Source organism: Hyperolius riggenbachi, chromosome 7 (assembly GCF_040937935.1).
Source record: "Hyperolius riggenbachi isolate aHypRig1 chromosome 7, aHypRig1.pri, whole genome shotgun sequence".
In the NCBI taxonomy this organism is placed as follows: domain Eukaryota; kingdom Metazoa; phylum Chordata; class Amphibia; order Anura; family Hyperoliidae; genus Hyperolius; species Hyperolius riggenbachi.
This window is the reverse complement of record NC_090652.1, coordinates 320,053,603-320,197,781: the sequence shown is the minus strand read 5'-3', so window position 1 is coordinate 320,197,781 and position 144,179 is coordinate 320,053,603. Positions and strand designations below refer to the sequence as shown.

Here is a 144,179-nt window from a genome sequence, read left to right as displayed (position 1 = left end):
GGTAAGTACAGAACCTTTCCCACTATTAGGGAATTTATTTCTGCTGCTGCCCCAGCACTGTTTGTCTGTCTGTCTGAAATGTTGTAATATATATTGTATATATGTGGTGACAGTCATAGGGGACTGATTTTTATGAGAAAAATAAGGTGGGCTTGATCACCCCACAATTACACACTTGGTTGGAGAGAGAGTGTGCCCCTTGGTTGGAGAGAGGGGAATTGCTTTTAAGTTTTAAGATAGTAACAGTATTTAGTCGTATATGAACTTATTTTAAGAGATCTGGTTATATAATTGGATCCAACCTCTTTTCTCAACTATGCTTATCTCATCTGTCGCATAGGTGTTATAAGATAATTTGTTTGGTCCGTGCCGAGTTTCAACTCTGTCGTATTATTTAGGATACGACAGGTCGGCTGTATACTGTTGTCTTTGCACTAGACAAGCTGACACTCTGATTTTCTCTTTTGTTCAGTTAGTAGGCTCCAAAAGAAGCAGACGTAGTGCCTTCACGGCTGCTACGTCCAACGGAGGGGATTTCTCTCTTTAGTGTCACTAGCTAGAAACTCTTTCCTTACATATCAGAGTGTCAGTATTAATACATTTAAAGACCTCAATCTCAGTACACTGGTGACCCAAATGGTCTAATATCACCCTGCCCTTTCTATAAAAAGTTCATGGTAACTTCCAACGGAGTCAGTTTATAAGCGCCCCCAGGTTGGGACTATAGAAATAAACCTTTTGATAACTTACGGACACCAGTTGACTGATTAGTGACTTCAGAATTTATGCCCCCTGTTAGAGAGAGGCCCTTCAGAACTCGCCCACAAGCTTTCCCATATATTCCTCATTTTAGAATACATTATTTAGTTATTACTAATCCAGACGAATTCACGCCACGGAGTTGGGGGAGGAGGATAAGTATACAGTGTGAGGGGCTCACTATAAGACTTATAATTTTATTCAGACCAGATCTTTTTATCAGAAACTCCGCATAGTGAGCACTGGTAAGTATTATTGTATTTGTTAGGCGAGTCCTTCCCGTGAGACCAAGAGGGTAAGCATGAAGAAAATTTTTGCAAAGTGGTTTATGAAACAGAAGGGCTATCCAGCAGATTTCCCTGATCCTGGTTTACCAGAGGTAGGTGAATCATGCAAGGATTATGTAGGAAGGGTCTCTCCCACCAAATACTACATAGTGGACCCGTGGGTAGATAACATGGCAGGGTGGACAGAATCCATGAAAAGTTGTGATCCCTTCCCTAGATCAGGGGCCAATGATAGTTTTCATATGGACATGGTGAAAGGTCTCTGTCTAGGAGACCTGCAAGCATGGCCATATTTTAAAGGTGACCCAAAATGGAATATGGCATATATGAGGGAGGGAGGACAGAACTGGTTGCGATACGCTCCATTCTGGTACGACAGACAAAATAAGGACCAGAAGAGACCCAAGCTTAAAACCTACGAGACGAGGAGGAATTTGTTGGCCAGAAAAAGCATGAGGTAGAAAGTACTATAATTTCTAGAGGACCTGCCAAAACTTTTCCCACAGCCCCACTAATACAATCATGGGGACCACCCCCAAAATACTCAGTTACCAAAACCACAACACTTTATCCCTCATTGAATCCAATACGTGAAGAGGATGTAGAATTCATAGCTTCTCTTCAAAGAACCCAAAGGAGACCTCAAGGGACAAAGAAAGGGTCTCAGTGCCAGGATAAAATGGACACCCCCCCCTAACTCCAGTGCATCCACTGAGGAGACACTCGAGTCCACAGACAGGTCAGGAATGTCACAAACCCTTTCCCCGGACAGGAAACGGCAAACTGAAACACAGGTACATTCCAGTCCTATCAGGTCTCAAGACATTCACATAGTTTCTCCCCTACAGGGCCGAGAAGTACAGATACAGGGAGATTTAGATGATCCCCATGGAGACTATGGGCTCGATTCACAAAAGAGTGGTAACTGTTAGCACGGCCGTTTTCGCGTGAATGTTTGCATTGCGCGCGTTCGCGAATTTTCGCGCTAAACGATAACGTTTTCGCGTGCAAACGCGAATTTTACCGCGAAAATGATATCGATTTTGCGGTAAAATTCGCGTTTGCGCGCGAAAACGTTATCGTTTACCGGGAAAATTCGTGACCGCGCGCAATGCGAAAATTCGCGCGAAAACGGCCGTGCTAACAGTTAGCACTCTTTCGTGAATCAAGCCCAATGGACGCTTAAACCCAAATTACTCCACGTTCTCAACATCACCCCCTTCTGACTCTTTCCAACACCTTCTGGATAGGGACACTTCATCCCTTAAACACCTACAACCACACATCCCGACTCACGGGACAATAGGACAAGGAGAGACCCCTCCCGCATCACCACTGCGCTTATCAGCAGTGAGAGACAATAGCACAGAACTATCCACAGCGACGAGCACACAGACACCACCATCTTCATCTATTGCTGACACAGTAGCACAGAGCCTTGTCACTTTAGGTCAGGCTGTACCTCAGTCAGTCAAATTCACTGTAGCATGGGAGGATAAGGATACTAAAGAAAGGGAAAAGGAAAATAAACTTTTGACTGAGGAAATAAGGGATGTTCTGCGGAGACTGCCCTACACAGAAAGAGAAGAAGCCCTTGGTGAGTTATATTCACCATACCTTCCAAGAAGAAGACCAGTAAAAGTAGACATCCCTAAAGCCCCCCTTAAGGGTCCCAAACCAAAACCATTACTTAGAAAGCCCATCCAACTTCCCACATTCTCACCTCCAAATACTAGAAGCAGAGCACGTCAGAATGGAGAAAGTGTGAGCACTATTCTTGACATTCCTAATGAAGCAAGCCTTTTAGAGGATGGGGAGGAAGAAAAGGATGAGACAGAAACATTACAGGCTGAAATTGACAGTGAGACAGGCAAGGTGTCACAGGCAGAGGGGGTGGGGCTGGCCATGCCTTTCTTGGGGGCCGGCGATATGATAATAAAAAAAAACCTGGACATAGATGACATTAACCACTTCGCATTCCTGGGTTTTTACCCCCTTCAGATTCCTGACAATTTTGATACTCAGCTGTGTTGCTTTTAATACAGTGATAACTTTTTAATTACTTATGCTATCTAATTGAAACATGTGGTGTTTTTTTCAGGACAATCTAGGCTATCTCTCAGTAATATTGTTTCCAAGCAATTATTTTATTTCATATGCATATGACAAGGAAAAACAGTTGTAAAAGCAGAAAATATACATTTTTGTCACTTTTCACCCTGCCTAATTTTCACATGACAAGTGATTTTGATATAAAACACTTCAAAAAATGTTCTTTGGCCCTTCCTGGTTAAAATGATGTGCCATAGGCCTTATTTTGTTACTAGCTGACCACGTAGTGGGCCTTTATAAGAGACCTGTGTACTTGGATTTTTGAAGGGTATTTTTTTCCTTTCCTTTTTATAGCGTCACGCTTCCTTCACAGAGTCCTATGTGTGTCAGAACAGAAAATAAGTACTACAAGTGCCACCATTTTGAAAAGTAGAGATCCAGGGCTATACAAAGATGGGTATATTGTGTCCGTTACATTTTTGTGGTTTTGCTGAAAATTGCACAAGTGTGACCACTTGTTTGAAAATAAATATTTTTTTGACTGTTGGTGACAGTTTGTCGCTAAGCATTTTGAAAGTGACAGGTATTCTTCAGCTTCTCACGATGAAAATGATGTGCCATAGGCCTTATTTTGTTACTAGATGATCATGTAGTTGACCATTATATTCAGCCTGTGCAGGAGCAGCAGAAAGAATTTGTGGCCCCTTCATCCGCCATTGTCAATATAGTATCCTATGCAGGGCAAATGGCAACATCTACCGTAGAGACTGCATAGCCACTAAGTGCTGATAAATCAAATATAAAATGAAATGAAATATCCACTGCATTTTGCCAGCTTTCGCTGTTTCCACCAGGCACCACGTGGAGGTAGCAGCAATGCCTAGCTCTTTTTTTTTTTTTTTTTTTTACTTTTTTTGTCTTTTTACTTTTCTTTTACACTTTTTTTATTGTTTGATATTCATTTATGTGTATAACTGCAACATAAAAAAAAACATGAACAAAATACAGTCATAAACCATGACCAACTGTAAAAATAAGAATATAATGTGGTGGCCCGCTGGGAATGGTGGCCCTTAATTAATGGCACATGCCTTAGGCTGCCCCTGGTCTATTTTCTTTATTTTTGGAAACCTTTTTTTTTTTCAAATGGAGCTGGTGGCTACAGAATTTTTTTTTGGGAGATAGGCATGGTTCTAATAATTGGTGACCGTATGGTATATTTTATAACACGGAGTAAAGCAGAGGCCTGGGTGGGAGGGACAATCTGGACAGTAATATCTTGTGTCCCTTCTTATTTGGTGTTTGGCACACACTTTGCACCTCTTCTGAGGATATTTTTTCAGGGGATTAGGAGGGAGTGCTTCCATAAAGTGCCTGTCGCAGAGTCTGATGATGTCTTCGCATTGGGATTGGTCACTGCGTACTGGTGTTGTGCCAGATCCAAAAAGGAAAGATGCAATGATCTGTTCCTGGAACTGCAGGTATGACCCGGTATTGCCTGCTTTTCTTTATGCCACATGGGCGTTGAACATTGCCATTTGTAGCAAATTAATCCCTACCTTCTCGTACCAGGATTTAGTTTTTCTAGCTACCAAATATGGGGCCAACATCTGGTCGGACAGATCCACTGCTCCCATATGCTTGTTGTAGTCATCAATCGCAATAGGCTTGACAGTCTCTGATCGGCGAGACGTCACTAACACTGTGCCCTCTGTGTGCATGGTGGAAAGCATAAGCACATCTTTTTTGTCCTTGTATTTTAGTGCCAGGACTTCATTGCTGCGCAGACTACAAGTCTCCCTCTTTTTCAATTTTTTTTTCAGGACTTCTTGTGGAAAGCCTTTTCGGTTTGCCCTGATGGTACCACAGGCAACGGTGTCAGCCGAAAAAAGAAATTTAAAAAGTGGCAAGCTGGTGTAGAAATTGTCTACAAATAGATGATACCCCTTATTTAGTAAGGGGGTCATGAGGTCCACCACAATTTTTCCATTGGCTCCCATATCTGCTGGGCACCCCTCTGGCTGTAGCATGCTATCTCGCCCCTCATAGATGCGAAATGCAAAGGTGTACCCTGATCCGCTTTCGCAAAGCTTATAGAGCTTTACCCCATACCTGGCTCGTTTACAGGGGATGAATTGTTTGAATCCAAGCCGGCCATGAAATGGCATTAGAGATTCGTCAATTGCAATTTCTCTTCCAGGCACACAAATTTCACTGAATTTTAAATTAAGGTGATTTATAAGCGGCCTTAATTTAAAAAGCCGGTCTCTGCCTGCATTGTCTGGACTCTTGTTTAGACTATTGTCATTGAAATGCAGAAATCTCATGATCATCTGATAACGCAGCTTTGGCATAGTTGATGAGTACAGAGGGGTGTGGTGTATGGGATTTGTACTCCAGTACATTGCGAGTTGCGATTTTTTTGTTAGCCCCATGTTGAAAGTTAGGCCTAGAAACACTTTCAACTCCGACAAGTTTGTTGGTGTCCATTTCCGGGTATAAGTGGACCTGGGGTGGGACTCAATGAATTGAGCGGCATACAAATTTGTCTGCTCGACAATAAATTGCAAAAAATCGTCATTGACGAATTGCTGGAAAACATCGACTGGTGACATATTCCCTGTCATGTCAACCATTAAGCCACTGTTTGCAATGAAAGCAGGGATTTGGGGTGCTTGCATGTTTGGCGGTACCCACAGTAGGTGTGACATGTCCAGCGGTACCTGCTGACTTTGCTGCTGGCTGCTAGCCCCTGGAGCACTAGTGCCATCTAAAATGTCCATGGGTTCCTGAGGACTTTGCTGCTGGCTGCCTGCCCCTGGAGCACTAGTGCCTGCTGTGCTCCCTCCTCTGCGATCTGATGACGCCTGTGTCTCAGAGTCGCTGCCACTGGGAACTGATGCAGTGACAACAGGATGCACTGTAGCAACTCTTGCCTGCTCTGATGGCCCTTCACCTTCATCAGAGCTGGAGTCGCCGTCTGACAGCGGGTCGGAATGTTCAACCGGCAGCCATTCTTCGCCGTCAGATTCGCAGTCAGATTCTTCGTCGCTGCCACTGATTTCCATCAAGGCAACGATCTCCTGTTCTGTGTATCGCCTCTTTGCCATTTTTTACAAATAGGGTACAGAACAAGATAAAGAGATAAAGATTTTTTTTAAATGAGGATGAGGAAAGTGCTGGGGATGGAAGTAGAAGAGAGGACGGTGATGTGAGGGGGAGAGAGATGAGATCAGAAGATCAGATGATCATATGACGATCAACTGATCAATAAGGGGTCAGCAAACTAAAACACTAATAGGGGGGGGAGGGGGGCAGTATAAAAAGGGCCTAGGACAGCTAGATCAGCTAGATTAGTACAGTGTGATCAGTACAGTGTACTGAACACACAAGGGATAGTTAGGCTGGGAAGGGGTTAAAAACAGCAATCAAATATAATTTATTTCCACAGTGGATCCACACAGCTCACACAGCTCTGCACACAAGCTGCTCCACCTCAGATCTCACACTGACGAGAGATCTGAGGCTTCAGCAGCTTTAGGTGGCAACAATGTAATGTTTACATTGTCACAGTGTGAATGAGAGCTGCCATTGGCTATGGCAGCTGTCATTCAAAGTAAAAACGATCTCATTGGTTCTGTGAACTTCTGTTCACATGCACCAATGAGAGGATCGCGCGGGCGCGCGCATGCGCGCGCACAGCGCTGCTTAGACTGCAGGACGTGAGTTTCACGTCTGGGAATGCAGGCAGGGACAGAGCATGACGTGAAACTCACGTCCAGGAATGCTAATTGGTTAATAAAGCAGTTAAACATTGCCCTAAGCCAAATATTTCCCCCCTGGGCACTTTGCACTATTTGAAGAAGTTTTGCAAGGGCAGGTGCTTGACCCAGGAAGATATGAAACTGATTATAGATGGCATTATAGGTGCCCATACGGAATGGATTTGGAAAAATGTCAAATCCATTTCCGAGATTCAGCATAACGTAGATGCTAAAAATTACTCTAAATAATGAAAAGGGGTTAGCAAATATGTGGGATGATATATAGACAGAATTGGAGCGTGTTTTCACGCCAAGATCCTGCCTCTCTGCTGCTATGGCCTGTAAACAAAAATCTTCTGAATCCATTGTGGATTTTTGGAAGAGGTTTGTGGACTGTTGGGAGAATAAGGCTGGCATGACTGTGCAGAATGCCAGAGATCATTCATTACTCATACAGACTTTTCTTAACAACCTAGATCAACTTTATACTGTAATGGTTAGACAGCAAATTTCACAGTGGTCTTCAATGGATAAGGCAGAGTTTCAAAGGGCACTGATGGAGAAGGATGCCGCGGGCTGTCTGGTGGTTCCACTGGTGAGTAAGCCTAAGAAAACAATAACAAAGGAAGCTAATTGGCAAGCAGAGGAAGCAATGGCAGAGTTGGACTGGTATGCAGACCCCTGGCCCGGGATAGGTAATAGACGGAGAGCTGAGGGCTTACCTGAAATGCCTGCAGGCCCACGGGGAAGAGGAAGGGGATTAAGGACAGGAAGGAGCAGGCCCATTCAAATGGGACGATGTTTTAACTGTGGGGAAACGGATCATTATAGGAGACAATGCCCTTACGGGCCATCCCCAACACACCCAGGCGCGCCTCCTGCACCACAGGGACCCTATTACCCTGGACATGCACCAACCTTGGCCCCATATCCTAACTCCACAGCAATGCCACCCCAATGGTCACAATATCCTTACAACATCCAGCAGGCAACACATGGACCACCTGCATTAAGACCTCCTACAGGTCAAGCCCCTCACCAGCAGAGACCCCAGGATGGCCCCACTAACTTTCCCATTACCTGGGGTGGGCCTCAACCACAATTCTGAAGCTGCCCTGAGGACTCTGTCCCAGCATTCACAATTGTCTCCTCCTGTTATGAAACCTCACCATTGATTGTCCTTACAGTGGAAGGCAAAAGAATCCCATTCTTGGTTGATTCTGGTGCAACCTCTTCCACTTTATGTGAGGATGTTTATTCGGGGAAGATACAGAATGCTAGTCCTTCTATGGGTATCAATGGGATAGTGACAAAGACTTACAAGACGGATTTATTGTCTGTTGAACACCCAGAGACAGGAGCCACCCTTTTTCAGCACCGTTTCAGACTGATCCCAAACTGCCCAGTCAACCTGTTAGGGAAAGACCTTTTTGACTTGCTAAAAATTCAACTAGGCACTGACTCTGAGGGTAAGTTCCATGTCAATTCAGGAGTCAGCCCCGTGATTACTCCCTCCAAACCCAAGTCTGACAGATTTCATTTTTTATCAGAAGATATTGAAGGTATGACTGATGGTTTGGTCAACTGGAGATGATGACATAGGATTCATTCCATATACCCCATACAAAGCCATGCTTAAACCCAATTGCTCACCTGTTTACATCAAACAGTATCCATTGTCACCAGAAAAGGAGAAAGGAATTGAGCCCTTAATAGAGTCCTTTCTCCGGACAGGTATTCTTGAGGAGACTATCTCTCCCTATAATACTCCAGTCAATCCAATATTAAAATCTGACCAGTCAACGTACAGATTTGTCCAGGATCTGCGGGCTGTTAATGCCTTGGTCATTCCAATAGTGCCAGTGGTGCCCGATGTGCCATCTCTACTATCATCCATACCGCCAGACGCTGAATTTTTTAGTGTCTTCGACTTAAAGCATGCATTCTTTTGCGTCCCTGTGGACGTGGAGACTAGGCCACTGTTTGCCTTCATCTTCAGAGGCCGCCAATACACTTGGTGCAGATTGCCTCAGGGCTATATAGACTCTCCTGTAGTCTACAGCATAGTCCTGCGTGCCACGCTCCGTACCTGGACCCCTAGCCATGGTTCTGCACTGCTCATGTATGCTGATGATATTTGCCTCATGAGTAAAACAAGGGAGGCCCATGTGTCTGATGGCTGTAGCTTGTTAAGACATTTGTATGCATGTGGTCACAAGGTCTGTAAACAAAAGTTACAATGGTGTCAGACAAGTGTTGAGTATCTTGGCTTTGTCCTCACAAAAGGTGAAAGGAAAATCAGCCATACCCGTATTGCTGCCATAGTGGGTCTGCCCCGCCCACAAACAAAAAAAGACATGTTGTCATTTCTGGGTATAATTGGTTACTGCCGCCAATGGATCGCTGATTGTTCCTTCTATGACAATGTTTTGAGGCAAGCCACTAAAACAGACATGCCAGACTCAGTCAAATGGTCAGATGAAATGTGTACAGCTTTTACTCATTTAAAAAGTGCTATGGTAACCAGCTCAGGCCTTGGCCTCCCAGATTATGCTGTTAAATTTCATTTGTTTGCCAGGGACAATTGTAAAACTATGGCTGGGGTCCTGGCGCAGGAGCATGGAACCAAATACCGCCCTGTTGCATTTTTTTCAAAGGTTGTGGCTGTGCCGGTACAAGGGCTACCTGCTTGTCTCCGTAGCTTGGCGGTGTGTGCTATGGTAGTGGAGATGGCTGCACCTATCACCCTGGGACACTCCACGGTCTTGCACACATCACATGATGTAAAGAACCTGTTGAAGGGTATACATACCCAGCATATGTCTGCCCAGAGGATGAGCGGGTATGAGATCATACTGCTATCCAACCCAAACTTAACACTAAAATACTCAGCCTTAACTTCTGGCCCTGCTGCTATCTTAAACGCCCTTTTAGGACTAAAAGGGGAAACAGACGAACTGCCACCCGACCATGACTGCACAGAGCTCATTTATCAGGACACTTCTCCCAGGCCAGACATGTCATCAACTCCCATTCCAAATGCTCACACAGTTTTTGTAGACGGCTCCTGTTCTTGACCAAATGACCACACCTACCACGCAGGATATGCAGTGGTCCAACTTCCTGACATTGTCCTTGAAGCTAGCTCCATACCTTATCAGTCAGCCCAAGCAGCGGAACTCATTGCACTGACCAGAGCATGCAGACTTTGTGAAGACCAACCTTTAAATTGCTACACCGATTCTAAATATGCTTTTTCTACTGTCCATTACCATGGTGTCATTTGGCAAAGGAGAGGTTTTGTAGCAGCAGACGGGAAACGGATTTCCCACTCTACCTTAATCAACGACCTCCTGGCAGCAATCAAGCTGCCGTCACAGCTAGCAGTCCTACATTGTAAGGCACATACAGACAACCAGGATGAGATTTCCAAAGGTAATGCCCTCGCTGACCGCACCACTAAAGCAGCAGCCTTAATGTCCACTGCTACTTATGAGATGCCCATGTTAGCTCCAGAAATCACCCTATCTGCAGATATTATGAAAGAATTACAGAGTTGGGTAAGTGGCAAAGAGAAGCAGATCTGGGAGGATAGAGGTGCAAAATTGGATACAAGTACTTGTATCATTTGCAAAGAGGGGAAGCCCTGTATCCCTGAGGTAAGTTCCACACTCCTAATCGCCCAATACCATGGAGCAGGTCACAGGTCAGCAGAAGACACAAAAGAGTTGATTGCTAAAGACTTTTTCATTGTGGGACTAGGGTCCCTCTGTAGGAGGTTTGTAGAACGATGCCTTACATGTAGAGATGAGCGTAATGACCTAATTACGATTTCGCTAAATTTCGCGTAATTAGTGTAATTACGATTATGGCCGTAAGTACATAATCGTAATGAAGAAGGACCTCGCGAATTTTCGCGTAAGCGTAATTTTCGCGTAATTTTCGCATTACAATGGTTATTTGTTCATGCCGTAATTTCGCATTAAACGCTACCGTAATTTCGCGTTAAACCGTAACGCTCCGTATAATATAAAAAAGCCGCCGACTTTAAGGGTTAATAGCAAAGCCCCCTTAAATGCTAAGAGCCTCAAATTTGGAGAATATATTAAGGAGATCAGGAGGAATAAGAGGAAAAATTTTTTTTTCAAAAAGACCTTATAGTTTTTGAGAAAATCGATGTTAAAGTTTCAAAGTAAAAATGTATACATTTAAAAACCCGCCGACTTTAACGGTTAATAGCAAAGCCTGCTTAAAGTTTAGGAACACCAAATTCCTAGGGTATATTAAGGGGATCAGTGGGAATAAGAGGAAAAAATTTTTTTTCAAAAAGACCTTAAAATTTTTGAGAAAATCGATTTTTAAGTTTCAAGGGCAAAAATGTCTTTTAAATGCGGAAAATGTCAGGTTTTTTTGCACAGGCAACAATAGTGTATTATTTTCATAGATTCCCCCAAGTGGGAAGAGTTTTACTTACTTCGTTCTGAGTGTGGGAAATATAAAAAAAAAACGACGTGGGGTCCCCCCTCCCAGACCTCTTTAACCCCTTGTCCCCCATGCAGGCTGGGATAGCCAGAATGCGGAGCACCGGCCGCGTGGGGCTCCGCACCCTGACTATACCAGCCCGCATGGTCCATGGATTGGGGGGTCTCGGAAGGGGAGGGGCAGCCAAGCTTTCCCCTCCCCCTCCGAGCCCTTGTCCAATCCAAGGACAAGGGGCTCTTCTCCACCTCCGATGGGCGGTGGAGGTGGAGGCCGCGATTTCCTGGGTGGGGGGTTCATGGTGGAATCTGGGAGTCCCCTTTAAAAAGGGGTCCCCCAGATGCCCACCCCCCCTCCCAGGAGAAATGAGTATAGAGGTACTTGTACCCCTTACCCATTTCCTTTAAGAGTTAAAAGTAAATAAACACACAAACACATAGAAAAAGTATTTTAATTGAACAAAAAACATAACCACGAAAAAAGTCCTTTAATATTCTTAATTAACCATTAATACTTACCTGTCCCTTTAAATAAATGATCCCACGCAATATCCTCGGACATGTTCTATCAGTTACAATGTAACAAAGTTATTACAATGTAACAACTTTGTTACATTGTAACTACGCCGCACCCGACGTCACTCGCCGCTCACCCACCGCATACACTTACGCGTCCTTGCAGGACGCTAAGTCCCCGCAGCTCCCGCTGTCCACCCCGCCCACATCTGTCACCCACATGTCACCCACATGTGGGTGACATGTGGGTGACATGTGGGAGAGGCGGGGAGGGCAGCGGAGCCGGCGGGGACTTAGCGTCCTGCACGGACCCGACAGAGCTCTGAGCTATATTAGCTCAGAGCTCTCTAAGCATCTTTGTATTTGGGCTCCAAGGAGCCCCATTGGTCCTTAGCAGACCAATGGGGTTCCTTCAAATCAGAAGGAACCCCATTGGTCTGCTAAGGACCAATGGGGCTCCTTGGAGCCCAAATACAAAGATGCTTTCGAGAGCTCTGAGCTATAGCTCAGAGCTCTGTCGAGTCCTGCAGCACAGACGCGGCGGCGGTGAGTGACGTCGGGTGCGGCGTAGTTACAATGTAACAAAGTTGTTACATTGTAATAACTTTGTTACATTGTAACTGAAAGAACATTTCCGAGGATATTGCGTGGGATCATTTATTTAAAGGGACAGGTAAGTATTAATGGTTAATTAAGAATATTAAAGGACTTTTTTCGTGGTTATGTTTTTTATTCAATTAAAATACTTTTTCTATGTGTTTGTGTGTTTATTTACTTTTAACTCTTAAAGGAAATGGGTAAGGGGTACAAGTACCTCTATACTCATTTCTCCTGGGAGGGGGGGTGGGCATCTGGGGGACCCCTTTTTAAAGGGGACTCCCAGATTCCACCATGAACCCCCCACCCAGGAAATCGCGGCCTCCACCTCCACCGCCCATCGGAGGTGGAGAAGAGCCCCTTGTCCTTGGATTGGACAAAGGGCTCGGAGGGGGAGGGGAAAGCTTGGCTGCCCCTCCCCTTCCGAGACCCCCCAATCCATGGACCATGCGGGCTGGTATAGTCAGGGTGCGGAGCCCCACGCGGCCGGTGCTCCGCATTCTGGCTATCCCAGCCTGCATGGGGGACAAGGGGTTAAAGAGGTCTGGGAGGGGGGACCCCACGTCGTTTTTTTTTTATATTTCCCACACTCAGAATGAAGTAAGTAAAACTCTTCCCACTTGGGGGAATCTATGAAAATAATACACTATTGTTACCTGTGCAAAAAAAACTGACATTTTCCGCATTTAAAAGACATTTTTGCCCTTGAAACTTAAAAATCGATTTTCTCAAAAACTATAAGGTCTTTTTGAAAAAAAAACATTTCTTCTTATTCCCACTGATCCCCTTAATATACCCTAGGAATTTGGTGTTCCTAAACTTTAAGCAGGCTTTGCTATTAACCGTTAAAGTCGGCGGGTTTTTAAATGTATACATTTTTACTTTGAAACTTTAACATCGATTTTCTCAAAAACTATAAGGTCTTTTTGAAAAAAAAATTTTCCTCTTATTCCTCCTGATCTCCTTAATATATTCTCCAAATTTGAGGCTCTTAGCATTTAAGGGGGCTTTGCTATTAACCCTTAAAGTCGGCGGCTTTTTTATATTATACGGAGCGTTACGGTTTAACGCGAAATTACGGTAGCGTTTAATGCGAAATTACGGCATGAACGAAACGCGAAATTTCGCGTTGAAAATTACACTTACGGTATTTTCAATTACGATTTTAATGGCAATTTCGCTACGCTAATTTCGCATCGTAATCGCAAATTTTGCATGCGTAATTATAGTAATGCGAAATTACGAAAATTTCAGCTCAACTCTACTTACATGTATAAGGAATAGTCCGAACAATCCTAACAAAGCAAAACATCAGCATCTAGAGTACCCTACCACTCCCTTTTTACATCTTCAGGTAGATTTTACTCACATTCCTAAGACAAACAACCCGAACAAGACAGAATATGCTTTGGTCATAGTGGATATGTTTTCACGCTGGCCAGAGATATTCCCAACCACAAATGAAACTGCACAAACTGTGGTAAAATTTCTAACACATGAAATCATTCCGAGATGGGGGATCCCAGTTCAGATAAATTCAGACAATGGCCCTGCATTCATTGCCAAGGTCACCAAGCAACTAACCACAGTGCTTCAAATAGATTGGAAGTTTCATCTGCCCTATCACCCCCAAAGTTCAGGGGTGGTGGAAAGGATTAACAGAACTTTCAAGGACAAATTGAAGAAAGCTACAGGGGGTACATTTGTAAACTGGAAACAAATACTACCCGTAGTGTTAGCAGAAATCAGAATGCAGCCAAACAAGAGTACTGGTTACTCACCTTTTGAAATCCTGATGGGAAGACCATTTCCCACACCTTGGGGTTTGAGACCTTACACACTGACTTCAGATGATCTGAGTGTAGTGCAGGAAGAATATGTTAGGAAGCTCCTTGATGTTCTTGACCGATATCAAGAAAATGTCGCTCGCACTCTCCCTTTTTCTCCACAGGATCCAACACACAGATTCCGCCCGGGAGATACTGTAGTGGTGCAGAAACTGACCAAAGTGAGAAGGCTGACCACTATCCTTATGGGCTGCTGACCAGAGTCGTAGCCGTGACGAGGACAGCTATCCTGACGGAGGAGACCCCCACTTGGGTCCATGCAAGCAGAGTGAAACCGGTTCCGCATCCAAGGAATCAACCGATCCAGACGCGCAAGGTCATGATCAGGTTCCCATCGGAGGAGGAGAGACTGGCTGAAGAATTCGACGAAGTGCCAAAGGCGATAGTGGCTGAAGAATTCGACGAAGTGCCGAAAATAAAGCTTGGAGACAGCAATGGAGACTCCCGAAAGGCAAAGGGAGAGGAGGAGCAGGAGGAAGATGAGACAACATCCATGTTTTCTCTTCTTTTTGACAATTAGTATTGCCATTGCTTTCCTCAATCATACTGGCAATACTCAGTTGCCATTATGATTTTGGTCCACTAGGGGAAATTTATAATTTATGTTACCAGCAGTTGCACCCTCCTGCTCCCACAGGCTTCTTTACCAGTACAGTTACACCTACACCTGAAACTACACAAGCAGATTACATAAAGATCATCCCGTGGGGATTCCTTTCAATCAGGTAGAAAATAAACACACAGGCGTTTATACACATAGAATGCATAAAAGATCAATGACTGCAGACAGTACACAGACACAGGTAGATGTTACTCCAGCTAATGACCATCAGGGTATTACTTTCTGGTTCAACTCATCTAACACACAAGTGGCCACCTATCTCTTCCATGCATGGCAAGTTCTTACATGCCCTTCCTCACTCCTGGAAAATCCTCCCACTTGTTATGGAACAAGTTACATATGTGTAGTAGATGATCAGTGGGGGGATTCCTGTAGCTCTTGGGGAGCTGTAGGATGGAACACAGGGAGACCATGGGGATACCAACCTGAAAGTGCTTTAAATAGAAAGGATAAAAAGGGGAGGTCTTTAATATCAAGGATGAGCCTGTCCTGTAAACATTTGGGTAAACAGGTCCTCAACATTGAAAACCCAAGCCCAAATGATGTGGGCAGTTATAAATTTGGCATGCTTGATGGGAGAGGTGGACCTCCTAAATTCAGAACATTTTTTATTAAAGATATGTTCAATAACCCAGAATATAAATCGAACAGGCCTGATGGAGAAGTATCCCGCACACATAATCCCCTGATAAAGCGGGATGAGATCCAAGGTATTGTTGCTAAAGCAAACCCCACCTATGAGGATACCTTGGCCATTGAAACAGGTTTCTCACACACAAATTTATGGTTGGAATGGATGAGGTACACTGCACGTGAGCACAATATGTCTGACTGTTATGTTTGTGGGGGCGCTAGGCCTCATCTGGGAACAGACCCTCTCCCTCTCCCTGAGGGTGGAGAGGAATGTTTCCTTAGCCTTTACACAGGTACAAATACAACAGATCCCGAATGTGAAAAATGGAAAACAGAGTATCCCATTATTTCTGGGACTATAAAACTTGATTTACCAGTCACCATTTATAAAATGTAATTATACATGTTATGCCAGTTATAAAGGAGAAGGACGGAAAGTAGGTAATTTCTCCACTGGCTACTGTGCAAACTATAGCGTTCTGCCCATCAAGAAACTGTACAACCAAACCCACTTTATAGGAGACATTTACTGGATCTGTGGAGACATGAAGCTGAGACCTAAACTACCACAGGTATGGTCAGGTGAGTGTGCTCTCGCAAAAATCCTGATGCCCCTTCAGATTTTTAGTGATATATCACATGTCGAAGGTAATTCCCAGGGGAATAGGAAAAGGAGAGAGGTCAAAGGGAGTTTGGATCCACATGTATATACGGATGCAATAGGGGTCCCAAGAGGGGTCCCTGATGAATTTAAAGTTCGGGATCAGGTGGCTGCTGGGTTTGAATCGTTTCTCTTTCCAATAGTCACAATGAATAGAAATGTAGACTGGATTAACTACATTTATTATAATCAGCAAAGATTTGTCAATTATACCAAAGATGCCTTACAAGGCTTGGCTGATGAACTGGGTCCAAACTCTCGAATGACCTTTCAGAACAGGATGACTTTGGATATGATGTTAGCTGAGAAGGGTGGGGTTTGTACATTTATTGGCCTCTCTGATGCCTGTTGCACTTACATTCCTGGCAACACAGGTCCAAATGGGAAGGTGACAGAGGCCATAAAAAATTAGAATCCCTTTCAATTGAATTAAAGAAAAACTCTGGTGTAGACACCTCCTGGTCAGACTTCTTTAATTTCTCATGGCTGACCGGATGGATTAAAAACCTGTTGATAGTTATCCTGTGCATAATTGTTGCCATTTTCCTAATCTACCTGACATTCAGACTGCTCATGTGCTGTGTCCAAAAATGCACCCAACCTGCCCGACGCCTGTCTATGTACAATATTTGGCCCTTAGGGCTAATACGTATCCTACTGTTTCAGTTGAGGGTCACAACGCAGTTTAACCGTTAAATCACGGTTAAAAGAGGGGAAATGAAAGGATATCACAGTTATCACTCCTTTATCATTCATTATTAGTTAATCAATATCTTTTGCTTTCTCATACACATATCCATATACGAGAAGTAGGATAATATTGATATACTCATACAATTATAATACATAGCTTAGCACAGTAACTGCAAGGCAAATATACATCACAGTTTGGCATAAATGCTTAGCCAGCACCCATTTTATCTCTCAGACGTCATAGGGTCTGCATAGGAGACAATGGATCTCTAGAATTATCTGTCAGATAATATTCAGTATTTAGTTTATAGGTTACAAGTTACCATGGCACGCTGTACCAACTGACTCCTTTTGATGTAGAAATTTAGTCTTTTGAAGCACACATCACAGGTCAAGCTTTTCTGCTCCATTTTTTAACTACATATGCATCCAAAAGCCCCGAACACGTAACCACATTCTGGGCGTAGAGCCAGGACCTTTTACACTTGCTTTAAAGAGACTCTGAAGCGAGAATAAATCTCGCTTCAGAGCTCATAGTTAGCAGCAGCACGTGTGCCCCTGCTAAACCGCCGCAATAGCGCCGCTAAACGGGGGTCCCTTGACCCCCAAACCCCCCACTGCGACACTTGGTCGCAGACTTGGTCGCTCCTGGAGGCAGGGCTAACGGCTGCAGCCCTGCCTCCAGTCGCGTCTATCAGCCGTGCATCGCCGCCTCTCCCCCACCCCTCTCAGTGAAGGAAGACTGAGAGGGGCGGGGGAGAGGCGGAGATACGCGCTGACAGACGCGCGTGGGGCAGGGCTGCGGCGGTTAGCCCTGCCCCAACCAGGAAGCGCTCCCCCGCATTACGGAGGGGGATTTGGGGGTGAAGGGACCCCCTTTAAGCCGCGCTATAGCGGCGTTTTAGCAGGGGCACACATGCCCCTGCTAACTCTGAGGTCTGAAGCGAGATTTATTCTCGCTTCAGTCTCTCTTTAAGTCTCTGACAGCTAGTAGCTGATAACAGCATAATGATACTTTTCACTTATTTACTATTATCCATTCTAACTGATACTCTTTATCTTATATACATAAATACGCAAGGAAAGGAAATAAGCATTAATATATCCATATAATCTTACTATTAGGGTACTATGCTCAGCTCATGGACTGTAAGGCATACTGAGGCTTAGCTAAAGAGCATAGTAAGGCCAAAGACGCCATATTAAGATGTGTTATTAGGATGTAGGTCATCTCTCTAGCAGCTCTGTTTGAAGATGTGTTATTAGGATGTAGGTCATCTCTCTAGCCGGTACTACATCCTATGTTAAAACTACATCCTATGTTAAAACCCATTCTAGCATCCTGCCACACAGTCCAGGCATGATGCCAAGGAACAGTGACAGTGCACCTGCTGATATTTCATGCCTTTCTTTAGAAGATGAAGATTAAGTAATTTTGGAAAATGATGTATAAGATATGAAAAAATTCCCCTACCTGTATTATAATTTTGTGGTTTTGTTTTATCTTTGCCCTTTATAAGCCAAGGGCAGAATAAAGATTTTCAGTTCTTATCCACGATACCTATCTCTGTGTATCATTTCATGTGAATAAGACCCAGGCTAGCCTATTGGATTCACTTATAGAACCATAGAGAGTTATTTTGGTAATCATAATAGCATTTTGAGTTAACATTAAGCTTTCAGGGATAACTGCCAAGCTTGATTGATTAAGATATATCTACTTTAAGTTATTTATATAAGAATAGAAATTCATATATCATTTTTTAAGGATAAAGCTATATTGTGTGTACCATACACTGTACAATACAGAGACAACAATTATTGATGAAGGATAAAAGCTACAGCAGAATATTTGCTATATTGAAATGGACTCTTTTCACTTAAGCAACTTTGAAAATGTATTTTTGGATGATGGACAACAACTGGAGAGATGTATATTCCTGTGTATATATGCTTTATCTATTTTTCTTAACAATACAATTTCATAAAATTCAACAGCTGAGTGTTGCGTATTTCTTTCAGAGGTAAACCTGTTAACCTATAAATATTCTGTTTATAGTGAGCAACGCACCCACTACTGTCTAATCTTGATTATGACGGCTTTCTAGGCTTGCCTTTTAAAGGGAAGGTTCAGGGAGGGTGGGTAAAAAATAAAAATCAATTTCCACTTACCTGGGGCTTCCTCCAGCCCGTGGCAGGCAGGAGGTGCCCTCGCCGCCGCTCCGCAGGCTCCCGGTGGTCTCCGGTGGCCGACCCGACCTGGCCAGGCCGGCTGCCAGGTCGGGCTCTTCTGCGCTCCAAGGCCCGGAACTTCTGCGTCCCATGCCGGCGCGCTGACGTCATCGGACGTCCTCCGGGCTCTACTGCGCATGCGCAGTAGTTCTGCGCCTGCGCAGTAGAGCCCGGAGGACGTCCGATGACGTCAGAGCGCCGGCGTGGGACGCAGAAGTTCCGGGCCTTGGAGCGCAGAAGAGCCCGACCTGGCAGCCGGCCTGGCCAGGTTGGGTCGGCCACCGGGAGCCTGCGGAGCGGCGGTGAGGGCACCTCCTGCCTGCCACGGGCTGGAGGAAGCCCCAGGTAAGTGGAAATTGATTTTTATTTTTTACCCACCCTCCCTGAACCTTCCCTTTAAGCAGTTAATAATCATTTATAGCAGATATCGATCAGATATTTGACAAGTGTGTGGTAGGTAACTGACTTAACCACTCTACCACTAACAACACTACATGCTGGAGCCAGCCTAGCATGTACCATTATGATCAATCCAAGAGAAAAATGAGCTTGTTTAACGATTTGTAGCATTTCAAAAGCCAACTCACATTGGCTGGGAATTGAACCCAGGCTGGGCTGGGAATTGAACCCAGGACTTAGTGTGTGGTAGGTAACTGACTTAACCACTATACCACCAACACTACATGCTGAAGCCAGCCTAGCATGTACCATTATGATTAATCCAAGAGAAAAATTTGCTTGCTTAACAATTTGTAGCCAGGCATGGCCTTGTCTTTTGTGTTCAACAGTTGTCCGAATAGAACCCCAGATAGCCAGGTATATTCACCTCTCTCTCTCTCTCTCTCTCTCTCTCTAGTAAGGATGGTCACCGCTTTCCGCGGAATTGTATTTTCCGGAATTTTTAGGCGGAAATTGGTCATTCCATTCCGTTTGGTCGGAACGGGATTGCTTTTTCAATCTGGCGGAATTCTGAAAATGCCTGTGAAATTCTGCCGGTATCCGTTGATGGTTTTAAGCTGAAAATTCAGTTCAATGGCATCAAGTCCTAGAGAGAGAGAGAGAGAGAGAGAGAGAGAGAGAGAGAGAGAGAGAGAGAGAGAGAGAGAGAGAGAGAGAGAGAGATCATTTTTCTCTTGGGTATATCACAATGGTACATGCTAGGCTGGCTTCAGCATGTAGTGTTGGTGGTGGTATAGTGGTTAAGTCAGTTATCTACTGTCAGAATTCTAGCGGTTTTATTTATGCAGGAAAAGCTGTCGTAAGTGTATGTATATATAAATATTAATAATCAATACCGTCCTTCCAAAGAAAGAAATAATTATTGTTAAAACCTATATGATAGAATCTAATACTTTGAATTACATGTAAGCTGTATTCTACCCGTGAAAGATGAGACAGTAAGACATTCTTGTGAGATTGTTATGATTCTGGAAGGTTGTTGACGTTCTCTAGCCTCAGCTAGCTGATAACACATGATGTTTTAGGAACAAGCTTTATAAAATATAAACAAAAGAAGGTGTTTTCCCAATTAGTTAAAGATGATTCAATGATGCCACCTGGCGGTTTCATAATCTTATATAATTAATACTGTTTGTTATTTGTTATGAAAGGCTGACCTCTACCGGTTGAAGTTATTATATTTATATGGAAAATTATTTTATATTATTAAGATTTAATATGCAATTATTTCTTATATGATTAATTGTTTTAAGAAGAAGTATATAATAAGCTTTATATTTAAATAAGTATATTAGAAGCCCTGTATGTTTTAATAAGCCTTAAATTGCTCAAGACTCTCACAGGTCTGGTTACAGTGTCAACCTGACCAATCTCATGTCTGGGGAAGTACCAAGACATTCCAACCTAATTAGCAGTGAACACTTTATCAGAAATGCGTCATGAATGACATTGTTTAGTCTCAATGTCTGGGGCAGCTAGCAGACAAGATGGCTGGTGACGTCCATTTTTAATTAACTGCGTCAGAAATGACCTGATTAGAATGTGTAAACATTGCAAACCTACGTACATTCCCAAAAGATAAGGTAATTAAGAATTTATAAACAATAATATTATGATTAAGGTATTCAAAACAAAAAAGTGTTATGGGTATTTTAAAAGTCAAACATAGCGAGTTGACGCACTAAGTTTTAGCCAATCAGAGTCTAGGATTCAGGGAAAGTCCAGATTAGGCAGCCATATTGCATCCAATCCCTATAAAAGTAGGGGCTGAAAGCTCATAGTTTGCAGAAGCCCAACAATCTCCTGAGAATACACACGAGGCAGAAGCTCCCTTCCCACACGTGGTTCTAGATGCTGAAGAGATGACAGAGAAGGGGTAATATGCTTAATATTCTGATGATTTACTTTATTAATTTTTCAGCATTAAGTTTTGTTAAGATGTTAGCAAAAAGTTTTTTTAGAAGCTATTTTTATGCTATTTCTTTAAGAAGATTACTACAAGTTTTACACAGCTACTAGATACACAGCTATTGATACACAGCTATTGATACACAGCTACTAGATACACAGCTATTGACACAGATGAGACTACTTTTGATCTTATTCTACATAACACAACTGTTATATTCTTTTTTGAATGTACTTAGAAGATTGATGATCGCTTGGCTCTAAAGCCTTGATAAGATGGAATACTGTTAGAAGGAAACAGTACTTGGAACTGTTCATATTTTGTATATATGCTGTATGATAAGCAAATACAATCTTTTATATAAAATCATATACTAAGTGCTCTGATTCATTTCAAGGTATACCGTCAATCTATAATTACTGTTATAGAGAGTTCAGACCCCACTATGCTGGATTTATATGATAGCAACGCTTTAAAGGCTGGTCCTTTACTGAGTTAGCAATCATGAAAAAGGCAAGAACCGCTCAGGTTTTTGACACTACCACACACTGAGACCTGGGTTCAATTCCCAGCCCAGCCTGGGTTCAATTCCCAGCCAATGTGAGTTGGCTTTTGACATGTTACAAATTGTTAAGCAAGCTAATTTTTCTCTTGGATTGATCATAATGGTACATGCTAGGCTGGCTTCAGCATGTAGTGTTGGTGGTATAGTGGTTAAGTCAGTTACCTACCACACACTGAGACCTGGGTTCAATGCCCAGCCTGGGCTCAATTCCCAGCCAATGTGAGTTGGCTTTTGACATGTTACAAATCGTTAAGCAAGCTAATTTTTCTCTTGGATTGATCATAATGGTACATGCTAGGCTGGCTCCAGCATGTAGTGTTGGTGGTATAGTGGTTAAGTCAGTTACCTACCACACACTGAGACCTGGGTTCAATTCCCAGCCAATGTGAGTTAGCTTTTGACATGCTACAAATCGTTAAGAAAGCTAATTTTTCTCTTGGATTGATCATAATGGTACATGCTAGGCTGGCTTCAGCATGTAGTGTTGGTGGTATGTTGGTTAAGTCAGTTACCTACCACACACTGAGACCTGGGTTAAATTCCCAGCCGATGTAAGTTGGCTTTTGACATGCTACAAATTGTTAAACAAGCTAATTTTTCTCTTGGATTGATCATAATGGTACATGCTGGGCTGGCTTCAGCATGTAGTGTTGTTGGTGGTATAGTGGTTAAGTCAGTTACCTACCACACACTAAGACCTGGGTTCAATTCTCAGCCCAGCCTGGGTTCAATTCCCAGGCCACGGTATGTAAGCTGGCTTTTGAAATACTACAATTCCCTGGAGGTTGAGACCCTCCTCCCTCTTGGAGGAGGGAGGAGGAGAGGAAGAAAGGAGGAAAATAGATAGGTGAGGAAATAAGTTTGAATTCCGTAAAATTCCACGGAATTAAAATATTTTCAGCGGAATTCCGTTTTAGAGCTATAGCAATTCCGTACCGACCGGCGGAATCAGAATTGGCCCAATTCCGTCCGGAATCGCGGAATGTAGAATTCCGCGGAATCCAGCGAGCATCCCTAATAGTGGGCGATAGCACTTTAAGAGAGATATGCTTTAATAGTGGATAGATGGTGTACTGGTTAAGGGCTCTGCCTCTGACATGGGAGACCAGGGTTTGAATCTCAGCTCTGCCTGTTCAGTAAGCCAGCACCTATTCAGTAGGAGACCTTAGGCAAGTCTCCCTAACACTGCTACTGCCTATAGAGCACATCCTCGTGGCTGCAGCTCTGGCGCTTTGAATCCACCAGGAGAAAAGCGCGATATAAATGTTATTTGTCATTTCGTGCCCCTGAAAGGACTCCCCTCGGCCCAGGAGTTGGCAGATCTTTTCTTCATGCACATTTTCCGGCTACATGGCATCCTGGAAAATATAGTGTCAGATCGGGGAGTCCAATTTGTTTCTAAATTTTGGAGGGCCTTTTGTCATCAATTGGGCATGGAACTGTCGTTTTCATTGGGCTACCACCACCCACAGACCAATGGTCAGACTGAGAGAATTAATCAGTCACTGGAACAGTTTCTAAGGTGTTATGTTGCGGATGCGCAAAATGATTGGGTCAAGTTCTTGCCGTTTGCAGAATTTGCACACAGTAATTTGAAAAGCTCTTTCTCTGGATTCTCTCCATTTCAGGTGGTAACTGGAAAGTTGCCTAAATTCTCCCCACTGCCAGTAGCTTCCACTCCGTTTCCAGATTTGGAGGCTTGGCAAAAGTCATTTAAGAACATTTGGGGGATCGTGAAAAAGAATCTAGAGAAGGCCTTTCAGAGTCAGAATGGTCAAGCTGACAAGAAACGTTCCATAGAGTGGAAGTTCCGGCCAGGAGACTTGGTCTGGGTGTCCACTCGTCATTTGACTTTAAAACAGCCTTCGCCCAAGTTAGGACCCAGATTTGTGGGCCCTTTCCCAGTAACCAGGAAAATCAACAATGTTACTTATGCCATTGATCTTCCTGCCAGCATGCGTGGTGTAAGATCGTTCCATGTATCCCTGCTTAAGCCAGCAGTGCATGTAGGTTCCACTCCTCCTCCCCCTGTGATGGTGAATGACCAACCTGAGTATGAAGTGGAAAAGATTTTATATTCACGTAATGTACAGAACTCAGTGCAGTATTTAGTTCACTGGAAGGGTTATGGTATTGAGGAAAGAACATGGGTACCTGATTGTCGCATGCATGCGGATAAATTAAAGAAGGAGTTCCACGCCCTACATCCTGAGAAGCCGGGTAGGAGCTGTCCGGAGTCCACTCCTCAGGGGGGGGTACTGTGAGAAAACGCGGAAAAGCCGCCACGGGTGCTCAGAACAAGGTGGCTGATTCCGCGTCCAATGCGGCAGGTTGCGCACATGGGCCTGCATCTGCTAGCATGACTGAACGTGGAGAAACCGCCGCATGTCCTGAGAACAAGGTGGCGGATTCCGCGTCCGACGCGGTGGTTTGCATGCATAGGCCTACATCTGTCAGTATGGCTGAACGCGGAGAAACCGCCGCATGCTCTGATAGCGGTGCGGCTGGTTCCGCGTCCAGCACAGCGGATGCATTACAACACATGTCTGGTGTGGCTGGGACTGATAGTCCACACAGGTTCAGAAGGACGTGCGCGTGCGCTGAGAGGCAGAGCTTTTATGACAGCCAGAAGAGAGTCAGCTGACCAAGCCGGTCAGCTGACAATTCAACCAGTTCCCATTGGTCCAGCACTTAGGGGAGGCACTGGAGAGCGCTATAGTATATATACTGGGTGCTGGTCATTCCTCTGGTGTCTGCCGTTGCGATCACTACGTGGTAGCACTCAGACCTTTTGTCAGAATCTGTGTTATTCTCTAGATCAGTTCCTGGGTGTTGATGACCAAGGACCTCACACCTCAGACTAGGAATTCTGTATATTATCTGTGTTATTCTCTAGACCAGTTCCAGGGTGTTGATGATCACGGACCTCACACCCCAGACTAGGAATACTGTATATTATCTGTGTTATTCTCCAGACTAGTTCCAGGGTGTAACGAACGGTGAAGCACAGAGAGGATCGGATTACCGGTGATCTGCAGTATCACTGGGAATACAGATGTATACCAGATTATAAGTGATCTGCAGTATCACCGATAATCCAATATACCAACTAACCTCTGTTCACCTGAGTAGAGAGTAGTGTTTGGTGTAACAGTAACACTTAGAGGACTGGCCTCAGTGCAGTGAGGAATACTGCACGGCTTCCTTCCGAAGCCCTGAACTCTCCAAGGCGGGAGGAGTCAGGCTGAGAGTAGGAAGGTTAGTCCGAAAGTGACACTCAGGAAGAAGTGTCACTAACAGGACTGGGAACCGCCTCTAATAGTAAGGTCGGTTCTCGAGGTCGGACAAGCCAGGTCGTAACACACGGACAGATAAAGTACAGATTCAGAAGACGGAGGCGGAGTCTAAGTTTGCTATGATTAAGGGCGTGTAACGCCCGAAACATGTCAGCATGTGGTGCTGGTTTTAGCCTGTTGTGTGTAATGATTAAATAAAGATATACAGATTCTACCGACATTGTGCACTTTTGCACAGTACAGGCAGGGTTCGGCAACAGGGTATCAGAAATATCGAGGTACAAGATCAGGAGGCAGAAACAGAGTCTAAGGACGAGCCGGGGTTCGGCAATAGGGTATCAGAAATATCGAGGTACAAGATCAGGATTCAGGAGGATAGTCAGGCAGGCAAAGGGTCATAACAGATAATCACAATCAAACTAGTACTTTAAGCTATCAACAGAATCTAGCTAAGTTTAGGATTACAGCTCCAGCTGGTCCCGGCACACTTAAGGATCTGACTACAGGTCTGAGTGCTCCCACGTATGTGTTCGCAACGCCAGACAACCAGCAACTGAACAGCCAGCAGTATATATACCAGAACACTCTCCAGGCCCCTCCCTAATTGCTGGACCAATGAGAGTTGTGGAAAATGTCAGCTGACCCGCCTGGTCAGCTGACTCACTTCTGGCTGTTATTTAAGCTCTGCCTCTGTGCGCGCGCGCGTGTCACTCTGAATCTTGGTGGACTATCAGTCCCAGCCACACCAGTATTGTTTTGCAATGTATCTAGTGAACCGAGTGCGGGAGCTGCCTCCAATGCGGATTCCGCCGCTCCCAATGTGGATTCTGCCATTCCCAATGCGGATTCCGCCGTTCCCAATGCGGATTCCGCCGCTCTGCCTATGGGGCATGCAGCATTTTTTCCGCGTTGTGACGCCATGCTGGACGCGGAAACAGCCGCCTCACCTTGAGAGACGGCGGCTTTTCCACATTTCATCACAGTACCCCCCCCCCCCCCCCCCGAGGAGTGGACTCCGGACAACTCCTACCAGGTTTCTCGGGGTGTAAGGCATGAAACTCCTTCCTCAACTCATCCGCATGCATGCGAGTCCCTGGTACCCATTGTCTCTCCTCAATGCCATACCCCTTCCAATGTACCAGATACTGTACCGAGTTCTGGACAATGCGTGAGTCCAAAATTTTCTCTATTTCGAACTCAGGTTGACTATCCACCAGGACAGGAGGAGGAGGAGGAGTAGGGCCCACATGGACTGCTGGTTTGAGCAGGGATACGTGAAATGACCTTACCCCACGCATGCTGGCGGGAAGATCAACGGTATAAGTAACGTTGTTAATCTTTTTCACTACCGGAAACGGACCGACAAACCTGGGGCCGAATTTGTCTGAGGGCTGTTTCAGGGTCAAATGACGTGTGGATACCCAAACCAAGTCTCCTGGCTGGAAGCTCCACTCCACCGAACGTCTTTTGTCAGCTTGACCCTTCTGACTCAAAAACGCCTTTTGCAAACTATCTCTCACCGTGCTCCAAATGTCTTTAAAAGACTTTAGCCAAGCCTCCAGAGCTGGAAACGGGGTGGAGGCCACTGGCAATGGTGAGAATTTGGGCAATCTTCCAGACACTACCTGGAACGGAGAAAATCCGGTGGACGAGCTTTTCAAATTATTTTGTGCGAACTCCGCAAAGGGCAGAAATTTGACCCAGTCGTTCTGCGCCTCCGCAACGTAGCACCTCAAAAATTGCTCCAAAGACTGATTGATTCTCTCCGTTTGACCTTTGGTCTGTGGGTGGTAGCCCGATGAATACGACAGCTTCATGCCCATTTGTTGGCAGAATGCCCTCCAGAATCTAGAAACAAACTGGACTCCCCGATCCGACACTATGTTTTCCGGAATGCCGTGTAGCCGGAACACATGTGTGATAAACAAGTCAGCCAATTCCTGGGCCGAGGGGAGTCTTTTCAAGGGCACAAAATGGGCCATTTTACTGAAGCGGTCGATTACCACCCAAATGACCGACATACCTTCTGACCTGGGAAGCTCACCCACAAAATCCATGGACAAATGAGTCCATGGCTCACTCGGGGTGGGTAAAGGCTGCAAGGTACCCACAGGTGCCAGCAGGGAGGGTTTACTTTTTGCGCACACTGCACACTCCCTAACGAACTCCCTGCAGTCTGCTGCCAAAGAAGGCCACCAAGCACACCTGGATACCAGATCCTGAGTTCTAGATGCCCCAGGGTGTCCCGCATTCTTGTGAGAATGAAACATCTGCAAAGTGCGGAGACGAAAGGGTAAGGGCACAAACATAACCCCTTCAGGTTTCCCTTCAGGGACATCCTGCTGAAAGGGACTCAGGGTCTCTGTCCAGTCCTCCCAAGTCTCAGTTGCCGCTAGCACTAGCCTCTGTGGGATAATGGACTCTGGGTCAGAGGGCTGAGCTTTCTCCGGCTCAAAACATCTGGACAGGGCATCTGCCTTAATGTTCTTGCTGCCCGGGGTGTACGAAATAATGAACCTGAACCTTGAAAAGAACAATGACCATCGAGCCTGTCGGGGACTTAACCTCCTAGCCCCCTCGATGTATTCCAGGTTCTTGTGATCAGTGTACACTGTAATCGTATGCTCTGATCCTTCCAGCCAGTGACGCAAGTTTAATGGCCAGGAGCTCTCTGTTGCCGATATTGTAGTTTCTCTCCGCCGGGGAGAACCTACGAGAGAAATAAGCACAGGGATGTAATCTTCCCTGCAACCCTGACCGCTGAGACAGCACAGCCCCCACCCCGACCTCCGAGGCGTCCACCTCGATAATAAAGGGGTAAGAAGTGTCAACATGCCTCAGGATGGGTGCTGAACAAAATAAGTCTTTCAGAGTAGAGAATGCTTGTAGGGCTTCTGGGGTCCAGTGGTTAGTATCTGCCCCTTTTTTCGTGAGACTAGTGAAGGGTGAGATAACAGTGGAGTACCCCTTTATGAACCTACGATAATAGTTAGCAAAGCCCAAGAATCTCTGCAAAGATTTTAACCCCACGGGTTGGGGCCACTCTATCACAGCAGAGACCTTGGCAGGATCCATTGACATGCCCGAGGTGGAAATAATGTACCCCAAAAAAGCAACAGATGTCACCTCGAAAATACATTTTTCCAATTTTGCATAAAGCATGTTCTGCCTCAGTTTGTCCAGTACAATTCGGACAAGTGTTCTGTGCTCAGAGAGGTTGTTGGAAAAGATAAGTATATCGTCCAGGTATACTAACACGAACCTGCCCAACACCTCTCTGAATACCTCATTAATCAATTCCTGGAAGACGGCCGGGGCGTTACACAACCCGAAGGGCATCACCAAGTACTCATAGTGTCCGTCGGGTGTGTTAAAGGCCGTCTTCCATTCATCGCCCTTTCTGATCCTCACCAGGTTGTATGCGACCCGTAAGTCTAATTTTGAAAAGACTTTAGCGTTGGTAACTTGAGTAAAGAGGTCGTCTATCAGGGGCAAGGGGTAACGATTCTTTATCGTGATCTTATTCAGGCCCCAGTAATCTATGCACGGCCGCAGACTCCCGTCTTTTTTCTTAACAAAAAAGAACCCTGCACCAGCGGGCGACCGGGATGGTCGAATGAACCCCTTTGCTAAATTCTCACGAATATACTCTTGCATGGCCAGTTTCTCTGGCCCGGACAAATTGTAAAGATGACCCCTAGGGGGCATACAACCAGATTGGAGATCAATGGGGCAATCAAATGGGCGATGTGGCGGTAATTTGTCAGCGGCTTTGGGACAGAACACATCGGCATACTCAGAATACTGTACTGGAACCCCTTCCAACTGAACCCTGGTCTGGCCCAATGTCACCTTTCTTAAGCACTGCTGGCGACAATGATCAGACCAGCTGGTTAACTGACCTGTGGCCCAATCGATCTGGGGAGAGTGGAGGCGTAGCCATGGCATACCAAGTATAATGGTGGACATAGACATGTGTAACACAAAAAACTGTAATCTCTCCCAATGTAAAAACCCCACCGTGATCTTTATCTCTGGAGTCTGAGACAGTGGATGATTCCTCTGCAGAGGAGAATCGTCCACTGCCGTAACCTGAATGGGTGGTTCCACCGCCGTGAGCGGTATACCCAATCTCTTGGCAAAATCAAAATTCATAAAATTAGCCGCAGAGCCTGAATCAATGAAGGCTTCAGTGGCCTCGGTCTTATCCTCCCATGTAACCGTACAGGGAAAAAGCAACCGTTTTTCTTCGTGGGGTATGCATCGAGCGCCTAGGGTGTCACCCCTTACAACTCCTAGGCGGTAGCGTTTCCCGGTTTACTTGGTTTTGTAGGGCAGTCTCGTACCCTATGCCCCACCTCACCACAGTATAAACACAATTGCTCCGACATTCTCCGTCTTCTCTCCACTTGGGTCAACTTTGACCGACCGATCTGCATCGGCTCAGGTGGAGGCAAAACCGAAGAAGATGAGACAGCAGGAAATGGAGTTACTAGGGGTGCAGCGGGAGGCGCCGCGTAAGATGTCAACCTGACACGATGACTGCCCCTAGTCTGTCTCTGATGGTGTAGTCTACGGTCGATTCGGATGGCTGATGAGATGGCCTCATCGACTGTTTTGGGCTCGGGTAAATTTAACATTAGGTCGGAGACCTCATCCGACAACCCGGACAGGAAGTAATCCAACAGGGCATAGGTGTCAAACCTGGCTGTAACTGACCACCTATGGAATTCGGCCGCGTAATCCTCGACTGGACCCTTGCCTTGCCGTAAAAGTTTGAGCTTACGCTCAGAGGTCGCAGCAAGGTCTGGGTCGTCGTAAATTACTGCCATGGCTTTGAAGAACTCCTCTACCGAGGTCAGAGCTGTGTCTCTAGGTGGCAGATTATATGCCCAGGTCTGAGAGTCACCGGCCAATAACGTCTTGATAAACATGACTCCCTGGGCCTCAGTACCAGAGGATTGGGGTCTCAATTCAAAATATGACAACACTCTACTCCTAAAATTGCGGAAGTCAGATCTGTGGCCTGAGAACTTCTCGGGTACGGGCATACGTATGTCCATGCTAGGAGGGGACCGCACCTCATCCACTGATGTCTGGAGGGTTAGTACTGACCCTGACAGGGCCTCAATCAATGCTTTGTGTTCACCCAGCACCCGATTGACAATATCCACCGAAGTGGCAAGTTCCCCCAGAGGACCAGTGTGTGGGTCCATGTTGTTTTATGGTCTGGCGTTCTGTAACGAACGGTGAAGCACAGAGAGGATCTGATTACCGGTGATCTGCAGTACCACTGGGAATACAGATGTATACCAGATTATAAGTGATCTGCAGTGTCACCGATAATCCAATATACCAACTAACCTCTGTTTACCTGAGTAGAGAGTAGTGTTTGGTGTAACAGTAACACTTAGAGGCCTGGCCTCAGTGCAGTGAGGAATACTGCACGGCTTCCTTCCGAAGCCCTGAACTCTCCAAGGCGGGAGGAGTCAGGCTGAGAGTAGGAAGGTTAGTCCGAAAGTGACACTCAGGAAGAAGTGTCACTAACAGGACTGGGAACCGCCTCTAATAGTAAGGTCGGTTCTCGAGGTCGGACAAGCCAGGTCGTAGCACACGGACAGATAAAGTACAGATTCAGAAGACGGAGGCGGAGTCTAAGTACAGGCAGGGTTCGGCAACAGGGTATCAGAAATATCGAGGTACAAGATCAGGAGGCAGAAACAGAGTCTAAGGACGAGCCGGGGTTCGGCAATAGGGTATCAGAAATATCGAGGTACAAGATCAGGATTCAGGAGGATAGTCAGGCAGGCAAAGGGTCATAACAGATAATCACAATCAAACTAGTACTTTAAGCTATCAACAGAATCTAGCTAAGTTTAGGATTACAGCTCCAGCTGGTCCCGGCACACTTAAGGATCTGACTACAGGTCTGAGTGCTCCCACGTATGTGTTCGCAACGCCAGACAACCAGCAACTGAACAGCCAGCAGTATATATACCAGAACACTCTCCAGGCCCCTCCCTAATTGCTGGACCAATGAGAGTTGTGGAAAATGTCAGCTGACCCGCCTGGTCAGCTGACTCACTTCTGGCTGTTATTTAAGCTCTGCCTCTGTGCGCACGCGCGTGTCACTCTGAATCTTGGTGGACTATCAGTCCCAGCCACACCAGTATTGTTTTGCAATGTATCTAGTGAACCGAGTGCGGGAGCCGCCTCCAATGCGGATTCCACCGCTCCCAATGCGGATTCCGCTGTTCCCAATGCGGATTCCGCCATTCCCAATGCAGATTCCGCCGCTCTTCCTATGCGGCATGCAGCGTTTTTTCCGCGTTGTGACGCCATGCTGGACGTGGAAAAAATGCCTCACCTTGAGAGACGGCGGCTTTTCCGTGTTTCATCACACAGGGTGTTGATGACTACGGAGCTCACACCCAAGACTAGGAATTAGCTTTACCATCTAGTTATATTTCAGACTAGTTCCAGGGTGTTGATGATCACGGAGCTCACACCTAAGACTAGGCGTTGTTGATTATTTGTTATGACCTTCTGCTTTCCTGACCACTCTCCTGATCTCTGATTTGGTACTTCGCTATATCTGTTACTCTGTTACCAAACCCTGCTTGCCTTAGGATTCCAAATCTATCTCCTGTCTCTGTATCTGATCTGCCTCGTTAAGAGATAGTTCACAGTCTGTTAGTGACATCCCTCTATTGATGTCACTCACACTCTGGTCCTTCCCACTCTCAGCCTGACTTCCCCCTAGGGGAGCCTCAGGCCCTTGGAAGGAGCCTGTTCTTTGGGCAGTATCCTTTACTGCCTTGCACCCTTTATATGGGTGCTCTCCTCAAAGTATTACTGTTGCACCAAACACTCATATTAATCAGGTGTCCAGAGGTTAGAGATATATCTGATTATCGGTGATACTGCAGATCATCAATAATCGGGTATATATCTGTATTCTCGGTGATACTGCAGATCACCGATAATCAGATCCTCTCTGTGTTACACCGATCGTTACAATAGGCTTTGTAATGTATACAAAGCCTATTATACAGGCTGCCTCCTGCCCTGGTGGTCCCAGTGTCCGAGGGACCACCAGGGCAGGCTGCAGCCATCCTAGTTTGCACCCAAGCAAACTGATCCCCCCCCCTGCCCCCTGATCGCCCACAGCACCCCTCAGACCCCCCCTGCCCACCCCCCAGACCCCTGTTTGCACCCAATCACCCCCTAATCACCCATCAATCACTCCCTGTCGCTATCTGTCGACACTATTCTTTTTTTATTCCCTAAACTGCCCCCTGCTCCCTCCTGATCACCCCCCACCCCTCAGATTCTCCCCAGCCCCCCCCCCCCAGTCCCCCCCTCCCTGTGTACTGTATGCCTCTATCCCCCCTGTAATAACCCACTGATCACCTGTCAATCACCTGTAAATCACCCATCAATCACCCCCTGTCACTGCTACCCATCAATCAGCCCCTAACCTGCCCCTTGCGGGCAATCTGATCACCCACCCACACCAATTGATCGCCCGCAGACCCGACGTCAGATCACCTCCCAAGTGCATTGTTTACATCTGTTCTCTACCCTAAACACCCACTAATTACCCATCAATCACCCATCAATCACCCTCTATCACCACCTGTCACTGTTACCCATCAGATCAGACCCTAATCTGCCCCTTGCGGGCACCCAATCACCCGCCTACACGTTCAGATTGCCCTCAGACCCCCCCTTATCAATTCACCAGTGCATTATTTACATCTGTTCTTCCCTGTAATGACCCACTGATCACCTGTCAATCACCTGTCAATCACCCATCAATCACCCCCTGTCACTGCCACCCATCAATCAGCCCCTAACCTGCCCCTTGCAGGCAATCTGATCACCCACCCACACCAATAGATCGCCCGCAGATCCGACGTCAGATCACCTCCCAAGTGCATTGTTTACATCTGTTCTCTACCCTAAACACCCACTAATTACCCATCAATCACCCCCTGTCACTGCTACCCATCAGATTAGACCCCTATCTGCCTCTTGGGCACTCAATCACCCGCCCACACCCTCAGACCGCCCTCAGACCCCAGCCCTGATCACCTCGCCAGTGCATTGCTTGCATCTATTCCCCCCTCTAATCACACCTTGAGACACCCATCAATCACCTCCTGTCACCCCCTAGCACACCTACCCATCAGATCAGGCCCTAATTTGCCCCGTGTGGGCTCCTGATCACTCGGCCAAACCCTCAGATCCCCCTCAGACCCCCTTCCGATCACCTCCCCAGTGCATTGATTGCATCTATTTTCCCCTCTAACCACCCCCTGAGACACCCATCAATCACCTCCTGTCACCCCCCTAGCACTCCTATCCATCAGATCAGGCCCAATACAACCTGTCATCTAAAAGGCCACCCTGCTTATGACCGGTTCCACAAAATTCGCCCCCTCATAGACCACCTGTCATCAAAATTTGCAGATGCTTATACCCCTGAACAGTCATTTTGAGACATTTGGTTTCCAGACTACTCACGGTTTTGGGCCCGTAAAATGACAGGTCGGTATAGGAACCCCACAAGTGACCCTATTTTAGAAAAAAGACACCCAAAGGTATTCTGTTAGGTGTATGACGAGTTCATAGAAGATTTTATTTTTTGTCAAAAGTTAGCGGAAATTGATTTTTATTGTTTTTTTTTCACAAAGTGTCATTTGTCACTAACTTGTGACAAAAAATAAAATCTTCTATGAACTCGCCATACACCTAACGGAATACCTTGGGGTGTCTTCTTTCTAAAATGGGGTCACTTGTGGGGTTCCTATACTGCTCTGGCATTTTAGGGGCCCTAAACCGTGAGGAGTAGTCTAGAAAACAAATCCCTCAAATCACCTGTGAATAGGACGTTGGGCCCCTTAGCGCACCTAGGCTGCAAAAAAGTGTCACACATGTGGTATTGCTGTACTCAGGAGAAGTTGTATAATGTGTTTTGGGGTGTATTTTTACACATACCCATGCTGGGTGGGAGAAATCTCTCTGTAAATGGACAATTGTGTGTAAAAAAAAATCAAACAATTGTCATTTACAGAGATATTTCTCCCACCCAGCATGGAAATGTGTAAAAATACACCACAAAACACATTATACTACTTCTCTTGAGTACGGCGGTACCACATGTGTGGCACTTTTTTACACCCTAAGTACGCTAAGGGGCCCAAAGTCCAATGAGTACCTTTAGGATTTCACAGGTCATTTTGCGACATTTGGTTTCAAGTCACAAACTGTCATTTTCCGCTAACTTGTGACAAAAAATAATATCTTCTATGAACTCACTATGCCTCTGTAACGATCGGTGTAACACAGAGAGGGTCTGATTACCGGTTCTTCTTCTTCTTCTTCTTCTTCTTCTTCTATATCTTCTTCTTCTTCTATATCTTCTTCTATATCTTCTTCTTCTATATCTTCTTCTTCTTCATCTTCTTCTTCTCTATCATTATATTATGTGTCTTGGTTTTCCTTTCTTTTGTAATATTTTTTTTTACTTCATTTGTGGAAATATTTTATGTTAATAACACCATAGTTATATTTGTGTTGATGGCATAATAGGTAGGTAGTGGCACATTGCAAGCCACAGCGCCTTTTTCTGTGTACCCTGGCGGTGGTAAAACACAGACATCAGCAGGAGGAGGAAGTAGTTGCAGGCTTGCAGCTATTTGTAGTGTGTGGTAATAGTCGGTCGGTACTCGGTAGGAGACTGGGTAGGCAGGTGGCAGTAGAAAATAGTTCTTCTTCTGTTCTCACTGGCAGTGGTAGCAAACTGGAAAGCCAGCACCATCAGTATTGTATGCTCTTTAAGATTTATTCAATCATAGGCTGCTCCTTACAGCGACGTTTCGGAATCAACATCCTTTTTCAAGCTAAGCAGCGTACAAAATGACATATACAAACATATCATGCATTTATATACTGACATACATGGATAATGGGCCAATCATGGCCATGTATACTCACAGCCAATATTAGAGGTCCGTTGTCTATCGGACCTGATAGAGAACTGCAATGCCCACTACTCATTGGTCGCCCTAATCAAGGACATCCCCCCTCTCTCTCCACTATCAGAAGTATGCGTGTCAGGGCGAAGCGCATCCACCCGGTGTGTGCGCATGGGTATTCCGTCACCACTCCACCCATCTCCGTCACAAGCGGACTTGATGGGGAACTGTGGCGGCGGGAGCTGGAGGGGGCGGCACCACCACCGCACCACCCTCCGCCTACCATGCGACCAATGCGAGGGAGACGTACACCACGCCCACCGCCAACCATGACGGCGATGTTTGCGGAAGTGTCCCATCTCCCCGCATCGAGATGTAACCAGGGAGATACACCACGCCCAACCGCATAGGCCATTATAGTATGCACATAATCGGAAGCCCAAGTTTGTGCCTTTTAGGCGGAGGAAATACATATTAATTGATATATAATATATGGAGTAATTAAAACAAAATGAAATACATAATTAATAAAGATAAACAATAAGAAACATAATAGAAATTAAAATATAAAAAATAAGCATTAAAAATAAAAATAGAAAATAAAAAAATGTTAAAAAATAATAAAAAAATAAAATAAAAAATAAAATAAAAAAATAAAAAATAAAAAGATACTCAAAAATCAAAAATATAAACAATGATGAGGACATTCAATGCCACATGGATAAAAAATCCTACATAAATGGGGTCAAATCTAGCTCCCTATTTAATCCCCTAGGTTCCATTGTGTCTAGTTTCTTAATCCACCAAGCCTCTCTAAATAGAAGGTTTTTTAGAAGATTACCTCCCCTCCTCGGTGGAATCACTTGTTCTAATATTTGGTATCTGAGTTGACTCACATTGTGACCCATCTGTACAAAATGGAATGGAACTGACTGTTCAACTAATTTCTCTCTAATCGCATGTTTGTGCGAGGAGAGACGTTTTTTAATCTTTTGTATAGTCTGTCCAACGTAGATCAACCCGCAAGGGCACTTCAAAGCATATACGACATGGGAGGAGTCACAAGTGTGACACCCTCTAATCTTAAATTTTGTGCCTCTATAGGGATGACAAATTTCATCCCCCTTAATCACTGAACTACAATGTACACAGTTGAGGCACGGAAAGGTGCCCTTGCGGGTCAATCCACGCCGGGCCGAATCAGCTCTACCTATATCCGCATGGACCAACTTATCCCTTAGGGTAGGGGCCTTTTTAAAGGAGAACAATGGAATATTTTTAAATTCATGAATGTCAGGGAAAGTATCCGAAAGTAAGTGCCAGTGTTTTTTTAATTGTTTTAGCTATATTGTTGCTTTCTATGTTGGGGTAACCCCTCAACAGAAATTTATCTTGGATCTCATTAAGTCTAATATCTCTCTGTACATCATCCGACACTATTGTTTGTACCCTCTTAAATTGGCTCATTGGAATTGCCACACAAACAATTCTTTGTACAGTTGAGGGGGACAGCTATGGGGTCGAATGTGGCTCCGTCATATGCAAACATATATATGGGTGTCTATGAGGACATGTTTGTCTACACCAATCCTCTGTTTCAACAATACGCCAAACAATGGCTAAGATATATAGATGATGTGTTTTGCGTATGGGCGGGGCCACATTCGACCCTAGTCTCTTTTGTATCGGAGCTTTTATCCTGTTGCCCATACATTAGACTTACTATACATAGTGAGAGAGAAAAAATATCGTTTTTGGACACTATGGTTTGTAGAGTAAATGATAGGTTGATCACTGACCTATACGTCAAACCAACAGATGTTAATTCATTATTACATTATGACAGCTTTCATCCGCAGGCGACAAAAAATGCAATTCCAATGAGCCAATTTAAGAGGGTACAAACAATAGTGTCGGATGATGTACAGAAAGATATTAGACTTAATGAGATCCAAGATAAATTTCTGTTGAGGGGTTACCCCAAGGAGATTATAGACGAAACGAGGATTAGGATACAAGATAGCCACATGGGACGACAACGTAGAAATGTCTCGGGACGCATCCCGTTTGTGTCAAGATTTAACATAGAAAGCAACAATATAGCTAAAATAATTAAAAAACACTGGCACTTACTTTCGGATACTTTCCCTGACATTCATGAATTTAAAAATATTCCATTGTTCTCCTTTAAAAAGGCCCCTACCCTAAGGGATAAGTTGGTCCATGCGGATATAGGTAGAGCTGATTCGGCCCGGCGTGGATTGACCCGCAAGGGCACCTTTCCGTGCCTCAATTGTGTACATTGTAGTTCAGTGATTAAGGGGGATGAAATTTGTCATCCCTATAGAGGCACAAAATTTAAGATTAGAGGGTGTCACACTTGTGACTCCTCCCATGTCGTATATGCTTTGAAGTGCCCTTGCGGGTTGATCTACGTTGGACAGACTATACAAAAGATTAAAAAACGTCTCTCCTCGCACAAACATGCGATTAGAGAGAAATTAGTTGAACAGTCAGTTCCATTCCATTTTGTACAGATGGGTCACAATGTGAGTCAACTCAGATACCAAATATTAGAACAAGTGATTCCACCGAGGAGGGGAGGTAATCTTCTAAAAAACCTTCTATTTAGAGAGGCTTGGTGGATTAAGAAACTAGACACAATGGAACCTAGGGGATTAAATAGGGAGCTAGATTTGACCCCATTTATGTAGGATTTTTTATCCATGTGGCATTGAATGTCCTCATCATTGTTTATATTTTTGATTTTTGAGTATCTTTTTATTTTTTATTTTTTATTTTTTTATTTTATTTTTTATTTTATTTTTTTATTATTTTTTAACATTTTTTTATTTTCTATTTTTATTTTTAATGCTTATTTTTTATATTTTAATTTCTATTATGTTTCTTATTGTTTATCTTTATTAATTATGTATTTCATTTTGTTTTAATTACTCCGTATATTATATATCAATTAATATGTATTTCCTCCGCCTAAAAGGCACAAACTTGGGCTTCCGATTATGTGCATACTATAATGGCCTATGCGGTTGGGCGTGGTGCATCTCCCTGGTTACATCTCGATGCGGGGAGATGGGACACTTCCGCAAACATCGCCGTCATGGTTGGCGGTGGGCGTGGTGTACGTCTCCCTCGCATTGGTCGCATGGTAGGCGGAGGGTGGTGCGGTGGTGGTGCCGCCCCCTCCAGCTCCCGCCGCCACAGTTCCCCATCAAGTCCGCTTGTGACGGAGATGGGTGGAGTGGTGACGGAATACCCATGCGCACACACCGGGTGGATGCGCTTCGCCCTGACACGCATACTTCTGATAGTGGAGAGAGAGGGGGGATGTCCTTGATTAGGGCGACCAATGAGTAGTGGGCATTGCAGTTCTCTATCAGGTCCGATAGACAACGGACCTCTCATATTGGCTGTGAGTATACATGGCCATGATTGGCCCATTATCCATGTATGTCAGTATATAAATGCATGATATGTTTGTATATGTCATTTTGTACGCTGCTTAGCTTGAAAAAGGATGTTGATTCCGAAACGTCGCTGTAAGGAGCAGCCTATGATTGAATAAATCTTAAAGAGCATACAATACTGATGGTGCCGGCTTTCCAGTTTGTTACAGAAGATAGCCTGTAGTACTGACAGGCTGCCTGGGCACATCACAATACAAGCAAGAGGAGTGCTTCTCTACATTGCTTTAACACTGGCAGTGGTAGCAGCACACAGACAGCAGAAGATCAATGAAGCTACAGGAGGAGGAGTAATGTGTGTCAGGCAGTGTGATGTAACTGACATAATAGGCCCTGGTACCTAGCGGTGGTACCAGGGCCGTAAATGAACATCATGAGGTTCCAGACAGCGGTCGTGAAGCCCACATTGTGTCCAATACACAATTGGGACAGCACAGTTTTCAACCCGGACACCTCTAAAATAATTATAATTTTTGTTTTTGTTTTTAAATTACTGCAGCTATTGTTGAGCGTAATAGCTGGTGGTGCTTGGGCGGCAGCACCTTGTAATGTGTTCCCTGGCAGTGGAGAGGAGACACAGACAGCAGGAGGAAATATAACAGCAGGCAGCGTGAGGAGGATAAGTGTGTGTGGCAGACTGGCATTTGGCAGCAGGCAGGAGGGCAGGCAGCGAGACATAGTAGGCCCTGGGTCCTAGCGGTGGTTCCAGGGCCGTAAATACACAGCATGAGGTTCCAGACAGTGGTCGTGAAGCCCACATTGTGTCCAATACACAATTGGGACAGCACAGTTTTCAACCCGGACACCTCTAAAATAATTACAATTTTTCTTTTCAAATTAATGCAGCTATTGTTGAGCGTAATAGCTGGTGGCGCTTGGGCAGCAGCACCTTATAATGTGTTCCCTGGCAGTGGAGAGGAGACACAGACAGCAGGAGGAAATATAACAGCAGGCAGCGTGAGGAGGATAAGTGTGTGTGGCAGACTGGCATTTGGCAGCAGGCAGGAGGGCAGGTAGCGAGACATAGTAGGCCCTGGGTCCTAGCGGTGGTTCCAGGGCCGTAAATACACAGCATGAGGTTCCAGACAGCGGTCGTGAAGCCCACATTGTGTCCAATACACAATTGGGACAGCACAGTTTTCAACCCGGACACCTCTAAAATAATTACAATTTTTTTTTTTTCAAATTAATGCAGCTATTGTTGAGCGTAATAGCTGGTGGCGCTTGGGCAGCAGCACCTTGTAATGTGTTCCCTGGCAGTGGAGAGGAGACACAGACAGCAGGAGGAAATATAACAGCAGGCAGCGTGAGGAGGATAAGTGTGTGGCAGACTGGCATTTGGCAGCAGGCAGGAGGGCAGGCAGCGAGACATAGTAGGCCCTGGGTCCTTGCGGTGGTTCCAGGGCCGTAAATACACAGCATGAGGTTCCAGACAGTGGTCATGAAGCCCACATTGTGTCCAATACACAATTGGGACAGCACAGTTTTCAACTCGGACACCTCTAAAATAATTACAATTTTTTTTTTCAAATTAATGCAGCTATTGTTGAGCGTAATAGCTGGTGGCGCTTGGGCAGCAGCACCTTGTAATGTGTTCCCTGGCAGTGGAGACACAGACAGCAGGATGAAAAATAACAGCAGCAGCAGGTGTATGTGTGTGTGCCAGTCGTCACTTCATGTACCCCTCTCGCCGACAACAGGGGCCATGAATTTGCCTTCCACCCAAGCCTGGTTCATTTTGAGAAACGTCAGTCTGTCCACAGACTTGTGAGACAGACGAGATCGCTTCTCAGTGACGACTCCACCGGCTGCACTGAAGCAACGCTCTGACCATACGCTGGAAGGGGGCAGGAGAGCACTTCCATGGCGTACTGCGCATGCTCGCTCCAGATCGGCAGGTGCTTGGCCCAATACTCCATGGGATCAACAGGGGCCATGCAGTCAAGCCCGCTGAAGGACCCCATGTAGTCAGCCACCATGCGGGTCAAGCACTGCCTGTGACTGGAGAAGGATGCTGCTGCAGGCACCTCCACTCTAGTCCTTGGCAGCTCAACACTCATGTAGAGCTCTTGGGTCAGAGACAGCAGGTCTGTGGTGCGCGAGCGCTTGCTGCTGGTGGATGCAGGCACCTGCTGCTGCCTCTGTGCTGGCTGGACAGAGGGGGTGGATGTCTGAGGGAAGGCTTCTTCCAAGCGCTCAACAAGGGACAGCTGCAAATCCCTCATTTGTTGCGCACGGTCTCCTCCTGCAGGCAGGAACTGGCTAAGCTTCCCCTTCAGACGTGGGTCCAGCATCATGCAGATCCAGATGTCCTCCCTCTGCTTCATCTGGATCACTCTTGGGTCCTTGCGCAGGCACCTCAGCATGTGCGCTGCCATTGGGAACAGTCTGGCCATGTCTGTTGGCACATCATCGGCAGCCCCAGAGCCGACATTGCTGTCCTCCTCTGCCTCCTCCACCGCATCCTCTCTCCACCCCCGCACCAGTCCAGCTGCGCTCTGCTGCTCCCCCTCATCAGCAGCAAGGTCAGGGACCTCCACCAACTCCGAGCCCTCCTCCTCAGAGGTGGCCTGTGAAGCTGCCTGCAGCTCCTGCTGGTCCAAGGCTGCCGCTCCCTCTTCCACCAGTGCATACAGGGCCCTGTCCAGCACACACACCAAGGGGACCCACTCGCACACCATTGCATGGTCCCTGCTCACCATGTTGGTGGCCTGCAGGAAGGGTGCCAGGACTGAGCACACCTGCTGCATGTGCCCCCAGTCCTCCGTGGAGATGATGGACGGGAGGTTGGTGGCGGCACGCCCAGTTGCAGTGAGGGAGGCAACTGTTGCTCATGCAACGTACTGGCTGACAGCCTGCTTCTGTTCAACCAGACGCTCCAACATCGCCAGGGTGGAGTTCCAGCGAGTTGGAACATCGAGCATGAGCCGGTGCTGTGGCAGGTGTAGCTCCTTCTGCACCTCTTCCAGGCTCGCCACAGCTGCAGGCGAGTGCCAGAAGTGACGCACAACCTTCCTTGCCGCCTCAAGGAGTCGGTCCATCCCCTGGTAGGTCCGCAGGAACTTTTGGACTACCAGGTTCAGGAGGTGCGCCAGGCAGGGGATGTGGGTCAGGTCTCCTCTGCTGATGGCAGCAACCAGGTTTGCCCCATTGTCGGACACCACCTCTCCGACTCTGAGGCCTCTGGGGGTCAGCCAATTCCTCTCCTGCTCTCGGAGTTTGGCCAGGACGTGGTTCGCCATCAGTTTGGTCTTCCCCAGGCTGACCAAATCCAGCAGAGATTGGCAGTGGCGGGGCTTCACGCTGCTGCTGAGGCGGGGGGTTTGGGCTGGTGTGGCGGAGGATGGAAGCCGCTCAGAGGAACCTGCTGCTGTTCTGCTGACCCTGCATGGTGGCACCACCCACTGCGTTGTTGGTGCTGCTGCTGCTCTGACAGTGCCCGATGCTGCTCCCCCCTCCTCACCCCCTTCCACCAAGCTGACCCAATGCGCGGTGAAGGACAGATAGCGGCCTGTCCCAAACCGGCTGCTCCACGAGTCCATGGTGACGTGGACCCGTTGACCCACCGCGTGCTCCAGCCCTCTCCCGACATTGGCCATCACAGAGCGGTGAAGTGCAGGGATGGCCGTGCGTGCAAAATAATGTCGGCTGGGGATTGGCCAATCGGAGGCTGCAAACATCAGGAGCGCACGCATGTCACTCCCCTCCTGCACAAGGGAATAAGGCAGGAGTTGGGAGCACATGGCCCGTGCCAGCAAGCCGTTCAGCTGACGCACGCGACGGCTGCTGGGAGGCAGAACCCTGACCATCCCCTGGAAGGTGTCGCTGAGCAGGGTCTGGCGAGGTCTTTTGCTGGCACGGGAAGCAGTGGAGGGAGCAGAGGAGGCCACTGAGGACTGGCTGCCAAAACAGGCCTCAGTGTCGGCGGCAGGAGTTGCAGAGGGAGAAGGAGCAGTGCGTTGCTGACGCACTCCTGCTGCCGACGGCTTCGCAGTGGTGGCGGGTCTGCCACTGCCACTGCCAGCTTCCTTCAACTTTACGAACTCCTCATGCTCGTGAAAGTGTTTCCCTGCAAGGTGGTTGACCAGAGAGGTGGTGCCAAACGCAGAGGGCTCCTTCCCTCTGCTGAGCTGCTTGCGGCACTGGTTGCAGGTGGCATACTTGCACTCCACATATGGAATGGTGAAAAAATTCCATATTGGGGAGGTGAAGTTGCCCCTTCAGCTGGAAGGTGCTGCTGCCGCTGGTCTCCCTGTGGTGGTTGGGGGGGGGGGGTTCTTGGTGCGGCTGGTGGTGGCACTGGCAGAACTCGTCTCCTGATCAGCACGCTGTGTGGCCTGCATACCACGCCCACTTGTGATCCTGCCCATGCCTGCGATGCTGATCCTTCTAGCAAGGCCCGCAGACGCATCCTCCTCCTCCTCCTCCTCCTCCTCAGAGCTGATGACATCCCCACTCCCAGGACCTGGCAACCAGTCTTTGTCCTTCACAATGTCATCATCATCCTCCCCCTCCACAAACATGTCCTGCTGGGATCCCCCAAACTCCCCTTGTGCATGCATGGGCGGATGGACACTTACCACTGTCTGACTGTCCAAAGCATCATCCCCCAAAGTGCCCATGAGCATTCCTTCCTCCGCCAATTCTTCCGCAACAGCACTCCATAACCCCGCTATGCTTGGGGATAAGAAGGTGCTGAGTGACAGGGTGCTGATGTTGCCCGCTGGGGCTGGAGAACTGCACTCCTCCTCCTCCTGCTCCCCAGGCAGTGCTGGGTGGCTGCTGCTGCTCTTGCGAACAGGAGTGGTGGCGGGGGTGGAGGACTCGGTTCCAGAGCTAATGGTGGCCTGCTCAGCCACCATCAGTTCCACCACAGCGTCTGCGTCCTTCTCCTCAATAGGACGGCTATGACCTGGCGGTGGGAGGAACATCTGGGCCACATGCTGCTGCTGCTGCTGCTGTGTCTCTGCAGCGTGACTCCCAGCTGTTGGGCGGCCAAGGCGTCCACGGTCAGTGGCTAATGGCGGGATAGCCACTGGTGCAGACGCAGAACTGCGCATGGTGGTGGCGCGGCTGCCACGCCCACGACCTCCTCTCTTGCCGATGCCCTTGCTGCCCTTGCTGCCCCTGCCCAGACCGCGGCTGCCAGTGCCAGACATTGTATATTTTTAATATTATACAAATGAAAAAAAAACGTATGTATGTAAAGGCAGGTGGGACAAGTGGGGTACTTTAATGGGGTGGGACTGGTGGTGGTGGGTGTGTGAGGTGACGGACAGGTGTACTCTACAGCAGAGATCGGTGTAGCGCTAACGAGAGAGTGCGCACACAAAGACCCTAGCTGACGCTGCCTGACGGTGTCCCTATACACAGACTACAGTACAAGTCAGCAAATACACAATAGAAGTAATAGAAAAAAATAGGACGGGTGTAGCACTAACGAGAGGGTGCAGACAGCGCAGATGTGCACTGCGCACACAAAGACCCTAGGTAACGCGGTGACGGACGGTACCTATACACAGACTAGAGTACAGTACACTACAGTACTACTAACTAAACCATAGAAGAATCTAGCTAAATAATACAACAGGTGTGACTAGATTACAGAGAGCAGATACAGCAGGACAGGTATAGCAGTAAAGCTGGGCCTTGCTAACTACAAAATACTATAGTACAATAATCTATCTAACACAGAAGTAGTAGTACAGGAGTAGAGTAGGACAGGTGAGAGCACAGGTAAGGTAGAGACTAGAGCACAGAGCAGGGCAGGCTGCCTTGCCTAGGCACAGGGCCTAGCTGCTGGCTGCAGCTGCAGCAGCACCAGTGACAGACTCTCCCTCCCTAGTCCCTAATCACACAACCTAAACTGCCTAAAATACAATCTATCTACAATACAAAGCAATACAGTTGAAGATCAAGTGTTGGAGTGTAAAAACGCTAGGTTTAGAACAATAGCAATGCACTTGCACACAGACAAAAAGCACTGGAGCAGTCTCTCAGTACAACCAGTCAGTAAGTCGCAAGCAGGACGGGTGAGGCAAGATGGCGTCCGCTATTTATAGAGGGGGGCTTGGCCAGGCTCCCCCTCTGTGATTGGCTGCAGTCAGAGGGCTGGGAGCCCTCTGATTCGCTTGTGAGGACTCGAGGTGACGTCTGTCGTGACATTGCAGCAGATTTTAATGCAAGACACCCTGCAAGACCACCTATCTCCCATGCTACAGTTAGCAAACTGCTTGCTAAGTTTCGTGAAACTGGTTCAGTGTTGGATTTGCCAAAATGTAGACGCATGAAATCTGTCACTAATGAAGAAACATCAGTGGCTGTCCTAGCTTCATTCAGCAAGAGCCCACAGCGTAGCACTCGCCACATGTCATTGGAAAGTGGCAGCACAATGGGCAGCAGATTGAACACATTTTATAAGTGGTCAGAAACTTGTAAATAACTCATGAAATAATAAAGTTACGTTAAAACAAAGGACACCAATGTTTTTCTTGTGAAATTCCCAATAAGTTTGATGTGTCACATGACCCTCTTCCTATTGAAAAAACAAAAGTTGGATTCAAAATAGCCGACTTTAAATTGGCCGCCATGGTCACCACCCATCTTGGAAGTTTTCCCCCTCACATATACTAATGTGCCACAAACAGGAAGTTAATATCAATAACCATTCTCATTTTATTAAGGTGCATCCATATAAATGGCCCACCCTGTACTTTCTGTTTTAAGAAAGCAGACTTTTGTTTTCTATAGCATTTTAGTAAGGGGGATTTTTGGTCCATTGTAGCTCCTTACACATTCCTGGGAGTTGTGGTTCACCATGAGTTTGCTGGATACTTACCTAAGGAAAGGAAAGGCTGTGGGTTCTATAGAGCCTCGCCCTCCTCTCCCGATCCCCGTTACAGCGCATGAGTCCCTATTGCAGTATGTTAACCAATTTGGTCAAATGCTGCTATCTCCACCACTGAAGGAGGCTTTGGAAGTGTTCGGGAGGCTGAGTGCTCCTGAAGACTGGCTGCTCCATACTGCACACACGCGCACGCCCTCTCTCACACAGGCGCACAGTATGGAGCCGCCTGTCTTCGGGAGGATTCGGCTTCTGAAGACTTCCGAAGCATCCCGCAGTGGGAGGGTCAAAACGAAGGAGCTACCGCTGCACCGAGGGCACCAGGAGAGGAGAGGGAAGGCTCATTAGGACCCGAGCCATGAAGCACTCAGGCTCCCGTAAACTTCCGAAGCCTCCTTCAGTGGTGGAGATATCAGTATTTGACCAAATTGGTTAACATACTGCAGTTGGGAATCCTGCACTGTAACGGGCACCGGAGATGAGAGAGAAGGCTTATTAGGACCCGAGCCTTCCCTCTCCTTAGGTAAGTATCTGGCTTTTTTTAAATTACGATTTCCATTGACTTTCAGGGCCCGTTTCCACTAGAGTGAATCTGCATGCATTCTCTGCAGGCAGATTCGCATAGCCAATACAAGTCAATGGGGCTGTTTCCACTTGTCAGGAAATCTGTACGGTGGACTGTGCAGAAAAAAATCTGCCCAGCAAAGCCATCAGAATTCGCTTGCCACACACACCGCAAGCGATTCGCCTGTAATGTATTTAATAGGAAACTTGCATGTGTTTTTGCCATGTGAACTTCCATGCAAATTTACGTACGTTTTTGCGTAAAAATCATGAAAATGTAAATGTAAAAGCACACCTGCATTGACATGGTTAAAATCGCTTACTTACAAAAATACACAAAAAACGCATGCGAATGTGCATGAAAATTCACATACAAACGCGTACGAATTCACATCCGCATGCAAATTCGCTCATGCATTTTCCGCAACAAAATCGTACCGCACTAGTGGAAACGGGCCCTAAAGAGTGTCTGGTATCTGGATTGGCTAAAAGGGAGAGGGAATGAGGGATAAGGAGTTTGTGTGTGTTTGTTGTGAGTTGGGAAACAGGTCTGCCTTCTTGCAGCATTCGGCCAGCCCCCACCCTGAGCGAGCAGAAGGAATGTATCACCACAAAACAGGCATTACCTGTATAGTTAATTCCGCAGAAGATAGACAGATTTTCTAGTGAGATGTCTTATGTGTTGGAATTTGTGAAGAGTTTGAAACATTTAGATTGCATTCTGGTAAGCAGAGTCTCCAGGCAGAGAGGAGGGGAGAGCTGAAGGGAGCAGGGTTGCCAACCCAATTTCTTATTTTTCCTGGACAAAATGGTCAAAAAATCTGGACACCCCAAGGTTTGGACGGACAGGGGGTGGAGTCAGGGGGCGGAGTCAATAGCGGCTTTTTAAGAAACTTCTTGTGAATTTCAGGAGGAGAGAAACAGCTGAAGCAGGTGATTACCACATAAGGCTCATCCTTCAGCATCTTCAGGAAGGCCCTCAAAACTCATCTTTTCACTCTGGCCCCCTACCTTTTGTGTCCCTACCTCTCCCTCTAGACAGTAAGCCTTCGGGCAGGGTCCTCCTTGTGTCTCTTACCTGATCATGCACCTCCATTACCGTACACCCATCCTATGGATGTGAGTGAACTCGACTTGCCTATTTTACATGCTCCCATCCAGTGACTGACTAAGCATTACCTTGTACTCATACTGTACTGTGTGATCTGGTTTGCATGTATTCCTGTATTGTCATATTGCTGTATGTCACCCCTAAATATTGTCTGTAACCTAAAATAATGTCCAGCGCTGCGTAATATGTTGGCGCTTTATAAATACACTATATAAATAAAAAGTGAAACCGTCCTTCTAAATTTACACATGATGCTGCCCTGCAGAAGCCTGCCAGTGCCACACACAATGCTGTCCTGCAGAGGTCTGCCAGATACAATGCTGCCCCGCAGTGGTCTGCCACACACAATGCTGTCCTGCAGAGGTCTGCCAGATACAGTGCTGCCCCGCAGTGGTCTGCCACACACAATGCTGCCCCGCAGAGGTCTGCCAGATACAATGCTGCCCCGCAGTGGTCTGCCACACACAATGCTGTCCTGCAGAGGTCTGCCAGATACAATGCTGCCCCGCAGTGGTCTGCCACACACAATGCTGTCCTGCAGAGGTCTGCCAGATACAGTGCTGCCCCGCAGTGGTCTGCCACACACCGTGCTGCTCTGCAGAGGTCTGCCACACACAATGCTGCCCTGCAGTGGTCTGCCACACACAATGCTGCCCTGCAGTGGTCTGCCACAAACAATGCTGCTCTGCAGTGGTCTGCCACACACAATGCTGTCCTGCAGAGGTCTGCCACACACAATGCTGCTCTGCAGAGGTCTGCCACACACAATGCTGTCCTGCAGAGATCTGCCACACACACAATGCTGCCCTGCAATGGTCTGCCGCACACAATGCTGCCCTGCAGTGGTCTGCCACACACAATGCTGCCCTGCAGAGGTCTGCCACACACAATGCTGCCCTGCAGAGGTCTGCCACACACAATGCTGCTCTGCAGTGGTCTGCCACACACAATGCTGCCCTGCAGTGGTCTGCCACACACAATGCTGCCCTGCAGTGGTCTGCCACACACAATGCTGCCCTGCAGTGGTCTGCCACACACAATGCTGCCCTGCAGTGGTCTGCCACAAACAATGCTGCTCTGCAGTGGTCTGCCACAAACAATGCTGCCCTGCAGAGGTCTGCCACACACAATGCTGCCCTGCAGTGGTCTGCCACACACAATGCTGCCCTGCAGTGGTCTGCCGCACACAATGCTGCCCTGCAGTGGTCTGCCACACACAATGCTGCTCTGCAGAGGTCTGCCACACACAATGCTGCCCCGCAGTGGTCTGCCACACACAATGCTGCTCTGCAGAGGTCTGCCACACACAATGCTGCCCTGCAGTGGTCTGCTACACACAATGCTGCCCTGCAGTGGTCTGCCACACACAATGCTGCTCTGCAGAGGTCTGCCACACACAATGCTGCCCTGCAGAGGTCTGCCACACACAATGCTGCCCTGCAGTGGTCTGCCACACACAATGCTGCCCTGCAGAGGTCCGCCACACACAATGCTGCCCCGCAGAGGTCTGCCACACACAATGCTGCCCTGCAGAGGTCTGCCACACACATTGCTGCCCTGCAGAGGTCTGCCACACACAATGCTGCCCTGCAGTGGTCTGCCACACACAATGCTGCCCTGCAGTGGTCTGCCACAAACAATGCTGCTCTGCAGAGGTCTGCCACACACAATGCTGTCCTGCAGAGGTCTGCCACACACAATGCTGCTCTGCAGAGGTCTGCCACACACAATGCTGTCCTGCAGAGGTCTGCCACACACAATGCTGCCCTGCAGAGGTCTGCCACACACAATGCTGCCCTGCAGAGGTCTGCCACACACAATGCTGTCCTGCAGTGGTCTGCCACACACAATGCTGTCCTGCAGTGGTCTGCCACACACAATGCTGCCCTGCAGTGGTCTGCTGCACACAATGCTGCCCCGCAGTGGTCTGCAACACACAATGCTGCTCTGCAGAGGTCTGCCACACACAATGCTGTCCTGCAGAGGTCTGCCACACACAATGCTGCTCTGCAGAGGTCTGCCACACACAATGCTGTCCTGCAGAGGTCTGCCACACACAATGCTGCCCTGCAGAGGTCTGCCACACACAATGCTGCCCTGCAGAGGTCTGCCACACACAATGCTGTCCTGCAGTGGTCTGCCACACACAATGCTGTCCTGCAGTGGTCTGCCACACACAGTGCTGCCCTGCAGAGGTCTGCCGCACACAATGCTGCCCCGCAGAGGTCTGCCACACACAATGCTGCCCTGCAGAGGTCTGCCGCACACAGTGCTGCCCTGCAGAGGTCTGCCACACACAATGCTGCCCCGCAGAGGTCTGCCACACACAATGCTGCCCTGCAGAGGTCTGCCACACACAATGCTGCCCCGCAGAAGTCTGCCACACACAATGCTGCCCTGCAGAGGTCTGCCGCACACAATGCTGCCCTGCAGAGGTCTGCCGCACACAATGCTGCCCCGCAGAGGTCTGCCGCACACAATGCTGCCCCGCAGAGGTCTGCCACACACAATGCTGTCCTGCAGTGGTCTGCCACACACAATGCTGTCCTGCAGTGGTCTGCCGCACACAGTGCTGCCCTGCAGTGGTCTGCCACACACAATGCTGCCCCGCAGAGGTCTGCCACACACAATGCTGCCCCGCAGAGGTCTGCCACACACAATGCTGTCCTGCAGAGGTCTGCCACACACAATGCTGCTCTGCAGAGGTCTGTCACACACAATGCTGCCCTGCAGAGGTCTGCCACACACACAATGCTGCCCTGCAGTGGTCTGTCACACACAATGCTGCCCTGCAGAGGTCTGCCACACACACAATGCTGCCCTGCAGTGGTCTGCCACACACAATGCTGTCCTGCAGAGGTCTGCCACACACAATGCTGCCCTGCAGAGGTCTGCCACACACAATGCTGTCCTGCAGAGGTCTGCCACACAGAATGCTGCCCTGCAAAGGTCTGCCACACACAATGCTGCCCTGCAGAGGTCTGCCACACACAATGCTGCCCTGCAGAGGTCTGCCACACACAATGCTGCCCTGCAGAGGTCTGCCACACACCGTGCTGCCCCGCAGAGGTCTGCCACACACCGTGCTGCCCTGCAGTGGTCTGCCACACACAATGCTGCCCTGCAGAGGTCTGCCACACACATTGCTGCCCTGCAGAGATCTGCCACACACAGTGCTGTCCTGCAGATGTCTGCCACACACAATGCTGTCCTGCAGAGGTCTGTCACACACAATGCTGCCCTGCAGAGGTCTGCCACACACAATGCTGCCCCGCAGAGGTCTGCCACACACACAATGCTGCTCTGCAGAGGTCTGCCGCACACAATGCTGTCCTGCAGAGGTCTGCCACACACAATGCTGCTCTGCAGAGGTCTGCCACACACAATGCTGTCCTGCAGAGATCTGCCACACACACAATGCTGCCCTGCAATGGTCTGCCGCACACAATGCTGCCCTGCAGTGGTCTGCCACACACAATGCTGCCCTGCAGAGGTCTGCCACACACAATGCTGCTCTGCAGTGGTCTGCCACACACAATGCTGCCCTGCAGTGGTCTGCCACACACAATGCTGCCCTGCAGTGGTCTGCCACACACAATGCTGCCCTGCAGTGGTCTGCCACACACAATGCTGCCCTGCAGTGGTCTGCCACACACAATGCTGCCCTGCAGTGGTCTGCCACACACAATGCTGCCCTGCAGTGGTCTGCCACACACAATGCTGCTCTGCAGAGGTCTGCCACACACAATGCTGCCCTGCAGTGGTCTGCCACACACAATGCTGCCCTGCAGTGGTCTGCCACAAACAATGCTGCCCTGCAGTGGTCTGCCACACACAATGCTGCCCTGCAGAGGTCCGCCACACACAATGCTGCCCCGCAGAGGTCTGCCACACACAATGCTGCCCTGCAGAGGTCTGCCACACACATTGCTGCCCTGCAGAGGTCTGCCACACACAATGCTGCCCTGCAGTGGTCTGCCACACACAATGCTGCCCTGCAGTGGTCTGCCACAAACAATGCTGCTCTGCAGAGGTCTGCCACACACAATGCTGTCCTGCAGAGGTCTGCCACACACAATGCTGCTCTGCAGAGGTCTGCCACACACAATGCTGTCCTGCAGAGGTCTGCCACACACAATGCTGCTCTGCAGAGGTCTGCCACACACAATGCTGTCCTGCAGAGGTCTGCCACACACAATGCTGTCCTGCAGAGATCTGCCACACACACAATGCTGCCCTGCAATGGTCTGCCGCACACAATGCTGCCCTGCAGTGGTCTGCCACACACAATGCTGCCCTGCAGAGGTCTGCCACACACAATGCTGCTCTGCAGTGGTCTGCCACACACAATGCTGCCCTGCAGTGGTCTGCCACACACAATGCTGCCCTGCAGTGGTCTGCCACACACAATGCTGCCCTGCAGTGGTCTGCCACACACAATGCTGCCCTGCAGTGGTCTGCCACACACAATGCTGCTCTGCAGAGGTCTGCCACACACAATGCTGCCCTGCAGTGGTCTGCCACACACAATGCTGCCCTGCAGTGGTCTGCCACAAACAATGCTGCCCTGCAGTGGTCTGCCACACACAATGCTGCCCTGCAGAGGTCCGCCACACACAATGCTGCCCCGCAGAGGTCTGCCACACACAATGCTGCCCTGCAGAGGTCCGCCACACACAATGCTGCCCCGCAGAGGTCTGCCACACACAATGCTGCCCTGCAGAGGTCTGCCACACACATTGCTGCCCTGCAGAGGTCTGCCACACACAATGCTGCCCTGCAGTGGTCTGCCACACACAATGCTGCCCTGCAGTGGTCTGCCACAAACAATGCTGCTCTGCAGAGGTCTGCCACACACAATGCTGTCCTGCAGAGGTCTGCCACACACAATGCTGCTCTGCAGAGGTCTGCCACACACAATGCTGTCCTGCAGAGGTCTGCCACACACAATGCTGCCCTGCAGAGGTCTGCCACACACAATGCTGCCCTGCAGAGGTCTGCCACACACAATGCTGTCCTGCAGTGGTCTGCCACACACAATGCTGTCCTGCAGTGGTCTGCCACACACAATGCTGCCCTGCAGTGGTCTGCTGCACACAATGCTGCCCCGCAGTGGTCTGCAACACACAATGCTGCTCTGCAGAGGTCTGCCACACACAATGCTGTCCTGCAGAGGTCTGCCACACACAATGCTGCTCTGCAGAGGTCTGCCACACACAATGCTGTCCTGCAGAGGTCTGCCACACACAATGCTGCCCTGCAGAGGTCTGCCACACACAATGCTGTCCTGCAGTGGTCTGCCACACACAATGCTGTCCTGCAGTGGTCTGCCACACACAATGCTGCCCTGCAGTGGTCTGCTGCACACAATGCTGCCCCGCAGTGGTCTGCAACACACAATGCTGCTCTGCAGAGGTCTGCCACACACAATGCTGTCCTGCAGAGGTCTGCCACACACAATGCTGCCCTGCAGAGGTCTGCCACACACAATGCTGTCCTGCAGTGGTCTGCCACACACAATGCTGTCCTGCAGTGGTCTGCCACACACAATGCTGCCCTGCAGTGGTCTGCTGCACACAATGCTGCCCCGCAGTGGTCTGCAACACACAATGCTGCTCTGCAGAGGTCTGCCACACACAATGCTGTCCTGCAGAGGTCTGCCACACACAATGCTGCTCTGCAGAGGTCTGCCACACACAATGCTGTCCTGCAGAGGTCTGCCACACACAATGCTGCTCTGCAGAGGTCTGCCACACACAATGCTGTCCTGCAGAGGTCTGCCACACACAATGCTGCCCTGCAGAGGTCTGCCACACACAATGCTGTCCTGCAGTGGTCTGCCACACACAATGCTGTCCTGCAGTGGTCTGCCACACACAATGCTGCCCTGCAGTGGTCTGCTGCACACAATGCTGCCCCGCAGTGGTCTGCAACACACAATGCTGCTCTGCAGAGGTCTGCCACACACAATGCTGTCCTGCAGAGGTCTGCCACACACAATGCTGCTCTGCAGAGGTCTGCCACACACAATGCTGTCCTGCAGAGGTCTGCCACACACAATGCTGCTCTGCAGAGGTCTGCCACACACAATGCTGTCCTGCAGAGGTCTGCCACACACAATGCTGCCCTGCAGAGGTCTGCCACACACAATGCTGTCCTGCAGTGGTCTGCCACACACAATGCTGTCCTGCAGTGGTCTGCCACACACAATGCTGCCCTGCAGTGGTCTGCTGCACACAATGCTGCCCCGCAGTGGTCTGCAACACACAATGCTGCTCTGCAGAGGTCTGCCACACACAATGCTGTCCTGCAGAGGTCTGCCACACACAATGCTGCTCTGCAGAGGTCTGCCACACACAATGCTGTCCTGCAGAGGTCTGCCACACACAATGCTGCCCTGCAGAGGTCTGCCACACACAATGCTGCCCTGCAGAGGTCTGCCACACACAATGCTGTCCTGCAGTGGTCTGCCACACACAATGCTGTCCTGCAGTGGTCTGCCACACACAGTGCTGCCCTGCAGAGGTCTGCCGCACACAATGCTGCCCCGCAGAGGTCTGCCACACACAATGCTGCCCTGCAGAGGTCTGCCGCACACAGTGCTGCCCTGCAGAGGTCTGCCACACACAATGCTGCCCCGCAGAGGTCTGCCACACACAATGCTGCCCTGCAGAGGTCTGCCACACACAATGCTGCCCCGCAGAAGTCTGCCACACACAATGCTGCCCTGCAGAGGTCTGCAGCACACAATGCTGCCCTGCAGAGGTCTGCCGCACACAATGCTGCCCCGCAGAGGTCTGCCGCACACAATGCTGCCCCGCAGAGGTCTGCCACACACAATGCTGTCCTGCAGTGGTCTGCCACACACAATGCTGTCCTGCAGTGGTCTGCCGCACACAGTGCTGCCCTGCAGTGGTCTGCCGCACACAATGCTGCCCCGCAGAGGTCTGCCACACACAATGCTGCCCTGCAGAGGTCTGCCACACACAATGCTGTCCTGCAGAGGTCTGCCACACACAATGCTGCTCTGCAGAGGTCTGCCACACACAATGCTGTCCTGCAGAGGTCTGCCACACACAATGCTGCCCTGCAGAGGTCTGCCACACACAATGCTGTCCTGCAGAGGTCTGCCACACACAATGCTGCCCTGCAAAGGTCTGCCACACACAATGCTGCCCTGCAGAGGTCTGCCACACACAATGCTGCCCTGCAGAGGTCTGCCACACACAATGCTGCCCTGCAGAGGTCTGCCACACACCGTGCTGCCCCGCAGAGGTCTGCCACACACCGTGCTGCCCTGCAGTGGTCTGCCACACACAATGCTGCCCTGCAGAGGTCTGCCACACACATTGCTGCCCTGCAGAGATCTGCCACACACAGTGCTGTCCTGCAGAGGTCTGTCACACACAATGCTGTCCTGCAGAGGTCTGCCACACACAATGCTGCCCCGCAGAGCTCTGCCACACACAATGCTGCCCCGCAGAGGTCTGTCACACACAATGCTGTCCTGCAGAGGTCTGCCACACACAATGCTGCCCCGCAGAGCTCTGCCACACACAATGCTGCCCTGCAGAGGTCTGCCACACACAATGCTGCCCCGCAGAGGTCTGCCACACACACAATGCTGCTCTGCAGAGGTCTGCCACACACAATGCTGCCCTGCAGAGGTCTGCCACACACAATGCTGCTCTGCAGAGGTCTGCCGCACACAATGCTGCCCTGCAGAGGTCTGCCAGATACAATGCTGCCCCGCAGTGGTCTGCCGCACACAATGCTGTCCTGCAGAGGTCTGCCAGATACAATGCTGCCCCGCAGTGGTCTGCCACACACAATGCTGTCCTGCAGAGGTCTGCCAGATACAATGCTGCCCCGCAGTGGTCTGCCACACACAATGCTGTCCTGCAGAGATCTGCCACACACACAATGCTGCTCTGCAGAGGTCTGCCACACACAATGCTGCCCTGCAGTGGTCTGCCACACACAATGCTGCCCTGCAGTGGTCTGCCACACACAATGCTGCCCTGCAGTGGTCTGCCACACACCGTGCTGCTCTGCAGAGGTCTGCCACACACACAATGCTGCTCTGCAGAGGTCTGCCACACACAATGCTGCCCTGCAGTGGTCTGCCACACACAATGCTGCCCTGCAGTGGTCTGCCACACACAATGCTGCCCTGCAGTGGTCTGCCACACACAATGCTGCTCTGCAGTGGTCTGCCACAAACAATGCTGCCCTGCAGTGGTCAGCCACAAACAATGCTGCCCTGCAGTGGTCTGCCACACACAATGCTGCCCTGCAGAGGTCTGCCACACACAATGCTGCCCTGCAGAGGTCTGCCACACACAATGCTGCCCTGCAGTGGTCTGCCACACACAATGCTGCCCTGCAGTGGTCTGCCACACACAATGCTGCCCTGCAGTGGTCTGCCACACACAATGCTGCCCTGCAGTGGTCTGCCACACACAATGCTGCTCTGCAGAGGTCTGCCACACACAATGCTGCCCTGCAGTGGTCTGCCACACACAATGCTGCCCTGCAGTGGTCTGCCACAAACAATGCTGCTCTGCAGTGGTCTGCCACACACAATGCTGCCCTGCAGTGGTCTGCCACACACAATGCTGCCCTGCAGTGGTCTGCCACACACACAATGCTGCCCTGCAGTGGTCTGCCACACACAATGCTGCCCTGCAGTGGTCTGCCGCACACAATGCTGCTCTGCAGAGGTCTGCCGCACACAATGCTGCCCTGCAGAGGTCTGCCACACACAATGCTGCCCTGCAGAGGTCCGCCACACACAATGCTGCCCCGCAGAGGTCTGCCACACACCATGCTGCCCCGCAGAGGTCTGACACACACAATGCTGCCCTGCAGAGATCTGCCACACACAATGCTGTCCTGCAGAGGTCTGCCACACACAATGCTGCCCCGCAGAGGTCTGCCACACACATTGCTGCCCTGCAGAGATCTGCCACACACAATGCTGTCCTGCAGATGTCTGCCACACACAATGCTGCTCTGCAGTGGTCTGCCACACACAATGCTTCCCTGCAGTGGTCTGCCACACACAATGCTGCCCTGCAGAGGTCTGCCACACACAATGCTGCCCTGCAGAGGTCTGCCACACACAATGCTGTCCTGCAGTGGTCTGCCACACTTAATGCTGCCCTGCAGAGGTCTGCCACACACAATGCTGTCCTGCAGAGGTCTGCCACACACAATGCTGCCCTGCAGAGGTCTGCCACACACAATGCTGCTCTGCAGAGGTCTGCCACACACAATGCTGCTCTGCAGAGGTCTGCCGCACACAATGCTGCCCCGCAGAGGTCTGCCACACACAATGCTGCTCTGCAGAGGTCTGACACACACAATGCTGCCCTGCAGAGATCTGCCACACACAATGCTGTCCTGCAGAGGTCTGCCACACACAATGCTGCCCCGCAGAGGTCTGCCACACACATTGCTGCCCTGCAGAGATCTGCCACACACAATGCTGTCCTGCAGATGTCTGCCACACACAATGCTGCTCTGCAGTGGTCTGCCACACACAATGCTGCCCTGCAGTGGTCTGCCACACACAATGCTGCCCTGCAGAGGTCTGCCACACACAATGCTGCCCTGCAGAGGTCTGCCACACACAATGCTGTCCTGCAGTGGTCTGCCACACACAATGCTGCCCTGCAGAGGTCTGCCACACACAATGCTGTCCTGCAGAGGTCTGCCACACACAATGCTGCCCTGCAGAGGTCTGCCACACACAATGCTGCTCTGCAGAGGTCTGCCACACACAATGCTGCTCTGCAGAGGTCTGCCGCACACAATGCTTCCCCGCAGAGGTCTGCCACACACAATGCTGCTCTGCAGAGGTCTGCCGCACACAATGCTGCCCCGCAGAGGTCTGCCACACACAATGCTGCCCTGCAGAGGTCTGCCACACACAGTGCTGTCCTGCAGAGGTCTGCCACACGCCATGCTGCCCCGCAGAGGTCTGCCACACACCATGCTGCCCTGCAGAGGTCCGCCACACACAATGCTGCCCCGCAGAGGTCTGCCACACACACAATGCTGCTCTGCAGAGGTCTGCCACACACAGTGCTGTCCCGCAGAGGTTTGCCACACACAGTGCTGCCCCGCAGAGGTCTGCCACACACAGTGCTGCCCCGCAGAGGTCTGCCACACACAATGCTGCTCTGCAGAGGTCTGCCGCACACAATGCTGCCCCGCAGAGGTCTGCCACACACAATGCTGCCCCGCAGAGGTCTGCCACACACAGTGCTGTCCTGCAGAGGTCTGCCACACGCCATGCTGCCCCGCAGAGGTCTGCCACACACAATGCTGCCCTGCAGAGGTCCGCCACACACAATGCTGCCCCGCAGAGGTCTGCCACACACACAATGCTGCTCTGCAGAGGTCTGCCACACACAGTGCTGTCCCGCAGAGGTCTGCCACACACAGTGCTGCCCCGCAGAGGTCTGCCACACACAATGCTGCCCTGCAGAGGTCTGCCACACACAATGCTGCCCTGCAGAGGTCTGCTGCCCTCTGCAGGACACAATTCTGCCCTGCAGAGGTCCGCCACACACAATGCTGCCCTGTAGAGGTCCGCCACACACAATGCTGCCCTGCAGAAGTCTGCCACACACAATGCTGCCCTGCAGAGGTCTGCCACTTACACAATGCTGCCCTGCAGAGGTCTGCCACACACAATTCTGCCCTGCAGAGGTCTGCCACACACAATGCTGTCCTATAGAGGTCCGCCGCACACAATGCTGCCCTGCAGTGGTCTGCCACACACAATGCTGTCCTGCAGAGGTCTGCCACACATAATGCTGTCCTGCAGAGGTCTGCCACACACAGTGCTGTCCTGTAGAGGTCTGCCACACGCCATGCTGCCCCGCAGAGGTCTGCCACACACAATGCTGCCCTGCAGAGGTCTGCCACACATAATGCTGTCCTGCAGAGGTCTGCCGCACACAGTGCTGCCCTGCAGAGGTCTGCCACACATAATGCTGTCCTGCAGAGGTCTGCCGCACACAGTGCTGCCCTGCAGAGGTCTGCCGCACACAATGCTGCCCTGCAGTGGTCTGCCACACACAATGCTGCCCTGCAGTGGTCTGCCGCACACAGTGCTGTCCTGCAGAGGTCTGCCACACACAATGCTGCCCTGCAGAGGTCTGCCACACGCCATGCTGCCCCGCAGAGGTCTGCCACACACAATGCTGCCCTGCAGAGGTCCGCCACACACAATGCTGCCCCGCAGAGGTCTGCCACACACAATGCTGCCCCGCAGAGGTCTGTCACACAAAATGCTGCCCCGCAGAGGTCTGCCGCACACAATGCTGCCCTGCAGTGGTCTGCCACACACAATGCTGTCCTGCAGAGGTCTGCCGCACACAATGCTGTCCTGCAGTGGTCTGCCGCACACAATGCTGCCCTGCAGTGGTCTGCCGCACACAATGCTGTCCTGCAGAGGTCTGCCGCACACAATGCTGCCCTGCAGAGGTCTGCCGCACACAATGCTGCCCCGCAGAGGTCTGCCACACACAATGCTGCCCCGCAGAGCTCGGTCACACACAGTGCTGCCCCGCAGAGGTCCGCCACACACAGTGCTGCCCCGCAGAGGTCCGCCACACACAGTGCTGCCCCGCAGAGGTCCGCCACACACAGTGCTGCCCCGCAGAGGTCTGCCACACACAATGCTGCCCTGCAGAGGTCTGCCACACACAATGCTGCCCTGCAGTGGTCTGCCACACACATTGCTGCCCTGCAGAGGTCTGCCACACACAATGCTGCCCTGCAGTGGTCTGCCGCACACAATGCTGCCCCGCAGAGGTCTGCCACACATAATGCTGCCCTGAAGAGGTCTGCCACACATAATGCTGCCCTGAAGGGGTCTGCCACACATAATGCTGCCCTGAAGAGGTCTGCCACACATAATGCTGCCCTGCAGATGTCTACCACACATAATGCTGTCCTGCAGCGGTCTACCACACACAACAGTGCTCTACAGAGGTCTGCCAGATACAATGCTGCCCTGCAGAGGTCTAAAGTGACAGCTAGAAGATAGAGGGAGAGAGGAGAGGTGGATGATAGCACACAGGACAGAAAGGCGAGGCCACTATTGGAGGAAAAGTGAGACAGACATGGGCATGGTAAAGTGTTAGGTGAAGGACATATAGTACATTGAGTAGCAGAAGGATTTTACATTGGAATGGGGCACAAACAGTGAGACAACTATCTCTGCAGAAACTAAGACAGGTATTCATATCCCATTATTTTCAACAGTGTGATTGTAGAAAGGGGCAATGGGGGGTAGTACACTGTGATCAGATGATCATATGCAGGCAGCTCAGTCAGATCCAGGCCTTTGCAATGCAGTAAATGGAGGGTAAAACTAGCTGCCTGCTTGCCACTTTTAGCTGGGGGAAGACAGCCACAGCAGGACTCCCACCCTTTACATTCCATCCCTGACTGACCCTGTTCCTGACCCTTCAAGCAGTTTATCACTGGCTTCAATAACATTCAGTCCGTTAGAGTGCAGCCAGCAGATGATCATCTAAGTAAGCGAGCCTGCCTGAGGCTTAGCCACACACACACTTGTTACCTGGCTCAGCTGGCTGTGGCTGCTGCAGTGCTCCGTGTGTCATGCTGGAGGAGAGAGGCTTGGGGGAGGATAGGATCACCCAGCAGCAGCACCCAGCAGCTCCAGGAGTCTCTGCTCATTAGTGTTGTCCGGATCATGAACGATTCGGATCTTTGATCCGAATCTATTTTATGAGTCGATCATCCGAATCATCAAAATGAGTGATTCGGATCGCAAAAGGGGCGGGGCCAGGAGCGACACGCCCCCTCTCAGCGGGCAGCGGGGTCCTGGAAGCAGAGAGCAGGGATGGATCGCTCTGTTGGAAGGGAGCCAGCCTTGCAGCCACAGGTAGATGAGAGAGAGGGGACATGGGTGCCACTGCCAGATATGTGTAGAGCACACATACTGGCTATAAGGTGCTGCTCATTATAGGCTGTCTGTTCCGTAGTGCTGCACAGTGATCACATTGGAAACTTTTGGCTCAGCACAGCTCAGTAACTTTGCAGACAGTGTGATTGAAAGGCAATATGATCCTCCTGCACTCGGCACTAAACAGCTGCACTTCACTTCTGGGAATGCTTTCTTTCACTGTGCGACCTTTTCTTTCAAAGTGTACAGATGAACATATAGGTGAAATACATGTAAAGCATATGGTGGGTATTACGTGCAAACATTTCTGCTCTCTGCTCGTCCCTCCTCCCTTCTCTGTCCACTCCCTGCCCTCTGTCCATCTTCTCCCCTTCTCTGTGTGTCCACTCCCCTCCCCTTCTCCTGTCCACAGACCTGTCCTGCTGTTCATTTCACCCCCGAATGCTTCCGGTAGTAAAATGATCCGAGATTCGGATCAAAGATCCGGATCTCTTCAATGATCCGATTCGAATCATCCGGATCATTGAAAAGATCCGAACTTCACATCTCTACTGCTCATCACCACGTGCTTCCCTCTCCTGGATTGTAAACAGGAGATGACAGGCGTGGTGGGGGTGGGATTGGCTTGGCTGCCCCTCTCTTCTTATTGGCAGGAGAGAGGTGCCATTCACAGAAGGCTGTCAGTGATTGGAGGGGAGGGACAGAGGATTCCTAGCTGAGCTGCCCGGGAGATTTGCAGTTTTCTACAGCCGCATGCGCATTGCAGCAAAAAGTAAACATTTTGGACGGACGCCTGTTACCAAGTACGGGCAGAGACAGACACAGGATTTTGGGGGTCATTTGGACGGACAGTCCGTACTTTCACGGACGGTTGGCAACCCTGGAAGGGAGATGTTGATGTTATGAGAGGAATCTCCATATGCAGACCACATACCCACTGCTTTGCCTTAAAGAGGAACGTTCGTGACAATCTTAAAATTTAAAACACATACAAATAAGAAGTACATTTCTCCCAGAGTAAAATGAGCCAAAAATTACTTTTCTCCTGTGTTGCTGTCACTTACAAAAATAAGTAGAAATCCATTACCAACAGATTTTGGACTAGCCCATCTTCTCATGGGGTGTTCTCAGGGTTTTCTTTATTTTTAAAAGCACTTAGTGAATGGCAGTTGCTTCATCCAACTGCCAAAATAGTGTGAAGCGAGCAGGGAGGCTGGCCAGCATCTCTGTATTAAAGGGGAACTGAAGTAAGAGGTATACGGAGGCTGCCATATTTATTTCCTTTTAATCAATACCAGTTGTCTGGCAGCCCTGCTGGTCTATTTCTCTGCAGTAGTATCTGAATAACACCAGAAACAAGCATGCAGCTAGTCTTGTCCGATCTGACTTTAAAGGAGAACTGTAGTGAGAGGGATATGGAGGCTGCCATATTTATTTCCTTTTAAGCAATACCAGTTGCCTGGCAGCCCTGATGGTCTATTTGCCTAAAGAAGTGTCTGAATAACACCAGAAACAAGCATGCAGCTAGCCTTGTCAGATCTGACTTTGTCAGAAACACCTGATCTGCAGTGGCGGCTCCAGCTTCAGATTTTTGGGGGGGCTCAAAGGGGGCACGAGGGCTGGCAGCCTGGGCTTGGGGGGGGAATTTAAAATTTGGGCGTGGTCATGATGTCATGTGGGCGGGGCTAACTGTAATGTAGTTGTACCAGCTAACGTAGTTACATGAAAAAAAAATTAAGTAAACGCACATAATGACAGGTAGCCTTTCACCAGTAAATGCACATAAGAATCAGCTTTTCAGCAGTTAATGCACGTAATGACAGACAGCGTTTCCTCATTAAATGCACATAAGAGACAGCTTTTCACCAGTTAATGCACATAATGACAGACTGCGTTTCTGCAGTAAATGCACATAAAGGGACAGCTTTTCACCAGTTAATGCACGTAATGACAGACTGCGTTTCCGCAGTAAATGCAAATAAGAGCCTGCTTTTCACCAGTTAATGCACGTAATGACAGACAGTTTCCCCATTAAATGCACATAAGAGCCTGCTTTTCACCAGTTAATGCATGTAATGACAGACAGTTTCCCCATTAAATGCACATAAGAGCCTGCTTTTCACCAGTTAATGCATGTAATGACAGACAGTTTCCCCATTAAATGCACATAAGAGACTGCTTTTCACCAGTTAATGCATGTAATGACAGACAGTTTCCCCATTAAATGCACATAAGAGACAGCTTTTCACCAGTTAATTCACATAATGACGGACTGCGTTTCCGCAGTAAATGCACATAAGGGACAGCTTTTCACCAGTTAATGCACATAATGACAGACTGCGTTTCCGCAGTAAATGCACATAAGGGACAACTTTTCACCAGTTCATGCACATAATGACAGACAGCATTTCCCCAGTAAATGCACATAAGAGACAGCTTTTCACCAGTTAATTCACATAATGACAGACTGCGTTTCCGCAGTAAATGCACATAAGGGACAGCTTTTCACCAGTTAATGCACATAATGACAGACAGCATTTCCCCAGTAAATGCACATAAGAGACAGCTTTTCACCAGTTAATTCACATAATGACAGACTGCGTTTCCGCAGTAAATGCACATAAGGGACAACTTTTCACCAGTAAATGCACATAATGACAGACAGACAGTGTCCCCAGCATAGGTAGCCAGGTGTATAGATGTCCCCAGTATATGTAGCCAGGCGTATAGCTGTCCCCAGTATATGTAGTCAGGCTGGTGGTGGTGGTGGGCTGGGGGCCCCAGGGCACCTCAAGCCTGACTGGTGGTGGGCTGGAGGCCTCATGCCTGCGTGGCTGGTGGGCTGGGGTCCCAGGGAAGCTCAGGCCTGGCTAGTGGTGGTGGGCTGGGGGCCCCAGGGCAGCTCAGGCCTGGCTGGTGGTGGTGGGCTGGGTGGAAGGGCTCAGGCCTGGCTGGTGGTGGTGGGCTGGGGGCCCCAGGTCAGCTCAGGCCTGGCTGGTGGTGGTGGGCTGGGGGTACACTGGGTGGGGAGGAGGGTACCTGTGGGTGGGGAGGAGGGTGCCACTGGGTGGGGAGGAGGGTGCCAGTGGGTAGGAGGAGGGTGTCAGTGGGTAGAAGGAGGGTGCCAGTGGGTGGGGAGGAGGGTACCTGTGGGTGGAAAGGAGGGTGACACTAGGTGGAGGAGAAAGGTGCCAGTGGGTAGGAGGATAGTCTCAGTGGGTAGGAGGAGGGTGCCAGTGGGTGGGGAAGAGGGTGCCAGTGGGTAGGGGGGTCGTCAGTGGAGGGGGGAGAATGCCCGTGGGTGGGGAGGAGGGTGCCAGTGGGTGGGGAGGAGGGTACCTGTGGGTGGGGAGGAGGGTGCCACTGGGTGGGGAGGAGGGTGCCAGTGGGTAGGAGGAGGGTGTCAGTGGGTAGAAGGAGGGTGCCAGTGGGTGGGGAGGAGGGTACCTGTGGGTGGAAAGGAGGGTGACACTGGGTGGGGGAGAAAGGTGCCAGTGGGTAGGAGGATAGTCTCAGTGGGTAGGAGGAGGGTGCCAGTGGGTGGGGAAGAGGGTGCCAGTGGGTAGGGGGGTCGTCAGTGGAGGGGGGAGAATGCCCGTGGGTGGGGAGGAAGGTGCCCCTGTGTGTGAGGAGATTGCCCTGGGGAGAGAAGACAGGAAGAAAATGATCGAGGCGCCAGCCGCGCTAATAAGGGATTCGGGAGCCTGCTTTATTCCTCCCTCCCTCCCTATGAATGCCCCCACCTGCTGTGAATGTCCCCCCGTCCCCCCCGTAGGCAGTGTGTGCGGAGCAGAGCGGTGCGGTAGGTCCTCTTACCGCAATCCATGCTCACCGGCAACTAGTCTCTTGCTTCCTGTTTACCATGACATCACAGGAAGCAGGAGACTAGTTGCCGGTGAGCATGGATTGCTGTAAGAGGACCTACCGCTCCGCTCTGCTCCGTCCGCACACACTCCCTAGGGGGGGGGGGGACATTCACAGCAGGTGGGGGCATTCAGAGGAAGGGAGGAGGGAGGGAGGAATAAAGCAGGCTCCCGCATCCCTTATTAGCGCGGCTGGCTAACAGACTTGCGGTGGCCACGGCCAGCGGGGGGGGGGGGGGCTTTAAGAGGGGCTAGCAAGTTGCCAGCTGGGGCTGAAGCCTGGGCAAGCCCCAGTGTAGCGCCGCCACTGCTGATCTGTGCTATGCTTGTTCAGGGGCTATGGCTAATAGTATTAGAGGCAGAGGATCAGCAGGACAGCCAGGCAACTGGCATTGCTTAGATGGAAATAAACATGGCAGCCTCCATATACCTCTCACTTCAGTTGTCCTTTAATCATTTTCAGGAAGTGTCTTCATAAAGTATAAAGGCCATGCTGAGAATGCCCCATGAGGAGATGAGCTGGTCCAAAACCTGTCTGTTCTGCCAGATTTCTACTACCTACTGTAAGTGACAGCAACATAGGAGAAAAGTAATTTATGGCTCCTTTTACTCTGGAAGAAACGTATTTCTTATTTGTATGTGTTTTAACCTGCCTGGCGTTCTATTAAGATCGCCAGGCAGGCTGCGGGAGGGTTTTTTTTTAATAAAAAAAAAACTATTTCATGCAGCCAACTGAAAGTTGGCTGCATGAAAGCCCACTAGAGGGCGCTCCGGAGGCGATCTTCCGATCGCCTCCGGCGCCCAGAATAAACAAGGAAGGCCGCAATGAGCGGCCTTCCTTGTTTCGCTTATATCGTCGCCATAGCGACGAGCGGAGTGACGTCATCGACGTCAGCCGACGTCGTGACGTCAGCCGCCTCCGATCCAGCCCTTAGCGCTGGCCGGAACTTTTTGTTCCGGCTGCGCAGGGCTCAGGCGGCTAGGGGGGCCCTCTTTCGCCGCTGCTCGCGGCGAATCGCCGCAGAGCGGCGGCGATCAGGCAGCACACGCGGCTGGCAAAGTGCCGGCTGCGTGTGCTGCTTTTTATTTCAGCCAAATCGGCCCAGCAGGGCCTGAGCGGCAGCCTCCGGCGGTACTGGACGAGCTGAGCTCGTCCAGACCGCCCAGCAGGTTAAATGTTAAGATTTTCGTGACAGTTCCTCTTTAAAAGGGAGTCTGAAGCCTAATTTAAAAAAAATAAAATCAATCACATACCTGATGTACATGTATATCAGATACATACCTAAGGGGAGGGAGGCTCTGGGTCCTATAGAGCCTTCCTGTTCTCCACCTGGTCTTCGTGCCCCCCCCCCCCCCCCCCCCCATTAGCAGTCTGCTACAGTTCAGTCGTGGACTGCACTCTTCTGGGTTGGGCTGGCTTCGGAAGTCTTTGGAAGCACTCAGGCTCCTGAAGACGGGCCGCTCCATACTGTACATGTGCTGCTTGTTAGGTTTGGTTGCTTCTATCTGCAGACACACATACATAGCTCCCAACTGTCCCTCTTTTGGAGCCCTGTCCCTCTGTCTCCCGCATTTGTCCCTCTTTCAGGACTTGGTCCCTCTTTCAGGACTTTGTCCCTCTTTCTATGTAAATATTTGTATTTATCTACTGAAATATGTGTTTGATTGCCTCTAAACTTTATTCCCATCCTTTAAATTGATAGATTATTAATTGTAAAATGTTACTATGAAGGAAAATGAACCAGGATAGAAAGTACTAGTGTGGTTTGGATTATAAAACAACATATTTTTATGAAATCCTTATGGTATGCGCATGTTAGGAATAATGCATTGCCTTCTCCTGCCTGCTGGTGGCAGCTTTTACTTGGAGAACTTTGGACTTTCACTGTGCCACCAGCAGAGGGCTTTGTGGACATTTAGCAGCCTTGAAGTTCCACCTTCCACCAGCAGGTGGCTGTGTGCTGCCTGTACTAAGGAACTGCAGTCCTGTGTCTGCCCTGCAGAGGCCTCTATGGGACTTTGGTTAATTACCACCAGCTGCATCCTGCTTCTATTTAAGACTGCCTCTTCCTCCAAGCGATTGCCAGAACGTCTATGTCTGTAGGTCTGAGTTCCTGGTCACTCCTGTATCTGAGTCCTGTTCCTTGTAACCTGTTCCTTGTAACCTGTTCCTTGTAACCTGTTCCTTGATCTGAATTCCTGTTGCTGAACCTTGCTAGTCCTGACTTTGCCTCTGCTCATTCCTTTGTACCTCGATATATCTGAATTACCGCTGCTGACCCTGATATGTGTTTTGACCTGTCTTTGCCTGCTCCTTTTTGATACCGCGTTATTGTATATAATTGCTTGTACATATATATCTCATGCACACCGTTTGTAAATAGATAGTTAGATAGTTAGGTGTTATATATATTTTGTCACTGCTTCCCGGGTTATTTGTGTATATATTGTGTGCTGTGCATATGTGGTATGATATTTGCATTCACGCTTGCATGTATGCTTGCATTATTGCATTTGCAATAAAACATTATTTTTGCACCTTAATTCCTGGTTCCAGTGTCTGTATACTGCAAACTGTGGTCAAACCCTGTTTCTCCATTCAGGCTCCTGACAGCGCAACTAGGGGCGTGCCAGGGGTGTGATTAGGGTTGTGGCAGGGGCGTGGCTAAAATGTCCCTCTTTCACATTTCAAAAAGTTGGGAGGTATGCACATGGTAGATTATAAAGCCCCCTTCACACTTGAGCGTTTTGCCAGTGATTTTCAAAGCGCCAGTGTAATTAAACCCTATGGGCCGTTCTTACTTGGGTAATTTGAGCTAATCGCCGCAAATCGCCCAAAATCACAAAACGCTAACGCACCGCCTGCACCATTTTCAGGCGATTTCCCCGTGATCGCGTTTCAGTGCTATAGAAACGCTAAATGCGATCGTGGAAAAATCACTGCGGTGTTCAGTGATTTTTCAGCTAAAAAATCACTCACGCAAAACGCTGGTGGTCAGCGCCAGCATTTTCCGCTTCCAAGTGTGAATAGGGCCTTACTGAGAGGCTTAAATCATGCTCATCATGGAATGAAAGTCCGACTCACTCACTGCCTTTGTAGCTCTGCCTATCGCCTGGTGCCATCTTGGGAGGCCTGCATGTCTTCTCTAGGCCGCAGGGTTTTATTGATAACTGAACTTAATTCTCTTAGCACCTAAGGATGTATGCCATTTGGGCCAGGTATCTTATCAGTTTTAATGTTATTTAGTTCTGCCTTCATTCCTTCCTGTCTCAAGTATTTAATATTAATAAGAAAACTGAGACTCTTCTGCCTCTGTAATTTGCAACATCGATGTTTCCCTTGTGAAGACAGAAGCAAAGAAAGCCTTTAATAACTCCACCTCTTACCTCAGTCATCCACCATTACCTCCCTCAGGAGTCTCATACAATCCACCTTTCGTTTTTTTAGAGTTGATGTACTTGTAAAACTTCTTTGGGTTAGATTTGATATCCCTAGCGATTTGATTTTCAGCTTTATCTTTGCCAGCCTAATTTCTTTTTTTTAACAACTTTTATTGCACTTCTCTAGGTCCTATAGAGCCTTCCCTTTCCTCCTATAGTCCCCATGTTCCAGCACTGGATCCCGTTACTAGTCTCCGGCTGATCGGGCAGAGACTGCTCTATTCCATCACTTCTACCGCTGAGAGAGGCTTTGGCAATATTCGGGAGCCCGAGTGCTCCTGAAGACAGCTACTCCCTACTGAGCATTCGTGAGCACACAATCTCGCTCACGTGCAGTATGAAGCAGCAGACTTCGCGAGCAACCAGGCTCCTAAAGGTTGCTGAACGGGAGGGACCCAGAGCCTTGCCTCTTCTCAGGCGAGTCTCTGTTTTTTTGTTGTTGTTTTTTGGCTTCAGACTCCCTTTAATACAGCCCCAGTCCCCTCCTTTTTTAGGACCTTTATTTCTAACCTTTCTATTCCACAGAGGCGTTTTTTATTCCTAGATGTTTTGTTTGCATATGAAATATATATGCGACAATATTGATTGAGAATAATTTAAGTTTGCCATGTCTTCCCCTTGTAGTACATTATCCCAGTCCAACAACGAACTTAGTGCCTGCCTGAGTTGATTGAACTTTGCTTTTCTAAAATTCCTAGTTTTAGTGGTCCCGCTGCGCCGCGGCCTATCAGTCACCAGATCAAACGTTATCATGTTGTGATCACTATTTCCCAAATGTTCTTGAACCTGCACATTTGATACATTATCTGGTCTATTAGAAATGATCAGATTCAGTAACGCATTCCCCCTAGTTGGTTCTGTTACAATTTGAGTCAAGTAATTGTCCTGTAGTGCTGCCAGAAATCTGCTGCTTTTACCAGGATGGGTAGCCTCAATACCCCAGTCAATGTCTGGAAAGTTGAAGTCACTCATAACTATGACCTCATTTTTACTTGCAGCGTTTTCAACCTACTATAGGAGTTGCAGTTCTGCAGCTTCATGAATATGTGGTGGCCTGTAGCATACCCCAATAATCAGCTACAAACCATTACATCAATCATGAGTATCTACCCAAAAGGGACTCCAAAACTTCACAATTTTCTTCCAGCTCATCGTTCATGGCAGCTGTATGGCCTGAGACACACTGAAGAGAAATTTTTGATCAATCAGTGTTGCGTTTGCGATTTTAACAAGACGCTCCCATCGACTTGCATACAAATTATGGTAAAATTGCGGCAAAATCGCAGTGATTGGGATTTTTTTTAAAAAATTCAAAACAATTTGATGCTATTTTTATGCAAGTCAATGGGAGGTTTTTTTTTCTTTTCTTTTTTTTAAATCGCTCTGCAGTGTCTCAGGCCTAAAAGAGTTTTTTAACAGAGAGACAAACCCCTCCACATTTTCTCCCTGCTCGATCCTTCCTAAACACATTGTATCCCTCTAAATTCGCTATCCAGTCATGGCTTTCATCCATCCATGTCTGTATTAGTCCCAAAACACCATAGACACACATTTGTCATATGTCAGGGATTAATATGGCTCTGTGGGGCAGCCTCTTACATACTCCTAGGAGTTCAGGTTCACCATGAGCTTGCTGGTTAGTCTGTAACTCTGGGTGTTTCAGGTCCTACTCCATAGAGCCACATTATTCCATGCCATGCATTGATGAGGATCAACCAATCCTAAACCGTCTGTGTGCATGTTAGATTATTGTGGTTCTGTAATATTATCAAGCTGACACATCATTGGAAATCGATATATAGAATCCCCTGATGACGGCGGAAGGCCGAAACTAGTCGGGACGAGAGCGGGCATTGCTGCATACCTGACTGCAAGTAACTGTACTGAGTACCACATTGAGTGGGAAGCGTTTTATGCCAAGACGGTCTCTACTGGAGTAGGACCCTCTGAAGGAGAGTGTCTAACTGCATTCTTGTACACCCATATTTGAATAAATACTGTTTTTTTACCTTCCACTGAGAGAATCCTTTTCTGATTTTTCCTGTGCACTGAGTTGCACAAATAGGAATGCTATATATCCATGTGGGATCTCTGGAGGTGGAAGAGGCTTATGGTGACAATCTGCTGAGGATCAGATAGCACTGCTGAACAACTTTGACACATCATTGCATTCCAGCGGATCTGGAGGTGTGTTTAGCTTCTAAGGGCAACAATGGTGGATTTGCATATTTCAGCAGTGATGCATCGTGGGAGGTATTATATGCTCACTCCAACCTAAATAGCAAATACCTTCTGTTTTAAGAAGACAAACTTCTGTTTTACATTCATATTAGCTGCGTTTTGACTGAAGCTTTTTCACAATGTACTGCTATGGAACCACTGATCAGTTAAAATGCATCCATTTTTCAGGGTTCAGAGTGATTGGGCCCTAATCTATGATCTCCAGCCCTGGACACCCCCGCTGTGAGACTGTGTGATTGTGAAATGACTGGAAACACAACTGTGTGAAAATTTTATATACACAATTATTGCACTGATCTTTTAACAGATATTTTATCAGAAAATACCTCCCGACATGAACTTCATTTTTACAACAAATAAAAGGACTGTCATTTGTCACAGGAACCAATCAGATTCCAACATGAACAGAAATATGGCTTTGAAGCTTGAAGAGTTACTACCTGATTGGTTACAATGATTGGAAGAGGCAGGTCTATGGCACCATATAGAAGGCAGTAAGGAGACATTGGGGTCTCTTATGGCTGCTCACACTTTTTATACTTCAGAACTGTAAAGCAGATAGAGGCACTTGTGTGAGAAGCTCCCTGGTACAGTGACTGGGGCCACCCGAGGGTGCTGGGCTTTCAGAGGCTGCAGAGAAGAACTGGCAATGACAGGGCCTCTTTGTGTACCAACACACCCGGCAGTGAAGTAGCACATGGTCGCTATACAGTGTTATGTGTGAAGTGACCCTACTTGACATGATGCCACCAGGACATGATGGTCCTTCAAATGGGACCATTGTGGCCTCTCCTCCTCCATCCTTCCCAGAATCCTCTCTTCCTGGAAACATGGAGCGGCTGCCACCATGATCTCTCCTGCTCAGCTTTCTTTTATGTTGAGGTAAATATGAAACATTTTTACATTTGTAAATATTTTTGAAATTTTGACTTCTTGCAGCAGACTTTTCCAAGGTGTGAATCTTTCTGCTGCAGACTTCATCCCAATATGACAAAAAATAAAGGGGGGAAAAAAAAGGAAATCAGCCAGGCAAGTGGCCATTTTGTTTTAAGAGAATAAAGATGACAGTTTTCTTCCTCCCTTGTGTGGGTATTGGGTGCTTTATATTAAAGGACAACTGGATATGGAGGCTGCCATGTTTATTTCCTTTTAAACAATACTAGTTGCCTGGCAGCCCTGCTGATCTATTTGGCTGCAGTAGTGTCTGAATCGCACACCAGAAACAAGCATGCAGATAATCTTGTCAGATCTGACAACGATGTCAGAAACACCCAATCTGCTGCATGCTTGTTCAGGGGCTATGGCTAAAAGTATTAGAGGCAGAGGATCAGCGGGACAGCCAGGCAACTGGTATCGCTTAAAAGGAAATATGGCAGCCTCCATATCCCTCTCACTTCAAGTGTCCTTTAAGTAAAGCTGAAAAAAAAACAACATCAGCATTCTGTCTGCACGGTCACTGGCCCAGTGGTTGCTCATCACTGGAAGATAATGTGGTATTCTGGGTAGGCCTGGATGTCATTAAATATGATGAACATAGAAGGATTCCGGACATTATCGGTGACGCTATCGTACAGGTCAGTGGCATTTGCTGAACTTTTGGCTGGAGGTGCAATCATCCCACTGCGTCCGGCACAGAAGCTACCGGTGAGGACCCGGGCCAGGTACATGTGTCTCTGTCTATTTCCATCAGCTGGAGAGTAGTTAGTAGAGTAACTTGCATCTCTTGCAAAATACGTTCCATTTCCATACATGGCAGCTGTGTGAAGAAGAGGAGAACATATTAGAAAGGACAGGTGCAGAAGAGAAAACCCAAAATACAGAGCCCCCATTACTGTACCAGCGGAGTGAGGGAGATACGGAACCCCCGTTAGTTTACCAGCAGAGGGAGTGAGGAAGACATGGAGCCCCCATTACTTTACCAGCAGAGGGAGATATGGAGCTTCATTACTTTACCAACAGATGGAGTGAGGGAGATACAGAGCCCCCATTACTGTACCAGCGAAGTGAGGGAGATACAGAGCCCCCATTACTGTACCAGTAGATGGAGTAAAGGAGATATGGAGCCCCATTACATTTCCAGCAGATGGAGTGAGGGAGATACACCCCCCCCTGTTAGTTTACCAGCAGATGGAGTGAGAGAGATATGGAGCCCCCATTACTTTACCAGTGGAGTGAGGGAGATACAGAGCCCCCATTACTGTACCAGCAGATTAGTGAGGGAAATACAGAGATCCCATTACTTTACCAGCAGATGAAGTGAGGGAGATATAGAGCCCCCATTACTGTACCAGCGAAGTGAGGGAGATGTGGAATTGCCATTACTTTACCAGCAGATGGAGTAAAGGAGATATGGAGCCCCATTACTTTACCAGCAGATGGAGTGAGGGAAATACAGAGCTCCCATTACTTAACTACTTAAGGACCGAGGTAATTGAAACCTATGCCCTGTTCTGATGGTTACCTGGCTGCCAGGGCGTAGATCAATTCACCACCGCAGCAGGCATCCACCGGTTTCATCGCTCCCGCCGATCTCACTGCTGAATTCCCGCTTGCTGAATGTCCCACTTGCTCTCCCTGTCTCTGTGACAGCAGAGTCATGTGAGACAGTCAGGAGCCGCTTTCATTGGCTTCTGGCCGTGTCTATCGATGTAAGCGACTCCCATAGGCTTACATTGATAGACACCGTCAGGAGCCAATGAAAGTGGCTCCTGACTGGCTCACATGGCTCTGCTGTCATAGAGACGGCAGAGTAGGTGTCCTGAGGATCCTGGTGGACGGCAGTTGTGGTGGGTATATGCGGCAATTCATCGGTATTCCATTGTTATTGTACCAGCGGTCCCTGGTCCTTAAGGGGGCAGAGACCACTGGTACTTAAGTGGTTAAATATCTACAGACTGGTACAGAAGGTTATAACAGTTATTGTGTTGATTCGCACACACTTAAGAATCAAACCCATTGTCTCTGGGGGGGAGGAGGGGGGAGTGCATCAGCTGGAAAAAGAGGGATAATACCCTGTGCAATGTTCAATCAAAAAGAGCTGGCACATCCAAGGTGAATCTTTATTAGTTCCATATGAAACATATAGCCAATGTTTCGAAGCCACGTAGGGCCCCTTTCTCAAGGCACACATTGCTTGAGGGCAAAAATCTGACTGACGCAGTAAACAAGCACAGGGTTAATGGGAGAAGACTCCACTAGACACTTCCTTCAACACCTTCAAGCAAGCCCTCAAAACACATTTCTTTAAAATGGCCTACCACACATCTACCACACTAACTCTCTCATTCACCTTTTCCCCAGCCCTACCTTATGTTTCCTTTCCCCACCCTTTAGATTGCAAGCCTTTGGCAGCCTCCATCCCCCCCCAGTGTGTCCTTAATTTTACTACCCCAGCAATGATACCCTTCTCATGGACTTACTCCGACTTGATTTGCCGGGTCTCTGTAAAATGCATTTTATACCCTGATTGCATGTATAACCTTGTGGTATGTTGTATAACGGTTTGCTACCTCTCTGTCTGTCACTCATTGCTTACAGTGTATGTATCCCCTATTGATTATCCAGCACTGTGTAATATGTTGGTACTTTATAAATACAATAAATTATTATTATTATTGACACTCACGCACAGCGATATGTACTCAGCAGGTGGCAGCAGCACACCACCCACTGAGTACATATTGCTGGGTGCAAGTGTCTAGGGGAGTCTTCTCCCATTAACTCTGAGCTTGTTTACAGCAGCAGACAGATTTTTGCCCTGTAGCAAATTGTGCCATGAGAAAGGAGCCCTACATGGCGCCAAGCTTTTTTTAATTGATGGTACAGAAGGTGCACATGTTAGACTCACCATGTCTTCCAGCGTAGCTCCGGTTGAACCCATTTTGATTAACTTGTTGGACGGAGTTGAGGTCAGTCCCATGGAAGAGCTCCCGTTCGTTATTTGTGGTGCCGTTCTTGGCATCAATGTTCTGCTTCTTGATCTGGTAATTCTCCCAGAGAGCCTTATTCTGCACCCGCAAGATCTGGGGGGACATAATGTATAGGGTTACTAATGTACAGAATATTCTCTACTTTTAACTAATCTAAAATTTCAGTCAATAGATTTAAAAAAAAAAAAAAAGTTTCTTCAACACACACAGCTAAAAATCTGTGATCAGCACTACCTTCCATCATTTGTCTAGCAGAATGTTCTGCAGAGTCTTCCTCATGTGCAGGGAAATATTCTATCATTGCTTTGTTAGTGTAAGTGGGTGGAATGTGGTCAATTTTTACCCTTTTTTGGCTCCATGTTTTATGTAGGAGGTGCAAGCAGCAGAGATGATCAATTAGACACAGGTCATTCTGGCTGGAAATTCAATGCAGACCATATGCAGCTTGCAATTGGATCAATGCAAATCAACGGGGTGTGTATGATTGGTCCCATGATAAGATTTATACAATGTGCATAAAATTTTCATGCAACACTGAATTAATAACATCTCCTTGACCATCTTCAGAAAGCAGTAAAATGTTGTAGTTGAGTGCAGGTCTTCATCAGTAAACCTTCTTAGCCAATCCTGACAGCTGTGGTGTCACCAGAGGTATCCTTTTAGACAGCAGCTATGGGAATGAGGTTGTTGCTGTCCAGAAAGAGAAAGCTGTAGGTCCACCTCTCCATCTCAGGAGTCCAAGAGCCAGCATGGAGCCACATCTACTATATATGAAGCCAAGCAGCTCCAAGAAGTAGTCACGGCTGAGAGCAGGAAAGGTCAGTCACATGGACAACTGAACCTGACAAAGATGATCTACTCTCAGATAAGGGGTAAGATGGAGTGATCTTAGGAAGCGGGCCATGATGACCCATGAAATGTGTTATCAGATTTCTTTTTGAGTGTTGTCCAGTTGAACCGGTGTCTATATCTTCTGAAAAGATAAGCAATTACCTATCTTTTTATTTTATAATTTTTTGATCTGTACTTTTAGGCTGCTTTCACAGTGGGACGTTACAAGCGCACGTTAGAGCAGCCTGTAACGCAGCCCAACTCACAGTAATGAAAAATCAATGGGCTATTCACAGTGCCCACGTTGCGTTACATTGTAATACAGCAGCTAAAAACACGTAGAACGCACAGCATGCTGCACATTCATTTAACGTGCAGCATTAGACACCAACGTAATGTCTGCACTGTGAACAGCCCATTGATTTTTTCATTGCTGTAAATTATTCTGCGTTACATGTTGTTTTAACCACTTCAGCCCTCAATCGTTTTCACTTTATGCATCTGAGCAATGTTCACCTCCCATTCATTAGCCTATAACTTTATCACTACTTATCACAATGAACTTATCTATATCTTGTTTTTTCCACCACCAATTAGGCTTTCTTTGGGTGGTACATTTTGCTAAGCGCTACCTTACTGTAAATGCATTTTAACAGTAAGAATAAGAAAAAAAATGAAAAAAATTAATTATTTCTCAGATTTCGGCCATTATAGTTTTAAAATAATATATGCCTCCATAATTAAAACATTCGTATTGTATTTGCCCATTTGTCCCGATTATTACACAGTTTAAATTATGTCCCTATCACAATGTATGGCGACAATATTTTATTTGGAAATAAAAGTGCATTTTTTTCCGTTTTGCATCCATCACTATTTACAAGCTTATAATAATAAAAAAAAAAATCATCTTTACATAGATATTTAAAAAGTTTAGCCCCTTAGCTAAATATTTGTGTGTTTTTTTTTTATTGTAATATTTTTTTTTTATTATTAAACATTTTATTTGGAGATTTTTGGGAGGGTGGGATGTAAATAGTAATTTTTGTAATGTAAATATAGGTTTATTCATTTTATGTAGATGTAGTTTTAATATTCACTGCACTGTGACGTGCAGTGTTTACTTCCTGGAGCTGCCGCTCTGTGCGGCGATTGGCTGGCGGGACCACGTGATGCGGATGACGTGGTCTCCGCATTGCACAGCACAAAAAAGGCGCACCAAGAGCTGCATAACGCGGCTCTTGGTAGCGTCCTCGTCCAGCACCACCAAGCGTTGCGTTAGGGGCACGTTATGCGACCTATACCGTCCCCTTAAATGCAACGTCCTGGTGGGCAAGAAGCCTGAAATACTAAAAATAGAACACACATTAGGTCCCTCCATCCTACCCATTATCAATCAGACCTCTATCGCACTACAGGAGAGCGACCTTCCAACTGAGAGTGGGAATGATGGAAAGGAGGAGGGAAGGAGGCAGAAGGTGGAACATAAGGTGCCTTGTTTGCACTTTCAGTGCTTCTTGCCTTAATGGCTTCATGCCAGAGGGCCTTGTGATGGAATTCCAGGTGCCTTAGCATAGTAGTTCCTATACGCATGTTGTTCTATCCTCAGCTAAGTTTCTCTTAGCACAGAATGCAGATGGCATCAGTTTTGTCAGCAGAAGACACACAGAAATAGTTCCACACTAAAGACCCTTGTTGAGTGGGTTTATTACCGGTAGACGTGACCACGCTTGTGTTTTGGCTGATACAAGGTGAAGTCACACCCTCCTTCTGTTTGCCTCCTGTCTCCTGCAACCTCTCCCTGCTTCCCACCCTTATTCTCCTCCTCAGGGGCTTGGTCTCTCCCTCTGAACTCCTTTCCTCCTGTTCCTCTCCTGTGGGCATACATGTAACATCCATCACCACATCATCATAATCAACTTCATCATTGCTCACAGCATAAACCTCACAATAAGCCACAGCAGCAGGGACGTCAGACCTTGTGGTGACATGAGAACTTCCATATGAGTGTCTGCCTTGTTCCTCTCCCTCATCCGATGGCAAGAATACTTGTGCGTCAATCTGATCCCTCAATGCCTGAGGAAATAACTCACCCCGGGGCAATCCAGTTCAGTTGGAGGGGCTTTGGTGGTGGAGGTGGTGCTGTGGTTGTCCACAGCAGAGAAGGATGAGGAGAAGGCTGCAGGAACGTTGGCAGCAGAAGAGGTAGAAGGAGATGAAATATTGACTGAGCCGGTCAACCACCTCTTCTGCCTCCTGGGAAGTAATAGCTTGCTTCTGCAGGACATTACAGACATGCACGGGATGACAAACCAGCACACCCCCGGGGACCTCTGACTTTGGCGCAGCACAAAATATAATACATTTTGCACTACTGCAGTTTCCCTATCAAGTTCACCACAACTACAAGTATCAACAGCAGAGCACCTAATGAGCAACTTCACAGCACATTGTACTGATGAATGAACCAAAAAAAGGACTACGGGGGGGTCCCTAGCTGGAGCACAGAGCACCCAGGAAGCAGCTATGCACTATTATATAGTATAGAAGGCCTACCTACACTGCCCCTGTATCAGCAGCCCCCCTCCCCCCCACACGCACACAGACTAACACAATGTAAAATGGCAGACGGGAGCTGGCCTGTTGGGAGAGGGGGGGTAGGGGGGGGGGTAGGGGGGGGGGGAGGAGTGGCCCGGGCAGTGATCAGCTCGGATTGGCCGTCCTTCCCCACTTGACTGCAAAATCAATGCAAGCTGGCGAACTGTCGTTGTTCGCCGTGAATAGGTCCGATGGTCGAACAGTTTGCTCATCACCATTTAAAGTTTTCACTGCCAGGCTCTGTTGCCACAATGAAGATATTCTTCCAATAATGATAGAACAGAGCTGTATAGTCTCATAGGCAAATGCAGGGGGGGGGGGGGGTTACAGCTGCCCAGAATCCCCCCTCAGACCAGGGCCGGTGCAGTGTCTGGAGACAGGCACAAGTTGAGACACCAGAATATCTGCAGGTATCCTGTAGCTCACAGCACCGCCCCTTTTCTTTCCCTGCTATAGTGGACATTGGGGGGAGCGGCAGCGTGTGTCCAGAGCGCGGAGCGGCAGCGTGTGTCCAGAGCGCGGAGCGGCAGCGTGTGTCCAGAGCGCGGAGCGGCAGCGTGTGTCCAGAGCGCGGAGCGGCAGCGTGTGTCCAGAGCGCGGAGCGGCAGCGTGTGTACAGAGCGGCGGCGTGTGTACAGAGCACGCAGCGGCGGCGTGTGTACAGAGCACGCAGCGGCGGCGTGTGTACAGAGCACGCAGCGGCGGCGTGTGTACAGAGCACGCAGCGGCGGCGTGTGTACAGAGCACGCAGCGGCGGCGTGTGTACAGAGCACGCAGCGGCGGCGTGTGTACAGAGTCAGGTATGAGTACAGCCCTGTGGCCTGGTGTGTGACTGTTCCTGATCGATCCCGTTGTTGATCGGGAGCAGATTGAACATTAACGCCTCTTTCACATCAGCACGTTGCATTTGATGCGACGTTAAGGTCGAACAAAGTGCCCCTAATGCAACGCATTGTGCACTATATCTTGGACGTTATAGTGCATTTTTTAGCCCTGTATTTGGTGCACCGTTTTCGTCGCACAGTGATAGAATGAAAACAGCGCATGCGTTACATAAAAAAAAAAAAAAAAAAAAACACATTACTGAGCATGTGTAAACAGTCTAACACAGCTAAAAACGTGTATAACGCACAGCACGCTGCACTTTCATTTAACGTGCAGCGTTAGACACCAGTGCAACGTCTGCATCCTTTCATTGCTGTAAATTATTCTGCGTTACATGTTGTTTTAACCACTTCAGCCCTCAGTCGTTTTCACTTTATGCATCTGAGCAATGTTCACCTCCCATTCATTAGCCTATAACTTTATCACTACTTATCACAATGAACTGATCTCTATCTTGTTTTTTCCGCCACCAATTAGGCTTTTTTGGGTGGTACATTTTGCTAAGAGCTACCTTACTGTAAATGCCTTTTAACAGTAAGAAGAAAAAAAAACGGAAAAAAAATCATTTCTCAGTTTTCGGCCATTATAGTTTTAAAATAATACATGCCTCCATAATTAAAACCCACGTATTGTATTTGCCCATTTGTCCCGGTTATTACACAATTTAAATTATGTCTCTATCACAATGTATGGCGACAATATTTTATTTGCAAATAAAAGTGCATTTTTTCCGTTTTGCATCCATCACTATTTACAAGCTTATAATAATAATTAAAACAAAAAAAATATGTCTTTACATAGATATTTAAAAAGTTTTTTTTTTATTATTAAACATTTTATTTGGGTATTTTTGGGAGGGTGGGATGTAAATAGTAATTTTTGTAATGTAAATATGTTTATTTATTTTTTTTTAATGTAGATGTAGGTTTACTTTTTGGCCACAAGATGGCAACCTTAGGTTTGTTTACATGATGTAACGTAAGCTTAGAGGGACGTAGGAGGCAGAAAAAGCAAGGCTTCCGAGAGAAGCTGTCGCTTTTTCTGCGGGGGAGAGGAATCAGTAATCGGGCACGATGGCCCGATTCACTGATTCCCTGGCTAACCGTGGGCCGGGAGCGCGCGCGATCGGTTGTGGGAGCGCACATGGCCTCCTGGACATAGCTTCTAAGTCCAGGAGGCGAAAGTAGTTGACGTGCGACTTTAACGTCCCACTGTGAAAGAGGCCTTAAAGAGGAACTTCAGCCTAAACAAACATACTGTCATTAAGTTACATTAGTTATGTTAATTAAAATAGATAGGTAATATAATCTCTTACCCACCCTGTTTTAAAAGAACAGGCAAATGTTTGATTTCATGAGGGCAGCCATCTTTTTGGTTGAAAGGAGGTGACAGGGAGCATGAGACCCCGTTCCAACTGTCCTGTGTCCTGATCACCTCTCCCAGCTGCTAGGCAACGTGAACAACAACATAGGAAAAGCCATCATGATTTGCACAGCATCAGGGGAAAAAAGCCCGGGCAGTTTTCTTTGATGGGGCGGAGCTTAGCTAAAAAAAGCAGCTAAAAATGAGAATTCTATAAGAATATTAAAGTTCTGATGCTGTGAAACTGTTAAAGAAACACCAGGCCTTTTCAGTTCTGCTGAGTAGAATTTTACTCTGGAGGTTCACTTTAAGAAATAGTTGTCAGATCCTGTCGGTCGGACAGGAAATTGCATTATGTGTACCAAGCATGATCTCCTACCATATTATACTGTATTGTGCATGGCTGAGGTAGATCTTTCAGGAATCCTCCCTTGAAAATCCTGGGTTTGCCCCTGAGTCTCTCTTGCCCCAGAGCTCTATCAGTTTACCAATCAATGCCAGGAGACTAGGTCAGTATAACAAATCAGCAGTTGTTGGGGAACTTACCTTCAGTATATGGTTTCTGCAGGTTTGTTGGAATTTCTGCTGAACATCTAAGTATTCGGGGGTTCCAGATGCAACATCTACTTCCACAGCAGAGGCATTATTACTCATCTTTGTCCAGTGTTTTGGTACAAGGAGAGAATTATCTAAAATAAAGTGAATAGTGAGGACTTGAAGAAAACATTTTCTCAGAGCATAAACAGCCCTTAAAGGACAACTGAAGTGAGAGGTATATGAAGGCTGCCATATTTATTGTCATTTAAGCAATACCAGTTGCCTGGCAGCCCTGCTGATCCTCTGCCTCTAATACTTTTAGCCACAGACCCTGAACAAGCATGCAGGAGATCAGGTGTTTGACATTATTGTCAGATCTAACAAGATTAGCTGCATGCTTGTTTCAGATGCGTCATTCAGAAACTACTGCAGCCAAATAGATCAGGAGGGCTGCCGGGCAACTGGTATTGTTTAGAAGGAAATACATATGGCAGCCTCCTTAACCCTCTCACTTCAGGTTTCCTTTAGACAGATTGAAACGCGGGTGCCCCACAACGTTAAACGATGGACATGTCGCATCTTGCATACGTGTTGTCCATTGAAATGTCAATGGGGGGGGGGGGGAGACTATGCACACCACACACCACCGAAATCTGCTGGAAGCTGCCCAATGCTTTCTGCTAGTGTGCAGAGAAGCATTTATAGACAAGATGCCACTCCTGGCCATTGCACAAATATTTCTGCTCCTAGTACAGTTACTTAAATCAGTGAACAGTGGTGACTTCTCATTTGTATTATCTCTATCATTTTTTTTCTTTACACAGCATCAACATCTTCCATAGTGCTGAACATAGTACAAATAGCATAGATACATGTGCAGTTCACCACACTGTGCAATCAGGGCATCCAGCTGCACAAGTACATACAATAGATGTGTAGTTTGAAAACATTCCCAATACTGGTACATGTTCATTTGGCAAGGTGCAACGGAAACAAGAAATTCTAGGGGGAGCTAACTGCTTTTGTGAGCTTATAATCCAGAGGGTAATAGGGTTGGGAAACTGGGGGAGTAGACAAAGTTGTTAGCACCTCAGATTCTAACTTTAACAAATTATAAGCTTGTCTGAAGAGGTGTGTCATCAGGGAGCTTTTGAAAATTTCCAGGCGTGGTGCATGGCGGAGAGGCTGTGGAAGAGAGCTTCAAAGTAGAGGTGACACTCGAGAGAAGTCCTGGATGCAAGAGCGGGAGAATGTGACCTTGCTGGACAACAAGAGGCTCTCATGGGAGGAGTGACAGTTCTGGGAGGGAGGGATTATATCTAGAGAGATTAATGAAGAAATGTATGGATGGGACAGCTTGTGTAGAGACTTTTACGATAGTGTTGAGAGTTTGAACAGGATCCTTTGGGTGACTGGCAGCCAAAGAATGGATAGGCAGAGAGGGACAGCATCAGATGACTGGGAGGAAAGGTGAATGAGACTGGCAGCAGAAGGGATTAGAGAGGGGCCAATCTGTTTTTTTGTTTGTTTGTTTTTTTGTAGACTGCAGTGTTATAGTAGTCAAGAAGGGGCATGATTAGAGCATGTAGAAGTATTTTAGTAGCCTCCTGTGTAAGGGAGTGATACATTTTGGAGATGTTTCTGAGATGGAAGTAGCAGGAGGATGTTAATGTGTTAATATGTGGTCTAAATGAGAGCTCAGAGTACAGAATTACCCCCCTGACAGTGAGCTTTAGGAGTTGAGGTTATCAGGGTTTTTCTTAACTAAAGGTAACTATAGGAGGAGGAGCAGAGAGAGAGTGAAAGGTAATAGCACAATCTCCATTTTACTTATTGTTACTGTGAGGAAACAGGAATGCAGAAACAAAACAGAGAAAGTCGGGAACTCAAGATAATAGTGCACAGAGGTCAGGAGCTGAGAGATAGATTTGGGTGTCAACAGCATGGAGGTTATATGAGAAAACCAAAAGAGAGTGTATTAACCTCCTTGGCGGTATGAAAAATACCGCCAGGAGGGAGCGCAGCAGTTTTTTTTTAAAAAAAATTTTTTTTAATCATGTAGCGAGCCGAGGGCTCGCTACATGATAGCCGCTGCTGAGCGGCACCCCCCCCCGCCCGCTTCGATCGCCTTCGGCGATCTCCGATCAGGAAATCCCGTTCATAGAACGGGATTTCCTGGAGGGCTTCCCCCGTCGCCATGGCGACGGGGCGGGATGACGTCACCGACGTCACTGACGTCGGGACGTCATTGGGAGTCCCGGGCCACCCCTCGGCGCTGCCTGGCACTGATTGGCCAGGCAGCGCTGGGGTCTGGAGGGGGGGGGGGCCCGCGCCGCAGCAGATAGCGGCGATCGGGCAGGGGCCGGCGGCGATCAGAGTGCTGGCGCAGCTAGCAAAGTGCTAGCTGCGTCCAGCAAAAAAAAAATTATTAAAATCGGCCCAGCAGGGCCTGAGCGGCACCCTCCGGCGGCTTACCCCGTGTCACACACGGGGTTACCGCCAAGGAGGTTAATTGTCCCAGGCCATGAGTATAAATGGAGAAGAGAAGAGGTCCAAGGATGGACCCTTGTGGTACACCAATAGACAGCGGGTGAGGAGAGGATTTAGTGTTGGAGTAAGAGACAGTGAAAGAAAGTCCCGACAGGTAAGTGCAAATCCAAGAATGTACTGAGCCCTTGACACCCAGGCCTATATGCAATTCATTTTTTCACCTGAGTTATCTCCTAGGAGATAATTTTCATCTTCTCTGTAAACTAAATTTTCAGCATTTTACACTTGAAAATGTACCCAAAAGATGGTGGATAAGTCCTATCAAATTTATTTTGAGTATTTTCTTGTTTGCTGATTTTATGACAAGTTGTGCAAATATCACTTAGGAGAAACAGAGAATGATGGAAAAAGTGCAAAGGCAAAGAAATGCGCGAAACACATTCCTACTCTTCTACCCAAAACACACACCTTCACCCCATGACATGATGAACATAATAGAATTTTAATAAAGAGACAAAATGCACTTACCATTTTTTTCAACCCGTTCAATCTCAATTTGTTTTCCATGCTGATCTGTTGCAATTTGTCTTCGTAAATCAACTGTGTATTGGTTCCCCCAGATCTGAACTGTGATCTGGGCTGTGTTTCCTTCTTTTGCCTCTTCCAGATCCAGATTTATCATCTTATCGAAGGCGACCATGTTCCCTCCATGCTTGTATCTCCATTCCACCAGTTTACTGTTCAGCTCAGCTGATCGCTCCTTAAGCTTCCTGTTTTTTGCTCGGTTTATAATGGTCTCAATTTCACTAGACACCATCAGGACATCCCGGGTGAGGCCCAGAATCTTGATGGATGGATCCGGTGGTTGGTAAGTCACAGAGACCTGAAACTTTTTCTGCAGATCAGATATTTTCTGCATCTCTGTGTTTTCTAGTTCAGAGATACATTCATCCTTGATCACCTTCTCAGCTTGCTCATATTCTATCTGCTTCTTTAGCCAGGCCTTTGTCTTGTCCACCTTCTCCTGGTCCTCAGCACACAAGCTGAAGATCACCGGCTCAATGCCCTCTACCAGCTGGAAGGCGCTCAGCTTCTGGACTGGCTTCTTTGCTTTTGGTGACTTGAAAAATTCTGTAACCAGAGTAAGAAAGCATTTAGTTATGAAATATTGAGAAAATAAAGATTTACAAGAGTGATCCCATAATTTATGTAGGTTCATCATCTGCTGTCCTGAAACAGACACTAGGAGGAGCACTCTGTAGTGAACTACCATTTAATGATTAAACAAATCACAATAAAACACCCTTACTGATCAACACGCTTATAAAAGGGCTAGCACCCATCAACTCCACACGAGATGCCTCTCCTACTGTCGTGTCCTGAATGGCAATGGACTCAAGCTCACGGTGCGGACTTTCAGGTACCTATGACCTGACGATGCATTTTGGCATATCAACGCCTTCTTCCGGTACATCACAGGCAAGCACACGTAAGCATATATAGAGAATGGGAAAGTGGGCTTGGCTGGACTGATCACATGGCAAGCTGCGTGTTCTCATTGGTCATCCAAAACTTATGTCATCACTAAGGGAATTTAAACATGTGTAGAGGTCTCTGCTGCTGAAAATGTTGGGAGCATCATGGAACTAGCTGCAGGAGACCAGTATTGCTGCAGGAGAGTGACCTCATGAGGACAGTAAATAGATCTTCACAGCACATCTTAAACATCATAATAAGCTTTCTAATGAACACATTAACTTAAAGTGTACCAGAGTTGACTTAATATGAAAAATCAATACTTAACCGGGGCTTCCTCCAGCCCCATGAACATGTGCAAGTCCCTCACCGTCCTCCCATGGTCTGCAGTTCAGTCCTTTAGCCTTGGTAACTGGCTCAGTTGGGTCTAGTCTGGGTCTACTGCGCATGCACAGACCTACCACACATGTGCAGTATACTCAGACTGACACCACTGAGCCAGTTACCGGGGCTGATTGCGGCTGAACGTCAGACCGCGGGAGGACAGTGAAGGACTCGCACGTGTTTATGGGGCTGGAGGAAGCCCCATGCAAGTATCGATTTTTCATATTTCGTCAGCTCCGAATTACTTTAAATTCGTAAATGTCATAAAATTAATTAACCTAGAAGAACCAAAGGGGTTCCCTGGGAACACTAACGTAGAAAGACAATAATATAAAAAATCATAATTGGCCAGAAAAGTATCTTGCACTCTTACCCCTAAGGAAGCCACATCTGCACGCCAAGATGTCAGGGCGTGCAAGTACAGGAAAAACAAAGCAGACAGTGAGTGGAAGGAAAAAAGCAACCTGTACATATACGCTGCACCACCATTTAAATATATAAACAATCAATCTTTATTTGCCACAGATGAAAACAAGATTAAAAACACTTAAAAACCCATCAGGGAAACAAAGTCCGACACCTGATAATGTCCAACATTAATAACACGCCACACCTCACATTAATAAATATCTGCGCTGCGCCACATGACTCGGGGTTCAAAAGAGCCCCAGATACATGGTGAAGACTTGAGTCTAGAATACTAATGGTGAATGCCCAACATATCTATGAGTGCCTGTGCATTAGAGTTGGGCCGAACGGTTCGCCTGCGGTTCCATGCGAACTTCCGTGGTTCGCGTTCGCGTCCCGCAGGCGAACTTTTGCGGAAGTTCGGTTCGCCCCATAATGCACCATGGAGGGTCAACTTTGACCCTCTACATCACAGTCAGCAGGCCCAGTGTAGCCAATTAGGCTACACTAGCCCCTGGAGCCACTCCCCCCTTATATAAGGCAGGCAGCGGCGGCCATTACGGCCACTCGTGTGCCTGCGTTAGTGAGAGTAGGGCGAGCTGCTGTCTGTCTCTCATAGGGAAAGATTAGTTAGGCTTAGCTTTTCCTGGCTGCATACCTGTTCAGTGATCCTGCCACTGCATTCCTGTTCTGTGAACCCACCACTGCATACCTGTTCAGTGAACCCACCACTGCATACCTGTGCTGTGAACCCACCACTGCATACCTGTTCAGTGAACCCACCACTGCATACCTGTACTGTGAACCCACCACTGCATACCTGTTCTGTGAACCCACCACTGCATACCTGTTCAGTGAACCCACCACTGCATACCTGTACTGTGAACCCACCACTGCATACCTGTTCAGTGAACCCACCACTGCATACCTGTACTGTGAACCCACCACTGCATACCTGTTCTGTGAACCCACCACTGCATACCTGTTCAGTGAACCCACCACTGCATACCTGTACTGTGAACCCACCACTGCATACCTGTTCAGTGAACCCACCACTGCATACCTGTACTGTGAACCCACCACTGCATACCTGTTCTGTGAACCCACCACTGCATACCTGTTCAGTGAACCCACCACTGCATACCTGTTCAGTGAACCCACCACTGCATACCTATACTGTGAACCCACCACTTTATACCTGTTCTGTGAACCCACCACTGCATACCTGTTCTGTGAACCCACCACTGCATACCTGTACTGTGAACCCACCACTGCATACCTGTTCTGTGAACCCACCACTGCATACCTGTACTGTGAACCCACCACTGCATACCTGTACTGTGAACCCACCACTGCATACCTGTTCAGTGAACCTGTCACTGCATACCTGTACTGTTCAGTGAACCCGCCACTGTATACCTGTTCTGTTCAGTGAACCCGCCACTGCATACCTGTTCTGTTCAGTGAACAGTTTGGTGTGTCAGTGTGAAGCAGTACCTTAATTACACTACCTGATTGATGTATACACATGCAAGATGTTTTAAAGCACTTTAGGCCTGTCATTTAGCATTCAATATGATTTCTGCCCTTAAAACGCTGCTTTGCGTCAAATCCAGATTTTTCCCGGGGACTTTTGGCGTGTATCCCACTCCGCCACTCCCCCCTCCAGGTGTTAGACCCCTTGAAACATCTTTTCCATCACTTTTGTGGCCAGCATAATTTTTTTTTTTCAAAGTTCGCATCCCCATTGAAGTCTATTGCGGTTCGCGAACTTTAACGCGAACCGAACCTTCCGCGGAAGTTCGCGAACCTAAAATCGGAGGTTCGGCCCAACTCTACTGTGCATACGTACAGTAGGGGTGACACCAATGTAAAGTGCTAAAGTGTAAAGATATATATGCTCATATCAGAATCAGTACATGACAAATGACATGAGTGTAAATGATATGGCAGGCATACCAAAGGAAAGCAAATAAGTGTGCAAGAGGGCCACAGTGGGCTGCAATACTACACCGGTCAGCGTTGGAGAAGGAGCAGCGATACGTCCAGGTGGAGGGAGGCGTGTAAATGCCCTGTATATACATTAGTCTGCTGGCACTGTGTACACTGGAAAGCTCTGTCCCATTCTTTAAACACTCCCTCAAAACTCACCTTTTTCGACAAGCATATGCCCTAACTTAGGCCACTCCCCCTTTCACCTCACATCTAGTTTAACTGCTTACTAAATAACCTAAACACGCACTGCCTGTATGTATACTGTATACCCACCTCTTGCCCCTCCACCCCCCAATATTCCTTTAGATTGTAAGCTTGCAAGGGCAGGGCTCTGTCACCCTTTTGTGTCATGGATTTTGTTATTCATTTCATAGCTCACACTCTGTTATACATTTTATTCATCATGTTACATCTGTCAGTGTAACACCAACAATTAGAGCTATGTATAAACACATAAGTGTACTGTCCCTTTAAGGGCTGGAAACAATAGCTAAACACATAAGAAAAGACGCCCTCCTTTGGGACCAATCGGGAACAAATTCATCACCAATACTCCATAATTTTGTACAAAAACGTCAAAAAGTTTAGATCTGTCATTGTAATCACCAGTTCTGTATGTTGTACCAGTGTCCATATCTGATGTATATCATTGTCTGTATCATTATGTACCCCGTGTTTGTTTTCCTACTTTGTACGGCGCCACAGGATATGTTGGCGCTTTATACATAAATAATAATAATAAATAATAATAATAATGCTTGGTGTCCATACATGAAAGCAAACCTACGCAAACAAACTGAAAAAGGGGTAAGGAAAGGGGTGGGGGTAGGTGGGGGAGGGGGCTGCTGGGTGGAGAAATTAGTAATTGTTGTTAAAGGGACTCCGAGCAGTGCAGAAACTATGGAAAGATGCACATCATTTTAAAGCTCTCTTTCTCCTCTTTCCAATGATATATAAACCGTCACCCTACGCCTTTTAGTTTTCGCTATTTTCGCGATTGAAAATGCCGCGGCCGCGATTTCGATCGCAAAAATAGAGAAAACTAAAAGGTGTAGGGCAACGATTTAGGTGTCGTCAGAAAGAGGAGAAAGAGAGCTTTAAAATGATATCCATCAAGCCATAGTTATATTGTATTACACAGGGCGACTTTTTGTCAAAGTCAGCAGCTGCATTCAGCAAAATGGAGCTGCTGACACTGGGGAAAGTGTCGTCCTGTGTAATACAATATAACTATGTCTTGATGGATATCATTTTAAAGCTCTCTTTCTCCTCTTTCTGACGACACCTAAATCGTTGCCCTACACCTTTTAGTTTTCTCTATTTTCGCGATCGAAATCGCGGCCGCGGCAATTTCAATCGCGAAAATAGCGAAAACTAAAAGACGTAGGGTGGTGGTTTATATATCATTGGAAAGAGGAGAAAGAGCGCTTTAAAATGATATGCATCTTTCCATAGTTTCTGCACTGCTCGGAGTCCCTTTAAAGGACCCAAAATTAGATGAAACTGGCTACTTTAACGTCTGCATTACGACCAGATGGTGTGAGAGAGTTCAATTTGAAAATCCAGAAGACCTCTCTTTCACATAATTTACAGAATCTTTGACCCGATGGTTGTTCTGATGAAATGACCTCCAATCCCATCACTTCTCTGAGGATTTCCCATGATTCTGGGTACACTATGTTACTCCGCCCCATCTTCGACCCATCGTCTGTGTTCTCAAACCTTTCCCTTAATGATCTAGTAGTTCTACCTTCATAATATTTTGAACAATCACAGGAAATCAGACAGACCACATACGTGGAAGAACAATTCCTGAAGTGCTTATTACTGATGGTATTGCTATTTACTTGGATACTTTTTGTACGATACCTGTTGAATTTGCAGAATTTACATCGCTGTTATCTGCACTTGAAGTTACCTTCCAATTTATGCAAAGTCTGATTTGGGGTTTCTTTTTTCCACCAACATTACTGCATACTATCTGATTCTTTGGAGATTTGGCTCTTCTAAAGATGGTTTGTGGTCTTAAAGGTAAACGCCTTCGAGAAAATTGGCCCCTTTTAATCAAGGATCCAATTTTTCAGATTATTGGATTTATCTCTTCTGCGCTGCTGTTATATGTGGTTATAAAGTTAGGGCCCGTATTAGTTCTTTGATTCCTTGTTCTGAATGTATCTTCTTTTCAGCCTTGTCCGTCATCAGTTTCTCATGGCATTTGTCTGTAAAGATTTGATCGAGACATGCACTTTGTGTTTTGTAGTCTACAGAACTGTCTTTGGAGGACATTTTTGAGCCACCTTGGATGATGACAACTGTTCCTATGAAGACAGGGGAGAAATGGCACCACATCCTAAGACCAGGCCACATCTGGATGACTATCAACAGAGGAATGCAGAGCCCACTAGAGGCAACATACACACCTTGTATTCAAAAACAGATGCTAACATCCTCCATTAATGTTATTTTGGTGTAACCATATCGAGTGCAAGATGTGTATCCTGCCTATAATTAGGCTCTGCACACCCATGCTGGTAGTCATTCATATGCTTCGGGAAACGCTGCCACCTCTCCCTGCTGTTCCTACAAGGGAAAGGAAGTTCCTGCTGGTGGTTTAAAGTGTCTACGCAAACTGATATTTCCACTGGTATCATGATAGAGCTGCAAGTTAAAGTGTACCATAGAGGAGTATATCTTCAAGTTTTATACATACCTGAGGCTTCCTCCAGGCCCACCCGCACGGATTGCTCCCACGCCGCCGTCCTCAGTCTTCTCCCTCTTCGGTAACGAGTCACAGGTGCAAAACAGAGGAGTGCACTGAGCATGCGCCAACTGGCCGAACTTACGGGACCCGTTACCGAAGAGGGAGAAGACGGAGGACGGCTGTGTGGGAGCAACCCATGCGAATGGGACTGGAGGAAGCCCCAGGTATGTATAAAACTTGTACATATACTCCTTTCTGGTTTCCTTTAAAGAACAAAATCTCTTCATGGTGTACAACATGCACAAATTGGAGCCCATAATCGTCATTGTTGCAGTGTGTTAGGAATTTCAGAAGTTCCCACTCTTCTCCATCCCAAATTATTAGTACATCATCAGATGTAATGATCCTCTCAAAAGTATGTAAAGTTTAGCAAAACTTGGAGCAAACACCACCCCCATAGCCATCCCACAGGTGTGTAAAGGAAAAAGGATGATGTGTTATTGCAAACATTAACAAATCCAAATTGAACTGGGCTTGCAAAGAGTTGAAAGACCCATCCTGGGATAAAAAATAACTGTCAGCTTCCAAGCCTTTTGTGAGGAATGCCGGTGTATAAAGAACTCCAGTCTAGCAAATTTCTTTCCATTTTAAGCTCTCTACTATGTCAAATACATAACCTGAGTCTCAAGTAAGTATCAGTGCTGCTTGGATACCACTTTTCACCATCTGGATCTAATTCGGATCCGGATACCTAGATATCCGATCCGGGTCGGATATCAGAGTTTAAAATTTTCCAACCCGGATCTGAATTGGATATCCGACCTCAGTATCCAGCCAGATTCGGATATCCGGATAGAAAACCGGTAGTTACCTGAAAATGGCAAAAAAACTTTCGGAGGTCTCTCTCTCTCTTCGAAAGGGATTTTTGGCATTGAAGGTGATGTTGGCTTCTGCTCAGATATCTCAACTAACTATCCGCTCGGATTTCAGATGGGAAATCCAAGTTTGCTCCAATAGTCTATTCGGATTTTAAAAAATATCCAAATTGCTATTCAAAGTTCGGATAGTGCAAAAAGTTTGAATTATCTGGGTAGTTCTGATACCCGGAATCCAGATAAGCACCACTGTCTAGTATATGCTTTGATTTTGATCACTATGGGTTGTAAAAAAAAAATGATCAACATAGTCCAATATGGGGGCCAAAAGGCCGTCCATTCCCGCAACTATAGGGCATCCCGGGGGAATTAAAGAGTCCTTACGTATTTTGGGAATGTGCTAGAAGAAATTAAGTTGTGACTATTCAGAAGAAATGCTTTGGTGACCAGGTTCTTGAGCTCATATTGATATTCTGGGTAGGGTCTGCTTTGCCGCTTGTAACCTGATGTAAATGGATTCATCGCCTAATAACCTGTGCCCCTCCTCTAAATAGCCCAACTCCTCCACCCACCACCACCACCTGCCTGACAATATTAATATTGGATCCAAATAGTTGTTTTTTTGTGGTTCTGTTTCCTTTCACCCTTACACATCTCCAACTGGCACCAAACTGTCTGCTAAAAGATAATTAGGGATTGATGTGAGGACCCTTGGAAAAGGACAGATTGAAGATGGACCTGAGTTTGAACCCACTTGAAGGTATATCTTGCTCTGTCCCTAATGACAGCCAGAGTTCCGCCTCATTCTGCTGCTGATCCTCTAATAGGTGACCTATTAGAGCAGTGATCTACAAACTAAGACCCACGGTCTGAATGTGGCCCCCTGAGGCTTTTTTACCGCCCCCCCCCCCCCCCCACACACACACACACAAATTGTATTACAGATGTGGTCAGCTACATCTTTAAATATTGGTGGTCTACATATAGAATGAAGCCAGAAAGCAGTAATTCGCTGGTTTCCAATCAAATTGCATATCAGGTGACACTGCTGTCCAATTGGACTGCAGGTTGTCACCTGAGTAGGTTTCACTGTCTGGTGCACAAAGACTTCTACAATATTTTATGTATACTCTGGCCCCCCAGCTGTCTGAAGTATGTTGACCCGACCCAAAAGGTTTGGGAATCCCTGTATTAGAGGATCAGCAGCAGGAGGTTTTCAATTTTTCAAAAACAGTAAAAAAAAAAAAAATTCAACTATTCCTCATTTATACTAAATGAGGACTCAAACCAACTAGAAGCCTTTTCTAAGCGCTGGTGATTTGAAAAAGCTCTTGCTCATGCAATGCTATGGAGGATTTTTATAAAATCACATCGCTCCAGGACATCAAAGCAAGAATTCATGATTTAACAGTGCAAACTCAGAATCTGTGAAATTCAGAATGCATTCAGGAATTCCCCCCAAAAAATGTTGGCTTTTGAGTTAGGCAACTCCAACAATTCCTTATAGTCCATTCTGATGTGATCTCCTTTCAGTTAGGGGCAACACTAGCTACTTAGCATTAGGGGGCCAGAGGTACCCTCAGTATTGAGAGACACCTGTAGCTACCTATGACAGGCAAAGGCATCCTATTACCAATTTTCAAAAAAGAAATTCAAACAAAAGAAAAGACGACCAAAATAAAAAAAAAACAGACGGTTGTGGTCCTGGATGTTCGGGATTATAGGGACGAGGCCCTTAGACAGCTTGGCGATGGGGATGTGTATCTGCCCTTGCTTCACAATCCCACTTCCGACTGCGCTCGGGACCTCCGGGGGCTGCTGGAGCATGGGGTGAATATGGGGGTACTAACTAATCGTCTTTCTGAATTCTTGTGCCCTCTTCATCCTGTTCTCCCTGTGTTCCACCTCCCGAAGATCCACACGCCGGGCGTTCCTCCAAGGGGCCGACCTATTGTTGCAGGTATTGGCTCCTTGGGGGAGCGCCTGGGCGAATGGGTGGATGCACATCTCCAGCCCCTGGTGTGTAGACTGCCGGGTTATCTTCAAGATACCCGCCACGTTCTTTTTAGCCTTGAAAGGTTTGAGTGGCATGGGTGTTTCCAGGGGGTGACATTAGATGTCGCCTCTCTCTATTCTTCTATTCCTCATGCACTCGCTTTGCAAGCACTAGAATTCGACTTGACTACATATTCGTCTTGATTCTTCACTACAGTCTTTTTTGCTAATGGCTGTGGAGTTCCTCCTCACACACGACTTTTTTGTTTTTGATTGTGGGTTTTATCTCCAGAGATGCGGAGCTTCCATGGGGGCAAAGTTTTCCCCCTCCTTAGCGAACCTCTACATGGGCTGGTGGGAGGAGCTCCGCATCTTTGGGGATGATAACCCTTTTTCCTCCCATATCAAGTGGTATGGGAGGTATATAGATGATTTGTTGTTGGTGTGTGTGTGTGTGGGGGGGGGGGGGGGGGTCCTCCGGAGCTTTTGGGTTCCTTCTTAGATTATTTGAATGACAATCAACTCAATTTGAATTTTATGATGAATACTGATGCAAATGCTATTGATTACTTGGATTTTACTCTCACTGCTGATCCTTTGTCACAATCAATCTTTACACGTACCTTTAGAAAACCAACATTGGCCAATTCTTGCCACCCTAAGCACACCATTGATGCCATTCCCACAGGTGAATTAGAGCAATTCACAATTGCTCTAACTTGGAGGATGTAAATAATGAGTGCACCCTGGTTGAGTCGAGGCTACGACAGAGAGGTTACACTGACCAACAACTTAAGTCAAGCCGAAATAAGGCTGCCAAGAAGTCTAGGAAGGAACTTCTGGTGGGGGGTAGGAGACGGCCGGGTAGAACAGGTATGGGAGCTGTTACTTTTGTAACAGAATACAGTCTGGAATATAAGAATATTATAGAGGTTATTAAAAAATATCTTCCAGTTCTGCATTCAGACCCAAAACTCAAGCTTGTTCTTGACAGAGGTTGTCGCTTCTCGGCCTGTAGGGCTCGCACTTTGGGGTCCACATTGTCTCCCAGCCTTTTCAGATCCACCACCTCCATACGCACTCCAACATGGCTTACCACAGTGGGCTCTTACCCCTGTGGCTTTTCTACATGTCATTACTGTAAATGTCATCAAAAAGGTACTTCTGTGTTTTCTTTCACAGCGAATAGGTCTTTTCCCATTGTGCAATATATCAATTGTGATACCAAATACACAATTTATGTAATTTCGTGCACCAGTTGCCGTATACAGTATGTAGGTTGCACCACCCGGAATCTTCGGGCAAGAATAGGTGAACATTACTGTGGGGCAAACTGGAACACTTTTCAAAAATCTGCGGTGTCGAAACATTTTGAGGGTTGTCACAATGGGAATATGACCTCCTTTAAATTCCAGGGAGTAGAAAGAGTGGTTGCTCCATTTAGAGGCGGAGACGTACAGAGACTCCTCCTTAAACGAGAAGCTTTCTGGATTCATCGTATGGGTACTTGTACCCCGGCGGGTTTAAATACCCGCTTGGATATAAGTCTCATATATGACTTTTAAACAATTCTATATTGTTCTTTATCTTTTTGCTAGGTATTCCTCCCTCTTCCCCCTTCCGTTCTCTTCTGCACCTTTATGTGCATATTTTACATAAGAAAGTGGTTTTAGAGGGTTTTGTCCTATGCTTTGTATATGATCAATGTTACTATGTATTGGATATATGTATTTGTCTCTTTAAGAGGGATGTGTTCTTTGTTGGTCGGTGGTAGAGATGTAGCGAACAGTTCCAGGCGAACTTTGGTGGTTCGCGTTCGCCTGCAGCAGGCGAACTTTTGCGGAAGTTCGATTCGCCCCATAATGCTCTATTGAGCAAAACTTTGACCCTCTACATCACAGTCAGCAGGCACATTATTGCCAAACACACTGCTCAAGGCCCGCCCCCCCTCCCTCCTCCAAGCAAGGTCCTTATACCATTTGACTCACTTGTCTGCCTACACTAATTAGTTAAGGGACAGCTGCTAGAAGGGAGGAGGGTGGTCCAGGTATTTGAACCCATGAAACATGTTTTTTATCATTTTTTTTAGCCAGTAGAAATTTTTTTAAAATTTTGAAGTTCGCATCCCCATTGAAGTCTATTGCGGTTCGCAAACTTTTTCACGAACCGAACTTTCCGCGGAGGTTCGCGAACCGAAAATCGGAGGTTCGCGACATCTCTAGTCGGTGGGGGCAAGGCCCTCTTCCCCCCCCCTCCACCTTCCGGCTATAAAGTTCCCACCTCTCACCAGGAATGGCATAACTATGATTAAGGGCGAATACTGAGCCCGATGTGCGTCAGTTATTCCTTTGACCATTTCATGTTATTTATATGTGGTTTCTTCAATAAAAAGTTTCAGCTTTTACTACACCACTGTGCTTGCGGATCCTCCTTCATCTGCTGCTGTTACTGGTTTGGCTAACCTGAGCCTGTACCAGGGTATGGATTTTTGGGGGGTTTAAGAGCGTATTGGCCTTTCTTTCACAGGCAAAGGAAGCAAGGGAGATGTGACAGCTGGGCCAGCACACGATACGGTTCGGCGGGGGTTGGTAGGTTCATGGAGGGTGAAGTATAGGCATCTGTGCCTATAGGCTCCTGTGATATAAAATCACCCTCCCCATGTCATTTCTTTTCCACCATATTCTTGACATTCTTCTTGCCTTCCTGATATGTGCCCCCCAAAAGAAGTCCCTGATCTCTCCCGAAAACTCACCTGTCACTCTGGTGAGGAAGGATTTCTGTACAGGAAGAGGGGTTCCCTCTCTGTTCTTCATGCTGGTGTAGAAGTCATTCTGCATCTGCTGCTGGAAGAGAACCACCTTCACCGTCTGGAGGGAACTGACTGAATTTGCACTGATGAAGTCCACCACACCGTCTAGGAGGGAATCCGCCACCACCGAGGCTGCTAAATTTCCAGCACCTGCATTAACAAGACACACTCATTTCATTTCAAATCTATGATTCAACATTTTCTATAGTAACCCCAACAACAAAATACTTTCGTCAACACAATCTTCTAGGCAAGCTATGCCAGATCCTTCTGCTAGGTTCTCATTTGTTCTCCTTACAGGACTGTGATGTGGAACCTTTCCTTGTGGGATGTGTGAGGAGGGCTGCAGAGGACTGAGGTGTTTACCGGATGAACCAGCAATGACACTGACTGGAATTACACAAATGCATTTTTGGGGCTATCACAACCTACAGGGATCAACCTTGTGGTGATATATTGGGGTGCTGATGATGTTAAGGATAATACAGGAACATATTCTTTCATTTTTCTATCTGCTGTGTATTATGTCAAAGGTATAGATATGCCAGGCTGGCTTCATGGAGTTTCTGTATGTACATGTAAATTAACTCTATCATTGTCTGCTTCTAATTAGGAAACACTTAAAGAGACTCCGTAACAAAAATTGCATCCTGTTTTTTATCATCCTACAAGTTCCAAAAGCTATTCTAATGTGTTCTGGCTTACTGCAGCACTTTCTGCTATCACCATCTCTGTAATAAATCAACTTATCTCTCTCTTGTCAGACTTGTCAGCCTGTGTCTGGAAGGCTGCCAAGTTCTTCAGTGTTGTGGTTCTGCTATGCACTCCCCCCTCAGGGGGGAAAGAAACACACAAATGATCTCTTGAGATTCAAAAGGAATGCTGTATACAGCCTGCTTGTGTATGGATGTATTTTCTATGTGTGGACATACTGTACATCAACCTACTTCCTGGCCTGGTGGCCATTTTGTTTGTTTATAAACAAACTTTTTAAAACTGTTTTTAACCACTTTTAATGCAGCGGGGAGCGGCGAAATTGTGACAGAGGGTAATAGGAGATGTCCCCTAACGCACTGGTATGTTTACTTTTGTGCGATTTTAACAATACAGATTCTCTTTAAGAACAGGGAATGCTAAATGGATTTGCTAGCCTCTGGCAAGGAGATGGCTAATTAGTCAATAGCCAGTCAGATCCTTACCTTTGATCTGCTAGGAAATAATGTCACCAATGTGTTGCCACCTGTAACCTGGAGTAGGGAAGCCTTTTGTTGTGTGTGTGCTATAATACACTTTTACATGTGGAAGTTAGATCTCTGGGAATTAAATTATGTCTGGAAATTTAATTAAAACGAATTCCCCTCTTCCAAACGGGCTTGCAGCCTCAAGCCAAATCTCCCAGCATAAAAAGCAGGGGCAGATACCTAAAATCAGTCCGCTCCTGATGGTAGCTGAAACTGGGTGGACTCCCGGTCCAAGCTAAGTTGGCTCCTGGTCCAACCAGAACTGTGTCCGTCCACAAAAACCAAGTCCAAGGTTCTTCTATCCTGATCCCTGTTTATTTTGGTAAGCAAATTGTAACGATTGTGGAATTATCTCTGTGGTCAGCGCACAGGACGCACGCTGACACTGTGGAAATCCTCCACAAGCGTATAATTTGAGAGAACCCAGCAAAAGGTGCAACGCACCTGTAGAGGGAAATTCCTGTCGGCAGATGGAGCTGTGGAGTGCAGAGGAACAGATCCTCTGCCCTGCCACAGACGCCAGATTGGAATTGTACGAAGGGAAGAAACGCAGGGCAAGATAGCCCTTAAAGAGAGAGAGTAAAGCGACAGTGTATGTGTGTCCACCAATCTAGTCGCCATCCAGCGACGATGAACACACAACCATGAAGATCAGGTGAGAAGGCAATCGCAAGAGATGGCAATTGCTAACAGCGACACAAGACCGAATAAGCACAGAGGAGGAATGTATGTATGTCCACCAATCTCGTCGCCAACCTGCGACGGTGAACACACAACAGAGGAAACCAAGTGAGAACGCAATCGCAAGAGAAGCGATTACGAATGAGAATGAGCACAGGGACAGAATGTATATGTGTGCACCAATCTAGTCGCCAACCAGCGACGGTGCACACACAACAGTAGAAACAAAGTAGGAACGCAATCGTGAGAGAGGCGATTACCAGAGGTGACACAAGACTTAAGCAAGACAGGGCACGAGAGTAGCAAAGGCACAGCAAATCATACAATGAGAAGATAAGGAAAATAACAAACGCTAACTAAACGCGAACACCACACTCATTCGCAACAGTGAACAAGTTTACAGCGCGATCTCCGCACGTTAAGCACAACAGAGACAAGCACGTCTAACTAACCACCGGCACACAAACACGAAACAGAGAACGCGAGCGCTTGCTTAACAGTTACCTCACCGAGCCTACAGCAAGCATTCGTATCAGACAAGACAGACAGACGGACGGGAAACAGGATAGGAAAGATCCACTGCTCTTTCCGCCAGAGCGAGTGCGATCCAAGTAAAGCAACAGAGCTTAGCAGGATCCACTGCTCTTTCTGCCAGAGCGAGTGTGAACCAAGTATAGAAACAGAGTTAGCAGGATCCACTGCTCTTTCCGCCAGAGCGAGTGCGATCCAAGTTCAGGTACAGGATAGGAAAGATCCACTGCTCTTTCCGCCAGAGCGAGTGCGATCCGGGTTCAGGGACAGGATAGGAAAGATCCACTGCTCTTTCCGCCAGAGCGAGTGCGATCCGGGTTCAGGAACAGGATCACAGATCAGAAGGATCCACAGCCACTACCGCTAGGGGCTAGTGCGATCCAAGCAACACAGATGAAACAGAAGGGGCTACCAGTAGCAACCGCTGCTCTGGTTAGCACTCACAGACAGGCAGGATGATTTTCTATCGACCACCGTTGGCGACAGGACAATCACAGCAGAGAGGCAACATAGACAAAACAGATAAGCAAGCTAACTGCACTAGAGGAGCTGCCTAGTGCAGTCCCCAGAATTACTCTAAGATAACTATAACAATCCATCAGGGAAGGCTGACACTCCAGGAGTGTATTTAACAAACCGTTATGACCAGCAAAGCCTTCTGGGAGCAGAAGGCTTTTATACTGCCAGCCCTCAAAGGAGACAGCTGGGCAATTTGCATGTATGCAAAACCCTCAGCAAATCAACTCTGAAAGTTGCAAGATGAAGCCAGGTGTCGTTTCCAGAGACCTGCATCTCTCAGACATAAGGAATGGTCAAACAGCTGTCTGCCTGTGCAGCCAGCTGAGCGGATCATTACACAAATAGCCTTGTGTGTATTTTTGTAACTTTTATCCTTGTAACTTTTATTTTGTAACTGTTACTTTGTTTTTGTAAATCTTTTGCAGATATTATTTTCTGCATTGTTCCACTTTTTTCCTGGAATATTAAATCGTTATTTAATAAGTTTGACTTCTGCTGTACTAAACTAACACTCATAGCCTAGAAGAGACTGAAGTGTAACTGTGTATAAGTCCATGCCTGATTGTATGATTGAGCAACACTACCGTATAAGATTGTAATTGCATTTTGTGTATGGGGCACTTCCGCACTCGACAGCAGAGTGGAAAGTCTCGGAATGGCTAACAGTATCGTTCGGAACGACTGTTAGTGGTTTTGCTTCACTACAGTGTAAGATTGCAATTGTGCGTGTGTGTGGGGCGTTTGTCATACGTTGGCCTAAAGCGCGCAGCTGAGCCAACGTACGAAAACGCCAGTGCGAGTCACTCGGCAGCAGAGTGGAAGTGTCTAGCAACAGCTAGTGGTAGCAGTGAGAGGTGTCCTGAGGGGTCACAGCCTTGTTTTAGCTTGACTAAGGCTGCTTCCATCTCGATCTGGTCAAACCCACAGTCGGGAACCGTATCTGCAGGTGCGCTGCGGGCCGGTTCCTGACAAACCTGACCACACAACCAGCAGTATTTTCTTCCATAGTCAGTCTGTTAGTATGAAAACTAGCAGGTAAGCGACCTCCTTGGGTCAATAAGAAAGAGTGGGGGCCAATATGAGGTGCAAACCCAGAATTGCAATCACTTGGATAGCCAATCACGATTCGCAAATACCTTCTGTTTTAAAGGGATACTGTAGGGGGGTTGGGGGAAAATGAGTTGAACTTACCCGGGGCTTCTAATGGTCCCCCGCAGACATCCTGTGCCTGCGCAGCCACTCCCCAATGCTCCGGCCCCGCCTCTGGTTCACTTCTACAATTTCAGACTTTAAAGTCTGAAAACCATTGCGCCTGCATTGCCGTGACCTCACTCCCGCTGATGTCACCAGGAGCATACTGTGCAGGCCCAGTATGGTCTGTGTCTGCGCAGTACGCTCCTGGTGACATCAGCGGGATCGAAGACACGGAAACGCAGGCACAGTGGTTTTCAGACTTTAAAGTCTGAAATTCTAGAAGTGAACCGGAGGCGGGGCCGGAGCATTGGGGAGTGGCTGCGTGGGCACAGGATGTCTCCGGGGGACGATTAGAAGCCCCGGGTAAGTTCAACTCATTTTCCCCAGACCCCCCTACAGTATCCCTTTAAGAAGGAAAAAGTCTGCTTTGCATAGTATTTTTAGTAAGTGGGGTTTTTGGTCCTTTGTAGCCCCTTATACTCTCCTAGGAGTTCTGGTTCACCACGAGCTTGCAGTGCAATCTGAAACACTGGGTGTTTCAAGTCCCTACCCCATAGAGCCAGATTAATCCATGCCATGCACTGATGAGGATCAACCAATCCAAAACAGTCTATGTGCATGTTGGGTTAATTTGGCTCTGTAATATGAATGTAATGCAAGCCAACCCATCATTGCATTCCAGCGGATCTGGAGGTGTGGTTATCTTACAGTGACAAGGATGATTTGCATATTCAGCAGTGATGCATTGTGGGAGACATATGATCACTCCAATAATCACAAATACTTTGTTTTAACCTGTTGCAGCCCACGTCACGCCAATGGGCGTGGCCGCGGCGGCAGCCCCAGGACCGCCTAATGCCAATTGGCGTAAAGTCCTGGGGCTGTGTTTTGCAGGAGATCGTGCGCAGGGTGCGCGCGCATCTCCTGCTTGGTGGGCGGAGCTCCGCCTTCATTCTCCGAGCGGCAGTTGCCGCTCGGGAGACTGTTAGACACTTCTATTTACACGTACAGCGCTGCGATCAGCAGCAGCGCTGTACTGGGGACAGCCCTGTGACATGGCTGTCCCCTCCTGAGCAACAGAGGTGATCGGCTGTCATAGGATGAAGCCTATGACAGCTGATCACGGGGATTGGCTAGCGGGAGGAGGGAGTGGGGTTTACAATTAATAAAAAAAAAAAAGACAAAAAAAAAAAAAATCATCAAATAAACAAGCACAAATAAACAAACAAACATTTGGGGAGAGGGGGGCGATCAGACCCCACCAACAGAGAGCTCTGTTGGTGGGGAGAAAAGGGGGGGGGAAGAATCGCTTTTGTGCTGTGTTGTGCCGCCCTGCAGCTTGGCCTTAAAGCTGCAGTGGCCAATTTAATAAAAAAATTGGCTGGTCTTTAGGGGGGTTTAACACTGCGGTCCTCCAGGGGCAAACGCAGGATTTTTAAGGGGGGGGATTCCTGAAAGGTCCAGAAGCACGTATGTCCCCGAGTGCTTCCGAATACAGGTGGCTCCATACTGCCCATGCACAAAAGTGCGCTGGTGTATTACGGAGCTGCCTATCTTTGGAAGTACTCAAGGACACGAGGGTTTCTGAGGGCTTCTGGTAGCAGCAAATGTGAACGGGGTACAGCGCTGGAACAACTCCCCGAGAGAGGAACAGGAGATAGACTTAGTTTGGACAATTCAGTGGAATATGCTACATAGTTTCACATACCACAAGCGATAGCCATATGATGCAGGGATATATGCATCTGCGGAAGATGGCGGCGCTATATAAATACTAAATAATAATATTTTGCCTCACCAGGATTGCACTTTTATTTAGCTTTCCTGTAAGACAAGAACACACAGCCAGCTCTAGGGGAAGAGGGAAACAAAGGTGAATGAAGGAGGCTGCTGCACACCAAGAGTGCTTCTGAGCGTTTTTCAAATCAACAGTGATTTGAAAAGCGCTTGGCTAATGTTACCCTATGTGGGTGTTCCCACAGCAGCGTTGTGATTTTTTCAAAATCGCAGGTATACTGCATGTAGCATGTTTTTGAGCAATTCATTCAAAAATCGCTCTGAAAATCACTTCACAAAATCACACTCACAAATTGCTAGCGATTGCTATTGTGATTTTGGCGTTGCACTAGCCCAGAGAGAGGAGTGGAGAAATTGAGAATAGCCTGAGATGGAGCAGAGAACTTATCTGTATTGCAGTCCCACATCACACAGGCTACTTGCCTGTAATCGGACTCCTGTCCCTGTCAGTCTCTCACACAAGTCAGAAAGAAGCCCTCCTGGAATCTAGGGACTGTCAAAAACTTTTCAGCTTGTTAAACACCTTACCCACACATGCAGTCATAACAATGGGGAGAGACCAGACAGATGTTTGCCCACAGACCCTCCAGGCAAGCTCTGCATCATGCTGTGCATATTTACCAGCTTGCCTGCACTCTAATTTCATCATGTTTGACACTTCTGTGCGGTGGAGAGTCCAGGACTCCATAATCAACATTCTCTCACTGCAGGCTGCATCTTCTTGTGAGGGAAGCTGGGCTGCCTCTCTCATTCTATTAGCTGGAGGGAGGCACCAGAAGTTAGAAGGGAGGGAGAATGAGGCTGTTTATATTATGCGGGCTTCCCTGGCTGAATACACAGCTCAGTGCAGGGGGGAGGTTCCAGACACCCGGAATAGCCCCCTCAGTTCGCCAGTGGTCCTCAAGAGGTTAAAGTGAACCTCCGGACTAAAAATCGTCTCAGCAGCACTGAAAAGGCTTGGTGTTTAACAGTTTCACAGCATCAGAACTTTGTTTCTCTTATACAAGCCTCATTTTTAGCTGCACGGAAGAAAACTGCCCGGGCTTTTTTCCCCTGATGCTGTGCAAAGCATGATGGGATTTCTGATGTTGTTCTCGTTCTGCTGTTTTGGTGCAATTTTTTTTTTTTTTACACTTTGAATTTGACATTTGAAGCCTAGTGTGTGCAGCTGGGAGGGGTAATCAGGACACAGGACAGTTGGAACTGTGTCTCCTGCTCCTTGTCACCTCCTTTCAACCAAAAAGATGGCTGCCCCCATGACAAAGATGGCAGCCCCCATGAATCACAAACATTTGCTTGTTCTTTTAAAACAGGGCGAGTAAGATATTATATTACCAATCTATTCTAATAAACATAACTAATGTAACTTGATGACAGTATGTTTGTTTAGGCTGAAGTTCCCCTTTAAGAAGGCAACATTCTGTTTGGGATAGCCAAAATTCCACCAGTCCATGTTTATGCAGAAAAAAAATAAGGCAGTTACACCTTCAGCACCGTTTTTCAAAACATTGTGTTCTATATACAATATATAAGTACCAACACCACAAATCTCACCTCTCCACCCCCTGCTGTCTCATCTAAATATTTCATTAAAAACTCTTCAGGTGGAGTGTACTTGATGGATTCGCCTACTGGACTCTTGCACCTCTTGGAGACCCAGTTAATAAGATTTCCCCACTACAGGTGGTGTAAATTCCAATTTTTGTAACATGCAGTGTGAGCACAGGCTCCTGGCCAATAGAGTATACAAGTATTATCGATTTCCGGTTACCAATATTCTACCATCGGCTATGGGATGGACCTGCTAGCTGTTTTTTTCTGCACTTCTCCCCATCACCTAACTGATAAGATTTCCAATGCCTACTTTAACCACCCCTTTCCCGAAATAAACCCCTTACTAATACTGCCCCTCCCCCAACTTAATCTCTTGATTATTAACCCCATCCCCAAAGTAAACCCCTAATCTCCCCCCCCCCACCACACACACACACACACACACACACACACACACACACACATATATATACACACTACACACACATACACACATACACACATACACAGTACACACACACACATACACACACTACACATACACACATACACAGTATACACACACACACACACACACACACACTACACACACACATACACACACATACACACACACACACACACACTACACACACACACATATATATATACACACTACACACACATACACACATACACACATACACAGTACACACACACACATACACACACTACACATACACACATACACACACACACACACACAGTATACACACACACACACACACTACACACACACACACACACAGTACACACACACATACACACACACTACACACACAGTACACACACACACACTGTATACACACACACACACACACACACACAGTACACACACACACACACACACACACACACACACACACACACACACACACAGTACACACACACACACACACAGTACACACACACATACACACACACACACACACACACAGTACACACACACATACACACACACACACACTGTATAAACCGTTTCTCTAGAGACAAATTACTTCTGTCACAAAAGGGTTCCTAACAGGTGACCGTTTGTAAGCTTGCGAGGGCAGTGCTCCCTCCCCTATAGTTTCTTGTTGTCGGTCAGGACATTTGAATTCCCCACCAGAGCTTTGTTCTGGCTCATTCATCCTTTACAGCAAAGTCCAATAATCCCTCATGGGAATTTCAAATAAGCTCCACTGGGGCTGTCTGGATACCACAGCCTAGCAATAACCCAGGTGATCTATAAGTCTGCAAGAACCATTTCACAGCAATCACTGATTTATGGCTTTTATATTACTCAGAGACGAGTCTCACTGTAGCCATAGATCGGCTCTGATTGATCAAACTAGGCAATGTCAGCCACTTTGACTGACCATGTGCAGCAATAAAGACCCTTCATTATCAAAGGTCTAGCAAACTTCTAGCAAACTTTTGGCAAAGTATTGGGCTAACGTTAGAGATGGCCTGAACGGTTCGGAACGATATGCAGGTGGACAGTTCCTGGCAAACATGGGCAGTTCGCTGTTCACATGTAACACAATTTTTTTTCACAAAAAAAAATTGCGTTTGCATTTTTTTTTTACATGGAATAAATGAGTTATCTTCCAACTGTCGGTCTGCTTATGGTATATAGCAGTGATGGCTAACCTTGGCACTCCAGCTGTGATAAAACTACAAATCCCATCATGCCTCTGCCTCCCCGAGTTATGCCTAGAGCTGTCAGAGTATTGCAATGCCTCATGGAACATGTAGTTCCACCACAGCTGGAGTGCCAAGGTTAGCCATCACTAGTATATAGTATGGATCCTAATCTCGTCACATCCACAGTATCACATGTGACATAACACTTTAGTGTCTACAAGCTTGGTCTTCTGGTTGTAGTCTGCCTACAGGAGCTTGCTGGCTTACTGTCTGCAGACCAATGCACTATCTCTATAGCTAGCTGTAATGATCCCTTGAACAAGGATGCAGAATGCTCAGTACAGCATACCTGTTCCCAGAGCAGGAAAGGCCACAGAGGTCATCTGTTTCTTCTCACACTCCTGCAGGACATCCAGGACAATTCTCTTGATGGATGAAGGTTTGTTTGGTCCTACTACATGGATGATACATTTACACTGTGTGAGGTTTCCAGAATGTGTTGTGATGAAGCCCTTGTGACCCTGGGCACCTGGTGGAAGTAGAGAGAAGAAGAGAAGAATGTTAGATGACACTGTCCAACACCTGGTGACCTCCCACCCACCCCCGTACCCCACCATGATGGATGTCCAATTCCCTCTACCTCTGGTGCCATCGCTTAGCTTTGTTGTGTAGACACAGGAAAATGTAAGAAAATTAAAATAAAATAAAGGCAAGGAGGGAAATGCGTTTTACCTAATGTAGCGACGGCCAAGTCAACATTTGGTCCAGCAGCTTCCAAAATCGCCTTGGAAACTCCTGCAAATAATATGAAACACAACATGAACCCCACAGGGGAAGTTACACATCGAGTATCTTATTCAGTTATTTACAAGGCTGCAGGTCTATAGCGGGACGATAAATGTAGGAGAACATTATATTCGGACCTCATGGGTCTCACCTGAGCGTAGAGTGAAGTCGTCATTAGAAGAGTTGACAATGGCATTGGCCAGTTCCTTCGTTATGTCCCCAGTTTTTACCTGAAAGGTGAGCGTTCCGATCATCATTTCATAAAACCCGAGGGATGGGTTTGTTACGGTTCCAAAGGAAGCTACAAGACAGAAAAAAAAGGGGATGGAGGTGAGTAGAATATTTTAAATCCACATACGATGCAGTGCAGAGGCCAGCACTAAGATGCATGATGATGCTCTGTTAAAACTAGAAATATTGTGCCCCCTTTTGGGTCCATTATACCCCAAACCCATCAGCCCCCATGAGGTAGCCTGGTGGGAACTGGAAGGGAGTAATAGGCACTATTTTCCCTGTATGCAAAAGGCAGACCACCTAGTACCTCCTATCTCCTTCCCTCTGGATAGAACTGATCACCTGACCTCTCCTATCGCCTCCCTCTGCTGCTGAGAATAACTCTTTGTGGTCAGCACTGCAGCACAGCAGATACTTAAATCCCTTTCCTTGTTTTGTTTGCAAAAAGATGAAAAGACATTGTAAAGCCATAAGACATTTTCAAAGATCGTGTTGATCTAATTGCCTGGCATACACCATGCAATTTCCCGTCCGATAGACAGATAAATTGATAATTTGTCCGATCTGATTTCTCAACGTTTTTCCGATCAATTTTCTGATCACTTCTATACAAAATATAGAAAAACGATTGGAAATCAGATCGGACTTGTCGGAAATAATCAACTCAACCAATCTATCTAATGGGAAATTGCATTGTGTGTATCTGGAGTAACGCTGGCAGACAAATAAGCCAGTGAGATTTTTGATGAATGGATTGGGTGTGTAAGGTGAATCTTTCTATTTTTGTCCTTATTTTGTACATCATTTTATGTTACAGAAACTAGTCTGAGGTTTGGAGCTTTTGAAGTGGGGGACATTCGTTTTACAGCCTCACCTGGATTATGTACATTGCTTTATCGGTGCATTCTTGTCAAACAAACCTTGCAGTGACTCTTTTCTCAATGGTCTATGACAACACAAACCTATTTATCACCGTCAGACGTAGGTTTAAGTTTAGTGGCTGCTTGTGGAGGTCCACTATTAACCTTTCCTTTCCACCAATCAGCAGAAAACTTTAACAGAAAGCTACAAAGTTTGATAGGACTGTTTGCGACAGATTGGAGCACCTGGCTAACCTCTGAAGGAATATGCTAACTAATGATCCATGTGTCAATATTTCGGCTATCTAAAGGTAGCCATACACCACACTATTTTTGTCTAGTTAAGACATCCAATTAGACAAAATATCTACTAATTGATGGAAGTGAATTTAAACATTTACTATCGATTTTATCATCAATATTGAGTGCTAAAATAAATTGAAAGATTGATTTGCAATGTTGGCCTTTAGTCTGATGAAAAATGATTAATTGTTATATTGATTGTACTATCAATTGAAAACAAAAACGAGCGATAATTGAATAGTGCATGGCAACTTAAATCTGAGCTCTTTTCTGACAGGAGGGGGTCTCACCTCGGAGTGGACACATTGCCAAGGAATTTCTCCCAACAGATATCTTTTTGAGAGCACAACAGGACCTCTTCACAAAAAAGTAAAGTGAGGAAGCAAAAAATGAAGTTTCGGATTCAACTGGTGATCAACTCATTTCTTTTTTTTACATAGCGGTCTCATGTATAATGGATCAATCTTTATATCTAGTCTCCCAATTGATGATTTTATCTTATACCATGTTTTCCAGTTGGTGATGTATTGATTTATGTGCTACTTACTTGATCTCTATAATACAGATTGCTTAATATGAATCTTCTGTGTAGAGGTATATATGCAGACATCAAACCAACCATTATTAATTTAGGTAATAACTTTGAACAATTAACTGTACATAAGTTTAATTTTAAGCTTTCAAAACTGTAAAGTAGACTTGAGATCAAAGCCTATCCTGTATTTATACTTACCTGGGGCTTCCGCCTGCCCAATGAGGTCTGTAGAGTCCCTCGCCGGTCTCCAGCGGTAGTGCGACCGGAGGCACGTGACTGAGCCGCACATGAGTTATAAAGCTTGGCCGGCCAGATAGCGGCAGAATGGAGGGGCGAGATGCCCGTGAGGGACTCTATGCACCTTACAGGGCAGGAGGAAGCCCCAGGTAAGTATAAATACAGTATACGCTTTGATTTCAGGTTCACGTTAAAGAGAACCAGAGATGAAGCACCCTCATGTATTTTATTACATTTATCAGTGGGAACATGACAGTAAACACCTACCCTGCTTTTAGTTTCATTGTTATCTGCTTAGTCTATTAACAGCTGTGATAAGAATCCCAGACTGGCTCAGTCTAGGTTTAACCTGGAATCATTATAGCTGAGTCACTCTTCTGTGGAGTCTTTTCAAGCCCAAGCCTGCCACCTCCTGGCTCAAATTTCCTGCTTTGCATACTGAGAGCTGTGATGACATGGGAGGGGCTGCTCCTGCTGAGAGAGAATCTCTGAAACAGACAAGTGTGGCTGCAGTATATGATCTGTGTGCTCTGTGTGCACTCTGAATAGATGAGGATGACTGCAGTTTCACTCCTATGAGAGACACTTCCTACAGGCAGCTGCACATCATACCAAAATGAAAGCACACAGATGAAAGGCTGCATTTAGCCTAGATAGCAGCATAGTCTCATATAGCCTAGACAGCACATCCAGAACAACTCATAACCCGGAAGCAGAAGAGAAATGAGCCGGCGGCCATATTTGATTTTTCCTGGAGCAATAAATGGATAAAAAAAACACAAAAAAAAGGCACACCAGAGCGGCGAAATTATCAGGTAGAGCTTTTATTCTTTACAAGCTATCGACTGATATGTTTATTTTGTGTGAAACGTTCATCTCTGGTTCCCTTTAAGTTTCTTCGTTGGGCACGATACAGAACTGGATCAGAACCATAGAAAAGTCAATGTTTCCTTTTGACAAAGCCCTTCCTATACCAGACATGAGCTTGTATGACTTACATGGTCCCGGAACGGCTGGCGGACTACGGCTGGCTGTGCTGCTGCTGCCCTCCGTGCAGTTTGCCAACTCATCAGAGAAAGCCTGGAAAAGAAATATATATAAGAAAATATTCATTGGGCAGCAAGGAAGAGACTTGTGTAAGAAAGTGACGGCAGCGGCCATGTACCGTACACACACTAGATTTCCATCTTCAGTCATGTTATGGGCAGCCCTATTGTGGTATTCTGCTGGTCCCCAGGGCCGGTTTAAGCAACAATGGGGCCCTAGGGCAGAATAAACCTGGGGGGCCCCCCCAACATATACCCCGGAACAAAAATCGGCATTAGGGGACCATTTTTGCAGCTGGTATAGTCAGGGTGTGAAGTCCCAATCGGTCAGAGCTCCACATTCTGGCTATCCCAGCCTGCATGGGGGACAAGGGGTTAAAAAGTTTCAGGAGGGGGAACCCCACATAATTATTTTTTTTTTAAATTCCCACACTCTAAACATAAAAAAAAAATTGGGAAAATAGGAAAAAATGACAGGGATCTTCATACAGCCATATTGCGCTGTATAGCGATCCCTGGCCAAAGCGCTGCGGCTGCGTATAGACCCCCTGGAAACCCCGTCAGGAAATTTATTGCACTTTCGTTTGATGCATGTAAAATGACACTACCGTTAGGTTTGCTACTAAAAGTGACATTTACCGCATTTAAAACTATACTTTTTTCCTTCTAAACTTTAAAATCGATTTTCTCAAAAACTATAAGGTCTTTTTTAAAAATTGTTTTTTCCTCTTATTCCTAATGATCTCCTTAAAGGGAATGTCCAAGCAAAATAAAAAAATGAGTTTCACTTACCTGGAGCTTCTACCAGCCCCATGCAGCCATCCTGTGCCCTCGTAGTCACTCACTGCTGCTCCAGTCCCCCGCCACCAGCTATTTCTGCTTCTACCAGCCCCCTGCAGCCATCCTGTGCCCTCGTAGTCACTCACTGCTGCTCCAGTCCCCCGCTGGCAGCTTGCCAACCTCTGAGGTCGGCGGGATGCATTGCGTACATTTTTACGCATTCACACTAGTGCAGGAACATTAACACATACATTTTTACGCATTACTGGTTCAATGCGTAAAAATTTACGCATTGAACCAGTAACGCGTAAAAATGTATGTGTTGATGTTCCTGCACTAGCGGGAATGCGTAAAAACGTACGCAATGCGGCCCCCGACCTCCGAGGTCGGCAAGCTGCCAGCGGGGGACTGGAGCAGCAGTGAGTGACTACGAGGGCGCAGGATGGCTGCATGGGGCTGGTAGAAGCCCCAGGTAAGTGAAACTCTTTTATTTTGCTTGAACCTTCCCTTTAACATATCCTGCAAATTGAGGGTTTCTAGCATTTAAGGTGGATTTGCTATTAACCATTAAAGTCGGCAGGTTTTTAAATGTGTTTTTTTTCCTTTAAAAGTTTAAAATCGATTTTCTCAAAAACTATAAGTCCGATTTGAAAATGTTTTTTTTCCTCTTGTAGCCACTGGGGGCCCCTACAAGCTCTGGGGCCCTGGGGCAGCTGCCTCCTTTGCCTTAATGGTAGCGCCGGCCCTGCTGGTCCCATCATTACCTTGCAAAGTCACATCACACTAGTATCGACTACATGACCTTTTTGAGTGACCAGGTCTATCCCACTGTGCAAAGCTAGTTCCCTGATGGTGATGCTGTTTATCCAGATGACAAAGTCCCTGTTCACCCAGCTCATATCACCCAAGACAATCATCTAACCTCAGTATAAGTGACAAATGTTTGAGTGCGCTATCCATCTACACCTCTTAAGCCCCGTCTACACGAAGCGATCCGGCGGCTCGATTAGCCGCCGGATCACCTCTTCCGCATCCCCGCGTGTACCCGCCGCATCCCCGCGCATCGGATTCGATCCCCCGCTCGTCCCCGCTTATCTTCCGCTCGATTCCCTGCCATTGTCCCCTCGTGGGAAATGAGCAGGGAATCGGCGGTGGCGAAATCCGACCTGACGGATCTTATCAGTCGAGCCGCATTAGCGTAGACGGAGCTTTACAGTACATGCTAATGATCTGCCGGAAGAATGGAACAATATTTCCCTGAAAAGTACACAGGACTGAAAAAGGAAGAAAGGGGGCTTGCGTCAAAGTAGGAAAATGTGGGTGCAATGCGGGGGCCGAAGCATGCCAAAATTGCATCATTACATAGCAGGTGCAGTACAGAGGACCTACTTGGGCTCGACATTTTCTGCCAAAGCCTGAGCGGAGGGCTGCTACTGCGCACACACCCTGCACAAGCGGACTTTCAAGTTTCACGCTGCTGGATCGCCACTGCTGAGGAGGATGGGCAGGGGCGGATTTACCATAAGGCACTGCAGGCACGTGCCTACAGACACTTGATGATGGAAAGGCAGCTCACTTCCCTTCTCAAATGCCTCCCTCCCACCTTACCTATGTAGAGTCCTGAGTAGAGTGTAAATGAGAGGTTACTCACCCGGCTCTCGGCATTCCATTGCTGAGATCTCCCTTCAGTCGGGGACACCTCTAGCCACTTAATACAGAGGATAGCTCTGGCCACATAATGTTTTGGGGCACCTGTAGCTAGCTATTACGGGTAAGGGAGAAGTGACAGCTGGTTCAGCCAGGACACTTGCGTTGCGGTCCAGCGGGTGTTTGTAGGAGGACAAAGTCTAGAGTACCAGGACATCTGTGCCTATAGGCTCCTGTGATGTAAATCCAGGCCTGAGGATGGGAAATCCTCTTTAGCCTCTTTTGGTAGTACCCTAGGGGCAAATTTTTCCTTTCAAGTTCACTTTAAGCTGCGTTTTTTTTTTTTTTTTTAGCATACTATTAGACTAATTTTCCCCTGAATATTGCATGCTGGTGTTACCTTGATTGTATCCAGGTCCCTGGGATGAAGAACCAGATGAATCTCTTGAAGATTCTGCACTTTATTTCCTCGGCTAAACTCAAAGATCTCATCAAACATCACAAATGCCGATAAGACTTTTGGGAAGCCGAGATTGCCGGTTCCAATAGCCGGGAGCGATATGGACCTCCATCCATTCTGATCTGTCTGCTTCAAACACTTGCTGATGATTCCCCGAAGGATCTGAATCAGAAAGAAGTGCAATATAAAAGACGATTTTGCAGAAGAAGAGGAACTCTATGTTCACTTTTTTGTAAAGACCACATTACATTTTGCCGCCCATTTTCCTAAATTATAAAGTGAGTAGAGTGAAACGGGCAGGTGCTGTGTCGGCACTATGGGTCGGCATTTACCTTTTCTGAAGTCCCTTGTCCGCTGTCCCACTGAGGGGTGACAACGTGTAAAACCTCCTGACAGCTGAGACTGCAACCATTGGTGCTAAACACGGATCCTGCGGTCACCTGGACACCACTGCCTTCATCATTCAGAAGCTGTTGTATATTGGATCCAGCTCGATGCAACAAAGCTTTGGCCACAGCTCCATTGTTCAAGTCCAAGTTTCCTCCCACACTGTTCACAATCACATCCGTCTGCCATGGAGAGAATAGATAAGAGGAAACTTGTACTTCATAGTAATGAGATATACACAAAGAAGAACATGGTGCAACCTTACCAGAAGTTCAGATGTTTAAGTTTAGATTCCAGGAAAAGTCCTGATAAACTCATCAGGCTAACCTACTGTCCTCTGAGGACATTTAGACATGGCCTCTGAGGAGCTCCTATGAGGATTTATCATCATGTTCGCAGCAGAAGAAATAAAATCTGTTCTTCTAAAATAAATTCTCCTTCAAGTTGATTTCATAAAGCACAACCTGATCAACGTAATCAATGGGGTTGAATTGTACTGGCCATTCATGATCATGTGCTCAATCTTCTTCCTGAACTGAGAGGAGTCTGGGCAACTGATTAAAAACGAACAGTTTTTGTATACAATGGAGAAAGGCAGCGCTACTTTAGACAATCTGCATCCAAAGGACTACCTGCATAAGTGTGTAGAGCCTACTAATAGACAATATGCACACTCTGCATTGAAATAAGATGTACCAAATGCGTACATATGTAATTGCCGCCGGAAGACTTGGGTGCAGGATATTATTATTTTTTATTTATATAGCGCCAACATATTCCGCAGCGCTACAGCCAGTATACGGCTGATTCTGCTGCTGCACAAGTACCCGGCGGCGGTAATTACTATTCCCCCTCCAGGTCCACATGGATGGTGGGGACAAATATAATTTGGCTTCCAGGTATTGCTGGCGGCCGAATTACAGCGTTTTAAAATGTAACTTCTGCTCCGTCTTATGACGGCGCCGAAGTTACTCAGTGTGAGACGCTATAGCTGTAATCACTATTACGGCCTATGGTTGCGCCCGGCTGCGGCCAAGAAATTAAAGCAATTATGTTAAATAAGATGTCATGAAACCCATACCACAATTTAAACCTTCTGTTAACGTATTAAACACTTTCATAAATTTGTACTCACAAAAGTTTTCTTGATTTCACATTTTTTAAATTATCCTTAAAGAGAACCCGAGGTGGATTCGTGACATCAATATTAGGACACAGAGGCACATTCTGCATACAATGCCCAGCCTCTGTAAGCCAATTGGAGGAAGCTTACAGAGGCGAGGAAGGAAGGGACACAGGCAGGGAGGTGGGGGAGCGGCGGTGAGTGGCAGACAAAAATTAAACAGCTGACTAGCGGCAATCTGCGTGTTGCTAGCCTGGTGATTTTTATAATGGGGGACAGCAGAGCAGGGGGGAGACTGGATACACACTGTAAGGACACAGAGGCTGGGCATTGTATGCAGAATGTGCCTATATGTCCAAATACTGATGTCATAAACCCACCTCGGGTACTAAGTACTTTTAGATCTTGCATGCTGTGTCCTTTGGGGAAAATGGACACATCAGTGGCCCAACACTTCTGTGAACCAGGACACAGCATGCAAGATCTCAAAGTACTTATTCTTAAGGATAACTTCAAAAATAAATAATCAAGACAAATTTCTTAATACAAATTTATGAAAATGTTCAAGACATTAACAGAAGGTTTAAATTGTAAAATGGGTTTCATGACACCTTATGTAACCTGATAGAAAAGATGTTTCAAGGGGTGTAATACCTGGAGGAAGACATGGTTGAGTGAAATACACATCAAAAGTCCCAGGAAAAAAATCTGGATTTAATACAAAGCAGTGTTTTAAGGTCAGAAATCTAATTGAATGTTCAATTGCAGGCCTACACTGCTTTATGACACCAGGAATCCCTCCTCCCTCTTCCCTCCTCCCGGAGGGAAGAGGGTCTTGTATTCCAGGGAATTGTAGTATTTCAAAATCCAGCTTACATACCTTGGCTGGGAATTGAACCCAGGTCTGAGTGTGTGGTAGGTAGCTCACTTCACCACTATACCACCACCAACACTACATGCTGAAGCCAGCCTAGCATGTACTATTATGATATATCCAAGAGAAAAATTAGCTTAAGGATTTGTAGCATGTCAAAAGCCAACTCACATTGACCAGGAATAGAACCCAGGTCTACCACTCTGTAGGCTGCTATCCTAACCATTATACCACCAACACAACACACTACAATGCTACATGCTGAAGCCAGCCTAGCATGTACCATTGTGATATACCCAAGAGAAAAATGAGCTCGCTCTCTCTCTAGGACTTTATGCCATTGAAGTTAATTTTCAGCTTAAAACCATCAACTGATACCGGCAGAATTTCACAGGCAATTTCGGAATTCCGCCAGATTGAAAAAGCAATTCTGTTCCGACCAAACATAACGGAATGACCAATTTCCGCCTAAAATTGTGGAAAATACAATTCCGCGGAGTGAGTGAGTGAGTGTGAGTGAGTGTGAGAGAGTGAGCGAGTGAGTGAGCGAGAGAGTGAGAGAAAAAGAGTGAGAGAGTGAGAGAGTGAGAGAGAAGCTAATTTTTCTCCTGGATTGATCATAATGGTACATGCTAGGCTGGCTTCAGCATGTAGTGTTGGTATAGTGGTTAAGTGAGTTACCTACCACACACTCGGACCTGGGTTCTATTCTCAGCCATGGTATGCAAGCTGGCTTTTGAAATACTACAATTCACTGGAAGACAAGACCCTCCTCCCTCCGGAAGGAGGGAGTGAGGGAAGAGAGAGGAGGGAGAGAGGGTAATATAAGGAAGAACAATCAGCTAGGAACAAGGCTACAAGAGCCTAATTAAACTCTCCCTAGCAGAGTCTGTCAGCAGCTGTCCCCTAATTACTGTAGGCAGATGAGTGAGTAAAACGACAGGAGAACCTTCTATAAGGGGGGGGGGGGCTCCAAGAGTGAGTGTAGTCTGATTGGTGATAATGTGCCTGCTGACTGTGATGTAGAGGGTCAAAGTTCTGCTCAATGGAGCCTTATGGGGCGAATCGAACTTCCACAAAAGTTTGCCTTCGCCGGCGATCGCGAACCACCTAAAGTTCGCCTGGAACCGTTTGCAGGCGAACCGTTCAGGCCATCTCTATTAATGATCTTCAGAAACCTGCTGGATTTCATGTTTGCTTGCATGAGCTCACTGGCTCCAGCCTGCTGATCACCTGACATCTAACAGCTAAACAGCAACCAGCTCAACTGCCATCTACGTGTTTACTATTTACCTGCATCAGTGTTTTACAGTGGCTTGCAAAAGTATTTGGCCCCTTTGAAGTTTTCCACATTTTGTCACATTACTGCCACAAACATGAATCAATTTTATTGGAATTCCACGTGACAGACCAATACAAAGTGGTGTACACGTGAGAAGTGGAACGAAAATCATACACGATTCCAAACAATTTTTACAAATAACTGCAACTGACTGCACTCAGACCAAAGGGGGCTGAATAATTATGCACACCCCACTTTGCAGTTAGTCATTTGTAAAAATGTTTGGAATGATGTATGATTTTTGTTCCACTTCTCATGTGTACACCACTTTGTATTGGTCTTTCATGTGGAATTCCAATAAAATGTATTCATGTTTGTGGCAGTAATGGGACAAAAATGTGGAAAACTTCAAGGGGGCCGAATACTTTTGCAACCCACTGTACTTCAGCTAATATCTGGAAATAGCAAATGCAAAAGTTCCAGGTCGGCACACCAATTCAAAATTAAGTAGTTTTCAATTTATTGCTTCATGAGCACACAAAATGACAATTGTTTCGGGGCCACGGCGGGTCCCCTTCTTCAGATAGTGCAGACAAACATCTGGAAATATGTCTGAAGAAGGGGACTAGATCCCAGAAAGCTTGCATAATTTAACTCTATCAGTTAGCCATTGATAGGCCTTACTTTTACAAAACTGTTTTTTTTTTCTACCTACATAAATTCCAATAAGCAACTTACAGCATTGTTTGTTATTTACTGGTTTTGCGCTGTATTTTGCGGAATCCGCTATATTTTGCGGACATACATGATATTCCAAATGCCAATTGCGGTACAATTCTGATGCAGATTGCCCTGAAAAAAAAAAAAAAAAAATACTTGGATACTTGGAATTCCACACTCTGCATATGCGGTATTCAGATTTTCACATTTTAAATACTGAATTTGGTTTCGGAAAGCCGATTCGTGATCAGAAACTTGGGAATCAGAATTTGTGGACTCATCTCTAATCTCTACTCATCAGAAACCCCCATGCACTGCTCACATCTCATAGGAACTTTCTTGGGCAGAAAAATTAACTCCAGCTTGAAGCCTTTCTCCTCACATTCCATCAATCAAGCATTGGACGTCTTGTAGTCTTACTATGTACAGTAAATGCTATCTTCCTTGAGTAAGGACGCTACCCTTCTAATTTGTAGAGCCTTTTTATTGGCCCTTTGTGATTGGTGGTATCCCTGGCTAATAGCAACGAGGTGGCAGAGAAATATGTTGTACACGAGACTAGGGTTCCACATTAAAGTGAACCTGAGATGTGAAATAGATTTTTATACTTAGTTGGGGCTTCCTACAGCCCCATGACGATTGTGGCCTCCTGCACCGTCCTGTTTGGCCCCTCTGTTCTTCAGCTATGCCTCCTGGTTATGAGGCCGGCTGCGCTCTTCTGTGCATGCTCCTGTGCGACTCAGCTGTGTGCACACCCAGTGTCACACTCCCAGGGCAGGGGCAAACGCAGGATTTTTAAAGGGGGGGATTCCTGAAAGGTCCAGAAGCACTTATGTCCCCGAGTGCTTCCGAATACAGGTGGCTCCATACTGCCCATGCACAAAAGTGCGCTGGCGCATTATGGAGCTGCCTATCTTTGGAAGTCTTCAAGGACACGAGTGTTTCTGAGGGCTTCTGGTAGCAGCAAATTTGAACGGAGTACAGCGCTGGAACAAATCCCCGAGAGAGGAACGGGAGATAGACTTAGTTTGGACAATTCAGTGGAATATGCTACATAGTGTCACATACCACAAGCGATACCCATATGATGCAGGGATATATGCATCTGCGGAAGATGGCGGCGCTATATAAATACTAAATAATAATATTTTGCCTCACCAGGATTGCACTTTTATTTAGCTTTCCTGTAAGACAAGAACACACAGTTAGCTCTAGGGGAAGAGGGAAACAAAGGTGAATGAAGGATGCTGGTGCACACCAAGAGGGCTTCTGAGAGTTTTTCAAATCAACCGTGATTTGAAAAGCGTTTGGCTAATGTTACCCTATGTGGGTGTTCCCACAGCAGCGTTGTGATTTTTTCAAAATCGCAGGTATACTGCATGTAGCATGTTTTTGAGCGATTCATTCAAAAATCGCTCTGAAAATCGCCTCACAAAATCACACTCACAAATTGCTAGCGATTGCTATTGTCATTTTGGCGTTGCACTAGCCCAGAGAGAGGAGTGGAGAAATTGAGAATAGCCTGAGATGCAGCAGAGAACTTATCTGTATATCTGTATTGCAGTCCCACATCAGACAGGCTACTTGCCTGTAATATGACTCCTGTCACTGCCAGTCTCCCACACAAGTCAGAAAGAAGCCCTCCTGGAGTCTAGGGACTGGCAAAAAAACTTTTCAACTTGTTTAACACCTTATCCAAACATGCAGTCATTATAACAATAGGGAGAGACCAGACAGATGTTTGCCCACGGACCCTGAGTCCAGGCAAGCTCTGCATCATGCTGTGCATATTTACCAGCTTGCCTGCACTCTAATTGCATCATGTCTGACACTTCTGTGCTGTGGAAAGTGGGGGACTCCTGAATCAACATTCTCTCACTGCAGGCTGCATCTTCTTGTGGGGGTCTGAGGGAAGCTCAGCTGCCTCTCTCATTCTATTAGCTGGAGGGAGGCACCAGAAGTAAGAAGAGAGGGAGAATGAGACTGTTTATATTATGCGGGCTTCCCTGGCTGAATACACAGCTCAGTGCAGGAAGGGGGGGGTGTTCCAGGCACCCAGAATAGCCCCCTCCATTCGCCAGTGCAGGGGTGCACACCCAGCCAAGCATGCACAGAACCCCATAACTAGTGCCGATTGCCCAGATTACCGGGAGTAGTAGCACCAGAATGGAGGGGCTTTCAAAGAGGATGATGGGGGAGTACATGGTCTTTGTGGGGCTGGAGGAAGCCAAGGTAAGTATAGATAATGTCCCATCTCAGGTACACTTTAAATATATTTCAAATATATTGCCTTCAGGTGTAACTACAATCTGGCATAAGCATAAAAAGTGTTTCTAAGCTTCTCATTACCTAGTCACCCTATCTGCCTTTTTGATCTAAAAATAATGTGATCTTTCAGAAATAACATTTCCCCCTTTAGTCACAGCAGCTAGCGTGGAACCAGCCATCTTGCATAATCATGTAATATCCAGTTCTACCAGAAAGCTTTGAAGCCAGGAAAATATAATTTATGTGATTTGACCTTGCACACAGAAGCCTAATGCTATAAATGGGCTTCTTCTTTCTTACAGTCAGAGATAAAACCACATTTTCTGGAGAGCACACAGCTAAGGCTCCCAGAAATAAAACCAATAAACCCTTTCAGGTGCTTAATACAGTTTAGAACTTCTTATCATGTAGCTAAACTATTAAAGTAGAGGTAAAATTAGGCTACAGTTCCGCTTTCAAGTGAGTCATGTAATGGGAGTGAATCTACATACCGTACAGTCTTCAATATTCTTCTGAATTAGCTTGACGGTCAGGCCTTCATTAGTCATTACGGTTTTGTCATTATGTCCAGTCACTTGTGCTTGTGGCTTTTCCACCATATTTATGCCAGTCTGAGGCTGCAGTGCTGCAGAGGCCTCAGCTCTTTGCTTGCCAAATCTGACACTTGCAACTTCAGAAAAAATCCTCACAGTTTCATCAATCGTGTCTACAAGGTTTATTGTCCGCAAGGCGCTCTTTAGTCCTGGCAGCTCCACATAGTCCTGTATGGCTACCATTATGTTTTCAATGCATGGCTTTAGAGGGAATCCAAAAACACCGGAGCTGACGGCTGGAATTGCTATTGATCTGAGTCCTCTCTCGGAAGCCAGCTGTAAACTGCTGGTAATTGCCTTTCTTAGGAGACGTTCACATCTTGATGCTGATGTTGAATCCCATCGAGGACCAACTGTATGTATAACCTGCTTGCATGGCAAGTTACCGGCACCAGTAATGACTGCATCACCGGTGGACAATCTACCATCTCTCCTGATTATACGATCACTCTCGTCTTTAAGTTTCTGCCCTGCTGCATCCTGAATAGCTTTTGCCAGACCCCCAATATGTTGCAGGTCTTCATTGGCTGCATTGACAATAACATCTACCTTGTGACGGCACAGGTCATCCTTATATACAGAGAGGGTAATGCCATTGGGGAAAGTCACTTGATACCTGAGTTTGCCTGTTGGATTGTAGTCTCCACCAGCCTCTAAACAGATCACACACTTGAATTTTGTCTGTGCTGCTGTTAGAAGCTCCTCTTCCTTATCCTTACAATATTTTTTGGCTCCAGGTTTATCAATACGCAGAGTATCCAAATGAAGTGAGGATATAATGTTCTCAAGGAGTGATGAAGCCTCTTGGACCTGCATTCTTGGACCTGACAAGCATAGGCCGTTCCGGTTATTAATCACAATAACATCATCTTGTAACTTCTGCCACATCTCCCTCCTTTCCTCCTGGATGAACTGCATCACTGCCATTGACTTAACAGAAATATCTCTTTGTATTGTGGTGTTTCTCTCCATAAAGTCACTGACTTGTTGGTAACAGTCTTGTACGACTGAAGACAGACCGGCAATAACCACATCATCAGGTGCTCCAGAAGTACATTCCAGGATCAGAACTGAGCTTTTCTCTGCATTAAATGCCTCAAGCAGATGTGAGTTAAGACTTCTCCACTCTGGAGATCTTAAGAGTCTCTTGTCTTCAACAGGAATTTGTCTACAGAGAAGTTTTTGGTTGATTTGTTTTTCAGCCTCTATCAGGTCTTCCTTGGTGTAAGCGGTTAGTTTAACAGAGTCATCCTCAATTTCCATCAGTGCATTAATATTGTTTCGTAAAAGTATCCGCTCTGATAGCTCTTCATTATCAGTGCGCACCAGGAACAGAATGAGGTGTGGATTTATCTGGATGGATTTAGATTTCAGTTCCTGTTTCATGTTGAGTATCTCACATTTGGCAGTGAGAACCTCATCTCTCAGTCCAGAGAGTCGAGCACGCTTTGTAGGTACATCATAGACAATCTTCAGCTGTGGGACTTGCTCCAGTATCTTCTTCTGTAGGCCACTGTTGCAGATAATTTTATAGAGTACTGGGGACATGGCTATGGGCTCTGTCACACCTCGAGTCTTTCTTTCTATCTGACTTGTGGTTTCATCTATAAGTTTTCTGAACATTGGATCAAGCTTTGTAACGTCCTTGGACAGTCCTGCCAGGAAAACCTTCTCTGTGGGAAAGTCAGGCTTGATTAGCACACCGTCATATGTGGGGCTACCCACATGTTCTCTAAAAGCTTCCCAGACTAACTGATCCATTTTATACTCTATGACTTTGTACTTTGATATGAGAAGTGAGAACGTGTTATAAACCTCATCTTTCCACTTCAGGAGAACCTTTGTCATGGTCCTGAGTTGAGTAGACAGAGAAGGAGGGAAGACTAGTTTGAGAACGGGGTTTTGGTTTCCTAGATCTGGCCAGATGATCTCACAGTGTTTACTCTTCATCTTCTCATCCATGCTGGCCCTTAGGTCACCATCATTCATGATGTGTTCCAGTATGTATGGACTGATTGGGAACTCTATAGGTTTAGGTATTTCTATACGAGGTCCTCTCCTTCCATAGAGTGTTACACGCAGCAGTGGGTAGTATGGATACACGAATATCTTTGTCTTGCAAAACACATGCTCCATCTTCAGGACTCTCTTTACAGCTGGAAGAGAAGGAAAGAAGTGGAGAGGTCATCACGGTAACACAACCAACATGGCATTAAAAGTCTAGTTCTTTCTACTAGATTCATCATTGTTAAGAGTAAAAAACGATCTACTGCCATCCATACACTATACAACGAGTTGAGGATAAAGGTAACGGATTAATATATTTCTGAACTTGTTTACGTGATCTACAACCCCGTATCATTAAATATCAGAAGAAATCTTGTCTAATATGGATTGCACGGCCACCACTACTGTTGACCTTCCATTTTCCAGCAAAAATCAGAATCCAATGCAAAAAATAATAATAAAGTGAAATTTTTATTTAATGTTGCATGTCATTTTAATTGTGATGCGTTATTTTGCCCTTTCTCATGCCCATAGACTTCAATGCTTTGGTGTTAAAACATGGTTAGACCACCCACTGGTAGCAGGATTTCTGCGAATCCTTCAGGATGGCTTACACAGGAGAGGAAGCTGGCTTTCTCCTAAGGAAACACAACAACCAATCAAAATTAATAGCACCCTATAAAACTCCACCTCTTGTCACCATACCTCAGTTATGTCACAGGAAACTACAAGTAAATGGTTTGATTTCCTAAATGATTTTGTGGGGCATCTAAATACTGTAAAACGACTCACTTTACATCCAAGGAGTGTAACCTGGCTTCTTTTTCATCTCCTGGTGGGTCAGAAAATAAATGGAAACTCAATTTCCTGTTCACGTTGAAATCTTGTAGCTACTTGTGGTAGATATGATGGGTCTGTTCTGAAAGTTATCCTTTCTTGCTAAACCATCATATAGGGATCCTTTACTGATAATGCTGGAATGTCGATAAATCTACGAGCTGAAGTAATGGCCACCAAAAATACAGTTTTCACTGTTCACTACTTTAAAGAGGTCAAAGGTTCAAATACTTGGCCTGTTAAAAATTTTAAAAACTAAGGAAAGATCCCTAGGAGGAACTAGTTCTTCAGCACTGGTCTATATCTAGTAACTGACTTTAGAAAATCAAAAATCGCCTGATTCTTGGCTAACGTTTGATTCAAAAAAAAGAGAAAGGCTGCAGCCTGCACCCTTACAGTGTTGGGTGATAATACTAAATCAACCCCATCCTGCAAAATTCCAAAATAGAAGGTATATAATGTCTGATATTCTTTTTTATTTTCCATGTTTAACAAACATTCCAAACATTAAAGACAGTTCGTCTTAATTACTCTGTCCAAGAACCTACTTCTTTTAAAGGGAAGATCCGCGTTGAACATAAAAAAAAAAAAAAAACTGCATTTACCTGGGACTTCTTCCAGCTCCTGGCAATCGATCTGTGCCCTCGCCACAGCTCCTCTCCCTCTCAGCATCCAGCGGTGAAGAAGCCAACCTCGCCAGGTCGGCTTCATGTGCGCTCCACGGCGCGGGTCACGTGGTATACGTGACCTCACCTGGTCTCTACTGCACAGTTGTAGTAGTAGTTCTGCGCCTGCGCAGTGGAGACCCGATTACGTCCCTACACCACGTGACCCCCCGCTGTGGAGCACACGGAAGCCGACCTGCAAGTTGACCTGGCGAGGTCGGCTTCTTCACCGCTGGACGCCGAGAGGGAGAGGAGCTGCTACGAGGGCACAGATCGACTGCCAGGAGCTGGAGGAAGCCCCAGGTAAGTGCAGTTTTTGTTTTTTTTATGTTCAGTGTGGACCTTCCCTTTAAGGGATTTCCATTCAAAAGCCAAGTGGAATTTCTGTGGTTCTGGATGAAAGTTTTCCCCTTGAAACAACAGGTCCTCCCTGTCCGAGAGAAAGCAAGGTCCTTTAAACCCCAACTTCTGGTTGGATGGATTTCTGGCAAATGGCCCTAGTCCATGCAGGCACGAATTTGACCAAGCATACATTACACCTCCTGGACTTAAGGCTTAGTGCTAAGAGGTGGAGTTTATAGGGTGCGGTTGATTTTGATTGGTTGTTGTGTTTCCTTGGGAGGAAGCCAGCTTTCTCTCAGCCGCCATGAAGGATAAGAAGATAAAATGGCCCCTATGCAATTCCCTTTTTCTCCTAGGAGATAACAAATTATCTGTAAAATGGCTTTAAAACCACCAGCAAGCAAGAAAACACTGAGAATAATTTTGATAGAACTTTTTCAACCATGCTTTGATAGTTTTTTTAACAGCAAAATGCTGAAAAGTTGTGGTAAAAAGGAAGATGAAAAATCACCTCCTCGGAGAAAACTCAGGAGAAATAGTGAATTGCATATGGACCAATGTGTTTTCTCTTGTCCAGTGGATTCCCCGAATGTAATTTTGTATAATTTGTGAAAAATATGCAAAATCAAGATTATCCACAAAATTGTAACTTGGATTAGAATCATAACTGTGAAAAATTATGTGATGACTCACAAAATGGAAGTTACCCATTATGATGATCAACACTGACCACCACACTGCCAAGTCTGTAAGAGACAGCGGCTGCACTGAATGGCTCAAGGTCCAAGATAAAAAAAGATAGTATAAAAGTTGCAACTACACAGAATTATTCGCATCTCATTGACCATCCCTAACCAGAAAAGTGAGGAGGCGGGACCAGGAGAGGTAAGAGGCGGACCTGAAGAGGGAGGAGCTGGACCAGGAGAGAAGAGAAGCGGACCTGAAGAAGGGGAACAGATGAGGGATAAGGCTAGGTCCACACTAGACACAGTTGCAGGACGGACACTGCAGTCCGGATCAGGGGAAGATTAGGGGAAGTACCACCGTACTGCAAACTGATGAAAGTGCATCAGTTTTGCATCAGTTTTGCATCAGTTTCCGTTCAGTTTTTCCCTGACAGAAAACGTCTCCATCATTAGGAAGGAGTGGGAGGATTTTTTTGGGCCAATCATAAAGCTCAGGCTATCCGTTTTCACATCAGTTTTTTGCCTGTGGAGCTGGAGATGCGTTTTCTCATTGATTTTCACTACCCCTGCGTGTATCCGTGGTCCTGATCCGTTGCGTGAAAATGCAGCAGATCCGGACCTTCCGTTCAGGTTTTGAAAACGGGTTCCCGCAAACGCAGACGGATCCATTTTTTACTTGGGTGAGGCTGGCTGCTATTTTGAACATTAGTATCCGGGACTCCGTTTTTCATCAGGTTTGAAAACGCAGCCACGGATACGTTTCCGGACCTAGTGTGGACCAGGTCTAAGACAGACCTGAAAAGGGAAGATGTGCACCAGGAGAGAGAAGAGGCGGACCTGAAGAGGTAGGAGGCGGGCAAGGAGAGGGAGGAGGCGGACCAGAAGAGGGATAAAGTGGACCAGACAAGGCAGACCAGAAAAGGGAGGAAACAGCAAGGAGAGGGAGGAGGCGGACTAGAAGAGGGAAGAGGCCGACCAGAAGAGAGGGAGGAGGCCGACCAGAAGAGAGGGAGGAGGCCGACCAGAAGAGAGGGAGGAGGCCGACCAGAAGAGAGGGAGGAGGCCGACCAGAAGAGAGGGAGGAGGCCGACCAGAAGAGAGGGAGGAGGCCGACCAGAAGAGAGGGAGGAGGCCGACCAGAAGAGAGGGAGGAGGCCGACCAGAAGAGAGGGAGGAGGCCGACCAGAAGAGAGGGAGGAGGCCACCAGAAGAGGAAATGAAATAAAATAAAAATTACTGCATTTAGCCTTCTTCCAGGACCTTCTGGATTTAGTGAAAATATTCTGATTGCAGCTGCAGGTTTATTCATTTACTAATATTTTGCAACCTCCACTATGTTCTGATATAACTCAGGTGAAGTCTGTAAATTCCCGGCAGAGGAATTTAAAAGCCACATTTCAGATTTGTTAGATCTCTCTTGTTCCCCAGCCCAGTTGAACGTCAGTAAATAACAGCAATGTGAATATACCAGTCTGCATTGTTTTCTGGAGTCTCACAGTCCATATTATGACATACCTCTTGTATTGCCAAACTTGACCAGAGCTGCCCTTTCTTCTGCAATCACCACCACCTCCTCTACGTGTCCTCCTCCCTTTCTAGGATTCTCAAAGTAAGTTGCGAGATGTTCCTCAGATGCCACCTCTGGTAAGTTCTCCACCCTGACACTTCTAGTATCCTCCATCGTCTTCGCTGTTAGTTTGTTATGATTCACTCTGATGCTGCTGGAGAAAGCTTGGATGAATCCTGGAATATCTGAGGGGAAAAACAAAAAAAGAAAAATCTCAGGGAAACTCAACACTTAATGTGGGTTACAGGCTATTTGGCTGATTTACTAAGCTTGGAGACAAGAAGTGATCTTTGAACCTGGACTGGATTTTTCAGAAAGCTCCTTCTGTTAGATGTCAAAACTATACAGTCCTCAAAAGGGCCACTTCCCAGTATAACCAGATGTGCCCCTAGTATAAGGTAGCCTCCTCCACCCAGTATAGTAGTCAAATGTGCCCCCGGAATTAGGTAGTCCCCCCAGTATAGGTAGCCAGATGATGTGCCACCATTATTAGGTAGTCCCAACAGCAGGGTGTAATAGAGAGTTTACTCTACCCCCTCTCCCGCGAGGCCTCCTCCAGCAACATCATGCAATGAGAGGCACCACTGGAGGAGTTATAGAGAGGGGATGCTGTGACGTGACTGAAAAGAGATCCCGGCACCAACTGGTGAGTAAACTCCCTTGCACGCTCCGCTGGTGGGGGTTAGTGCTGTACCCTCACATTTCTGCACCTTGAGCCTCAGCTCGTCCCTTAGCACAGATTCTCCTTACCAATGTCACAGGTGAAGGTGACAACAGCAGCCTGGATATCAGGGATTCTCTCCACATGGAATTCCACATCCTCCATCTTATCACTGGTATTCTCCACCAAGAGGTTTAACATCTCAGCAGTGCAGCTTTCCCGGACATTCTGTATCAGGACCAGAGAGGATGAGGGTTCCTCCTGGGTCACCTCTTTATCTTGGGCAGCTGTAACTATAGAAGAAAAATATGAAAGACAACTTTACAGAAGTATGTATAGGCCATTTCTTCATATTGTGAGGGCCATAGTGAGAAAAATGTAGTACAAGTAGGAGAATAGGTGTTTTGGCCAACAGATCCATCTCTGGACACTCCACTAGACATAGCCATTCGATGAGTTCTGAGGAAATAGCCCCTGGATGGATCTAAACAATGTTCACAACTTCTGCTGGTCTTCTGGACGGACTCCAGCCTTTGCCGACATGACTGACTGGCCTATTTGAGCATGTTCATGTGACAACTCTGTAGGATGGGTGGAGTTTCCCTAAAGATGAACATTCTTCTGCGGTTAAAGACCGCCTCACGCCAATCGGCGTAAAGTTAGATGGTGAAACCGCTGTCTAGTTACAGTGCACAGGGCTGCGATCTACGGCAGCGCTCTACTGGGGACAGCCATGTCAAATCATTGTGTGCCGAGTTATACAGCCCTGCAGCGAGCACTTAAAGCTGCAGTGGCCTAAATTGTGAAAAATAGCCTGGTCACTAGGGGGGGGGGTGTAAGCCTGCAGACCTTAAAGAGGAACTGTCGCAAAAACTTTAAAATTTAAAAACACATGCAGATAAGAAGAACATTTCTTCCAGAGTAGAACAAGCCATACATGACTTTTCTCCTATGAAGTTGTCACTTACAGTAGGTAGTAGGAATCTGACATTATCGACAGGTTTTGGGTTAGTCCATCTCTTTGTGGGGGATCCGCAGCATGGCCTTTATTCATTATAAAGATATTCCCTGAAAAAGATTTATGCAAAGATGCTGGCCAGCCTCCCAGCTCATTGTGCATTTTTTTGCAGTTGGATGGAGCAACTGCCATTCACTTAGTGATTTTAAAAATAAAAGAAAACCCTGAGAACCCCCATGAGAAGATAAGCTAGTCCAAAACCTGTCAGTAATGTCAGATGTTTCTACTACTTACTGTAAGTGACAGCAACATAGGAGAAAAGTAATTTATGGCTCATTTTACTGTGGAAACAATGCACTTCTTATTTGTATATGTTTACATGTATTTAAAATTGTAAGATATTCGCTACAGAGGTCCTTTAAGTGATTAAAGGGACCCTGAGCCGTGAAAAACAAAATTGGTGCTTACCTGGGGCTTTCTCCAGCCCAACGTAGGTCGACCGGTCTCCTGGCGTTTTCCTGGCTCCTCTCCCGGCGCCGCTGTGCAATTCATCACCGACGACACCCAAGCCGAGTGTCAGGCTGACACTTCTTTATCGGTGACGCTCGTCGTCATCACGTGTGGAGTGACCGTACTGCGCATGTGCGGTTTTCTAATTCTAAACCACGCATGCGCAGTACTGTCACACCAGCGGACGTGGCGACGAACGGGGGACCCGCTGACCTACGGTGGGCTGGAGAAAGCCCCAGGTGAGTACCGATTTTGTTTATTTTCACTGCTCAGGTCCCTTTTAAGTTAACAGTTTTGTTGTCCATTATTCTAATCTAGAATAGGCAACGAAGAGGTTTTGGAAAAATGGTTAGATATTCCTTGAGAGGTATACCAGGAACATTTAACCAACATGGTAGCTGGGAGGGAGCATAAAGGCCCGTACTCACGGGCTGCAAAACTCGCCTGTCGCCAGCACACGTGAGCGTGTGGGCGACAGGCCGGCGACAGCTTCTCGCCAGGTCCCTCCGCGTACACATGCGGAAGAGGGACCAGCGGCAAGGCGGAAGCTGTCGCTGACGTTCCTCCTCCCCCCGCCGGAAGCTCACCGGAAGGTCTGTGAACCTCAATGGAGGTTGCTGTCGCTAGTCCGCGTACTCACACGGACTAGCGACAGTTGCGGCGGGGGGGCAGCGGCGACTGTCGCCATGCGATTGAAAGTTTCAATCGCATGGCGACATAGCGACGAGCGACAGTTCGGGGTGCGCGCGCGTGCGACGGCCCATACTCACGGGCGACCTGTCGCCGCAACACGCGCGCGCCGCGTGTTGAGGCGACAAAAGTCCCTCGTGAGTATGGGCCATTAGGTCAGGGTAGAGTGATTTTATCTCAAAGCTGACTGAACAAAGACTAATCTCTGACAATCTCCTGTATGTTTGTCAGGACAAACATTACAGCCAACAGCTTCTTGTTTTCCTGTATTTCTGGCTAAGGGGATGAGGAAAAAAAAAAAAAGAAAAAGAAAAAAGATTCCTCACCTTTAACAGACTGGCCGGATTGAGGAGCCTGAAATCAGAGGAACACCGGTGGGTTTAGATCACAGTTTTAATAGCTCAGCCCCCATCAATCTGTAATATGAATATTTCCATACTTCTACACCATGTAGACCAAATACTTCTGTGTCAAACATCTCTCAAGTTACAGCAGGAAAGAGTCTTATTTATCCAGATCATGGCTTATCCAAAGAAATGTAAGCTAATATCTCGTGGAAAACCTTGAGTGTTCTACTCTTACAAACAAAAATATAGCACCACACCTTTCTCATTTCAAAGATGAAGTGAAAGAAACACCCAGACAATGATATGCACACATACTGTAACTCTCCCACTTCAGATAACAGTCTAAATGCGTAATGAAACTCAAAAGACTGAGCCAAGAGCCTGTAAAGGGCACGCACATGTACAGTGTGTCGCCAATATTAATCACTGCTTAATCATTAGGGCGATACTGCAGAGAACGAGTACTATACAAGAAAGCTACTCGGCAATAGCCAGACAACTTGTAGGAGGAGCGGAGACAGGGCAGAGCAGGGAAGTTCTTACTTGATCGGTGCTTAGGAAGGGGGTAAATATGCTAGATTCGTTGCCTAATGACCACCTCACTTAAATTGCCTCTAGCATGTGTCTGAGACTTTAGACTAGTAAACGGAAATGCATAAAGTATACAAAACTACTCTAGGGCAGGAGGTCCAAGTGGTTTCTGGTGGTCAACATAAGCAGATGTGGCCCCATCTCCTCCCGGTTCTCAGGAAGCCCTCACCGTCACCAGAAGATCTAGTAGATGGTTTCTAGTAAGACTAGACACTGTTATTAAGAGTCACACTGTACAAGAGGCATTCAAAAATATAAAAACCATAAAAAGTAGGGTAAAACCATTAGATCCGTTTTTGGGAGTAAGTGGAGGATTGTTACATGTAAGTGTCTGGATATTCCCTCACCTTCTCTGAACTGAGGAAAGTTCTGTAAGAAGGCATGAAATGTCTTCTGATCTATGAGAACAACCCATGCCAAGCAAAAGCTACTTTATATTCCCTTGGATAATCCTCAGAGATGCAGCATCAGCAGTGAACACAAGTTCTACAAGACCCGACTAAGGGCTGCAGCACATGACCTGCATTTCTGCATATTATTATAAGTATTATTGTAGACTTAGGGGTCTCTCGGCTCTTCTTTGTTAGGTGTGATACCCCCTGGTTGACTTGCCTTGGGTAACGGTTTTGTTTCATTAGTGTTGGGGTTCCCGACATTCCACACAGTGATGTTCAGCTCTAGCTTCTCCCCATTTGGCAGCTTCAGCTGATGGGTCCCTCTCTGGAGGACGCGGTCACGGGCTGGAAAGGCAGAAAATAAAAAAAATAAGGTCACACAGATCCTCCAGAAGGACCTGCAGAGGGGGCGGCATTGTTCTATACCCCGGTACCTGGACAATGCTACATTGCAGGCCTCCCTCTCTGATGACCACATTGTGTCTCCAGCACCTCACACAACTCCCTCATATAAAGTCTATCCTAGATTGTGGGTTGAATGTGAATTGAATGAATTCAGAATTCTCTCTCTGGATCATTCAGTAGAGGTCCAAGAAGAATTATGAATAAGGATGGTCAACCAGATTCTGATAATTCTGCATCTTGGAATAAGACCACTCAGAAGCAGTGATGGCTTCATCTGTTTGAGCCATTCCAAGCTGCCTAAATGATAGCATGGGGCCTCCTTGGTCCCCAAACCACATGAGGGTCACATGACTGGGAGCCAGCAAATGGCAGCAGAGAGTTTTCTGCTGTGAAGCAGGAAAAAAAAGTTAAACATGCTCCCACTACTCTACATGGCGGGAGAAGGCGTCGGGGACGGATTATGTGAGCAACCGGGGAGGTTTTTTTTGCCAATTGGCTGCACATGCGGTTGGGGAGAGGGAGGGGCCCCTAAAGCCTCTGGGCCCCCTGTGACTGCAAGGGTGACAGGGGTGAGTGCTACACTCATATTCTACTATTGGACAATGGGTAATATCATAGAACTCTGTCATTTTTACTGACATTTTGCTGTCCCCCTGACCTGATACCATTCTCACTTGAACCCTCCCCTCCAGTGATGCCCAACCCTAACCTACCCGTTGTGCCACAATCCCCGACAATATAAGTGCTGTCTTCCCCGCTAAATACTCCCTCCATCAATATCCGAGCTACCAAGTTACAGGGCTGGTGCACACCAAGAGGGGTTCTGAGTGTTTTTAACACGCTTGCGAGGGGAACCGATTGGCTAATGAAAGTGAATGGGCTGGTGCACACCAGAGCGGCTCGTTTTTTCCACAAACGCAAACTAGGTTCCTGCAGCATTTTTGCGGTTTTCTGAGGCGTTTCTATCTGATGTTAAGTATAGGAAAGTGGAAAACTGCTCTGATCTAGTGTTTTTCAGGCGTTACAGCTTTACTGTAACAATATGTAAACTCTGCTACACAAAAACACTCCAAAAACGCTCGGCATGTTTAGAAAATCTCTCTAAACATGCCTAGCATTGCTCTGAAAAACCTCTTCAAAAACCGCTAGCGTTTGCGGATCAGCTAGAGGTTTATGGTGTGCACTGGGCCACAGTTATTATCGGGACTACACGGTGACCATTTTACCAGACGGCCACTCCGTGCCGTCAGCTGGTAGGTGCTTGGCACCAACGGACATAGAAGACAAGTAACAAAGGTGATCCAGCCAGAACCACAAGGCGGTATCTCAAGGTGTGTAAAATACACTTGGGCCACGTAGGGCCGGACACTTGCCCCAGCTGAGTGCACATCCCCTTCACAACGAGTGTCAGGCACTACACACCTCATCTCTTTTACAGCATTACCCTGAGAAAGTAGCCCAGGATGGTCCACGAATATTGAAATATTCCCTAAAGGACACAGATAGAATTGTAAGGGCCACAAGTTCAGACAAAGACACTTAGGTGACTTCTCTACGCTGAGATATAACAGCAGCTGTGATCTCTGGGCTGGCAGCTGGGTGCTCCGAGCACAGCAGAGAGTTAATCTATAACTACACACTGCTGACATCAGGAGACACGTTAGAGCTAGCTGGAGGCGCACAGAGGGGAGTCACAAGTACACCGGCCAGGGAGGAGTAACTGACGTCTAATCCAGGAACATGAAACACAATCGCCATAACACTGGGAATAACAGAAACTACAGCTGTTACTGTATGTGAGAAACGCAGCCCCACACACGGCTATCTGATCAGAGGCTACAGAGAATTCTCCATAACTGATATATATGCTCAACTCCATTCCATTATATCACAGAACATCGTGAACCCCACACTCAGGGCAGCCATCATGGGGGGGGGGGGGGGGGCTGGGCCTCCCCAAAGCACTGGAAGGGCCGCGTGTTCTGGCTTCTGGCCTGTGGCTCACTAACCAGCAAACCGCGTTCCAGCACTGAGAGAAGGGAGACATCAGCACTTGAACGTGGGGAGCAGATGAGTGAGGCCGCTACAGCGGACTTTCTATACTATACTATATCTGGCTACAGGCTACCTATACTGGGGCACCACCTATATTTGGCTACCTACATTGGGGCACCACCTATATTTGGCTACCTATACTGAGGGCACCACCTGTACCTGGTTACCTACTATACTGGGGCACCACGTATACTTTACTACTTATACTGGCGTGCCTATAGCTTGCTACATATACTGGGGGCACCTGTACCTGGCTAACCTATACTGGTGCACCACCCATACCAGGCTACCTATACCGGGGCTCCACCTATAGTTGAATACATATACTGGGGGCACCTGTATCTTGCTGGCCTATACTGGTGCACCACCCATACCAGGCTACCTATACCGGTGCTCCACCTATAGTTGAATATGTATACTGGGGGCACCTGTATCTTGCTGGCCTATACTGGGGCACCAGCTATACTAGGCTACCTATACTGGGAGCATCTACACCAGGCTACTTATACTGGGACACCACCTATAGCTGGCTACTTATACTGGGGGAACCTATACCTGGCTACCTATACTGGCTCCAACACTGAAAAAAAGAGGCATGCACAGTGTGATTCGGCAAAAAGTGGGCGTGACCATGGCATGTTGTGGGTGGCGCCAAATACTAGCTAAATACAGGTAGTCCCCGGTAAACAAATGAGATAGGGACTTGAAGATCCGTTCTTATTCTTTATCGGTTCTCTTTTGTCCCCCTCTTTTCTCCCTGTGCCTCTTTTGTCCACCTCTGTTCCCCTTGGGCCTCTTTTATGCCCTGTGTTACCTCTTTTCCCCTTCTGTCTCAGCTCGTCCCCCTGCCCTAGCCAGGTAGAGCAGGGTTACGGGAAGATAGCACCCGAAGCCCTGTACTGGAGACTATTTTTGTCTCCAGTACAGGGCTTCGGGCACCATCTTCCCGTAAGCCTGCTATTCCATTCAGCGCGGGAGAAATGCAGGAGCACGATCGTCAGGGGAGCTGCGCGCCAGAGGCTGGCCAAGTGAGGGGACTTCTGTCAGCTGAGTAAATTTTTTTTTTTGCAGGTGAAATGTTGCCCACATTGCATTATTTTCTGCTGACATGTTGCCCACATTGCGTCTATTTCCTGCTGAAATGTTGCCCACATTGCGTTTATTTTGTGGTGTCTGGGGTAACTGTTGCTGCATTTATTATTTAATGGTCATAGTTGGCTATATTTGACGCTTTTGGGGTTACGGTATACTATTAAATAGCATCACACAGTTTCTGCACACCCATGATGCGAATCCTCGTTTCACACATCATGGCGGAAACACTGCTTTCTTATGCCCCGCTGTTACATCATTACATTAGCTCCGCCCATACAATATCATGGCAAATCCCATTTTTCCGTGCAAAAATCTGGTCACTGTAGTGTACCCCCTCTCCAGCACTCACCCTCCTGCTACTGAAAGTATAGGAGGCTGTACCCCCTCTCCAGCACTCACCCTCCTGATCCTGGAAGTATATGAGGCTGTACTCCTCCTCCAGCACTCACCCTCCTGCTCCTGGAAGTATAGGAGGCTGTACCCCCCCCCCTCTCCAGCACTCACCCTCCTGCTACTGAAAGTATAGGAGGCTGTACCCCCTCTCCAGCACTCACCCTCCTGATCCTGGAAGTATATGAGGCTGTACTCCTCCTCCAGCACTCACCCTCCTGCTACTGGAAGTATATGAGGCTGTACCCCCTCTCCAGCACTCACCCTCCTGCTCCTGGAAGTATATGAGGCTGTATCCCCTCTCCAGCACTCACCCTCCGGCTCCTGAAGGTATATGAGGCTGTACCCCCTCTCCAGCACTCACCCTCCTGCTCCTGGAAGTATATAAGTCTGCACCCCCCTCTCCAGCACTCACCCTCCTGCTCCTGGAAGTATATGAGGCTGTACCCCCTCTCCAGCACTCACCCTCCTGCTCCTGGAAGTATATGAGGCTGTACCCCCCTCTCCAGCACTCACCCTCCTGCTACTGGAAGTATAGGAGGCTGTACCCCCTCTCCAGCACTCACCCTCCTGCTCCTGGAAGTATATGAGGCTGCACCCCCTCTCCAGCACTCACCCTCCTGCTCCTGGAAGTATATGAGGCTGTACCCCCCTCTCCAGCACTCACCCCCTGCTCCTGGAAGTATATGAGGCTGTACCCCCCTCTCCAGCACTCACCCTCCTGCTCCTGGAAGTAGATTAGGCTGTACCCCCTCTCCAGCACTCACCCTCCTGCTCCTGGAAGTATATAAGGCTGTACCCCCTCTCCAGCACTCACCCTCCTGCTCCTGGAAGTATAGGAGGCTGTACCCCCCCCCCCTCTCCAGCACTCACCCTCCTGCTCCTGCAAGTATATAAGGCTGTACCCCCTCTCCAGCACTCACCCTCCTGCTCCTGGAAGTATATGAGGCTGTACCCCCTCTCCAGCACTCACCCTCCTGCTCCTGGAAGTATATGAGGCTGTACCCCCTCTCCAGCACTCACCCTCCTGCTCCTGGAAGTATATGAGGCTGTACCCCCCCCCCTCCAGCACTCACCCTCCTGCAAGTATATGAGGCTGTACCCCCTCTCCAGCACTCACCCTCCTGCTCCTGTAAGTATATGAGGCTGTACCCCCTCTCCAGCACTCACCCTCCTGCTCCTGGAAGTAGATAAGGCTGTACCCCCTCTCCAGCACTCACCCTCCTGCTCCTGGAAGTATATGAGGCTGTACCCCCCCCCCCTCCAGCACTCACCCTCCTGCTCCTGGAAGTAGATTAGGCTGTAGCCCCCCCCCCCCTCCAGCACTCACCCTCCTGCTCCTGGAAGTATATGAGGCTGTACCCCCCTCTCTCCAGCACTCACCCTCCTGCTCCTGGAAGTATATGAGGCTGTACTCCCTCTCCAGCACTCACCCTCCTGCTCCTGGAAGTATAGGAGGCTGTACCCCGCTCCAGCACTCACCCTCCTGCTACTGGAAGTATATGAGGCTGTACCTACTCTCCAGCACTCACCCGCCTGCTCCTGGAAGTATATGAGGCTGTACCCCCTCTCCAGCACTCACCCTCCTGCTCCTGGAAGTATATGAGGCTGTACCCCCTCTCCAGCACTCACCCTCCTGCTCCTGGAAGTAGATTAGGCTGTACCCCCTCTCCAGCACTCACCCTCCGGCTCCTGGAAGTATATGAGGCTGTACCCCCCTCTCTCCAGCACTCACCCTCCGGCTCCTGGAAGTATATGAGGCTGTACCTCCCTCTCCAGCACTCACCCTCCTGCTCCTGGAAGAATATAAGGCTGTACCTCCCTCTCCAGCACTCACCCTCCTGCTCCTGGAAGTATAGGAGGCTGTACCCCCTCTCCAGCACTCACCCTCCTGCTACTGGAAGTATATGAGGCTGTACCTACTCTCCAGCACTCACCCGCCTGCTCCTGGAAGTATATGAGGCTGTACCCCCTCTCCAGCACTCACCCTCCTGCTCCTGGAAGTATATGAGGCTGTACCCCCTCTCCAGCACTCACCCTCCTGCTCCTGGAAGTAGATTAGGCTGTACCCCCTCTCCAGCACTCACCCTCCGGCTCCTGGAAGTATATGAGGCTGTACCCCCCTCTCTCCAGCACTCACCCTCCGGCTCCTGGAAGTATATGAGGCTGTACCTCCCTCTCCAGCACTCACCCTCCTGCTCCTGGAAGAATATAAGGCTGTACCTCCCTCTCCAGCACTCACCCTCCTGCTCCTGGAAGTATAGGAGGCTGTACCCCCTCTCCAGCACTCACCCGCCTGCTCCTGGAAGTATATGAGGCTGTACCCCCTCTCCAGCACTCACCCTCCTGCTCCTGGAAGTATATGAGGCTGTACCCCCTCTCCAGCACTCACCCTCCTGCTCCTGGAAGTAGATTAGGCTGTACCCCCTCTCCAGCACTCACCCTCCGGCTCCTGGAAGTATATGAGGCTGTACCCCCCTCTCTCCAGCACTCACCCTCCGGCTCCTGGAAGTATATGAGGCTGTACCTCCCTCTCCAGCACTCACCCTCCTGCTCCTGGAAGAATATAAGGCTGTACCTCCCTCTCCAGCACTCACCCTCCTGCTCCTGGAAGTATAGGAGGCTGTACCCCCTCTCCAGCACTCACCCTCCTGCTCCTGGAAGTATAGGAGGATGTACCCCTCTCCAGCACTCAGCCTCCTGCTCCTGGAAGTATAGGAGGCTGTACCCCCCTCTCCAGCACTCACCCTCCTGCTCCTGGAAGTATATGAGGCTGTACCCCCCCCCTTTCCAGCACTCACCCTCCTGCTCCTGGAAGTATATGAGGCTGTACCCCCCTCTCCAGCACTCACCCTCCTGCTCCTGGAAGTATATGAGGCTGCACCCCCCTCTCTCCAGCACTCACCCTCCTGCTCCTGGAAGTAGATCAGGCTGTACCCCCCTCTCCAGCACTCACCCTCCTGCTCCTGGAAGTATATGAGGCTGTACCCCTCTCCAGCACTCACCCTCCTGCTCCTGGAAGTATATAAGGCTGCACCCCCCTCTCCAGCACTCACCCTCCTGCTCCTGGAAGTATATGAGGCTGTACCCCCTCTCCAGCACTCACCCTCCTGCTCCTGGAAGTATATGAGGCTGTACCTCCCTCTCCAGCACTCACCCTCCTGCTCCTGGAAGTATATGAGGCTGTACCCCTCTCCAGCACTCACCCTCCTGCTCCTGGAAGTATATAAGGCTGTACCCCCTCTCCAGCTCTCACCCTCCTGCTCCTGGAAGTATATGAGGCTGTACCCCCTCTCCAGCACTCACCCTCCTGCTCCTGGAAGTATATGAGGCTATACCCCCCCCCCCCTCCAGCACTCACCCTCCTGCTCCTGGAAGTATATGAGGCTGTACCCCCCTCTCCAGCACTCACCCTCCTGCTCCTGGAAGTATATGAGGCTGTACCCCCTCTCCAGCACTCGCCCTCCTGCTCCTGGAAGTATATGAGGCTGTACCCCCCTCTCCAGCACTCACCCTCCTGCTCCTGGAAGTATAGAAGGTTGTACCCCCCCCCCCCCTCCAGCACTCACCCTCCTGCTCCTGGAAGTATAGGAGGCTGTACCCCCCCCCCCTCCAGCACTCACCCTCCTGCTCCTGGAAGTATATGAGGCTGTACCCCCTCTCCAGCACTCACCCTCTGGCTCCTGGAAGTATATGAGGCTGTACCCCCTCTCCAGCACTCACCCTCCGGCTCCTGGAAGTATATGAGGCTGTACCCCCTCTCCAGCACTCACCCTCCTGCTCCTGGAAGTATATGAGGCTGTACCCCCCTCTCCAGCACTCACCCTCCTGCTCCTGGAAGTATATGAGGCTGTACCCCCTCTCCAGCACTCGCCCTCCTGCTCCTGGAAGTATATGAGGCTGTACCCCCCTCTCCAGCACTCACCCTCCTGCTCCTGGAAGTAGATTAGGCTGTACCCCCTCTCCAGCTCTCACCCTCCTGCTCCTGGAAGTATATGAGGCTGTACCCCCCCCCCCCCTCTCCAGCACTCACCCTCCTGCTCCTGGAAGTATATGAGGCTGTACCCCCCTCTCCAGCACTCACCCTCCTGCTCCTGGAAGTATATGAGGCTGCACCCCCCTCTCTCCAGCACTCACCCTCCTGCTCCTGGAAGTAGATCAGGCTGTACCCCCCTCTCCAGCACTCACCCTCCTGCTCCTGGAAGTATATGAGGCTGTACCCCTCTCCAGCACTCACCCTCCTGCTCCTGGAAGTATATAAGGCTGCACCCCCCTCTCCAGCACTCACCCTCCTGCTCCTGGAAGTATATGAGGCTGTACCCCCTCTCCAGCACTCACCCTCCTGCTCCTGGAAGTATATGAGGCTGTACCTCCCTCTCCAGCACTCACCCTCCTGCTCCTGGAAGTATATAAGGCTGTACCCCCTCTCCAGCTCTCACCCTCCTGCTCCTGGAAGTATATGAGGCTGTACCCCCCCCCCCCCTCCAGCACTCACCCTCCTGCTCCTGGAAGTATATGAGGCTGTACCCCCCTCTCCAGCACTCACCCTCCTGCTCCTGGAAGTATATGAGGCTGTACCCCCTCTCCAGCACTCGCCCTCCTGCTCCTGGAAGTATATGAGGCTGTACCCCCCTCTCCAGCACTCACCCTCCTGCTCCTGGAAGTATAGGAGGCTGTACCCCCCCCCCCTCCAGCACTCACCCTCCTGCTCCTGGAAGTATAGGAGGCTGTACCCCCCCCCCCCTCCAGCACTCACCCTCCTGCTCCTGGAAGTATATGAGGCTGTACCCCCTTTCCAGCACTCACCCTCCGGCTCCTGGAAGTATATGAGGCTGTACCCCCTCTCCAGCACTCACCCTCCTGCTCCTGGAAGTATATGAGGCTGTACCCCCCTCTCCAGCACTCACCCTCCTGCTCCTGGAAGTATATGAGGCTGTACCCCCTCTCCAGCACTCACCCTCCTGCTAGTATATGAGGCTGTACCCCCCTCTCCAGCACTCACCCTCCTGCTCCTGGAAGTAGATTAGGCTGTACCCCCTCTCCAGCACTCACCCTCCTTCTCCTGGAAGTATATGAGGCTGTACCCCACTCTCCAGCACTCACCCTCCTGCTCCTGGAAGTATATGAGGCTGTACCCCCTCTCTCCAGCACCCACCCTCCTGCTCCTGGAAGTATGTGAGGATGTACCCCCTCTCCAGCACTCACCCTCCTGCTCCTGGAAGTATATGAGGCTGTACCCCCCTCCCCAGCACTCACCCTCCTGCTCCTGGAAGTATATGAGGCTGTACCCCCTCTCTCCAGCACTCACCCTCCTGCTCCTGGAGGTATATGAGGCTGTACCCCCTCTCCAGCACTCACCCTCCTGCTCCTGGAAGTATATGAGGATGTACCCCCCTCTCCAGCACTCACCCTCCTTCTCCTGGAAGTATATAAGGCTGTACCCCCTCTCCAGCACTCACCCTCCTGCTCCTGGAAGTATATGAGGCTGTACTCCCTCTCCAGCACTCACCCTCCTGCTCCTGGAAGTATAGGAGGCTGTACCCCCCCTCTCCAGCACTCACCCTCCTGCTCCTGGAAGTATATGAGGCTGTACCCCCTCTCCAGCACTCACCCTCCGGCTCCTGGAAGTATATAAGGCTGTACCCCCTCTCCAGCACTCACCCTCCTGCTCCTGGAAGTATATGAGGCTGTACCCCCTCTCCAGCACTCACCCTCCGGCTCCTGGAAGTATATGAGGCTGTACCCCCTCTCCAGCACTCACCCTCCTGCTCCTGGAAGTATATGAGGCTGTACCCCCCCCCCTCCAGCACTCTCCCTCCTGCTCCTGGAAGTATATGAGGCTGTACCCCCCCCCTCCTCCAGCACTCACCCTCCTGCTCCTGGAAGTATATGAGGATGTACCCCCTCTCCAGCACTCACCCTCCTGCTCCTGGAAGTATATGAGGCTGTACCCCCTCTCCAGCACTCACCCTCCGGCTCCTGGAAGTATATAAGGCTGTACCCCCTCTCCAGCACTCACCCTCCTGCTCCTGGAAGTATATGAGGCTGTACCCCCTCTCCAGCACTCACCCTCCGGCTCCTGGAAGTATATGAGGCTGTACCCCCTCTCCAGCACTCACCCTCCTGCTCCTGGAAGTATATGAGGCTGTACCCCCCCCCTCCAGCACTCTCCCTCCTGCTCCTGGAAGTATATGAGGCTGTACCCCCCCCCCCCCCTCCTCCAGCACTCACCCTCCTGCTCCTGGAAGTATATAAGGCTGTACCCCCCTCTCCAGTACTCACCCTCCTGCTCCTGGAAGTATATGAGGCTGTACCCCCTCTCCAGCACTCACCCTCCTGCTCCTGGAAGTATAGGAGGCTGTACCCCCCTCTCCAGCACTCACCCGCCTCCTCCTGGAAGTATATGAGGCTGTACCCCCCTCTCCAGCACTCACCCTCCTGCTCCTGGAAGTATATGAGGCTGTACACCCCTCTCCAGCACTCACCCTCCTGCTCCTGGAAGTATATGAGGCTGTACCACCCCCTCCTCCAGCACTCACCCTCCTGCTCCTGGAAGTATATAAGGCTGTACCCCCTCTCCAGCACTCACCCTCCTGCTCCTGGAAGTATATAAGGCTGTACCACCCCCTCCTCCAGCACTCACCCTCCTGCTCCTGGAAGTATATGAGGATGTACCCCCTCTCCAGCACTCACCCTCCTGCTCCTGGAAGTATATGAGGCTGTACCCCCTCTCCAGCACTCACCCTCCGGCTCCTGGAAGTATATAAGGCTGTACCCCCTCTCCAGCACTCACCCTCCTGCTCCTGGAAGTATATGAGGCTGTACCCCCTCTCCAGCACTCACCCTCCGGCTCCTGGAAGTATATGAGGCTGTACCCCCTCTCCAGCACTCACCCTCCTGCTCCTGGAAGTATATGAGGCTGTACCCCCCCCCCTCCAGCACTCTCCCTCCTGCTCCTGGAAGTATATGAGGCTGTACCCCCCCCCCCCTCCTCCAGCACTCACCCTCCTGCTCCTGGAAGTATATAAGGCTGTACCCCCCTCTCCAGTACTCACCCTCCTGCTCCTGGAAGTATATGAGGCTGTACCCCCTCTCCAGCACTCACCCTCCTGCTCCTGGAAGTATAGGAGGCTGTACCCCCCTCTCCAGCACTCACCCGCCTCCTCCTGGAAGTATATGAGGCTGTACCCCCCTCTCCAGCACTCACCCTCCTGCTCCTGGAAGTATATGAGGCTGTATCTCCCTCTCCAGCACTCACCCTCCTGCTCCTGGAAGTATATAAGGCTGTACCACCCCCTCCTCCAGCACTCACCCTCCTGCTCCTGGAAGTATATGAGGATATAGCCATCGCTGCAGTCGGTGTCTCGGAACTCACAGTCTCCTCCACCAGATTTGCTCTTGTTCTGGAGATACAGCAGAAGTTTGTTCTTTATCCTCTTCAGTCTCTCTGGTCCATCTTGCCACAGGAGGGCCAGGGGGTGCCGGTAGTCGCTGTCCCCCATGGCACAGGCAGTGTTCCTGAGCAGGAAGTTTCCTGTGGATATGTGTACGTTGCTGATACTGGGCGTGGGACATAAAATGTCTTTCTTGAAACTCTTACTTTCAGTTTCCTTTCTCGGAAATCAGAGCCATCTCTCCTCCTCCTCCTGCTGCAGGAAAGTCCCTCAGACCAGAGGAGGAATCCCAGCTGCTGCCACCACAGCTGACTAATAACCTACAGCCATGATTCTGGGGCAAAGCTGTCACTTCTTGGGCTGGGCTCAATCATGGAACAACCACTGGATACACTCAGACATGCAAACAAAAATAAATGTAACCATAATAAAATCACACAACCTCCTACCGCGTACGTTAAAAAAGGGCGCCGGGAAAAAAGGGCGCAGGGTTTTAAAAGATAATCATGAATAACGTTTAAAAAAAATTGTGTTATATTTCGTTTAAAAATAATGTTTTATAAAGTTATAAATCATTAAATAATGTGTATAAAATCGGCAATTTTAAAAAAACGTTAATCTTCCCTGTTTAAAAATTGAAATTTATAATAACGTTTTATAAAACATTAATAAGAATTTTACTAAAGCTATACCTAACCCTACTGTCACACAGAACCCTCCCTGTACCTACCCCTAACCCCTAGACCCCCCTGTTGGTGCCTAACCCTAAGACCCCCCCTGGTGGTGCCTAACCCTAAGACCCCCCTGGTGGTGCCTAACCCTAAGACCCCCCTGGTGGTGCCTAAACCTAAGACCCCCCTGGTGGTGCCTAAACCTAAGACCCCCCTGGTGGTGCCTAACCCTAAATCTCCCCTGCTGGTGCCTAACCCTAAGACCCCCCTGTTGGTGCCTAACCCTAAGACCCCCCTGGTGGTGCCTAACCCTAAGACCCCCCTGTTGGTGCCGAACCCTAAGACCCCCCCTGGTGGTGCCTAACCCTAAGACCCCCCTGGTGGTGCCTAACCCTAAGACCCCCCTGGTGGTGCCTAACCCTAAATCTCCCCTGCTGGTGCCTAACCCTAAGACCCCCCTGTTGGTGCCTAACCCTAAGACCCCCCCCTGATGGTGCCTAAACCTAAGACCCCCCTGTTGGTGCCTAACCCTAAGACCCCCCTGTTGGTGCCTAACCCTAAGACCCCCCTGTTGGTGCCTAAACCTAAGACCCCCCTGTTGGTGCCTAAACCTAAGACCCCCCTGTGATAAGCATTAATAACGTTTTAAAAAAAGATTGTACTGTTTTTCGTTTAAAAATAATGTTTTAAAAATTATAAATCATTAAATAATGTGTAATCATGAGAAACAGTTATAAAACATTAAAAGTCTCCGGGCGCCGCTTTTAAAACGTTATTTTTCTCCGGCGCCCTTTTTTCCTGTTGGGCGCCGATTTAAACGATATTTATTATGGGAGTGAATGGCGGCGCCCTTTTTGTCCACCTGCCTCATGCGCCCAAATTTCCTGCTTTCCTCCTACCTCCCATTTGAAAAGTGTTTGTGGCATTTTATTTTTTTGGGGGGTGGGGGCGAGATGTCAGCGTTATATAAATGCATAATAATATGGTAGGACATTAGACTATGACTATGGTGGGATTAGATTGTGAGCTCCTCTGAGGACAGTCAGTGACATGACTATGTACTCTGTAATGTGCTGCAGGAGTTAATTTGCATATATTCAGCAGTGGTGCCTGGGAGACATCTCAAGCTCACTCCAACCTGAATTATCGCAAATTCTTTCTGTTTTAAGAAAGCAAACTTTTGTTTTTCTTAACATCTTAGTAAGGGGGCTTTTAGGACCATTGTAGTCCCTTACACACCCCAATGAGTTCTGGGTCACCATGAGCTTGCTGGCTAGTCTGTGCTGCAGGAGATGTCAGTGCTATATAAATACATAATAATAATAATAATAATAATAATAATAATAATAATAATAATAATAATAATAATGTAGGACATTAGACTATGACTATGGTAGGATTAGATTGTGAGCTCTTCTGAGGAGTCAGTGACATGACTATGTACTCTGTACAGTGCTGCAGAAGATGTCAGTGCTATATAATACATAATAATATGGTAGGATATTAGACTATGCCTATGATAGGATTAGAGTGTGAGCTCCTCTGAGGACAGTCAGTGACATGACTATGTACTCTGTAATGTGCTGCAGGAGATGTCAGTGCTATATAAATACATAATAATAATATGGTAGGACATTATACTATGACTATGGTAGGATTAGATAGTGAGCCCCTCTGAGGACAGTAATCGGCACGGAGCGGCGGCGATCGGAGTGCACATGCAGCCAGCAAAGTTGCAAAAAAAAAAAAATAATAATAATATGCAAATCGGCCCAGCAGGGCCTGAGAAAACCTCCTGCGCGGCTTACCCCGAACTACGGTTACCACCAGGAAGGTTAAAGTCCAACCCTGATTTTAATAAAGTACAAGTACCCCACATCATCTGGTGACATCATCACACATAACTTGTACTATGTCTGCTGGCACCGGCAGCCGGGGGAGGGGCAGCAAGGCCAAGAGGATAGGGAGCAACATTACGGCCACATTCAGCAGTTCTGCCGCGTCAGTGTCCATTCCGCCGCTTGCCACTGGCCGTCCCGCTGTTAATAGAGGTAGTAACGCTGCAGAGGCGCAGCAGCATGTAGCGGCCATTGTCCAGCTGATGGTGGATGAGCAGGCCACCACCAGCTCTACAACAGAGACCTCCACCCCCACCAGCACTCCTGTTCGCAGGAGCAGCAGCGGCCCAGCAGTGAGCGCACTTTCACTCCAGGCACCATGATCACAAGCAGCAGGGCTGTTACCAGCAGCGAGTTTGAGGAGGATATTCTGGGCGCTTTGGGCTATGTGGAGCAGTCACAGATGCTGACGGTAGTTGTTGGGGGATGGGGGGTCCTTGCATGTGGCATCAGAAGAGGAGTGTGTGTGGGGGGGTGTCATCCCAGCAGCAGTTATGTTGATGAGATGAAGGACCGTGACTAGCATCCACAGGAGGGGGATGTTAGCTCTGAGGAGGAGGAGGATGCGTCAGTGGGTCTGGCGTGGAGGATCAGCATTGCAGACATTGGCAGGAGCAGCAGTGGGCGTGGAATGCAGGACCCACAGCCTGCTGCTTCATCTTCTGCCACTACCACCAGCCGCACCACTCAACCCCCAACCGCCACAGGGAGAAAAGCCACCGCATCCCATTCAGGCCGCAGGGGAATTTTCACATCCCCAATCTGGCAGTTTTTCACTCTGCCCACAGTGGACAGCAAGTTTGCCACCTGCAATGTGTGCAAACTAAAGCTGAGCAGAGGTTGTGACCCCTCCAACTATGGCACCTCCAGCTTCATCACCCATCTGGCCAAAAAAACATGTTGTTGAGCATGGAGGAGTTCAAGAGGCTGAACGAAGCTGGTGCTGGCAGTGGTCAGACTCAGAGCACCAGAACCCCCTCTGCCACTCCTGCCGACACTGAGGCCTGTTCAGGCAGCCAGTCCTCAGTGGTCTCCTCTGCTCCCTCCTTCACTTCCCGTGCTAGCAAGAAACGCCACCAGACCCTGTTGTTGGCAAGAGGGGGACATGAAGTGGCTGGAAATCACTATGCCGGCCTTACCACCCTTTACCACCACAACCTCCATCCTGGCTCCTCCTGATTGTTAACTATTACTTGAAAAATAATCCAGAAAAGCAAAGAAAGATCCTAACACAGACTGCACCACACAAAATTACCAAATAAATCACATGAGTTTATTGACATATTAGATTAAACATGAGAAAGATAAAAACAAAAATGTCCGGGTATCACACATTGAAATAAAAAAAAAAAAAAAAAAAAAAAATTAGCCCAACCCTTCCTCTACTCAATATAATGCATTTAATATATGTATGGGGCGAGTAAAGTGACCTAGTGCTAGCAACAAATATAAACTGAGTGAAAAGTGCATAGGTTGTGACAAAGTGCATAAAGTAAAGTGAAATAGTGCAGAAACCAAAGAGCATAGGGATAGAAAGAACCCCCTGAAAAAAAGGGTTAGATAAGCGTGTGT

At 47.6% G+C, this 144,179-nt stretch overlaps 1 protein-coding gene across 1 annotated transcript; it reads right to left on the bottom strand.

Moving 5' to 3' along the window:
- Positions 1–70,111: 70,111 nt before the first annotated feature.
- On the bottom strand, positions 70,112–140,267 carry LOC137525261 (protein mono-ADP-ribosyltransferase PARP14-like). Its single transcript, XM_068246285.1, has 17 exons — positions 139,957–140,267; positions 128,917–129,044; positions 127,693–127,720; positions 125,298–125,501; positions 124,496–124,732; positions 118,342–120,599; positions 111,529–111,765; positions 111,137–111,358; positions 108,262–108,343; positions 105,246–105,395; positions 105,041–105,103; positions 104,658–104,837; positions 95,070–95,276; positions 83,012–83,614; positions 80,003–80,145; positions 73,699–73,873; positions 70,112–71,607 (listed from the first exon to the last, which is right to left on the bottom strand). The coding sequence occupies exons 1-17, from the start codon at positions 140,144–140,146 to the stop codon at positions 71,327–71,329; spliced, it is 5,388 nt and encodes a 1,795-aa protein (XP_068102386.1). The 5' UTR covers positions 140,147–140,267; the 3' UTR covers positions 70,112–71,326.
- Positions 140,268–144,179: the final 3,912 nt, after the last annotated feature.

What these genes read in the sequence shown, in the direction of transcription:
- LOC137525261 (XM_068246285.1), bottom strand. Translation starts at nt 140,146, where the DNA reads ATGGGGGACAGCGACTACCGGCACCCCCTGGCCCTCCTGTGGCAAGAT. An exon ending in CGACTTCACTCTACGCTCAG is followed by an intron (nt 105,104 to 105,245) that starts GTGAGACCCATG and finishes TATTATTTGCAG; the next exon opens with GAGTTTCCAAGGCGATTTTG. An exon ending in CTTTCCTGCTCTGGGAACAG is followed by an intron (nt 95,277 to 104,657) that starts GTATGCTGTACT and finishes TTGTTAATGCAG; the next exon opens with GTGCTGGAAATTTAGCAGCC.